Consider the following 143573-nt stretch of genomic DNA (forward strand, 5'->3'; position numbering starts at 1 on the left):
TTTTTGCAACTGGTGAAAAAAATTGAGCTTCAATTGACAAGGCGAATTCCCGCGTGCAAAGGGTGGATGAATTAGGTGGCCGAAGCTGAAGCAAACAGGAGGAGAAAAACGCCAGTGACCCGGTAGGGAACAGAGGATTAATGTCTCGGGTGTGCCGGACTTTCGTCACGGACGTGCTTGTTCTTCGGCTGCGGAAGTTTTGAAACTTTGAAGGCACCGAGGTGCATTCGCCTCGGACAATGGGCCGCGGGTGGCTGTTTTGCGCGGTTCAGCTGGCGCAGTTTGTTAACCCAGAGTTTCGGTCGAGGATGAGAAATTCTCTCCCCAAGACTCGACCGCCGGTGAATTGTCAAGGCGTCTCGCGTCTGCCCGCCTTATTGGTGTAAGCCGCGAATTTCTCCCAGTATCGTGGCAATTTCGTGGCTAAATATAATAGTATATTGTGCAACAAGGAAGCGAACTCGGTCTTTTCGGGCCGAGCCCAAGTTTGCAATACGAGTCGCAGCTGAGCCGAGGACGAATATCGCAAATACGCGAGGCGAAAAGACCGTTGCCTTGTTTTTTTTTTGCACACGATTCTTTATGTAACAAGAGTTTGTTGCGGGTTTTTTCACGAAGCACGAAACTGAGGTTAGGGTCACGTAATGTCAGATTGGTTCACGACTGCGCATGCGCGCAGTGGTACTCCACGCATGCGCATTCGCAGATTCAATCGAACGTGACAGAAACGGGTACTTTGCGTACGGAAAACACGCGTGGAAAAACGCGTAAGACATCCTCGTGAGAAATAAAGAAAATTTTCGACATTTCATACTATACGGAAAACGAAAATAATTCTTGGTTAACTATTGTGTCGAGAATATTTTTCAGTGTAATTCGAAACACTTATAGCGATACGTAGATTTTATTCAAATTGCTGTGAATCCTGGTGAAAAATAATCATGGCACGATGGTTGTCACATTTCACGCAAAACTTATTAATAGCCTGGCATTTTTAAACACAAATAGTGGAAAATATTTCATCATACCTAAAGCAAGAAGAATTCTAGCAATTAAATTTCATGAGAAAACAATCATCATGCCCAGACTGAAGAGAAAAAATAAGATTTTCTTTTTTTAATGTGGAAATTGCATTATTTTTTCTGCTTTCGCATGGAAAACTGGTTGCGATTGGTACGAAATTTTTTTTTTTTAATTCTCGTGGAACAATGTCTGTATAAATTTGCTTCTAGAAGATTTTCACGTTGGATTGAAAAAGAAATTACTCCCAAACGAAACACCCTAATGTATATTGGATTACAGCCGATACAGCATACATGTTACTCGATGATGAATTAATGTCTCACCGTTTTATGGAGCGATTTAATGATTGCGAAGGCGACACGTAATTTCTGTCAACCTTAACGCTGTTTAAACGTTACGACGTAGGATATACTGATATACAAAACAAGAAAAAACACTCTAGCACATAAATTTTCTTTCCGCTTTACTAATTTTATTACTCTTCGCTCGGACCCGAAATCACAAACCGTGCAGAACGAGGTTAGTTCACTTTCTTCCTAGATTTACTTGGAAATTTTGCGCTTTCTTTTCTCAGTGTAATGGCAGCAAAGAACACCGAATAAAACGCCAGAACTTGTTGCGTAGAATAGAAAACAGCCAAATTCAAATATGCCTCCAATCCCTGCTTCACCCTTTTTTTCACCGCTTTAAATCGGCCGAAGCAAGCAGATTTTCCCTCAACCATCGCCGGTGACGAGCACTAGGAATTCACATGATCGGCAGATTTTAATCGAAACAGCTTAGGCTGGCTGAAAGCTGCGAGGTAACGCATGACGAGAGGCTCGAATAAATTTCGATGAGAGATCGAAAAATTTCGTCAGTTTCTGACCAAATTTTCGGCCGGCTCACCTGCGAATTTCCACGGCCTTATCCTGCGTTAAAGTACCTGACAAACGTCTCATCGTCTACCCGCCATTTAGGACCCTCGGAACACGTACAACTAGAATTAGTCCGGCTTAAACGACGCGGCGTCAACCTACCGTCGTTTCTAACCCTGGTTTCATATTCATTTCAAGGGACGAAACACAAACGGGTCTCGTTTAGCTTTCGTATAACTCGTTTATGCCCTATTCACCGCTCTGAATTTCAGGGAGAGACATTCGCCGTCGGAGTGAGAACAATTAGTGCCGAGAATGAGAAAAAAGTTGATCGGATAAAGAGGCGTTTCAGTTTGCTCTGCAGTTTAGTTCGCAATAATAACGGGTCAAGCCATCGTCTGATTGTAATCACTGGTCTAATCACAAACAGATTGTTGGGAGAGAGTTACCGCAAAATTAGCATAGTAATTGCTGAACGAAAGTTCAATCCGGATTTATACTCGTTGTTAGGCTTGTGATAAAATTTGTATTCAAATTGGTTGACACTTTCCATCAAATATTAAATATTTTCTATCGAGAAAAGACGTTACAATTTTTCAAGAGCTTTTCGAATCTTCGAATCCGTCATTTTTTATCGTTTCAATTCGACATTCAAAGACTTATTTTAATCGATTCAAATGAAATTTGTCAAATTATGATCGACTACGATCTTTAAGAAAAAGGTATAGGAGATCCTGGGGCAAAATGGATCACTTCGGGAAAATTTATCAAATTATATTTCTCGCTTCAGCGTACAAAATCTGAACACACAAGGCTGAACTTTGATCGCGAGATGTCTATCACCATGATCCTACGGTTCCTATAGCGTATTTTCAATTTGACCTGTTTCAATATCTGAAATAAAATCGATTTTTTCCGTATAACCTACGAATCCCAACTTAACTTAGCAAAGAAAGCCAAACAAAGTTGTAGAACAAAAATTTTTTTTTAAATGAAACATAAATTCGATATTTTTTGGTGTGGCCCATTTTACCCTGGATTTTCGGAAAAATTAATACTTATGGTCCAGCAAATATCGTTGATAGGGACCGGTTTTATAGGTGAGAAATTAGTAAAATATTGTATTTTGCAGACTCTGGGAAACATATTTTCTTATATTAGGGGGTCCATTTTACCCCAGGCTCCATTTCAATACTCTCCACGTCAAATACATGAGACCGACGAATTCTTCCGCTTCAAAAATATTTCTCATCTGCCCCACATTGGTTATCGTTTCTTACAGAATATAGTAAACAAACTGAAAAGACAGTTTTTTCGCGATACTTTTCGTCACCACGAAAAGGGAAGAGTCTGTCGGTTTGTCTGACAAATTTCTACAATGATTTCGAAAACAGTTGAATAAAAAATTTGAAACTAATAGGATTTAGCAGCCAAATGAAAAAATTTTCAAAGAAAAATTGAGGAAAAAATGTCTGAAAATCAAAAAATTCATCGAATTTTATATTAAATTTAGATTATTACATACATAAGCTGTGAAAAACATAATCGTTTATTTAGAAAAAGTAATAAGGAGGAAATCGGACACGTTTATCGGAAACTAATTGAAAATCGAATTATTTCCGGAAGAATCGGATGTTCAAATTGAACGGGACATGGCAATTTGTCATGCCCATTATTTTGTTATAAAATCCTTTAGGCTTTAGATATTTTCATCGAGTCATTTCCGAGATCATCGCAAGAGTTTGTCGGGACAAATCGATAAATCGACATCCAGACGGACATTTTCCAAAAACTTGTTTTTTGGATTCTCGAGGTTCGAAAACGTAAAGATTCGTCGAAATTAGAAAAAGTGATTTTCGACCGAAACCGATCTATTCTCAAATCACCAAAGATGATGGAAAATAGAAATTTCTCCAGTTTGAATAGATTTGAGTTAAAGATATATATTTGTATATATTTGTCGAATTACGGACAGAATAAAATGCTCCATCTACCGCAAATGAATTTCCATTTTTACCATGGTCTTTAGATTTTTCAAGCAAAAGTGACAAGCGGTGATATCTTTTTCCTTGAAAAGTAACTTCCGTCTTGTTTTCCAGCGCCGGTTCAAAGAGAAGAGAGAAAAAACCATTAGTCACGTGTGGAATTTCCTGCTCGGAATAAAAGTATAACGGAGTAAGTAAAGCAGCGAGCCTTTGCCGTTGGTCTTTAACTTTGCAGTACGTCATACAAAATCCATCAAATTAAAGAAGTCGCCACATCCAGCGCCCTGTTTCCGCACGTGTATTCCCCTCGGCCCCCGGGATGCGGCTTCGTTCGCGTTTCTCTTTGGCGCTTTGTACCTCGTCGAAGGGTGGTCAAAGAGCCGGGAGCATACCAAATATTTTGAACTAGTCCGCAGCGCCGAGAGAATACAAATTATGAAATCAGCGGACTGCAATGGGATCTGACATCGTTGGCAGAGTGAAAAGAAATGCCACCTCGTTTCTACGCGAAGGCAGGATACAGGCGGAACTAAAAACCACCAGGTCGAGAAACAGAGAAAAATCGAGCATGCATTTACGGTGGCTTGCAGGTTATTTACGCGAAGATTTGTCAAGTTTTAACATTCACCTATTCTTTACTCTTGCTGCAACTCGGGGAATTTAAACGATTCTTCTTCTTCTTCGTAATGTCAGAAAGGACCCCGCAGAATCCTTGCGGAAATTGGCTGTATTTTCGGTATGTTGTAACGTACGTAGCACATATCCTGCCGATCCAAAGTTGTCATAAACACAGGTCCCAAAAATGTGTACTTTCTGAGATATAGGTTTCGGAAGGGGGGTGTAAAGATCTTTCGATACCAATGGATTAGGCCTTTTTTACGAATTACGAAGCTTTGAGGGGGACTCGAAATCAGATATATCACTCAAAAACTGCCATGCGATTCGCAGAGACTCCGCGCACGCGTCAAAAACATGACAGGTCGATTATTGCAAGAGTCGGAGGGTCTCGTTCTTCACGCGAGATCCGACGTTGCGCTTCCTTCAAGCGAAGCAGCGAGTTCATGGATGGAATTTATAATTCTTCTAATTTTACTTTATAATTCATGAAAATCACGAAATCCGTAGGTATAAAAAAATCTGGACACCTTGCTTCCGAAGCCTGTAACTCGGAAACTACTGATTTTTGAAACTTGTGTTCATGAGAATTTTTGATCACGAGCATGTGCACTGTGACATACTGAAAATCCAACTAATTTGACCGGGAGCCAATTTCCATAAGGATTCTGCGGGGTCCTTTCGTTTCAATTTTTGTAATACTTAATTAAAATAAAATTGGCATTCAATCACGCCGGAAAAGTACCACATTCGATGGATTCTAGCGACGTTCGTGTATAATATCTAATTTCATATTCTCTTAATCTTGTAATATAACATAATATTTTCGACGTTTTCGTCCTCTACACCCTCACCTTTTGTTTATTGTATGGTCAGCAATTTTTTTGGAGATAATACCCTTAAAATCATCAATTTCTTGACTCGGAGAAGACGAAAATTGGTAATAATTATTGCACCTCAGAACGTTGTTAAAAACGAATCGGCCGCAGTGTTCGAATCTCAAGATCAAAAAAATAAAAAACCGTTTCAAATGTCTTCAGTAATGGTGTTTGATATAATGGTGGTAAACATGAAAGAAACAACATCACTTTTGAGCGATAGAAATGATTCTGAGGAAATTCCCATAAGACATTGAATGTCAACAATTTGACAAAAGCTTTTATAATTAAAACGATCAAAATCATTCGTCTCTAATTTCTTGCATACCGATTACAATATTTTCAGGCTCAATTTCCGCGCCAACCAGATCCTCATAAATTGTCTGAAAAGAATTCAAGAAAACTTAGATTGCAGTATAACTATGCAGAATGCAGATATATATTTTTGTCCATGCTAGAGATAAATTTTCGTAAAAATCATCTCAGAGAATCTGTGCGGGAGATTTCTATGGTTAACAAAATAAGTCTCCAAACATTGAAATTGAATTCAAAACAGCAGAGTCGAATTATTCCAAACATTCTGATTTGCATATCTTTTCTCTTTTTGAAATAAATCTTTTCTGAAATTGTTATTATTATCTCACAGTTTATATTATTTTAATTTGCTCTAACCCCTCTTTTATTAGATAAAACTTGTGGCGTGTCATTCGCATTGAACACCATCCGAGCAAATAACATTGCTGGAGATTTTCGATAGAGCTTTTGCGCTTTTTTTAACATCGTAAAAAATTGAAAATCGGGGTCATGAAGATTCTTGTGGTGAAATCACGCGCGCCGCTAGATATCCTTATGAATTTATTGATGAGGAAGGAACCCTCGTCAAAGTTTCAACGTCCGCAATTTGACGTGGCTCTGATTCCCACGCCTCGACCTGGCCGCGAAAATTTCGCCCTCTGTTCGTAAAGCCAATTTGAAGGTTACACTGGCGTAATTAATGGAGCTTGAAATAATTCTTCCGGTAAATATTTCACCCAGGATCGTTGTTCCCGGTATTGAAACAGTCGAAATCATCGCCGTGATTTGAAACGTACCTTTTTCCTCACATCTCTTTAATTTTCCTTTATCTAAGTAAACGCCGATCCGCATTGTGAGCAGGTAAATCCGAGGACATGTCACTAGAGTTCCCATTTACATCCCAAACCATTTAGGAGTTCCGGACGCAATTTCCAAAGCCTCGGGATTTCGACCGCGTTAGATTCGATTCCGAGTCCGATTCTCGAATCGATTCACGATTTCGCTAGAAAACCGATCATCGGTTCGATTTCAACCAATTCTGGAATTCCGGATCGTGATTAGAAACTCTAACGTGGGATTCGAGACCTCGGCCCGGAATGCTAACCACGCGCTAGATAACTTAAGAGCTATCTGAATCATCCCTATCCCAGATAGCTATTAGGGATATTCGACAACTCGAAAATAATGCACCGGATGGTACGAAATGACCGAAATGGTACGAGTTTCGCTTTCAAAGATAAAACGGACGAATTATCAAACCAAAAAAATGCGCTGTTGTTGCATAGCAAATGCAACGCAGTTTAAATTTAGGTATATTTCGATGGTTCTCTGTATTTTTCAATAACAATTGAACATCCGAAGTAAAATCATCAATTTACTGGCAACTATTATTCGAATTTACTTTGATTGAACATCCTTGTCAAGTCCCAGCACATTATTGTCATTATTTACACCTTTGATAAACAATTTAGTTGTTGTTATATAAGCATCGATACGAAGTAACTTTGCACGCAAAGACGGAACACCGAGTAAAATATCATCTGATTATAAGAAATTTTATACCTGGCTGAGTATCCATTAGTTTTTCTTACAGATCACGATGAAACAACTTTATTATTATCGTAACATGGAAAGTTTAACGGTCCTGTCACTTCTGTATCTGAGTGCTTAAAAAAAAAATTCCGTATAATGTTTCCACGTCATGGATCTTTGAAACAGTTGTTGGAAAGTGATTTAAACCATAATTATCCAGTCGGTAAAAAGTGATCGAAGATGGACACAAGCGTTTCAATCACTTTTTTACTTTTTCATTTATTGGAAACTGATATTTCTCCGATAAATTGTACCTACAACTTTTTTCAAACAAGCCCGTAAAACTTACTTTTGTTTTACATTTGAAGAATTTATGTATTCATCTTAAAACAATTAGAATTGAGTTTTGCTGCTGCACAATAATAATGTACAACAATTTAAGGAACATTAGTTATTGCAACCCGTCAATAAAGTGTTCATTCAATCAATGTTTGACATTCAATTTTGAACAAAGTCTTAATGAAATACCTTATACCTGAGTTACGAAGCGGGAAGTTCTCGGCCGACTTTATAATTGACTAGGCGATGACAATAATACGATAAAATATTCAAGTATAAGGGGCTGATGGAGGAAAAAGGCGGAAAAGGGAGAGAATGTTTTTCGCTGGTGTTATGAAGACAAATTTCCTCATAACGATCTCATAAAACCGTATCCCTCCTCTTTATTACATCCAAAGGCATAAGGTATTTTCGCACGTACATTTTTTTGTGAAATTGACAAAGCAAGTCCATTTAAAATCGTTTTGCAAAGCAACGAGCGTAATAATTTATTGAAATCCTCTGTAACAGCCGTATCTCAATATTCACATCTACAAGCAGCCTATTGCTGACAAAGCATTTCATATGAAACCACCGCCCACGCCGTTGGTTAATAAGACGATGAAATTCTGTCAGGATTTGGTCTCGAGTCAAAAATTTTACCGATTCCTTGCCTCGCCCCTTTGAATCTACTTCTAAGCCCTCTCTATTTACCTCTAATCAGGTTGAAGAGTTATATTTTTTTATTTTTTTTTTTTATGCTACGATCTTTTAGGACTCAACGTGATGTTCACGTGCAACGAACACGCCGTGTTTATAGATTTTACCGCATCGATGACCCTTTTTAAAGTGATTCTATAGCTTTCTGTAATTTCCTTGAAAAACTCCAGTCTATCGTTTCTTTCTCTTGGCTTAGCTTAAAGACTGGGAACCTTTTCTCAGACCGACTATTTCTGGTAGTTTACCCAAATAATTTTCAATTGACAAAGTAAGCCACTGTAAAATCATTTTTCACGAAAGTCAATCAAAAAACTGTTCGCATAATATCTGGCAAAAAAAACTGTACCTGAGAAACGTATGGAAAAAAAAGATGTTTTGCCCAGAGAAATTTCGTACGATATGTGTCCCAAAAGTTACAAAAGAATGTGAAAAAAAAAATTAACACATTTTATCAGTTGTAACGAAACAGTCTGTCCAAAACCGAAGAGGCAAATGCTCCAAGGTATCCAGGGACCGTACAAACGGGCCTACTTGATGTATCAGAGGGTGACGGCTCTCTGGAACAAAGCATCCCCGCCTTTCTAACCTTTCCGTCGAGCACCAGGTCGGGTTTTTTATTCCAACACAGCCCCGAACCAAATTAGAAATCCGACAAGTAGCTCGACGTGACCCGAGAGTCGTGTGTCCGATCACTGTAGCACGGCGAATTTTCCTGGATAATCTCAAAGGTGTTTTTTAAGAAAAAGGAGAATAACGGAATCGGAGAGACAATAGATGACGGTGAGAAATCGAGAATTTGTTTCTTACCTTAATAATCTTTGAACGTTAATCCTCGACGAAATTCGTCTCTACCCTTCACTCCCTAACTCACAGACAACACTGACCTCATTTCGCACAACAGAAACGCGTCGTAATGCAACGGGTGTTATGATTTGACTGGATCAATGTAAAAACAAAACAAAAAAATAGACGACTGAAAGACTTGGCGCGTTTTTGAGAGATTTTTTTCCAACAGAGAAGCTCTCACGCCTTACTTATCGAATTGGAACGCTTCGCGCATCTCATCACATACCAACCGTATTTAATCATGCGCTTTTCCAACGTGCGAACGCACACCGATCCGTGAACACCGAGCATCCGACGTACTTAAAGCTCGTTAAAGCTTTAAAGCGTCACTGCGGCTATAAGCAAAGCACGAAAGCAATTAGTTTCCATTTGCAATTCGCGGGGATGTTTGATTTTCCCGACGGGCTCTGAAGAGGGTCCAATAACCGAGTGCCCGGTCGGGAGGCAGCAACTCTGGTCACGATGTTCAATATTTAAGGGGGTGCACTGGTCGATTTCGACGTTGACGTATATACCTGCAAGTATCACAATCCGCGTATCGCAAAAGCGAAAAAGGGCTTAACATTGCCATTCTATACACAATTCTGAACAAAAACATTCCAATGGATTTTCATTTGACGCAGAGATAAAAAAATTACATGCATTCTACGAATTTATTATTGTGATTTCGTAGAATCCGTGCCATTTCTTTATTTCCGTGTCAAATGAACATGTACGAGATTGTTTTTGTTCGTATTTGCGTATAGAATGGGGCTGTTAAGCCCTTTCTGCGTTTAAGTGGACTTCGTGGACTTCGATATTTGGAGATATATATACGACAACGTCGAAATCGACCATGACACCCTCTTAAGCTCGTTAACAAAAAGAATTTTCATTTCAACTCGCCGTTGAAGCGTTGCGCTTTCAGTCGTTTCAAACACTGCCAAACGATTACACAATCCTGTGTAAGTGAGCGACGGAACGTGGTTAGAAGTTGAAGAGAATTGTTTTTCACCCGGCTTCGCTATGGTATCTCATAAACTGGGCATACGTCACAATAACGAATGAACGAAAACATCCCCCCCCCCCCCACTTCGCGCGCCAACAGCAGCGTATATTTAAGTCGCGTTTAATTTACACCCGGAACAGTTTATATCCCGGGTATAATGAAGTTCCTGAATAATTGCTCCAGAGTGTGAAATTCATTATAGCAGACACTCGTCGCCGTTCCTTGAGTCGCAGGATGAACCGGGAACTGCGACGATTCATCGGCTGCTGCGAGTTGCAGGTGAGAGCGAAAGAGGGAAAAGAACAACGCCGAAGGACGTTTCCTCCATTTCTTAGGTACAGAGAGGATCAATCGAGTATTATAAAAAATGAGGACGAGGCTGCCCCTTAACCGCCCCCTGAATCTCTCCGGCCGATGTTTACTCGCTGATTGACAAAACGCTTTTGCACGATGTACCGACGCCATGTTTGCCAGGGACGTATATTTACCGAGTGAGTTCGGTAGATAGTTAGGCCGTTTGGTCCGATGATACATTTGATTGTCTCATCCCCGACGTACAACGCAAGGACAACCAGGCTCCCCGTCATCGGCTTTGCCGTGTACCCGATGCAACGTGATCACCTTCCTCTGTCCCGCCTCGTATCAGTGTTTGTACAACCACGTATCCTAAGCCACCGGTCCGAAATTCGACGTAGTCTGATAGTCTAATAGTCAGCTGGCACATGCTGGGCGCAGTCGAGCTCGGAAGAGATGATTAGCGCCACTGAAGGATGCGGGTGAAAATTAACAATGGTAAAAATCCAAATTAACCGTTACATCTCATCGGTAGGAAGCTAGTAAAAATCGAATCACTCTGATTTTCTTCACGTTTTATGAAAAGACCAGAATCAATTCCAATTATTTGTTGAAATTTGCCGGCATGAACTTTACTAAATAATATTTTTTTCGGCCAGTTCGGAAACTTGGCTTGAGATAGTGTTACATTGACAACAGATTACACTGATATCAGATTAAAAGTTTAAACTGACATCGGATTATAGCGTTAGATTAACATCAGATATTGTTACATTGACATCAGATTGAAATGTAAAATTGGCATCACATATTGTAGGATTGATGTCACAGAGTATTACATTGACATTAGATTGAAATGTCAAATTGGCATCACACAGTGTTGGATTGACATCAGATTATAGTGTCAAATGAATATTACATAACAGTAGATTGACATCAGATTGAAACGTCAAATTGGCATCACATATTGTTAGATGAACTCCGTATTGTAATCTGGTTAAAGATTCGAGCCTGTCACAGCGTTTTAATCAATACTAATTTTGTGGCCACTACTTCAAGTTCAACCTCTCAATGACATTGGTGGCTTGTAAATTCTAAAAACGAACGATGATTATTTTTGAAAGATGACATAACATTAACGATGAAAATCAGTAAATCACCAATAACAGCACTTAAACCGATATAGGTGGAAAGCGCGCACAACCATGCATAAGTAATATCCATTATTGAATAGTACGTAAAACAATACCTAACCGAACTCGATAATCGACCGTAAGACGGCACACGTAGTTTAGTTCCAGCGTCACAGATCCCTCTTGCAGTTCTATAGTGCTCGCCGAGCAGAGCGATAGATGAATAAAAAATAAGAAACGATTTAGAGAACGAGGGTCGTTTGGGGATAAACGTTTGTCTCTGGCTTCGCCGTAGTTCGGGAAAATCAGGAGGGACTTCTTTCTGCGGCCGAGTTTGCCGCGACGCGACGCGTCGGTTCGCCTCCATTAATTTCTCCCCTGAAATGGTAAGCTAGAGTTGTGTCGATGCCCAACGATTAGTCCCCAGGACAACCGATTCCGCGGAATCGGACTCACCCTGTTGCCACTGGTTACCATCCCCTTGCTTTGACGTAGATCAAAGGCAGCGCCAATGTCCATTCGGAGCGTCGCTGTGGCATGGACACGTTGATTAAACCTCCTACCGACGAGAAAAATTGACTCACGTCAGTTCGTGCTTTTTTAGAATTATACATCGTCCGCCGTATTTGTTGTCGCCCTACCTCACGCCATGCGCCAAAGCGAAATGACGATCGATGTTCAAACCTTGCAGAAGACCCACTGACCCCAACACATAATCATTACGCTACTGTTCAAATTTCAACAGACTTTCAAAACGTGCTACCAAGTTCGAATATCAGTGAGGACCATGTATTCCATTCACTTTATTTCATATCTTTTGTTTGACGTGATTAGGAGGTTTAGATTCTTCTATGGAAAGGAACTCGTCAATTCGTAGCCGGTGAAGTTCCTAAACCATCGGAACTCGCATACCGTCTGAAAAGTCGTAAAACGTGAAAAGTGACTTGCTAGATTTTTTCTAAAGCTCTTACGATCAATTCATAGTACTGATTGATAACCCGAATGGCAGTTGGTCTCTATAAATGAAATAACCGATGAAACTGATATTCAGTAACCAATATTACGTTTCTTCGGGGAATTCCGCGGTACCGAATTTTCAGGTGCCATTGGGAAAACGGTTGTTCTGCGCGAGATCATACGAATGGAATTTCACTGAAGGAAAACAGATAAGAGTGACGCAATGAAAAAAAAAAACCTGTAAATGTGAGCCGTGAGGCACTCGCGAGGTAGGCACTCATATTTTCGCTTCTTCACTACACTGCACGTGTCATTCATATTCATGAGCAGAGGACTAGGGGGGATGTAGTCTGTGAGAGTGGCTCAGCTTCGGCTTTCGTATCGGGTTCCTAATCCCCGACTGAAATGAGGACAGGGTTCCAAAACTGAAGAGTTTGCCGCCAGCAGAGGCAAAACTCAAACTCGTTATGAATTTGTATCAGAGGAATTACCCTTCGCGTTTGATAATGGAAAATGTTTTGTTTGCCTGGATTTTATAGAATTGAAATTTTAAATCTATGGTACCACGTCTTCGCCACGTGTCTTTCAAATTAGGGGAACGATTCGAATCGAACGAACGACCGAAAAGGCTGGCTTGACTCACTCCGAGTGCAGACTGTGACTTGAATTTTGACCGACATTTTCCGCCCTTTCCTCTCGTCCTTATCTACCCTAGTCGGGTATCCCATCGGTATGGAGCTCTCAGAGTCTTCGACAACTTATGAGAGAAGATTCTCCGATACCGTAGGTCGAATTCGACGCAGGTATCCTGGTTGGCATCTTCAATAACCATATTGCTGTGGGTGCCAAGGTAGAATAGTCACCGAAAGCTGATAAACAAAAAAGAACTCTTTTCGATTTTACCTCGATTTCCTCTTCCTTGTAAAAAAAAGGGGAAAAACACAGCTATGCTAATGATGACCTGCCCTGCGGTCCGCTAATTTTAACACAAGTCACCTGATGTCATTTCAACTAATTTCCTGTACGAATATTATTCGACGCGTTCGCGGACTGCAGAACGACGAGATATTGAAGCCCTGCTTTTCGGTACAGAAAATGACGAGAAAAACGACATCAGACGTACGATGTAGCCAGAGTCAACACAGTTATTGTGCAAGATTTTACCGGTACAGTGGGATTAAGTTTGAATAGGGTTATATTTAGAATTGTGCAACAAAGTACACAGTGATAAATTCTCCCGTAAAGCTTTCCGATGTGCCTTCATCTTATCGGCGTTATCTCGATGATCCTATAGGGCTAAATCTCGTGTATAAAACAACGCGTTGCACAAGTGGTTAGTTAAGTCTTACAAAAACAGCACGCGACTACAACAGTGCACCCCAACGCTAGAACATTTATACCAGGATCATGGCCATGGACGCTGAGAAAGGGAGTTACAAATCACCCGACGGTTCCTACACTTGGGAATATCTGAGCACTTTCTGTTCTCAGGAGTACATAAAAACGATCGTGCAGACCGGAACTGATCAATTCAGATGAAGAATCCTATGAAGTTTACCATAAATTTTCTCTATTAAGACACTTCAAGCAACCTACCGATGCTGTGCTTTGGTAACGTGGTAGGATGGAATTTTCTGAGTTTGGATGAACTCCGGGTCGGAGTTTTCATGACCAGCATGGTCCCCTACTTGACAGTGCGAACATCGGTGTGCATGTGCATGGCAATCGCGACGGCGTATTTGATGGGCATGCGCGGCATGTCGTTTACGCCCGAGTCTCCGTACTTCTTGACGATGGTCGACAGGATTCGACTGAGGAAGCCGAAGGAGCGCTGGAAAAACTCCGTGGAAAGACAGACGCCTCGGAGGAAATGGAGCTGATGAAACTGACCCTGCTCCAGGGGGAAAACCCCTCGGTGGGTTAAAGGGGACGAGAAGTCGTCGATTGATACTCCAAAGAAGTTGAATGCCTTTCAACAACTATACACGGTACCGGGAAACCGAAAATATATGTATATAATGATGCCCTTCTCGATTTCCCACCATTTTGGAGGGTTCATAACGATCACGATATACGGATACATCGATTCACGGTCGTAGGAATCGGGATCGAGGCTCAGATATAATGTACCATGATTGCTGCCGGGCTTCGGTTCACCTTCCTCGTTGATCGACTAGGTCGTAAAGCGCCGATATGCGCCTCGGGCGTGGTCAGTAGCATCTGCCTCCTGATTATCGGCACCTACTTTTACCTCATGGAGTACATGGAGATGGACGTAATGAATCACGCTATGATACCTTTCTCTGCGGTCTTCGTTATCTTTTTTGCTGCTAACTTGGACCTGATGCCCATACAGCACATCGTACTGTCGGAGATATTTGACACGGATATAAAGACCCGGGTGACCTGCATATTCGGTGTACTTGGGGGGGCTTATAAATACGTTCACTGTCAACTCTTACCTTCTCGTGGCGACAGTCTGATGCTTTGGCCAATCCGTGCACTTCTTGTCCTTCTCCATTATAACTTCGTTCTGCACGGCGAGCCTCATGTGGATACTGCCTGAACCAAGGGTAAGACGTTCCTGCAAATACAAATAGACATGAATGCATAAACGATGCATTGAACGAACTGAGTCAACATCACAGTTCTCAATACAAGCATTGATGCCCAAGGAGAAAAAGCAGATTTACGGTTGCTTTAGCCTTGAAGCATACTTGTGCTGAGAATAAACAAAAACACAAAGTTTCGGTTACCGCTCTGTTATTAACTATTTTCATTTTTTACCACAATTGAAAAATATAGTTTTAGGCACGAAATGAAAATTAGTTTTCTAGCTGTTACCAGAAATTCTAGTATCCGTTACTATTCTTTCTCATTATCAACACTGTTACTATATTTCCTTGTAACTGTTGCGAAAATTTAATGCTTGTGCAAGAATAATTGATGTTAAAGCCTTGTTTAACTAAAAAAGTAGAATAAACCGAACAAACTGATTTTGCGTTGCAATTACCAAAAAAGGATCGACGATAGCGCAAAATGGTTACGCGTTTGTAAATCTGATGACGGGTTTCATCAACTTCTTGCGTTAATAAAATAAAAATCCTAAGTCTTTGTAAACGAATCGGTTAAAACTGCGATGATCGGTACATGTCATAATCAATGCTGTCGCACAGTTTCACCCCGAGTACCTACACATATTACAGAATAAGTATTACATTTTGTCAAATTGATACGGAATCGAGGTTCGTGGAAAGGATTTTGAGGAAGTTAATAGTGAGTGATAAAAAAGAAACTGGTATCTGCAAAGACGCTGAACAAAAATACTATCTTGTTAAAACGATGGGAGAAGGAAAGATGGGTGATGGAGATTGACTAAGAGGAGAATGACCGCAGGCGAGGGTAGCTAAAAGGAATCTGTCTAAAACAAAAAACCTCGTTATAAAACAGAATATAAAGATGGAAAAACGGAAGTAATTGGGAACCCGTAGACGTGGGTTGCTCAAAGGTTGGTAGGCAACTCCCTTATTCTAGGATCTTGGCTCTGGTAGGATAGGCACCTCCCAAGGCATCCGAAAGGGGTACATCTTAGGTGGTATTGGCTCGGAGCTTTGGCGGAGCCATCGAAGGACGGCAAAATTTAGTCCCCGATGACCGGTCGCCTCCCAGGCCGCTTAAGGAGCATTTCTCAGGCCCTTGGGCGAGTTATCTGGTATTCTGCTTATTCTAACTTCTTCCATTTATTTATTTATTTAGACACATTTTCCCGAGCAGAGTGCCTCTCTGGGATTATTTTTCTCGCCGCTGGAGAGGTACGTGTGTCAAAACATGTTAAACTACGTAAGTTGTATGATATTTGTATTGATATTTGTTGCATGGCACTGTTTCCTTGATTTTTTTGGATAACTTACCAAGTAACATACGGTCGATTTATATTTTACTCATTGCCCGCGGAAAATGAAGTGAACTAATCGAAGTGGGCGCATTTTAAGCCCAGAGTTGACTCCGTTTCAAACATACATTCACAAATGACTGCGAGGTTATCAATTTATATAAGTCAATTGTATGGAAGTCAACTCTAAATTGACTTGTCAGTAAAAAAATCGTCGAATAGATTTTGAAATTTGATGATTGGCAGATTTTTTTTTTTTTTTGACTCTACGGCATTTTGATTTATCTCAAGTTTGAGTGAAAAATGATCAGCGTAACGAGTTGACAAGACTCACTATTAGGTAATAACACCAAATTGTTGGACTCTGTACCATTTCTATAGTTTCTTGCGGCGATAGCAAAAGTCTGACTCTTTGGTCTGACTAACAAACACTAGACGAAATCCCTAAATAAATAATAACCGTTAATGGCACCAAGTACATACTGATGAGAGCTAACTAAGTCTGACAAATGCAGAATGTATATATAAGAGGCTATAAGAATGAATGGACAATTAGGTACCGTTGTTTGGATGCATATAGTGGTACAGTACCTACTCATAATTAGTGTTAGGTCAAGTTGCCGTACACCCTTTGCTATTGATCTGTGCAAAACGAGACACGTCACTGAATACATTCACTTTTAAGAGTTAAAAGTTTGATCAAAAGTGTTTCCGATGATTTCTGATATTGTCTGTTACTTTTCTTTCCTATCAAACCCACTTCGTTTCCACTCGCTATCGATAAGTTGCAGACTTGGTCAGATTTAGCGGAACAAAGGGTCAGACTTCCCGAAGATTGAAAGACGTCTGAAAGTGCTGAAAGACTTGACAGCGACTACGATTCGGATGGCTGTCGGAAACAGATTACTTACAGTTTTTATCTTTGCCATGATCGATCAGGAATCCGATCGAAGGTCACCAAAGTTCAGATATCGTAGCGCGGTTAGCATAAAAAAGACTCGTGTATGCGACACATCAGCAGACGGCAATAATACTGTGAGAATTACTCACTGCTGCACGCCGTCACGAAATAAAACTTCAATAGATGAAAAAGTCGGTTCGCTGGAAGCGTTTGAACGATCGTCACGTGTCTACTTCAATCCCAGATCTTGTACTCTTATTGCATAAGTCATAACTTTTGATAAACGTGGAAAATTGCTATCACTGATTATACAATAAAATTTTCCTTCCACAGATCGTAAATTATTTGTTCAAAATTATGCTCAAGTTATTTCTTATCCGAGTCTTATCGGCATCGGCTTAACACAATTGGTTCCTCTGTGAAATGGGAAATATTCCACAGGGTATGGAAAGTTACCTAAAAAAGGTAAGCGGAAGATGTCTCATCATCCAAGTGGAAAAATGCACTGGCAAAATTTGACTCAAAATTGAAGCGCTGGCGTTTTTTGGAGATGAAAAAAGTGAACAAACAATTTTCTGAGGTAGGGATGAGGGGTATTTTCATACATAGATTGGATGACAAGCGATTGCAATGATTTCAAGCGATTTCAAGTGATTTGCGATTTCATGCCATTTCAAGTGATTGGACGTGTCTTCAAGTGATTTCACGCAATTTTACGCTATTACGTACGATTTCGACTGATTTCAAGTGATTTCAAGCGATTTCAAACGATTTTAAAGTGACTGCTTTCCAAAGTGATTTGTGATTTCAACAGGTGAATACACCCTCGGGTGGAGATCAATCTAAGTGCAACTAAATTTAGAACCAAACAACGCGTGATAAATATTTGCACTAAGTTTTTCGGTACGGTTTTAACTTATCGCCACTATTTGTTGGTTGTATGAAGTAGATTCTGAATAAAACAACGTCATTCCTCGTGATAACCTGAGGCTAAGGAAAACAACGCGCCACTATTAGAGCTTTGTTCTGGTGTTGAAACACGACCGACCTACTGATAACAGTCAAAAATACTGCCGAATAGTGGTACGAGAGACCCGTAGGAAATATACCTAATTTCGTTCCGCCATCTGCATGAATCAGTGAAAACTAACGGCAAAAATTAGCAGATCTTTGTAAGCTGCCACAAGCGGATGTCGACGTTAATCCATCCCTCGTCAATTCGTCTACGCTGAACGACTTAAAGCGTCAGCAAAAATTTCTTACATAGAAGAACATACGTAAAGAAAAAAAAAAAAGAAAAGGTGATGAGATGTGAAGATAGGTCGGATTGACTTGGACAACCCCATAAGCACCTTCGATATATTTTTACCTTCGCATGGTGGTAATCTAGATAGTTTCAGTCGTTCCGTTTTCGTGTTATTCTTCGTCATGATCATTTGAAAATTGTAAAAGTAGTTAAATTGAATTGGAAAATTTAGAAAGCCAGACAATTTCTTATCAACTAGAGAACAGTCGGAATAATAGACGAAAAGTCGTGCATACTGAAAATGTACACAGACAAATGATATTCTTAACAATTGTAGTGCAAATAATATAGTTGAGCATCACATTTGGCGAATGAATGTAATTTACAGTAAATATGGATCACATACTTTGCTGCAAAAATAGTATACAACAAGGATTCTTTCAATGATTTTTGTTCTCATGGAAGATTTGTCATTTTTGTTCATAAAACAATTATTGGTTGTTCAATTCGCTATCATAATATATTCGCTGAATCATATCGGATGATGAGTGAATAGATAGAAAATCGACACACTTATTTACAAATAGACATCAGGCCTCGCCAGAAATGCAATTAATGTTTACTTTGAAACCAACTGCTGTGGATCGACGTCGTTATATGTAATTTTCAAAAATGTAACGAGATTACTGCTGGATTTTTCAGTACAGCAGATAGAGATGATATTTTACGATTCTTGTTACTTTCATTTTAGTTCACATCGATTGTTTTCACTAAAACCTCACCTCCTCTATTTATCTGTCATCCATGCTGTGTAATTTCGAATTTATTCAACTTCACACCAAATAATTACCCTCATAATTGTTATTCTCTTTCTACCTATTCTAACCTTGCTGAAAGTGACCGATTGAGATATTATATATATTGTAACGGGTACGGTTTATCTTGAGGCCAGATCCTATGAGATAAACCCGTTATTGTGTGTTCTTTGTCACTTTATAATGAAAAAGTATGTTTATAATGGACCCCCTCTGATGGATTAAAAGCAAGATCAGCTTACCAAAAACGTTGAACAGTCGAACTATACGGACTTAGGTATCACCAAAGCCGCCTTGATATGTGAACAGGCCCGTTGCTCCCTTCGGAAAGACAAGGGCTTGTTCGGCCGTTGCTTCCAGCTGAAGACAAGTGAAAGAGGCGTGTGTCACCTATTCGGAAATACGGGCTCACCAGTACTCCCTTCTAATCGCGAACTCGGAATAAACAGAGTCGCCTGCCTATTTCTGTTGTGGTTTACTGACCCCAAACACTTCCAATCCTCCAGATCAGGGATTACCTTGGCTGGCTGTTGGTTTACTCCCCCTCCCTTTTCAAACTAATATGTTTGACAACGAGACAGACGAGTGCATGTTTAGACAGTACGTAGTTTTCAATAGCGATAATTCCAAATACAATTGGTATCGTTCGTAGACGGCGATATGGTTTATGAAGTTAACCGTAGTGAACAAAAATAAAAATAAACATAAAGAAATAATAATATTCAGAATTTATCGGTTCTGCTCCTAAACAATGGTTCCTACAGCTCAAACGTTCTAAGTACGCGGCTCCAATCTATTCTTTACTAACTCCCTTTAGAAGTCCCGGGCTATCGTAGACTCTAATTTTACAATACTTTTCTAATTTCGGACGAAGCTCTTTGCTTGAAATTCCTCTCTAAAATCGTGAAGCTAAATTCAATAACAATATGACGCAGCTCGGCGCTTTACCGGACAACTGGTACCCGCTCTTCGTGGTACTCCAGTTTCATACTCTTCCAGGGCTGTGGTCAGGTTATCTTGTTGACGTCATTTCCCTATTCGTGTGTCCTGTTATGGGTCATCGTCCTGGTATGCGTTGCTCATCGTCCGTCGTCTTTGTTTATTATTTTGGGTTTATGTAGGTCACTATCGATGTCGATGGTGGTCTCGATCAGCTGTCCGTTACAGTTGTTGTCGTGATTTGTGTATGTTACGGGCATTATTGATATATTGCGTTCTTGAACAGCTGTCCGTTACATTAAATATATATATAAATTTTAATGATACCGATTATTTTAGTTGTGATCTTGAGATCTTTGGTAATTGATACAAAATTTTATAAATTACACAAATTACACTTTATTTTGACTGTATCATAATCTACGTCAGGAAACCAGTGCAGCTGCCTTTCTAATAGCGAACCAAATTCACCCACAGCCACATTTCAATTTAATTACATATTTACTCTTTAATACCTGACTAAAACATCTCGTTGTCAACAATAGTTTTCATGAAATTCTTCTACATTACGCATGTTCTATCTCAATTTTATTATCATGATAATTAGTCTTGAATGAAAAGCTCATTGTGAATACCAGCTGACATTTCACATTTACAAATTGCACCGAAGCAATTTCAAACGATACTGCCGTTTATGAAAACGATAAACGATTAAATTACGCAACGCATTTTTTTCAATCATCTCATATTAGAATCGTGTACTGAGATACGAAAGGATGGGTAGATTAATTGGATTAGCTCATTATGAACGTTTTTTTATGTGTATTTCACAGTGATCTAAAAATAATTGAAGTGACTTGCAACAATGCTGCGGTTTCTAAACTGTGTCAAAGTAATTCAAATTGAAACGATGCTGCGGATTTTTCGGTTAATTTTCAGACATTGGATACTTATTTCATTCTGCATTTTAATCATAAACTATTCATTACCTACACGAACCCTTTTAGCGGTTATCCAGTGGCGAATTTCGAGTTAGCATCGCTCTAGGCTGAGAACATTTTATCACCCCATATTCAAGTGGCTATATTTAAAAAGTATACGTATTTTTTAATTATCTGAAACTGTTTTTGGTGTATTCATACTAACAACAACTTCTTTTATACCGATTTTTTTTAGTACTGACAAATGAGCGCATTATATGATAAATCAGAAAAATTGTTGTGCCCTGATTAAATATTCCAATAAAATAGCAAATGTAGATATTTTCAATATGATCAAAGGCTTCTCTATTCGAGGAATAGAGTCAGTATCACAGAAATAAAAAATTATGGAATAAACAGCCGCTACTATACGCGGTACAGGTGGTTGTATTGTGTAAGAGCGAGATTTCTTCCTGACTACTTTTGATGTTTTCGCCATTTTACTCACTTAAAGCTCGTATTGAAAGCATCAAATCTGAATTTTTTCAGATTTTCCTAACCAAGCATTTTCTTACCACAGCTAGTCGGAAAATCAGCTTTCGACGACTTCTCATTTTTTCAAGTTAACATAGTTTGAAATTCAGATGACATATGGAAAAATTTCCTATTCAAAAGTTTCGCATCTTTGTATGAAATTTCTATAAAGAATTTTGTGCGATTTTTCGTGCCCCCTTAAAGTATAGTTTTGATGAAAAATCTTCGATAATCTTCTGCATCAAAATAGTGCCCTAATCGAATTAGCCGAAATTTTGCTACAGCATGTCCTTTTCAATACTACCAAAGATTGTCTATAAGTTTCGTAATGGGCGGAAAAGTAGTACAAAAGTTACAAGTAATAGTCTACATGAAACTGCGAAATTTCTCATCCGTACGTACCATAATGCGGCGGTACGAACGGTGAAAGTTATGCAGTCGGTATTACGATAAGCGATACATCTGTGAATTCTTACCTTGGATGAATACGCTTCAGAAATATTGTCCGGCAGTAAGGAACTAACGTATCGTGTCAGGAATCTTAATAAATAACAGACTGAAGTACGCTCCTCAAGAAAAAGTCGTCAACTGTTATAAACAACACGCGCAACAATTGACGATCGCGCTCGACTGCGCGGCAGCGCCACGCGCAGGGCAAGCAAATTGCTTGACGCGCGGCGAAGTTTGAACCGAATTCTCGCCACTGTGTTAATATTTCTTGATATATCTTCTGAACCACTGCACCGCCTAGGATGAAATTTTCAGACAACCTTTCGCATTGAAAAAGGCACGCTGTGTATAAATTGTAGTCAATTCGATCAGGGAACTTTTCAGTTACGAATAATTAGCGCGCATTTTGTATCAAAACTACACTGAAGCGGAGTGTGAAAAATCCGTAAAAATTACTCTCGAAAAGTTCACAAGAGAACCTAAAATTTTTGTGAAGGAACATTTTTCATACGTCCTCCAGGTTTTAAGCTATATAGGTGCGAAAAATCAATTTGTTGGATGAGTTCTGAAGAAATCATGCGTCGAAAAAATCTTAAAAAATTCAAAGTTAATCCTTTCAACATCTACTTTGATTATGTGAAAGCGCAATCGTATTAAAATGGGTCAGCGAGACCGACCGTATACATACAAAACCCCACGTATACATTTGATGCTCCACAAAAGAGGTCACGTCAAGTTATGATCTACCTGCCGTTGTTTAAGCACCGTTCAAGACACAAGATACAGAAGCATATTTTTTCGAGATTTTTTCCAGTCATCAATATTTTATTTAAAAACTAATGAAGACTGGATGTCACGAGCGGCATGATATATTATCTACGTTTGACGCTAGCTCGTAGTGTTTTTTTTTTAATACTACCCACAATTAATGTCGTCTAAGGCTCTAAAGTTGTGTAAAGTGACTGGTTTATGCGTCACAGGCAGAATTGTTACGCAGATATCTGAACTTCGAAGTGGTGAAGTTAAAAATGTGTCATTTTGAGCCAATGAGTCCACACTAATACATTGTTACTGTATCCGGATAATTTTTAATTTTCGTGACGAAATTAATTACAAAATGGCGGCGCGGCGCATATAAGTAGCGAACGACTCCTAATTCGAGGGCGTTTTGTGGTAACTTGTCACAGATGGAGAAATTTTTCCGAGTTCAAAACACCTTTTTGGGTTTGAGCACGGAGCCCAAATATTAAAAAAAAAATTGTAATCCATAGAATTATGACCAAAAAATTATTGAAAAAGAAATCTAGCTACGAGTTCGAATCGATAAACAAGTTTAAAGATTGTGTTAACATTTCAAGTTTATCGGATAAAAATTATCCAAGGAACCTGCGTCACCTAATTAAAAATGTGGTCGTTCGCTACTTATATGCCGCCATTTTGTTATTAATTAACAGTCAAAAAATTCTAATACGTTATTGAAACTATAAATAATAAAGCCCTCAAACTCAAATTGCTGTGTTTTCATTTTCCGTAAAAAAAAACTCTTAAAAATAGGTCGGATTTTATGCCCTCCAAGCATGTCGCTCCTAATTTTACCGCCCCGTGTAACGGAACTTGTGTTATTGAACAAATCCGTATTTGTATTTCTGATTCAGTACAGATTAGTTTCCAAATCTTTGTATTAATCAGAACCCAGTCCAACTGAGAGGATTCGATTATCCCTTTTCTGAAAGATTTGCATGACAACACCTTTACACCGCTACCACTTTACGTGACAGCTCCAATCAACTGATGGTAAGTAAATTACAATTAAGATGGAGTTAAAGAGTAGTGCTGACTCTACTCTACTCGTACTCTACTCGAAAATCCCAATCTCTATAACTTATTTATTTATTCTTTGGTTCACAAAAATCATTTGAACCATAATAAACGTCGAAAATATTTTTTCGATAATTTTTTTTTATTCTAAAGATGGTTTCGTCGACATCTAACCGCCAATTATTACGTGCTGAGTGATCGAACACGATGAAAAAGTAATATGCCGTAAGAATACATTTTAAAAGCTGTAAAATATCACACAAATCACATAAATTTAACCGAATTATTTCTACATGGTTAACTTTAACGCATGGTTCAATTTCCATATTTTTCCATCCATCGATTCATTTTGCGATAGAACTAGGTTAAAAAAATTCACCGAAGAACCACGAGATATAAAAAATTCGAGATATTGTGACATACAAACCCATCTTTGCCGCACTCAACAACAGCTTACAAAATCTTGACTAATTCCTAACTATACAAGCAGATTTTATCGCAGTATCACGCATCAAATTCATTTGTATATAATGAGACTCTTTCGCCGATTCGTAACAGTTGCTCGAAATTTTCTGCGACGGGTAGATAGCTCTTGTGTGAAAAGTCCAAATTCAACCGGACAAAATGGGAGACACTTCGAACAGAGGCAAATACACCAATCCCGAAGGCTCAGCTACGTGGGAGTACCTATCGACCGTGGGATGTGAGTGAAGAACACTAAAATTTCACTTTCGTGTAGCAGGGTGGGCTACAAATGTATTTTTTCGAAATGAAACATTACAAAGGAGTAAAACGGTTTTATGATACGTACGACGAAGTTTGCAAATTACAGTAGCTCTTGAACAATACCATTATACGCGCGCACAAGTCAGTGTAATTCCGGATAAAAACCGATTAAAAGAATGGTTTCGGATAGAATGCTGTTTTCTTTACGAAAAAAGCCGACTTACGATCATCTTTATATTTGTAACGGATTGGTTTATCAAGGACCAAGATTTTTATTCTACATATAGGGAAAAAATGAATAAAGTCCGTCAACTGACTTACAAACGAGATTGTTGATCGCTTTTCTTTATTCTAGGAAACTGTAGCAATATTTCAATCACAATAACATTCATACGTCACCGTTCATTCGATACTGAAGTTAGTATTAAACTATGTATAAATAAAATCAATGTATAAATATTATTGACTAAAAATGTGTATAAATGTGTATAAATGTAACAAGATCGTGGTAACTTAGCTTATGTCAGCTTTATGTAATTGTCACTGATTCAGGGCTTCAACGGTTCACAAATCTTGAATCATCTTCCCGTTGTTTTGTTAAATTTTTCATTATTAAAATCCCCACAGGGTTCGTAGATTTGGCTGAACAGTTTTGTTATCGTCACAGACTACGTAGTTTAAATCTTTTAATAATACTGAATATTGAATTTGCGGAAAGACCCGTGGATTTGCACAAATTCGGCAAGTATGTACTGAGATCTATCAATTTTCGTGCTCGTCAACCAAAGGATATTGTCGAGTTGTCAACAGTTCTCTTATCTCTTTGCTGTTCATTCGCACCTAGCGAATGAGCGTCGCACATTGGGACTAATGGCGCTACATTTAGATTCCCGTGATTCCGGCCTATTGCCTGTTACATTTCGTACGTCTGAATTGATTACAAACCCACTTATTGTTAAAGCAATAACGTATTCGCTGATTACAGGTGCCCTCCTTACATTTTGTATCGGTTGCATATGCGGTTGGAGTTCACCGAGCTTGGCCATACTGAGGAAGCCCGATTCGCCAATCACCCTCAGTGACGAGGATGCGTCTACTATGTCAGCCTTAACTGCTATAGGTCACATGCTGGCGCCCGCAATAATCATTCTGACGACTGACAGACTTGGCCGAAGAATCAGCCTGCTGGCTTCTGGTCTCCCAATGTTGATCTGCTTCGGGCTCATCATAGTTGCCAAAGATTCTTCGGTAAGTCATGCTCACACTGCGACAATTTTGACTGTCAAACCAACCTCGTTTCTTTCCAACAGGTAATCTTGTTGGGAAGATTTTTCGGTGGCATTTCCCTTGGCTTCGGGACGGCCGTTGTACCGATGTATCTCGGTGAAATTGCGTCACCCAAGTTACGAGGGGCGATAGGAATCACCATAAGCACAACGATATCCGGCGGGTCGCTGTTCATGTCCATTATCGGGCCGTATCTGTCATTAAAAACTACGGCTTACGTGACATTGAGCTTCGGTATTGCCGCTTTGGGCGGCTTGTGGTTCGTTCCAGAGTCCCCGTACTTTCTTGTGATGGTTGGTAAGATGAAGCAAGCAGAGCGCACCCTGGAGAAGCTTCGCGGTAAGACGGATGTCTCGGAAGAGATGAACCTGATCAAGAAAACCATCGGTTTCGAGAATAACGCTGGGAAGGGATGGGAAAGAAGAAGAAATAAACCAAACCTAAATGTAATCAACGCCCTTAAGCAGCTCGTCACAGTGTCGAAAAATTTGAAAGCACTCATAATTAACTTTCTATTTATATTTGTATCGCATTTTGGTGGATGTACGGTCATATTGGTATACGGGCAGATAATATTCGCGGACATGAAAACTGCCATCCCCGGTCACGTATGCTATATCATACTTGGTATCCTCCAGTTCATCAGCACCTTTCTGGCTGTGTTCATCGTTGACAGAATTGGTCGGAGGCCTCTCATCTTTATCTCGGGCATAATTAGTGGCACTTGCTTCCTTATTGTCGGTGTCTACTTCTGGCTCATGGAGTACGGTCACATGGACGTTGTTTCGTACTCGATGATCCCTTTCTGCGCCTTGCTAGCTGGAATGGGTACTTTGAGCATTGGTATACTGCCAGTGACGTTAGTCGTACAGTCCGAAACGCTCGACACCGATATCAAGGCAATTGCAACCTCCTTGCTAGGTGTTGGCAGTGGATTGCTGGCGGCCATCACTTTAAAGTACTACCTCATGATTGCAACGGTCTGGAACTTCGGTCACTCGGTACCCTTCACTGTTTTTGCCTTATGCATCTGGTTCTCCACAGCACTCATACTAAAACTACTTCCTGAAACGAAAGGCCGAACCTTCCTCGAGATCCAAAGAAACCTAGCCGCCTGATATGGCAATAGCTGTAGCTTCAACGGATACCGCAACAGCTTGCAGCTTTTGTCTTCATTTATAGGATCGACAAATTTAAGTCGGGATTGTCGGAGCGTAGACATTTTGGTGCAGATAAGGTCAAGAATATTCACTTTCGTGATATTTTGTGCAAAGTAATAATCTAACGATCGTTCACTGTCGAACATCGAATGACTTTCCGACATGTACTTTCACGAATATGAAAAACTGAAAAGGTCTATACGCCAAACTACGGCATAGACGTATGACGGCGTGCTGAAGAACTCTTCCATCACGTAATCTCGAAAATACGTGTTAAACGAAAAATTATATGATTACCTCTTGCACGTATAGCTCTACCCTCTGAATACCTGGATAAATTATAAAACAAAACCTAGGTTGCTTATACATTTATCATTTTTTATTTTCTGATAATATACCTAAATTTTAGTTACTCGCGGAAATACTGTTTTTTGATAATAAGTAAAGTGATTGTATAGAATCAACGACTGCAGAAAAACAATTTCGCCGTCGCAACACAGCTTCAAATGATCTGTTGAGTGAGAATCAAAAAATCCAAAATTCATTATCAAGCTAATCTTTATCATACCCGAAGTAAGATTTGTAAATAAATTTATTAACGCGTTTTCCAAATTAGTGAGATCATTTTTGATATTATCATCGAATTGAAAACAAAATATTATATCTCCAAATTTAAATTCATGAGTCGTTAAATGAATTACAATATTTCTGGGTTGCAGCTCAGATGCAGCCGAACAATCTTGTTTCATTGTATTAGGGTAAGCTTCATCGCGCGAAATTCTGCTGGTAATATACAAATCGCCCCTAATTTCAAGGGGATCGTTGAAAATTTAGCTTATCCAAAATAGTGGATTCGTTACAGCAGAAACTACCACAGTAGCATAATTAGTTGTGCATTATTTTTCCCTGCAAAGATCATAAAACCAGAAATTAAAAATTGCAGAAAAAGCACACAAGCCATAGCAAAATGCCAATAATATTGTAAAATTTCCCGTGAAGTAGACGGCAGTTGTCAAAAAATATCCATCTAATGCTTAACATAGAACTAGATATGACAATTTGTCGGCACTGTTGCGCTCACGTCCATTCTGTCATAATTCGGTACAACGTCATCAAGGCAATTATATAAAAAAGCCGTCTTGTTCTTTAATTTGTGTGGTTATAACCATTATCGTGTACGGCATCTCAAAATGTGTGATTTCTTTGGAATTAGTGTATCATTGGCATTTGTTTTCAGCTTGTAAGCTTTCTTCAACTTTTTATGATAGGATAATGACTGTCATTATTATTTACAATTTTGGGTCATATGAAGATGCATGAGCATAACGGCGCGCCAAGTGTCAAACTGACAGACCACACACCGACCAATCAGAAGAACCATTAAAATGCCAACAATGCGCTCGATATATTTCAATAACTTTGAGATTCGATCGTCCCATCAAATTTTTAAGAGGATAACCCTGATCCTTCTTACTTAGTATACTGCACGAATCGATGAAGAAAGAAGAAAGTGTGAAAAAATGGGGGAAATCAATCTGACTCTGTTTAAAATAAAATAATATATAAATAAATTCCTAGTTTATAGAACGTACAATACAATGGTATTTAGATACAGTGTCGATGGGCTGCAAATATTATAATTAGGATTGTCTTCTGTATAATTGCTACAGCAAGATTTGCAAATCAGACAGAACAATGTAAAAAGTGACTAACACAATCCACAAAAACCACAATATTTTACGTAACGTGAGACAAATACTGGTAAACGGGTAAAACGTAAAAATTTCTTCTCAGCACATCATAAAGTGATCTTCAATTCTTAATTACACATCTGGTTAGTCTTATCAGATGGAACTTGCCGCACGAATGTAGATACGTTTTGCGTATATAATAACAGAATATCGTCAACGAGTGTCAAATAGTTTCTTGAACGAGGAAAATCCGAGACCTTGCGCCGAACCAAACCAATATCACGCTAATTTCCATGATGAGCAGGGACTCGGACAGAGGGAGATACTCAACTCCTGAGGGGTCACCAATCTGGGAGTACTTCTCAACCGCATCTTGTAGGTCACGTATAAGAAGAATCCGCATTGACCCGAATTTAACCTGTCCGAAGACATATCCGTCAACTTATTATAAATGTGATATTCTCTGTCAATAGGCGCCATGTTATTTTTTGCCATTGGATTTGTGCCAGGATGGAATGCACCGACCCTAAACATGCTTCAGAAACCGGGCTCTCCAATAACCATCAATGGTTCGGACGTATCTAATATATCAGCCGCAATGGGTTTCGGTTACATGTTTGCTCCTACACTCACCGTACTGATCACTGACAAGCTTGGCAAGAAAAAGTCTCTTCTAATTACCATCGCAGTAACGAGCATCAACTGGGGGTTGATTGCAATCGCTCAAACCGTTAATGTGAGACATCTTTTCACCTGCCTCTGTACTCTGTCGCAATTGGGCCCTTATAGTATAGGAATTTCGATGACGAGAGAAACTCGAGATGTAAATCATTCCACTACCATTGCAGATTCTAATCGTGGCGAGATTCATCAGTGGTTTCGCGATGGGCATGATTCTGGGCATCGCACCGATGTACCTCGGGGAAGTAGCTTCAGTGAAAATTCGCGGAGCAATAGGAATGGTCTGCAGTGTGACGATGAACGCTGGCATACTATTCACCTTCGTTGTGGTACCGTACCTGTCCGTACGAATGGTAGCTTATATATCCCTGACCTTGATCACCTTGGCCGCGATGTGTATCCTGTTCATCCCCGAGTCTCCGTACTTTCTTGCAAGGGTTGGCAGGATCGCGGAAGCCGAGGTCGTTCTGGAAAAGCTTCGCGGTAAATCGGACGTGACAGAGGAACTGGATCTGATAAAGAATACCGTCACCGATATGGACAAAGGTGCGAAGAAGCTGAATAAGGGCAACGAGCCAAGGGCACCAAAGACATTTGGCATCTTCGAGCAAATAAAGCAAATCGTCACTGTACCTGGTAACCGAAAAGCATTTTTTATCAACTTGTTGGTTATGATATGGATGGAGTTCGGTGGTTACATCGTTATCATGATATTTTGCACGTTTCTATTCGATGCGATGCACTCTAAGATTTCCTCCTATACGTCGACGATCATTCTCAGTGCGTGTCAACTCGTTTCCAATGTCTTCACGGCCTTCGTGATAGACAGAGTCGGGCGCAGGCCTCTGATCGGTATTTCAGGGGTTTTAAGCGGCGCTTGCCTCATGATCATCACTGTGTACTATTTCCTGATGGAATACACTGGAATAGACTCCTCTCCGTACTCAACTTTGGCCGTTTGCGCGATGTACGTCAACATAATCGTGTTGAGCATCGGTCTGGTACCACTGCAGACGATCCTCATGAGCGAGACAATTGCTTCTGAAGTTAAAACGCTGGTGAGCAACATAACCATCTCGATGGGCGGCCTACTCGGTTCCGCTGCGATGATGTTTTACAAACAGACTTCGGAAATCTGGGGATTAGGCAACTCTGTGCCTTTCTTTGTCTTTACCATCACTACTTGGTTCAGCACGATGGCCATCATGATGTTGCTACCCGAAACGAAAGGCAAGACTTTCTTGGAGATACAGAGAATACTTAACAAATAACAAATAATCATGAATGAGTCATAGATATGAAGCTGGTGCTCCCGATCGTTCAAAGTTGAAATTGTTTGTAAGTTATCGTGTTATTATAAGATTATAAGACTGTAAGTGAACTTGCTGAGTGAAACTATACCGTGATTAATTGCTGAATTTCTGGTTGAACATCTTGCACTAGTGTTTGATCGTTGAACCGCAAGAATGTAAACCATTCGTACGCTCTGACGCTGTGTGAAATGAAGGATCAGCGTAACAAATAACAAAGAGACACGTGCCTACGCTGATAACATCAGAAATAAAGCACCGTCATCATCGATAGTGAAGAGTCATGTTCTGTTTCCACAAGTTAGTCCGAAATACGTATAAATGAGATAATAGCACGAGCGTAAAAGTCCTGTACATACATATAAAATTTGTGTGCAAAAAAAAAAAATAAGAACATTCATGATTTAAAAAACATATTCACATTTTTCCCTTTGTCATTCTCTCCCAAGGCCGTGATATGAGCACGCTGTGCAAATCACACATGTATGACACAGAATAAAGTACACGTGATGGTCCTAGAAACCTATAATATACGATTTTATTGATCAAAATATGCTGGATTTACTGATCACGTCCTCGTAATGATACTGATTTCATTTTCTGATCGACAACTAGATTAGAAGGCGCTATGTGGCTAGCACTCGGTGGTGCAATGAAAGTAATTCCGTAGGCTTGTTCACATAAGTTTCATTTCCAAACAATAAGAATACTACGTCATTCACCGGTGATGTATACATTACGAATTAATGGATGAAACGCAAGATCTAAGGAGTGCCACGTACATCCACAGGTGCCATCCCATAAATTCTTAGTAAATTCCAAAATACACAACTTGATCTTATCACCACTACGTAATAACCACAATGGAATACTCCTGCCGACTGAGGTGAGGGACGCAATAGTAATTGGTTAGGTCTTCAAAAAATTTACTTCATCTCAGAATATTGCTAACGACAACACACGATGGGCAAGGATTCCGAGAAAGGAAAGTACGCCTCTCCAGAGGGCTCGCACATCTGGGAATACATCATTTGTGCTTTCAGTGAGTAGCATTCATTCATTTTTGTTCCACATTACGTCAGAAACCAATTTATAAACATGTACTCAACCACTCTATGTATACCTTTCTTGCAGTTGCGACGTTGGCTTTCGTCTTTGGCCAAATGATGGGATGGAATGCGCCCAGCGTGGTGGAACTCAGGGCTCGAAATTCGACATTCCAAATGACAGATGAACAGGAATCCACTTTGGGGGCATCAGTGGCGATAGGTCAATCAATAGCACCTCCATTCGGCATATTCATATTCGGCAGTATCGGCAGTAAAACTGGTATACTAATTTCTGCGATTCCACTAGCCGTGAGCTGGATGGTGATTCTACTGGCCAAAAATATTACGGTGAGTATTTCCAGTCCACTGTCAATAACGTGGCAATCTATTTTAGTCACGAGCTAATAATAAATAGTAATTCTTGTGCGCCAGGTCTTAATTGTGGCAAGGATAATGAGTGGATTCGGGGTGGGTCTATCGATGTGCGTGGTTCCCATGTACACCGGTGAAGTTTTATCGAAACATTTACGCGGCACGCAGGGCACCATCACAATAGTCATGTACAACGTTGGGATGCTCTTCATTCTCGCAACCGGACCACACTTTGGAATTCAAATCTCGGCATTGATCGGCCTTATTTTGACTATAGCCTTCTTGGTTAGTTTCTGGTTTGCCCCGGAGTCCCCGTACTTTCTCGTCAAAGTTGGCAAGATTGAGGCAGCTGAAGCAGCCCTCGAAAAACTTCGCGGGAAAACGGACGTGACGGATGAGATTGCACTGATCAAAGCCACGATCGAGCATAAGGGAAAGACTTTGCGAGAAACAAACGTACGTGAGAAAAGTGTTTCTTCGAAAAAATTGAATGCGTTTCGGCAACTTTTCACAATTCGTGGGAATATCAAGGCGTTCGGTATTTCGATGACATTGTCGATAATGGCGCACTTCTCTGGAATTTCGGGGTTAATAAACTACTGTAACTATATTTTCACGGACATGGGTTCTAAGATGGATGTGAAAAATAGCGTAACATTGTTTGGTGTTATTCAAGTAATCAGCGGCATCGTAACTATAGCCATCGTCAATAGGATCGGGCGCAGGCCAATACTCTTTATCTCAGCCGCAATAAGCTCATTTTCTCTTCTTGTAATCGCCGGTTACTTTTTTCTCTTGGATCACATGGGACTGGACATGAAGCCATACTATATAATCCCGTTCGGCACTGTCTTCATCTACGTGATGGCTGTGAACGTCAGTGCCATCACTGTTCCCGGGATCATAATATCCGAGATATTCGCCACTGACGTCAAATCACTCGCCTCCTGCTTGTACGCCATGTTAGGTGGAATGATGGCATTTATTTCTCTCAAAGCCTACATGTTCATTTATAAGACTTTGGATCTGGGTCAGTCAGTGCCATTTTTCATTTACGCGTTGATGACAATCATCTGCTTAATACCTCTTGTGCGTCTGCTTCCCGAAACGAGAGGCAAGACTTTCTTAGAAATCCAAAAGAAACTGAACGCTTAATTCACCCGATGAATGACAACAAATAACAGTGACCGAAGCAGGTTTCCTCGCTTTACAATGTATCAGCTGTACCTCGGAGTTCGTAATTATACGAAATTCACGATCGATCTGAAATAATATATTCGTTCACGCTGGAATGTATGATATCCTATGATTGAAACGACATCGACGGGCAATGTGAATTAATATTTGAAACAGAACTACGCCATTCCATTCGTCAAATTGTTAATACAAGCAATTGTGACCGGAGTGAAAAGAGGCCTAATAACAGATGAAATTACACATCAGTGCAAGCTCTATATCTCAGGTCAAGGAAACAGCCCTGGAAGTTTAAGCAAAATCCATGATCGAGAGACATGTCACTCTCCTTGCGAGTTGACTTGGTTTTTACTTTCAATAAACTTGAAGCCTATTTGCCTCACTATTTTTATTTTCTTAATACCTGAGTCCTCTTCCAAGTATCTCTCCTGTTTCCTCCCTTCCCTCGACTCGCTCATCTGCTATGACAGCTGAAATAGCGAAAGGAATTTCAAAATTCATCGTCGATGTTAACCACGAGCCATAGGTTCGTGCGGTCTGAAAGCACGCTGTGAATTCCCATAGAGTGCGACATCGCTTTGCGTTATTTTCGAGGTATTCGGTCTTCCGCTGTGTAGGCGCGCGGCGAAATCCGCAGAGCGGAGAGAAAGGTCGAAGTTCGGAACAGCGGTTGGAGATGGCGGAGATATTGCTGGAGGATGAGTGCTATCTCGAGCATGGAACGGGAAGCAAGCATCGTTTTCACCGAAAACCTCAGCCCACTAGAAACCTCTCGATCAAAACAGCGAGCAGGGATATATAGTTTCGAGTGCTCCGGGCTTCCCAAGCTAGTTAACCCATAACTCGGCGAAACGTGACGCCGTAAAACAGAACGCTAAGCGTTCCGACGGCCCTGTGCTACTTTTATAGCTCGCCTCGCCATTTCCGGGTTGTTCTTTATACACGGAGCGCGGCCGAAGTCTGTTAAAAAAGAGGCGAAAAGTACAGTGCGAAGAAAGCAGAGGGAGCAAAAATTTTCCCCATTTATTGCCCTGAAATAAATGCATCAACGGAATAGGCCCGCGAAGCTCTAAATCCGTCGAGCGCAAACTCGGCTAGAGCGTATAGTATAAAAGTTTCCCGACTTAACAGCTGAGAAACGCTATTCAGTCTTGCAGAAATTGCTATTGGCAGAACCATTAGAGGCTGAAATTAGTTTTGCGATCCTAGATATCGCCCCCGTGGTACTTACGATCTGCAGACCCCGACACGGACCACTTATCTCACTTTATATCGCGAATTAATCTCCTACTCAATCTCAAACCGCGGCTCCGGCCGCAACTTCGGGGTCACTTTTGTCCCCACGCTGCAACTGCCTCGAACGACATACTCCTCCTTTACACAAATAAGCATTTTGGATGTTTCGGGGTATTCGCTACTTTGAATTTCTATCTTTCGTTATGTTCTCGTGCGATAACGTGACCAAAATGGCGTAGAAGACGAGCGGTCAACCGATCGTTGAAGATTAATTGGTGCCAGCTGTTGGACCGTCGTTTGACACATCCTAGAACGACACTAAATAAGACCGTATGAAATATGTCCGCGATGTATACCCAAGGCTGAGAGTAAAAATTCCGTTTTCAAATTCTCCTGCACCGTGTGGCGTGTTCGCAGTCCGTAAGAAATGATAACACACGGGAAGCACGGTGCTGAATGTAGCGATGTACGATCCGCGAGATATTTATGCCCGTGGTTGGCGTGATCGCGAAGCATACCGCCACCAGAACTCTATGAGGCAGGTACAACATCCGTGCTCATAAATCAACGGATTACCATCGGATTGAGTAATTTGACTCTAATTGCACGCAGCCGATTCACCTGCAGCACCGTCCAATTCTTCGCCATATTCATGCTGCACGTTCCTGCGTGGGAAAGACGCCGACGGAGAATGCATGTTACACGAATCAGTACCAGAACGCGATTGTAGATTGTTCAAAGGAAAATCAAACAGGGATGTGTTCGAATAAAATACCTAATTTTGAACGAGCGGTATAAAGCGTGCAAAACTGAGCTTTGCTCAAGTAGCGGATAATCCGTGAAACGCTGGTAATATTAAATATTATTTTGCCGTTATATAAAGACAAATCGTGAAATTTTCTTAACCTGTAGACTATTCAAGACACGTGTCTACATGTACTCTTGAATCGCAGCCAATTTTGAATAACTATAATTTATATAGAATAAATTTTCGCGCACTAAAAATGAGTGAGTCGTTCGTTCTATTTCCATTCAACGTTGTTAGAAAATTTCAAAAATTTATTCGCATATTTATTTCAGGGAAACTCTATCGATAATCATCGATTCTGTCCATAACAGTCGTACCATCGCATGAGATATTAGAACAGGCTCGACAATTGTTTCCAGACATTGTTGCTAACGAGGAGAGGTTACGCAATGGAACGAGCTGATTTCTGTAAATAAAATTTTTAAACACTCTCGGGCGCAAATAAAGAGACCCGCGTTCCAACGTTTCACCGAATGGACATTTCTTGCTGAGGAAAAAAAATATTGAAAACTTGACGTTGTTCGAAATGAAAATGCAAAATTATTTCTGTACAGATAAATTTGCACAATATCGATTAGGACATTTTGCCGACAAGATTGCATCTTCAGTCGATGATTATTATTTTATGCCCGTTGTGTTGTTGCAATCACTACGAATACAAATGCTTGTATCCTATAGGACAAGCAGATATTATAGTTTGTTCCTTAAATATCTATGGTACCTACATTGGGTGTAAAATATGAAGATAACATTAAGAAGTTGAAAGAAATTACCAGCACGTTTTGAGAAGACTCTCAGAAAAATAGAACATTTTTCGAAATATATCGAAAACAAGTTTCCAATTTTATTTCTTCTCGCAAACAAATGGCTGTTCAGTAAATCGTCCAAACGCGGGTCTCTTTATTCTTGCCTATAATATGTCAGAATCTCTTTGTTGAAACCGCTCTGTGCCATTCCGTGACCGTTCCCTGTTTAGCTTGAGTATGGTAAAAACCATTACGCCCATAAGACAAGAGAAACATTTGCTGCAGCAGCCGGAAGATCTTGAAGAGAGCGAAAAATTAGGGCAAGAGTGATGTTCGAACTTCGCATGTGCAGGGTTTGTTCGGGCGGTAAAGGAATAAATTCGGTTAACGAAAGGAACTCGTACCGTTTGGTGAAACTAACGTTGAACTAAGACAATTACACGTAATTCCTATTTGTCGCCAAGTAACCTGTGAGTGAGCAACTTTATGCGGTAAGAATACGGGGAGTTTAACCGAACAAACTGGGTCAGCTCCATGGAGAGAAGTTCGGGAACGACGAAAGACCCGCGATCTATATCTGCTTCTCGATGCCTATGTACGTAGGTATATGTATGCAAGGGTGGCAAGGATGGCCGTTGAACAGCTTCGTTATCAGCGTGGTTACCAAACAAATTTCAAAGGACGGCATCCCGCACCTCCCAAAGGGACTCGTACTTCGTTTATACCCAAAAATCAGAGACAGAGATACGAAGTAAATTTTTCATTATTCCTTTGGCTCCAGACATCCATACGGAATCTGGTCGAAGCGATTTTCGTTGCCTACAAAATAGGTGACTACAGAAATTGGCGAACCCGTTCGAATAATATTTATCGTATTCTTGAGAGACCCGATTTTTGTTTATCAGCTTAAAACGGAAACAAGATTGTCTCTCTGTTTTCTATAGAGATCATGATAATACTGCTGAATCGGGATTTCCATGTTTGCCTAATTAAAGTATCCCTTAAGACCGTAGTTGTTTGTTAGAAAATATGCGAAATTGAAACAGTAGCGTGAACGCTCACGTGGCGTAAATCCAACAGTGAGCAGCGCGTCAGAAAGGTAAATATGGAAACAAAAATCACCCAATAATAATCTTAATTCATACAGATAACACAAACACACATGCGTGTAGTTCATTATACAAGCGCACAAATTATTGCGATAGCGAGGAACAGGAGTTGCATTTTTCTTTCACATGATTACAATGAACTTCTGCACAAATATAAATATTTCGTTCGATATATTTGCAGTCTGTAATTGTAGATAATTAGCACTACAATTCGTACTTTTAAGACCTTATCGCGTCTTTCTCATTCTGCGGATGGTTGCGAATTCATTATACTTGGCTTGAGAATATTTGAATCTACTTCTTTCGTCAAAAATTTCAAATTTCATCTAATATTGAGTTACGATTAATCCACGTTAGTTCGATCATCTTTACTCTAAGCCGCAGAATGTTATTTTTCTTTCTGTTTTGCTGCGTTCAGCGCTATTTTTACTTCCAGAAAACTAATGCGCCGCTTCTAAGCAAGTAAACAGTGTGCTTTAATTAGTGAATGAAATGTAAAAAATTAAGAACACACTAAGCTTGACGGGCGAGTAAACGTTATAATTTTTTGTCAGAAGGTCGTCTTTCACATTGTGTAAATTTCGGAGATAAAACAAATTATTCAAGATAATACTCCGGGCATTTCGGCTGATTCAACAACGAAATTGCGAACGCTTCGCGAACTGGAGCACTGGTTGGATCCGCGATTCAAACACAAGACCGTCGAAAATGGGAAAAGACGCCGAAAGAGGAAAATACGCTTCTCCCGAGGGCTCGCGGACCTGGGAATACCTCATCACTTTTTCATGTGAGTGCAACGCGTTGATGGGAAGTTTTGAAATTGACCGATGAACGCCAACTATCCTAGTGAAAATTCCGTTTGGCGCTGACGAAAGCGTACAAAATTGTCAACCAGGGATATTAATTTTCTCAACTGTTGTCTGCAGGTGGGATCGGACTATCCTGCATTGGAAATCTGCAAGGATGGAGTTCGCCCACCATCACCGAGCTCAAGAGCCCGAATTCCCGAATCCAGATCACGAACCCGGCTAGCCAGTTATCATGGCTGGCGGCCGCGCTATCCACGGGACACATGGCCGCGCCCATATTCAGCCTCTTACTCATCGACAGGATCGGAAGGAAGAACAGTTTCCTGCTTTCCGCAGCGCCGCTGGTCCTCAGCTGGGCGCTGATTGTGGGGGCTGAACACATAAATGTGAGATTCGATTGAATTATGCTTTGAGAAGGAGGCAGAGAAAAGATCGGTTTTTTGAGATACGTAGATACAATATTCGAACAGTGTTTTTTAACGATACCTGTTTTACTGAATTTTTCTAGTTACTGTAACAAATGAAATTTTTCTCGATGCAAGAAGTTAAAAATACGACGCTTATTCCGCTTGAAATTGTTTCAAACTTTTTTATTTCGAAATCACCGACAGAAGTCCCAAATTATTTAAGTTTGAACGGGATTGATATTTTGTTCTTGCAATATTCGTTCAGCTGAACGTTCCGATCCTTACATCCATTACGTAGATTACACGCGCCATTTCTCTCATACCGCAGGTACTCATCGCGGCAAGAGTGTTGGCTGGTTTCTCCATGGGCTTGATGATGTGCGTCTATCCGGTGTACTTCGGGGAAATTTTTTCGACGGAGTTGCGCGGTTTCTTGATGTGCATAACTATAGCTGCATACAACTTTGGGGTGCTCGCCATGTTCGCGGTGGCCCCGTACCTCGGCATTCGAACAACGGGAATCATCTGCATGACCATAGCAGTAACCTTCCTGATTACCTTCTGGTTCATGCCCGAGTCGCCGTACTTCCTCATGATGGTCGGCAAGACGGATCAGGCCGAATCTGCACTCGAAAAGCTCAGGGGCAAAACGGACGTCTCGGACGAGCTTGAACTGGTCAAGGCCACCCTTCGCGAAAAGGGAAAGTCTCTGCTGGGTAGCAATGGTGCCGAAAAGAACGAAATGGAACCGGGGATGCTGAACACTCTCAAGCGACTTTTCACCACTCGTGGAAACCTCAAAGCGTTAATAATCACAATGTTGATCGCGTTGTTATCGCATTGCTGCGGATTTGGTTCACTCATGGCGTACTGCCACGTAATATTCACGGACATGAACGCTGGTATCGATGTTCAAATAACCACAATATTTTTTAGTTTACTTCAGCTGATTGCTTCTGTCGTTGGCACCATTTTCGTGGAGAAGGCCGGACGTAGGACCTTCATATTGGGCGCAGGCGTGTTGGCAGGATTTTTACTCACCATCGTCGCCGGGTATTTCTTCCTGATGGAACATACAACGGTCGACGTAAGCGCGTTCGCTTTGTTCGCGGTCTTCGTCATCTATAATTTCATCTTCGTGGCGCACATCGGAATACTGATGGTACCTGGGATCATAGCATCCGAGATATTCTCATCAGATATTAAAGTGCTGGCCTCCTGCATCAGCGGGATATTCGGCAGCGCGGTGGGAGTCGTCTCTACTAAATATTATTTCTTAATGGCCAAGTCTTGGGGTTTTGGACATTCGGTCCCGTTCTTCATATACGCGATAGTGACGTGGCTCAGCACGGCATGCATTGGGTATTTGCTTCCCGAAACGAAGGGCAAAACTCTGTACGAGATCCAAAAGATCCTGAACGCCTGATCAACGCTAGGCTTAAGTTCACATGGGAGGTACAACCATTTATGCAAATTAACTTATGCTCTGACTGTAAGCCATACGTCGGCTTTAACCTGGCGTCAATGTCATCAGTAATAATTAAAAAAATATTTCACAGAAATCGATTTCTTTGAATTTTTTATGATTATAAAACGTCACTCGTCGTTCGGTTGACTATTAACGGAATCCCTGTTACAGCAATTCAAACAAGTTGATTCCAGATAAGGCGACATCGGCTGTGTGTTGCTTTTCAACAATGTAAAGAGTATTTTGAATAGATAACAAGAGTGTGCGATAAGAAATTAAAATTCGAATGTTCACTGTCGACAGGAATGTAATTAGGAGTTATTTTTTCTTACAGATTCTTTCATAACAAACATGAAAATATTTTTTGCCTTGAACTTCCCCGCGCCTCGTTCCAAGTCTTTATTTAACGTAAATGTGATGTCATAAAGACTTATCATTTTTTATCAAGTTTTATACCGGGAGTTTTCGGTGTAATCGTGATACGAACGATGTTTCGGCAGCGAATAGGCAACCGATGTTCTATCGTGCATAAAGTAAGTACCTAAAATGTAACTATGGTCTTCTATCTGCCTGCATATCATCGCGCTGGGACATTTCACCAGCAGCTACAAGTTTTGGGAACGAACGTGGGAACGTGGCTAACTAATATAACGGCAGGAACTGCAGGCTGTCAGCAAGTTGCTTCAGGTCAATTTTTATGCAAGCTGTGAAGCTGCCAGGAATCGATGTACCGAAAAAATACAACGAAAGAAATCTTTCAAAACGTGGTATAGCCCACTTGGAGTAACGCATTATTGTGCAACCAAATGTCACTGCGCCGTATTTTGGTTTCCAATATAAGATCCACCTGCGATACGGAAATCACAATTCGAAGCAAACAAAATCCTCTAGGAAGTCCCCGGAACCCTGAACCATGCATTATAATTCAAATATGAGGAATCCATTAATTCCAGTATGATCGTGCCATAAATTTCGAGAGCAGAGCTAATTACACATTACAATCTTATCACATGTACTTCTCATCAGCAGCTGCGGCACAATACTACCTGCATAAAACAAGCTGTTGCTACATATATACTTCAACAACAGGCAGACAGTGACTCGAAGAGTTGCCTTGAAGGGATTCATACTCTGCAATTGGAATTAACGAAGACCATACGGGAATGGCCAAAGATGTCAAAAAGACCAAGTACGCTTCTCCGGAGGGCTCGCAAAAGTGGGAATATCTCTGCGCGTTTTTCTGTGTGTGATAATCTTCGAGTCTAATCCACAGTGAATTGGTCTCCCACAGCTGTCTCATAATCGTGTTATAATTACCAGGCGCGATCAGCACAGCCTGCACCGGTAGCGTCCTAGGATGGAATTCGCCCACTTTAACCGAATTCGAGGCAGCAAATTCGCCGTTCTCGTTGAGTGTCCCGGAGGTGTCGACCCTGTCAGCCGCACCGTCATTCGGCAACGCAGTCTCTCCGATATTCTGCGTTCTCACCATAAACAGGATTGGCCGAAGAAATAGCCTCCTGCTTTCCATGATCCCAATGACCGTTAGCTGGGGTCTAATTCTCATCGCTGAAGACGCCAGGGTCAGTATTGCTCGAATTATCATGTATTTTACATTATACCGAGAGGATATGGTGGCATTTAGCAGAAAGATCGTCCGAACGCGTATGCGGAAGCTTTGTCGGATTTTCATCTGCCAAAGACGCTGCGTCGAACACAACTTACGGACTTTCCGTTGGAAACGCAAGTTTTCTTTATTTCTATCTTGACCTTGCAGGTTCTGATCGCGGCAAGAATAATCGCCGGATTCGCATCGGGCGTAATATTTTACACGGTTCCAATATACAAGGGGGAAATTCTCTCGTCGCACTTGCGCGGACCTCTGTCATCCGTCGGCAGCATTACGTACAATATGGGCAATGTCTTCATGTTCGCGGTGGGTCCACATCTCGGGTTCCGAATCACGGCAGGCGTCTGCATGGCCGTGGGAATCTGCCTCCTGATTTCCTTCTGGGTCATCCCCGAGTCACCCTACTTCCTCATGATGGTCGGCAAGGAGGATCAGGCCGAAGGTGCGCTCGAAAAGCTTCGGGGCAAACCGGACGTCTCGGACGAGCTTGAGCAGATCAAAACTACCCTCCGCGAGAAGGGAAAGACTTTGATGAAATCGGAGAAAACAAGAAGCGAAGTACATCCGAAGAAGTGGAGCGATGCTCTCGTACAGCTCTTCACGATACGCGGCAACATAAGAGCCTTTTTCATCATAGTCATATTCTCCGTAATGATACAGTTCTCCGGTCTGGGTAAAATCATTACCTACGGCCATATTATATTCAAGGATATGGGCTCTCCCATTGAACCGGCCACAAGTACGACGATATTCGCCGTACTTCAATTGGTTTGCAACGTGTTGGGATTCGGGACGGTCACCAGATTCGGCCGCAGGCAGCTCGTCTTATTCTCGGGAGTATTATCCGGTATTTGCCTCATGATTATCGCCACTTACTTTTATCTCATAGAGCACACGGACATCGACGTTAAACGATTCGCTGTCATCCCTTTCTGCACCGTGTTTATTTTTATCCTAGTGCTAACTACCGGTTTCAATGTCGCATACGGTGTCATAATCACTGAAATATTTTCCACTGACATCAAGGCACTGGCTCTCTGCATTATAACAATATTCAGCAGTAGCATAAGCATGTTTTCCATCAAGTATTATTTACTAATGGTCAAGTCCTGGGGCTTTGGACATTCAGTACCGTTCTTTATTTTCACGATCTCAATGTGGCTCGGTACCGCCCTCCTCTCGTGGTTGCTCCCTGAGACCAAAGGCAAGACCCTTCTAGAGATTCAAAGGAAACTCAACGACTGATAAACACGTCGACTAATAAACTCATAAATAATTTATTCGATAACCAACGTTTGATAAGGTAATGAAAATTAAATACTTTTCTGAACGCAAAACACTTGGAAGATTTGATATGTGAAAGACTGTTTGCGACGACGATTGGATAATCACGTGCAGTTATGACTGACAGTGAATTTTATAATTTTTTTAATTATTTGAGAAGATGCATTTTTGCCTTGTGTTTTAGTAAGTAATAAAAACTCTGAAAGACTTTCGAATATAAGAACATAATAGGACACGTATTTCCTTGGAATAAACCAATGCCTAGCTATGTGGTTTAATTTTTTGTAATACTAGTTCACTAGTTGTATCATTTGTATCTGATATATATGTGAATAATCGATAAGATCAAGGTTTTGTTTTCCTTTATTTTTCCATATTAGCGAAAGCACGACGAGGGCACCTTATTTTCATCTTCACAACAGAACTTACTTCACTAACTGCAAACAGTTGTACAGTTTTTGATTACTACTCTCCTTACTGGCTGTCTGTCAAAAATTTGCCTCAAAGTTCCCATTTGCTAAAAGTTTCCGGTACCCTATATGACTTAATCTCAAATTTACTATTTTTTAATCGGTGATTAACCACTTGATTAAATGCCAAAGCGTCATAACGACATCAAGCGCGCCCGTGACATTAGTGCCAGAAATCGCGAAATGGCGTTATGAAATAATTCAATGTTTTTGGTGTCTCGGAGAGATATTTATTTTTAAAAGCATGGGTTTTAATTATATTTGATGTCAACGAATCCGATTACGACCATAAAAATTTTTTTTCCGCGCAATCAAACACTTCTGAACCCTCGAAGTTGACAAATTTTTAATCGTTTTTTCAAAAGGCGTCATAGAACAAACTATCTTTTTTATTCGGGATGCATTTTTCCTTCGAAAAACACTGAAATATACTATTTTCGAGTTCAAATCCGCAATTTAAAAAATTACCGAGTTAATGTGATTTATTTTACACACTAGGAAGAGTCTTGTTACAGTGAACAGGACTTATGTACTATTAACAAATCGTATATTTGCATATATTTATACAGTATATATTATATAATTGAGTATAATAAATATTTACCGCGCATTTGTATATACTTCTTTGTGTGAAATGAAGATTTGTTAATAGTTAATGAGTCATCTATTTCGTTAGAAACAGTATCCTGTTACATAGAACAACCGAACACAATGTTCAACTACTTAAATATTGGTACCGGATGAATATTTATTAATAATTAATCAATGATCCGTTTCATTGAAAATCCTATTTAGTGATGTACTTGTTGCCTAGTTACCGTAGTACGAATACATCCGCTGTCACTTTTTGCAAACCAACTCACTCTGAAACGATCAAAAAGCGCACGTCGTTCTTGGGGCATGAACATTACCCATTGTACCCTGTGTTTGAATCGAATCGGTGAGACGAACGTCCGAAAGTCCCTGTGTGGTCGGAAATAAATCTTGTATCGCATGCACCTAACGTTAAACATAATTTCGCATACCCATGTCAGGAATTTATGAATAAAAACACACTGCACTAACATTTGAGTGTTGGAAGAAGCTCGGATAAGCCCCAAGATTGTAATATCAGCTCCATAACATTACTGTTGCACTGTCGAACTGGCTTTTATTATACATCAACCGCTCGGCCTACAAATTGCGTGCAAAATGTAAAGAACGTGCTTGAAACGTGCGGTTGGTGGGTTTATGAACTTCGAATCTTCCAACAAGATTTTTCAACTTTTAATAAATCTTCATTTGGGATAAAATGGTGTGAAATTCCTTGCAATTAGTGCTAATTTTTTAGCGAAAGAATAAAAATGGAATCCATTCTTGGTTTATCTCCCACAATTTTAAAGTATGTTTCAATAATTAATAGACGTATTTTAGAGAGAGGTTAGTATTCTATTTGCCTCAAGTACTGTAAAATTTCGATTGCAGTTGTAACAACACGCATATTTATTACACGTTAAAAAATAATTCTTGAAAAGCGTCATCGAAATATATATTTACTTATTATAACAAGACCTTTTTCACAGTGCAGTATACGTATATTTTATATTAGAAAAATTACCCAGCGTTTATTGAAATTGTATATTTGGACTCAAAACTACTACAAACCAATGTTATTCAACAGAAAAATGCATCCCGAAAAAAGAAGACGATTGTTCTATGACGCCATTTTGAAAAATGATTAAAACTTCGTCAACTTCAAGGGCTCAAAACTGCTCGGAGAAAATAAATTTTTACGGTGATAATCGTATTCCTTGTCCTCAAATATAATTCAAACACATACTTTCAAAAGTAAATATTCAACTGATACGCCAAAAACATTGAATTATTTCATGACGCCATTATGACGCCTTGCCACTTAAGTGGTTAAACGTTTGAAGCTGAAAAACAATTTTCACACAAATCCTGCAAAGGTACTTACATTTTCAATTCTCAAAGATTTTTGACCACCTTGTCGTGCCTATTTCACCAATCTCCCAGAATCCATGTAAACAACACAGTTACAAATAAACTACGAAAGAGAATGAATGATAAAATAATTGTAAATCGAAATCGGTGAATATTCGTCACCACGCACTCTTCTCCGTACTTTTCGCGAGGCCCCGAGCTTCCTGATTCATTTCATAAATCGACGCACGTCATTTGGGACTTGCGGCACTTTTTGAGCCACCTGCTAGCGACACCGTACGGAATATTTTCGAACAACTGAGACGCCAATCGATAGATAACACTGGTTGAATATAGAATTCTGTGGGTTGAATTTAATTCTACCGAAGGCTGCCGCAACAGTAATCGAAGCACACGATTGGCTGCTTTCTAATTTATACTTGAAAGCCATTGGCGTATTGGCGTTTATTCTCGAACACGATTGGCAAACACAAGTCCATGGACCGCAGCGTTTAATATCAGCTGTGAAATGACATAACTGGACATAACCTCTCGGGTATTTAAAGCGCATCGTGCTCTGCGGGAATGTAGATAAAGTGAATAAATACTATGTCTATTAGTGTCGAAAACGCCGGCGTTTGGGTCGCATAATTAGATGGATTCATAATGCACAAATTCATTTTGTCATATCGGGGAATAAAGTTCCTGCGACAGTTTGGGGTTAGATTGGACTCAGCTCAGGATCTGAAGAGCCCACAGATTTTAGCAGCATGTACAACCAGTTGCAATTTGCCCCAGGTGCAGTTCTACAGCGCTTGGAAGAAGGCGAACGATGCGTCGATCAGAATATTTTACGAGTACGAAGAAGGATGCGACAGCGACGCAGACAACTCGCAGGCCAAGTGGGATAGCGTTGAAAACAGGTATGCGCACCGCATTCTGGAGCAGAGAAAAGCTTACAAAGCGACAATTGTCTATCCACCCAAGGGGTTTGAAAACCAAATCATATCTACGGACGAGGTGGACAAGTTAACGCGGACGAATTGGAGGCTCGAGAGTATCGCGAAGCTGGTCGAGAGCTTCAGGAAAATATCTCAATACGCCTTTCAGAACAACGAGAACATATACGCTGAAAAGTACCAGCTCATCATGCTGACCCTGGCGACAAACTGCAAAATATTCAGCGATGAACAGCTCAGCCATGTCCTCCGCTCGCTCATGCTCTGGTTCATAGAATGCAGCGAACAGGATTCCAACTTTTCACATCTTTACAGAGTCCTTGACCAGGAATGCATGGCTCGAGCCGAAAATTGGTCTCATTCACAGCTCCTTCTGATCTCCGACCACTGGTACAGGCTCAGATTGATACGAAAGTCAAGATTCATGAAACACGCTATAATCAACCTCGGTAACAATGTATCGGATCTTTCGCAATCCCATTTAGTGCAGCTTTTGTTCTACATCGGCATAGCTCGCAGCGGACTTGTTAACTTTAAGGAAATTCAAGTCAGACTCAACCCCCTGGTGTACAATTTGGACGTCGACGAATTAGCCATCATTGCACTTGGGTTCTTCAAAAGCCAGAATCCGATTAGGGATCGTATGCTGCTCACAACCATGATTAAGAAAACGACTCAAAAAATTGACGTCATCGAGGACATCAGTTTGGCTGCTATGCTCAAAATCACTCGGTAGGTTCATTTTCGATGAACTTGTGAAATAAAAGAGGTAAATTTTTGAGCTTGAGAGCCAGGTAAATTCGAGAAATTTCATGTCCAATAAAATAATTCTAGTCTGTTTCGTGTGTTTTTCAGCTTTAGCATCCACCACAATGACCTCAGGCACCTCTGCAAATTATTGGAGTGCACGATACCCCAGATACCACGACTCTCGATGACCTGCTTGTCTCACGTTGTATTGGCTGCTGCGACTAAAAGCTTATTTTATGCAGAATTGTTGAATGCCGCCACAGTGAGGTGAGCGCAATAATTACAGTGCAATGACGTCAGTCTATTGCCTAACTATACCTGTACTATTTGATTTTTTTAGATTCTATAGGGAAATGTCCAAGGTCAGGATGAAGGATATAAATTCGTTAGTTTTTGCTCTTTCCTCATTTCACTACGTTCCCGAAAAGCAACCGAACATCCTTAATGCGATCATAGATGAACTGAACGCATCTAAACGTGAGCCTGAAATGAAGAGGTGTGTGTTCGATTCATGTGCTCTTTGACGAAAAAGAAAATCGCCAATTCCTGATTGAAAACTTTTATACAGGTACCCGGACTGCCTTGCAAAGTGCCTGCATAGCCTTAGCTTACTTAACAAACACCCGAAAAATTTAATAGCCAGAGTGTTGGATCCTAAGAACATCGAAAAAGTGTACGGATCGAACGTGAACATAAGACGGGAAATATTTGCTCTAGACTTGGATGTCGAGACTGAAATGCCAGACTATAGCGGCCCGAGACTCGACATGCATTCGCGGGAAAGCATCGCCATGGTAAAAGCTCGCGGAAGCCAAAACCTGAACCATTGTCTCCAGTTCCTTAAGTCGATGTACGAAGTTTTCGATTTTTTCAGATGATGACGGACCCTCTGCCGAATTTTAAGGGTCTGCAACTCAACTTTTCCGATTACTTGATGTTAGATGTGATAAGAGTCTGCGAGGTACATGCTTTACTTTACTCAGTTTTCAAACCTTTCTTGTCATCAACTTGTCTAAAATGAATGTTGTATTCATCTGTTCCAAGGAATACCTAGGCTCGAAGAAAATGGTCCACGTAGATCACGTATTGCCGCAATACTACCACCCAGACATAATCGTTTGCCTGGACGACAAGAAGCGTCCTGTTCCCATCAGCTCGGTGTTGTCAAAGATACCTTTTGGAAGCGTTAAACGGGCTCCAAAAATCGACGCAGATGGTACCAAATGGTTAGCTGTAGTGATAGGCACCCGAAATGCGCTTGCGAAAAATACTAACCGTGTACTAGGACATTTTTGCGCTAAGCAGAGGCAGCTTGAATATATCGGCTACGATCCTTTTTTGGTACGTTTCTACTGTAGATCGATATTCTCATAATGGTACTAATTTTGTGTAATAACTGTTTCTTCAATGTTGTGTTGTTTTTACAGATATTTTGGCAGGACTGGAGCCAGCTCAAAAACGACGAACAAAAGTTCAAATACCTACAGTGCAAAGTTTTCTGCTAATCTGAACACTCATCGTCATCAGTATCGGTACGAATTTTATTGGGTAATTTTTTTCTCTTTTTTTCATCTTCCGTCATCATCGAGACACCTTTGAGTGTTCAAAATTTTGTCCGGGAGCACGATGCCGCCATTTGTATATATATACACACACATATATATATATTACATACATATATATATATATATCTATATATATATAGAGAAATATAAAGTAATGTAAAGAAGTTTAAAAGTCTATCACGTACACTTAATAAACTTCGTTCGTAAATAATTAATATAAACAACATACTCGTTATATTACGTCGAAATAGTTTACTTTCGATCGTTGCGCGTTGTTCCGCTCCTTCACGATTATGAAGGGTCTGGAAGGCGAACAGATTTTCTTCTTATCCGATGACGCACTCTTTTTATCACCTATGCAGACTCGCGGCTTGCGTTCTTTCGCGGGTAAATTAGCTGGCGATGCGGACGCTCCGCATGTCGATTTCTTGCATATTCGGGCCTTGAGTTTTTTGCACACTTTTCTGTCGCACACCTTCTTAACCAGGTAAACCGGCGACCTGGGCGGTTCTAATGCCGGTGAAAACAACAGGTCTCCAACCTGCAGGAGAACGTTATCGATACCAAAAATCGGTTGGTCAATTCATTGCAAAAAATTATCAGAATACAGGAGGATTCATGTTTTTTACAGTAGCAATAGTTTCCGGAAATATATAATACGTGCCTTTCGCTGAAGAAGCTGATCCGCGTTAGTGACGTCGGGACACGGCCGTTTTTTCTGTTGAGAGAAAAAAAAAATGACAATTAGATTGTAACAAAATCGGCGCAAGACCCGAAAAATCTTGATTGCATCGATCAAAAAGAAGAGAGAAAAAGCCAACTCACAGGCAACTGCTTTTTGGGCCGAACTTTTTTAGAAATTTTTATGTTTCCAGTTCTCCTTCTGGAACCAGCTAACTTCCGTTTCTTCTGTAGAAGAACAGGGGGTTACTTTCCAGATATTTATAATACTATGTTCGGCATAAAATCGAGTCTGAATCTGTTTTCCTCACCCGTAACGACTTGGATTTCAAGTCGCCGAGGTCCTTGCTGGTCCTGAGAGCGTCAGAGTAAGAACGCCAGTCTTCAACCTCTTCGCCCTCTGCCGATTGCTTAACTTCAACGTAATGCGAGATATCGCTGTGATATAAGCTGAGATCCTTCGCCGAACCCCGATCACTTATCAAACTGTCTTCGTCCTGTTCCCAGTAAATTCCCGCCCCCTCACCGTCGTCCGACATCCTGGGAAAAATCAACATCATCAGTGTCAAATTTCAATGATTTCTAGTCAAATTTTTGTTGTGATATCCCAATTTCTATGCAGGGAACGCATTTTGACAAATTCCAATCTCTCTCAAAGAAATCTATCCTAGTATTTTATAACCCGCAGTACCATCAGAAAGAAAATATTACGCATAAATGCCAGAAGTCTTTAGATTTGCGATGCAAAGTGAAATTCTGAGAAAAAATATGAATCTTCTCTTGAAATTCGTCCAAATGCCATCTATCACTCGGCTTGATGAGGAAAAGCCTGAAAAATTAAAGCTCAGAATTTTTCAGGTTTTCAGCACAAAGTAAAAAAAAAACGAAGGAACGTGAGACTGTGTAGAATTTTTTGAAATTCGTATCACACTGTCAAAATAAGTCAAATTTTTTTCTTAAAACTGGCTGAAGCATGGTATACTTCTGAGCAATTAAAAAAAATCATTCTTTTCACCAGTCTGATGATCGTGATACCAAGCTCTCCAGAGTGCTTGCCGATCGTATCCTCCGCGTAATGGTGTAGGTTCCTTTCGGCGGAACGCAGACCGTCATCATCAGGTTATCGGGATCCTCATCTTCGTATTCGCCCGACGACATTGGTTCACAGACGACTTCTCGACTTGAATAAAGAGCGAAAAATTATTCGGGTCTGAAGTTTGACAATATGGCGTCGACCCGAGTGAACAGCTGATCATTCTGGGCGAAGCAAAGGCAAATTACAAGTATCTCAAGCTATGGAGAACTTCGTGCAAGCCGTTAGACTTCTGCTTTATCACATTCGTTGCAAATTGTAGCAAAATAAGTGGTTCAAACTAGTTTTATAATTAAATATGAGCTGCTTGATGCATGATCGGAGTTTCTGAAATCCGACGGCAGTTTCGGAAACGTCGAATATCGATAGAAAATGGCGGCTCAATATCGTTAATTCGTCACGTAGACTTGAATTTAACTTTTAAACTTCACTGAATCTTACAAGACTGCCATCTCCGAGTCGCGGTCCCCTCCGCAGACGTCTAGGACACCACACACGGGTATCAGATTTTCTGCATCCGACTCTGCTCGAGGTTCGAATTCGCCTTGAGATTTGGAAACGCATATAGAGTATTCCGCCGGATCAGAACTGTAGGATAAAATGTTTTTAGGCTGGAAACCTGATTTTGAATATTAATGAGAATTTTTTTAGGTACGAACAAAATGAAATTTTTGCTTTCAAAAGAAGCATCCTGATATACATATACACTCGTGAAAAAATAAACGCAAGTGTGACAAAGAAATTTCTGGCGCGTGATTTAAAAAAAATGATTGACAAAGAGTCAAGTTGGTGTAGCTTCAAGAGTGAACCAACGAATTCGCCGATTATCGACGAAGTCTATAAAGTTCACGATAGCTGCAGGTTACTCTTTTATTACATAGAATTAATTCGATCGTTGTATCCTTTGCCAGAGTTATTGAAAAATAGATGAAAATTTTGTTTGTTTTTCACTGTCATCTAACAATCGACTTCCTTCTCCCTCAATCCTTCGGCTACAAAGGCCCGTTGCAGCCCTGCAGCGTCCTATACGTACCGGTTATAATACCTTTACATAATTTTCCACTTAGTAATACTTTCTCGCAGTCGTAATAAAATTGTTTAGATTAAATTATCGACTGGTATAGAGGTATCTCGTAACATAGCCAGGTATACGAAGATTTTGGTTGTCGCTTCTCGATAATAATTACTATGCGTGCATGTATATAATGTTGGACCCACCTTCCTCCCAATTCCGTCTTGGCGTCTTCACTTTCCTTCGAAGATCGTCGCCTCGTGTCAAGGACGACGCTCGTATCTCTTTCGAAAGTGAAAATTCTGTGGGGGAAGCGAATGCGGGGTGGGAGGGAGAAAAGAAATAAATTAATGCAGGAATAAATAAATAGAAATAAAATCGAATAGAAAGTTCTTCTTCTTCCGTACGGCTGTTTAGCCGAGGAGAAAAGTCGTTTCCGGTACTTGGTCGAATTCCGTGAAAATTTGCGTTTTTTATTGGTAAACAAACCGACGGCCTCACCTTTTCCACCAACTCTCCGGCGAATCCGTCGACATTGGCAACCTGTACGGCAGCTCGGGAGGCTGCGACGACCAATTTTCATTGAGCCAAGGCTGGTATCCTGTCGGCTCCAATTCCCCCCTTCGACAGTATTTCATTATCCATTTGATCTCGTCTGCCGTTGGGATTCTGATTATCTATATTAATTTTTGTGTTTCTTTATGCATTTATTTCGTACGTATATGAATTTTCTTGTTCATTAGAACTCGGTATTGTTGAGATTTTTTTTCGAAAAATTATACATGTTTGCAAAAATATTTAAAATTAATCAGACGAATTTTTTGGATCTACTTCTGATAGTTTTTTTCTTGTGATAATCTCTAATAAAGCGACAAGATCGAGGGACTTTTCCCTTCGAAATCGAATTGGTGATTCCAATTCACAAACATTCATCCCGATCAGTGATTTCTATCTTACTATGTGATTTTTATTAATTTCGAGTGTACCGAGTGATCATCGATGATATCCGAGCGTTCTAAGCGATTTTCAGCAATCACCAAACTAGTTAGAATCACAAGTAGTTATAATAAATCAACATGAGTATCTTAGTCACGTTCGAAAATGAATGAAAATCAATTGGTGAACTGGATCATCAATGAAAACGCGTAGTAAGATGGCAATCAATAGAATCTTAACGAATTGAAACCATTTGTCGTTTACCGCAAAACATCCAACGAATTTCATGATTTCCAACCCTATCATGAGATATTAAGTAATTCGCGACGATTTAGAATAGTTTCAGCTATCTCGATTGATCTCTAAGCATTTCAAATATAAAGATAATTTTTTTTTAATTTACGATTTGATTTTAAAGTATTCAATTTATGACTTCCTTGAGTGAATATTTCTCCCCTTGGAGAAGATTTTTCGAAAAAAAAATCATATAACGCTTATCGCGAATAGAAAGTAAGAAATTTATAAAGAACTTTTTAAAATAGTCTGCATCCGAGTAATACAGACAGCTTTGCCAAGAAAAATATCACCTTTGAAGGCCTATCGAAATTCGTTACGCAGAGGGTCGAGGGATCGAAAATTCCATCGCCCGTGTCGTAACAGCCCGCAGGAATCACTTTGGTCGGTTGATGTTGCGTTTTTAGGGACCTTCCAGCCGGATTAAGGCCGTTCAATTTCGACTGATTGAATCTGTGCAAAATTTTTACCCGTCGTCAAATGTATCTGAATATGGTAACATGATTTTGTAAATTGGTACAAAAGACTTTTCGGATAGAAAAAAAAAACTCTTTGAAGTTCGTAATTTCCTTCTTGATATTGAATCTACGTGACTATAAACTTTCTAAACATAAACGGAGAGTATAAGTAAATGTTCACTTTATTTATAACTATCAAATTCCAAATTCGATTTAGCCGAGACGAAGTTTCTGGAATTTCATGGATATTAATCGTAAGCGTAATTTCTCAGGCTTGTTGAGAATTTAGTGAGAAAAGTAGCAGACGGAAATTAGCGATTCGAAAAATTTCACAGAATCAAGAAAGGTTTTAACAGCGAGCATAATTTAAAATTCAGAACTCCACGGATATTATTCGTACAAGTTGCAGAAATTTTTTTACCGACAATTAAAAAGTACATTGTGAAAAGCAGCATGTGAGCATTTCGGTTTAAACAATCACGAGCGATTTAAATACGCCAGCGATAAAATATGGCTCGCCTGAGAAATTGATCATCTTGGAATACATCGTAGAATAATTATCGGTAAATCATATTCAATGCGAAAGTAGTAGTGCTTTCGCCTGGATCGAGGAGCGCCGACCCTGAGGTCTCTTAGGGCAAAAATCAGGGGAATTTCTCTGCACGGAACGTGAAAGTCTCGTAATTCAACTTCCTCCTCCCCCCTCGGCCGCATAATTAATCTGTCAGTAGCGACGCGTTGATTAAACCAAACGACGATGAAGAACGAATTTTTGCGATGCAGTCGCGGGGCAATTTGCAGACCTTTCGAAAGGTTCGCGATTGCTCAAATGCTGCGAAGAACGAAATAAAACAAGAAATTATGCCTCGCGATATTTCGATTTCTTTGAAGGTATTAGTCCAAAGAATTTGGTGCTCGATTTTTGTGCTAATTTTGAGTAGCGGCTATTCATAAGAAGGTTTCTTAATAATCAACGATTACACGTTTGAACCATCCTGGTTTAATCTTGATTTTGAACTTAAAAATTCGAAACATGATCTGTGATTGTTAAACTCTGTATCTGCTTATTTTCCTCGAAACGTCGTTTTTCCAAACGTTTATTTTTATCTGATACTTAGTATTGAAATAAGATAAAATTACGAGAATCGTGGTGAAATAGTACATTATGTAACAAGGGAATAAAGTCGGAGATTATTCCCGTGGGTGAATTGCGCTCGGGCAGTAATCGCCCAAGGGAATAGTCGACTTTTATTCCTGTGTTACGTATAGGACTTTATTTCCGACTCAACTCTGGCTGGAATATTTATTTGAAAATTTGGATTTTTAAATTGGGGCAATTGTCTGCTCCCGCTTTTTCTGGATTTGAATTCGCGAGAAATATGATCTCATATTTAGGAAAAAATATTCCCCTTTCGTACCGCTTTTAAGGTCAAAAAATTGAACATCACGGTTGCGTCGAGAATAAAAGGAAATTACCACTTCTCTTAATCAATTGGTTAGAAGGAAAACAAACTTCAATTCGCGAAATATCGGCGTTCTAACGGCTCACCGACGATCCGGAAATTTGCAGTAGGCCCAGTTCTCCGCCTCGTATATCAAACCGTCGCTGAAAGTGTATCTCCACTTCTGAAGCTGACCACGACTCCAAACTCCGTCTATCTTCTGCTTTCCCGGATACTCGAGCCTCCCCTGACCATGCTGCATGCCATCCCACATTTCACCCTCGTACAGAACGTCTTGAGGGATTAAAATGCGGTTGAAAACTAGTCAAAATCAAGAATTTTTTCACGCGACAAACAAAATTGAAAGCATTTTTAAAATGAAATTTGAGAAACATTTTCACTTGATTTTCACTGACGATTTTAATGATAAATTGCGGAGCCTGGTCTTGCAAGTGAAAGTGGAAGTAATTTTTATATTTTTATAGTTTTTTTTTTTATAGATTTTTATTTATTGAAACCGAGAAAAATATTTTAAAAAATTCCATCACTTAAGGTTTTTTCTTCAACTCGTGTTTGTAGTTTTATTCAGAGTGAAACTCCCGTTTAAATCGAAACGTGGTATCCTATTCTTGATTCTAAAAATTCTATGCAAAAGTGATTACTTATTTTCATTTAATATGTATTAGAGTGAGACTCGAGAATACATAGAAACAGGGAAACAGAAGTGTTCGGAGAAGTATCAAAGAGAAGAAGAAAAGGATTCACAGGCAAAAAGGATGAACACTGAATGTTGAATACATTTCAGGAAGAAATTATTTGTTTAATTTTATAAGAAATATTCTTTATTTCATTGTAATTTAATGGTGGTTTTTTTCACTATTGCTATCCTTTTTTTATGCAAACACCTTGTACTTTGCAAAAATACTGTACGTTATGGAGGGAAATGGAAGTCATAATATTTACCAAAAACCTCCCATAAAGCTGAAGTAAAATATTTTTTGTGCAGACTTGCGTAATGAAACCAACTTGTGACACAGATTTACAGTAATAATGTTTTCAGAAGTTAATATACAGTTAAACGAAACGAATAGCCAAATTTTCTCCCTCGTTAAAACCTCTGATATCATTTCTATTTATATACCTTTGAATAAAAATGTTGCAAACCGATAAAAGATCGATAATTATCTCGAGCGAAAGAACAAAGTTCTCTAAATCCTATTGCATCGTTTCATCTCTATAATTCAATCATGCGATTCGATCCGTCAATACAATCAGTCGCACAAAATTTATTTTACAAGGTTCGAAAAAGTTGAAGTAAAGCAAACAACGATAGAATTCCCGCCGCCGATCCTTAATCCAGGATCAGCGATTAATAATGTTTCGAGTGAGACTTTTCTTGTCATTTCTTCATGATTTGAACAGGTAGCAGCGTAAGATGAATTGTAGCGAACGTTTTGTTGAATAATTATAGAGATCAAATTTATTTTTATCTCCTCAAACAAAACATGTTGTGATTGTAATTAGTAAATAGTTGATAAACTTAATATCTGATTTGGCTGTAAATAAAAATTGTGTAAGAAAAACAGTCTCAGTGACCAAGGTAAGATGTATAGTTTATTATTACACGTGAAAATGATTTTATGAAAGAGTTTTTTAAAAAATTTTAATCAACAAAGTTTCACCTATTATATTTTCTAACATTACAATTTGGTTTGAATTATGTATTAATAATTTATTATACTCTCACGTTTAGTGATTGGATGATTGATGGTATTTGATTTTTTTTTTTTTTATTTCACATTGAATCCTGGCAGAATTTTTTATTTGCCATATTGTTGAAATCAAGTGAAATATTTTTTCCAGCGGAATTTAACAACATATAAATTCACGCTGAGCGTATTATTTAAAAAGTTTTATTCGCTTAACCGTTAACTGTTACAGTCAAGTATTTTGAATTTCTTAATTCGTTGATCATAAATTAAGGCGATTTCCTGTATCAGTGGCACGTTTAGACAATATAACCGTTATTTGCAAACATACCGTAAAACTAATTCGTTTAACAAAATATGTATCCGCAACGCATGAGTTTATCCGAATTAATTAACATCTCGTATTGATATATGCGTAAGGATATGTTTCATAAGCGCTGCGGTTTTGACATGGGTATAAATTCTTTTCGGCTCTAAAGTAGAAAGAAGAAATTAATTACAGAATTAAAAACCGTACGTGAACGTGACTGCGCGGCTTAACTCGCGAAGCACGAAGTTTGTACAAAAAACTTATCAACTCTCCGGCGTGGAAATTAGAACAGCTCGCTATCCGATTAAAAAAAAAAAAAAAAGACAACAAATTTGCAATATTCAGACGTTAGCGAAAACTTTTGCACAAAAAAACTAGAAGAGCCAGCACTTTCGGGTTTGCCCGCGTCCAAACGATCGCGATGACATAATTTTTATTTATCTTACACAATTAATCAACCTTGACGGCGGGTTCAACTTTCTTACCGTGCGGCATTCGGTATCTTCCGACTCCTGCCATGCCCAGAGCATCCCAAGTTCCCTTGTATCGAGATCCATCGACAAAAATCGCCTCGCCTTTTACCTCCCTCAAATCACCGACGAACTTGCGACTAGTCTCAATCGGTTCCCAGTTAGAGTTGGAACTCTTTTGAAAACAAGGATTCAAAATTGAAAACTCGTATTTACCCTTGGGAATTTTTGTAAAAAAAATAATGTACCTCCTGATAATTCAAATGATTATGATTCGTGTCCACAGATTGGAATTTTTTTTTAACGTCACTATTGCCGATTATTTGTAAAAACTCTGCAGAGAATTCTGCAAACAATTTTGCTATAATTTATAAATTTATATCGTTTATGATGTATGTATGAAATTCTTAGTTATCGTTAACTCTTCTATGATATTCTGTTAACATTGTTCCATCAATTCTCCGAATTCTTCGAAGCTTCTTTTTCATGCGATAGCTTATTTCTGAAATAAGTACACTGAGAGAAAGTTTTAGTTCCAATTACCGCTCGGTCCTTAACTATTTTCATTTTTTACCACAATCGAAAAATGTAGTTCTATGTACAAAATGAAAATTAGTCTTGTAAATGTTACCAGAAAGTCTAGTATCCGTTACTATTCTTTCTCATTACGATCACTGTTACTATATTTTCATGTAACCGTTGCGAAAATTTAATGCTTGCGCAACAATAAATTGACGTTAAAGCCTTGTTTAACTAAAAAAGTAGAGTAAACCGAACAAACTGACTTTGCGTTGCAATTACCAAAAAGAATCGACAATAGCGCAAAATGGTTACGCGTACCTCGTTTTTCGTAATTCCAACAATATTCAAACAGTTTTTTCAACGATACCTGTTTTACTGAATTTTTTTAGTCACTGTAACAAACGAAATTTTTCTCATTGTATCAATGTTTGTGAATTTTCGCAGGGAAATCATACGCGATTCGCCGTAAAACTTTCAGTCCTGGGTGATTTTTGAGAATCCCTGAACTGCTGTTCCTTCCCTTTCAAAATTGAAACTCGTATAATTTCGCAGAATCATAGAATAAAAAAAGTCCTAATTGCGTTAACGAAGCTGCAACGAAACCACAAAACCTTTTGCAAAAATTTTCCCTTACGGAGACTTTAGTGGATATTTGTATATGAATAGTATAAATGATCTTAAAGATCGAATAACTCAAGACAACCATCTCAATTTTTTTTCTTACTCGGTCAGACGAGTTCCTCTGCGAATTCTCCTCATACTCGAATCCATCCGAAATTCGTAAGTCATAACTCAATTCCCCGTTTGGCTCACGACTCGATTCCCAACTCGTGTTCGAATTTTGGCCTGGTTTCATTTTCTCCGGCTTTTCGAAGCGAAAATCGCGGTCCTCTACATCTGTAACTGTAAAATCTGAAGATAATTCACTCGACTCGTGGTAAAATATTTCGAGTATTGACCTCTGCTGGGAAGAAAAATTCCCCGATAAGTTTTAGCGAATTATTTCGCCCAGATTTTCTCATCATAAAATAAATGTACGTGGGGCAAATCGTATCGATAAAAATAACGCAATCATTGATTTCATTTTAAATTCAACTACATGTCAACAGAGAGTTAAAAAATTTTTAATGTCATTTTAGTCGTCGTTCTCTTTAAAATTAATTTTAAAGAGAAAATCGATATTCCAATAACACGAACATTTTTGGCTAAAAAGTTCGGTTTCACGAAAATCTTTGAAACGGTAAAAAACTTGAAGTGCTTACTCGAAGCAGTATCTTCAATGGCATACAAGTTAGAAATTCTTTAGAAAGAATCAAAAGTCAAACGGTATTATTTTTCACTGAGAATTTCGGATGATGAATATTTTATAATTTTTTGTGCATAATTTCCAGTAGCTACGACACAGCTTTTTTACCGACGAGTGAATTCAATTCCAATTAATCCAAAATACCGTAACGTACCGACTAAAAATTATTCAACAAACGATAAGACAATCGTTTTTTCGAATTCTAAGAGAAAAGTAATGAGGTTTTGTAAAACACATTACTCTATAAAAAATTTATAACTTCCAAATCATTAAAAACGCCTTATTGAGTAAGTGCTTGAAATTTTTGACGTTCGTTAACAGATTTTTGGGGAAGACATTTAAGAAATTAAAGATGTCCAAATTGTCGAAACATCGATTTTTCTCTTTCAAAGTAATTTTGGTTACAGAAAACGTGATTCACAAATACCGTTTTCTTGATACCGAACCGTTGGATTCGGAACAAATCCAATGTTCACGTTATTTGTATTCATGTAACTTTCCAAGATATCGTCGATTGAAATTCTTGGATTGCACGAATTACCAAATCTTTCATACTGAGAATTCCAAAACGGGAATCCGAAAAATTTTGAAAAAATCAGGGAACTTAGTCTCACGTAGTACTCGAAATATCGGAAAGAAAAAAAAATCGAAAGTATGATGTCTAGAAAGCGATCCAGCTGAGATGGATCCTCCCATATAAATATATCATTTAATGTCACCGTTTAACAGACGATGTAGAAAATTATCTTATCGGTTTACGGACGCATATTACTAAAAATAAAACTGATTCGGATATGAACGTGGTGGAAAAATTATTTAGCCAACAGAAACTTGAAAATATTCAGTAGATTTAATCAATCGGTAGAATCGCTTGTTCTTTTAATCAAAATTCACAATCAGGTGAAAATTATTTCATTCAAACACACTGAAGAAACAGAAACTGTTTGGTTTTTTAGGCACACTGATCCCCGAGAGGTTAAGAAAGAAGTACAGAAATTGTTTGTTAATTAAACGACAAGCGTATAAACTTGCCCATTATATCCTCTGTTATCGTAAATCGATATGTAACTACGCATCCAGAATTAATGTCGTTCAAAAGTTTGTGACATAGTTATTTTCCTGGCTCTCACATCTACATTGACTGTCGCACATTAAATGTCACTTTATTATATACTTTTATCAGTAACATTCTTTTATTCCATCGTTACGATTATACGGCATTAGATCCCGACGCTCACTCGATGTGCGATCAGTGTTCCCCATCATCTTTCAACATCCTCTGATTTTTCACTTCCTTTATTATTAAAATTGACAATCAATGAATGAGGAAAAATTATGCCTCGATATATATATATTTTTTTCTTTAATTGTATTCGATTACATTTTTCAAGTGGTTTAGAAAAATTCATAACTTTTTTCGATTGGGAAACCAGTTTCGACTCTGCGCATATAATTTGATTCCACTCGATGTTAGTTCGACGTCCTAGCCTGATGCTTATTACTGTTCACCGGTCGAGATGTATTATGCATATATGCGTAAATGATTTCAAAAAGGGAACCCACAAACTTCCCTAATTGGAATTAAGTGTTCTCCATTAATAGCTGCATAATTAATTGACCGTGTCGGCGCCTGCAGTAGATCTTCGAGTAGGCATGCATGCACTGTCGAAGCGTAAGCTTCATTTTGTGTACAGTCTCTGATACTTGAGCTGTAAATTATTCATACACTCATCCACGGCTAAACTGCATAGTTTTATTTAGTCATTTTTCTGTCAGGGTCAAATTATTTTCACGAAAGATTGTATTTTTAATGAATTGCATGTGTGTATATACGTGCAAATATGTACTGAATTAGAAGAAAAAAAATTGAATATTTTTATATTTATTTATTTATTTATTTTTTTTTTAATTTTTTTAAGAACAGAGTTCGGTTCGAAGTTTGTTAAAATTCGTTAATTTGGCCAAAACCGCCATGATAAACGTACGCTTCCATTTTCAAAACAAATTTTTTCATCAGAAATCACTTTTTATCCGGACAGCGATTTCGTAACGCGCTGATAAATAATACAGCTTAGCCATACAACGAATAATGAGTATCGCACAAAGTCGAAAAATTTTTTGCTAGACTTTCTCACTCGATAAAATAAAAATAAGTACAAAAATATTGAATTGGATTCTTGGCTAATTACATCGGATTCAAAATTTGAGGATGCGAAAAAGCCGCGGTAAGCGATATTGTGAATAAATAAAATGAATAGTAAAAAAAAACAACTGAAAAACACTTCAATCGAGAAAGTACATCAATGACCATACACTTTCCGATTTATTCTTTTTTTTTTCTCCCATTTTCATTTTTCTACTTGCTGGACGTTTTTTGCCTATTTTCGTTTACATTCCAGTTTCGATGGACGCATATTATAACGGTTCGATAACTGTGAACACATGCGGTAATATTGTATGAATATATGCGTGTTTGAAGATTTAAGAAAGCTGCTGAGATGAATCGTGAACCGATTTGAATAACTCTACGAGGCAAGAAAAATAAAACACAGCCATTTGTTTTTTTTTTTTTTATCTTCTTTTCGTTATTTCACTCATTCCGAAACGTTTATTTTAATTTCGAATCCGTTTCCGGTACGGTTTCAGGATTAGAAAACATTTTCACAAAACGTCACCGTGGAGAGAAATTTGTCAAGATTTCACACGCACAGTTCCAGTTTGGGAATCGAACGCTTTTCTACGCCTCTATTTATTCATGCGCGTGTAAGGATACAAGATACAACCTCTGCAGCTGCGGTTAATAATAACGAACATCATGCAACTGACTGTTAAAAAAATGTTACACTCAAGCACGCGAACAATTAATTATTAACAAGTTAATCGGTAAAGGAGAAGAGAAAAACGAATGAAATAAGAAAGTAAAAATCGAAGAGAGCGGGAAAGAAATTTAAAAAAATTATCCAACGCCAATTAGCGGTACAACAAACACATCTTTGAGCTGATCGTTTATTTTTTATTTCCTGTCATTAGATACTCTTATACATTTTTCTCTAGCGTTGACGAAAAACCGTGTAAAAAAAAATTATTTTACCGTCGTGACGTTTTTTTTTTTTTTTTTTTCTTTTACGTATCGTGCAAGTTCTTTATATTTTTTAATCTCTTGTTTTTCGGCGAGGACACGTCTGTTCAACGGTAAAATACATAATAGCTCTTGCACCGAGCTACGCGTGTAACAGACAACTTTATACGCATCTATATTCAAAAAGGCAGGTGAGTATGATCAGTAAAAAAATTTATAGCGAGGTCGTATATGTACATATAGTAATGGTAGGGGTTATAAAAGACATACAGATACTGTTGTGAGAGGAGCTCAGTAACACCGCGCAAGCCAAACTGTACGTACACCCATCATTCAAATCGGGGTGCAGGGATTAATAATAGTCGCAATTTTTATCGATGGTATTTAGTCATCGATCGATCGGTGCGACGACCGAATCAACAATCTGATTCAGTGATTGAAACAACCCTACGTAAATATATTGACTGAAAATAATTAATCGCGCATAATTATTAAGATAGTGTGAGAGGTACGGTGCAAGTGTGTGAAATTTTTACGGGCATTCGCATCGATCGCACAGAAGAGAGTTCAGGTAGGACGTTTTTGTTATTTTTTTAATTACATGCATTTTTCATCGGTGAAAGGGATTTCCGTACAGTTATTGCAAAGGCTTACTTGTGGTACGGTTGTTTTCAAAATTCTGTAGAAGAATCGTAAGACTGGGAATGCCGGAGAGTTGTGGAATTTTAGCGAAAGGTGATAATTGCTGAAATTTCATTTTTCTTCTCAGAGTTTTGGAAATTCCTGAATTTTGATTGTTTCGAATTTGAATAATTTTTATTGATGTTCGTGTGTAAGTAGACTCATCCGCAACAGAGTGACAGTTATGCGTGAAATTTAAGTGACGAAAGTCTGCGTCGTTTCAATTTTTCCAACCGTAGTCGAAGAAATTGAATTAATGGCGGAACAAAACTTGACGATGATTATTCATTACTTCCGTATTCTACTTATGTCAATTTTACATAATTTTCTATATAAAAATAGTTTCAGCTTTCTAAAAAATTCTTAATTGGATTTTTGACTTGTTCAAATGTGTATTAGAGAAAAAAATTCTGGGCCTCGGGGTGTTCCTGCCATTCCAAGATCACATTATGGGTGATTGATAATTCAATCGAGTTCTAAATCGGTTTAAACTTAGTCGAAGAGGATTCGGACGGGAAATCGCTTAATTCCAACTCTGCGTCTACTGTTTGAACATCGTTCACAGTGTCATTTTAGATAACAACCAGCTACGAAAACTTTCGATTCAAGCGCTGTTTCGAAGATATATTTTTTGTACCTAAATCAGATTTTAACCATCACTTTATAATAATAAGTAACAAACATTTCGATAATAATTGCTCGGAGCCAAAAACACTGGAAACATTTTCTTTCCTTCGTCGCGTTAAAAACTCTCAATTTGTTTGTGAATCTTTATACCGGACGATCGGAAAAATTGTGTGAAATGTAAGGAAAAACATATCACGTGCTAATTCTTCATACAATTTCGAAGTAAAAAATGAAACAAGTGCAAAATGACAATAAATCTATATATTTTTATTTACCGTCTGAAATTTCTTGATCATTTTCTCTTTTCACTCCGAAATAATATCAGAGCAGTGACTCTAAGAATCAAAGATAACACAAAATGAATAGCGATAAATTTGGAGGAAAAATAATTGGACTAAAAGCAGCCTGTAAGAATTTCAAAATCTATAAATAAAAATCACACATTGTATTCTGAGGCAGTGTATTATACCTACAACGTAGCGAGTTGTCGCATAAAAAATTGGCTCAGTTAACGAACCGTGTGAAACAAATGTTGAAGAAAAAAAACGGCGATACAGGAATGAAAAAATTGAATAAAGCGGAAAAAATTAACTTTTTTTATTTTTCATTTATTTTATTTCTTACTTTCATGCGGTAAATGGGGGAGATACGAATACGCATACACAGACAATTATATCACACGACTCGACTGTTTACTAAATTTAACCGAGAACACAATGGCAACAATACACGAAACGAGGCGGGAACCGACGCTGCGAACTGCTGTTAGCGTAATTGAAACTCACGTTATTACTTAATGGCGGATTCCGGTCGGGGTTGGTATGCGTGTTATACCTGTGTTTTACCCATTGAGCGCGCGGCGCTAAGTCGCGAGTCAGCCAGCACCTTATTAACTCTCCATTTATAAGTCGCGGTAATTAATTTCATTAGACAGAATCCGGGGTGATTACAAACAGATTTTCATCCACTTTAATTCACGTCTATTTTGTAAGATTTTCCGCACCGTCTAACCCTTATTCTCACCGCGATACTGATACCGAGAGAAAACGATGAAACTTATCGGTCTGGGTGACCGACCGCGCATGCGCAAAACAGTTGAATTCTATTGGTCGACGTGATCGTAGCGCGACAATATCTTCGTCTGTCGGGCAGGGCAGCCAACTTAAGTGAAACGGGGCGTGAGATGTCCAAACTCACGCGCGTCACGTGACTACTTGAAATTAATTTGTTACGATGACTCGTAGCAGTGATGAGTCATCAGTCAGTTGACAGTAAAAGTCGGCCAAGCCTTCTCGAATCGATACAAGTATTTGAGATGTGTTAAATATGAAAAAAATTTGCCTTACCAACATAACCTCCATAAGTTGCATTAAACAGTCGAAGCTCAGGATGTCCTCTAAGTTTCACCGTTTCTTATCGGTATGTTTACCGATTAATTCGATTTCAAACAATAAGATTTTTCACTTTTTTCTTTGTAATCGTAATGTTTTATGCATTTACATCATCTGCCTAATTACCTTCCTTCATTTTAAAACTAACCGTTATTTCAGTTTAGGAGTTGAATAATATTCAGAAGTAAAAAACACGGAACGCAATTATATGCATGCACGGTAGGGACAAGTAGCAGGCAAACGTTGCTTGCATTTAAAAAATGAATTACAGTTATATTTCCTCGGGGTCTCGAGTTACACTGGAATCGTTATACGATCGGAGGGTATTTAGGTATTTCTGAAAACATTTACAACGTTCAGGCTACATCCGCTCGATTTTATCGAAGGTAAAATTTGTAGCAATTAATCAGATCTACGTATCTAATTATAGTTAACATTTATTCATTGACAGTCGTTTCAAAATTATTAATTTATCTTATTTTTCGTCAATTTCTCAACGATGTTACGTATACGTGATCGATGAACATACACGCATGTTTATGCATGTTTCAGCAATTTCTCCCAGTGAAAGTTTTTGAGCAAAGCGAAACATAAAAAAAAAAAAAAAACAAGAAGAGAATCCCGATAAATTATCAAAGATCAGGAAAGTTAACAGCTTCGCATAAGCAAATTATGTGCCAGATCGCAGTGAATTACAGTCTGAATTTCGAATCAAAATTTGGATTTATGGCATCGCCGAGAAAGGTCGAGCCATTTTTGTTTATAGTGGAAGTTGTAATCCTCACCGTTACATATGTACTACCGATGTTGATGAAAAACATAAACAAACATTCACGTCAACTCCTCTTGTAGTCAGAAATCGAATGAGAAGCACTAACCGGCTTTGCTTCAGTTTCACTCCACAGTTTTCGCGGAGCGGCAAGTTGTTGTGAAATATTGAGTGTATTCTGGTTTCCTTGCGGGTTTGGGATACCAGGATATTTTCCGGACAATAGCTACACACGTAACCGTGAGACAGACATGCCGCCTTGTTCTCAAGTTCATTAGTTTCGTTACTAATTGTTAATTGGACTCTTTGTTGCGTTCTCCTAAGCATAACATGTACAACGCCTATAACTATGATGCAGCATTGACGCCCGGAACCAGGAACGTAATCGCCTAGTGAAAGGTTTCCAAAATATACCGTAAGTAAAGTTTTTTCCACGTCGAGAATTTTGATGCAAAAGAATTTCTCAGAATTTTTATTACGTTACAAATTGATTTATAATTTGGAAAACTCATATCGTTTGGATAATTACGTACTTGACCAGCTGTGATTCAACGTATTATATGCCTACAAGTAAATTAGAATGTAGAAATTGCCGGGCCCTTTTTTCCATACGCATATACGTATACCCTTTCGCTTTCTTCGTTGCATCACATCTTTATCAACTCTAGGTACAAACATTGATTACCTACAAACACGACAATCGCAATCGATTTCATGCGAGGAAATAAAATTGCGTAAAATTATTGCATATTATCTCCAGGTTGCGCCTGATTCGGCGATAGAGAAACGAATTTGTGTAATATCTGATGAAATTTTTTGAGGATAGCGTGACTCCCGAACACGAGATATATTAATCGGTAAAAAAAATGAATTTCTAATGTCGCAATTGAAGTTTCTGCGCGATCGTTAACGATTACCCTTTCGATAATGTAGCCAATAATAAATTACCGCGTTGCATGTGAGTAATTGTTATTACACGCGAAAGTGTGTATAGTCATTTTTTATTGTTTGTTTCGTACATCTTGTAACGATAGAATGCTCGTTAAGAAGATGAAGCTTGCAGTAAATTTTTATTGTCGAACCCACGTGACTGTTTGCAAACATCAGAACGAAAGAAAGTTGCGTTAATTATTTTTTTTACGATCATTCGTAAGCCCGCCTTTAGCCCCCAAATTTTGCAATTTTTTCCCGTCGCAAATTGCTGCGCGTGATTGTATAAGCGGCGTAAAAGTTTTTATCTTTATTTATTTATATGCATTTTAGCGATTGTCGTGACTGTTAACGTTATCCACTGTCGTCAAACGTAAGACTACAATATTATAATACAGGCGTCGCGTGACAGTGACGCGAAACCTGAGAATCTATTGTAATCGAATGATCTATAAGTACACACTGGTAAGTGCATCGTCATAACATCCGATTTGCTGTAGGCATAATCGCGCAGTGCAGTGCAGCAAAACCCCCATAGGATAAATTACATGTAAGTAATTACTTACTCAGAAACCTCAAGTAGGGAAATTTTCAAATTTTGATTACAATTTTTTCTGGTTTTGGATGAATTTTTTTGTCACTCATCAGTTTCGGAAATGACAACGAGTTATAATGAGAAAAATTTTATTTGTTATAGTAACTAGAAAAATTCTGCAAAACAGGTACTGACAAAAAAAAGCTGTTTGAATATTGTTGGAATTACGAAAAACGAGGTACGCGTAACCATTTTGCGCTATTGTCGATTCTTTTTTGATGATTGCAACGCAAAATCAGTTTATTCGGTTTACTCTACTTTTTTAGTCAAACAAGGCTTTAACGTCAATTTATTGTTGCACGAGCATTAAATTTTCGCAACAGTCACAAGAAAATATAGTAACAGTGGTCGTAATGAGAAAGAATAGTAAGAGATACTCGACTTTCTGGTAACAGCTAGAAAACTAATTTTCATTTTGTACCTAGAAATGTATATTTTTCGATCGTCGTAAAAAATGAAAATAGTTTAACTAAAAATTTCCTTCAGTGTACGGTAAATGGCTAAAGCTTTTAAATAAATCTCGTCACATGCAATACGGAAACTGATGTATCATATTTTTTTTTCGTTTCCCAACTTGTTTGACGACTAATGATTCAAATTGCCCTTCCCAACAAGTCTTGCTGCGAAATGACGTACGTCAGTATTTTTTGTTCTCACTAGCAGAGATGATTGTAATTTTTTCTGTTTTTCCATTCTACGTTTCTGTAACGTCCGATTACTATTGCAGCCATCATTTAATATCTACAATCACACCGTGAGTTTTCTACGAAATTTCCCGCTCGACGCCAGGAAACACGCAACCAAACATTTATAACAATACAAATATGACATCGGTTGCCTATCTGCTGGCGTGGACTGGCCAGTTTCACAGAATACTGACGTAACGTCTAACATAATTATATAAATTCCTTAAGACGCCCGGGTTGAAGAACAATGATGAGTAAGAATGACAAAAAAATGGCAAACATTTTTCTTAATCATCAGAGATCAGAGCTGAAAGTAACGGAACCGATCGCTCTGTCTTTAGCTACCTCTGCCTATCCCCTTCCATTAAGCGATCTCCGATAAAAAATGATATGTGACACGGGTAAAAAGAGGACAAAATTTCTTAGCATATCGTACAGGGGACAGAGAGTTACTTAAGTGTGTGCGTGTAATGAAAGGAGGAGACGGAGGTGAAGCGCGTGGTGAACGATGATCATTTGCATTATGATACGTGTTTGCGATCCGAGCCGTCTGCCCGCAAGGTGTCGATATCACGGGCGCGTCGAAGATCGGTATGCCCATAGAGTCTAGACCCACGCCCGTTATGTAGGAACAATTGCATGCAAAGAAAGTTCATTCAAAGTCCCCAGAGTTGCCGAAGCTGAGGGAGCTTCTAGCTGGTGAGGCGCTCTGGAACTCGGCACGAACGCACGATAAAAACTGGGGCAGATCATGATCTGGTGCTCAAAGATGCTCTTACGAATGCCAATTGTCGAGCGTCGATGATCGCTCGTGTTCTTCCTATTTTTTTTTTTTTTTTCCTTCACTTCTCCCTCTTCCGAAGCTATCGGGTACAAAATTACGCACGCGTTACGCCGTTGGAATTGAATTAAACTCAATTTTACGTTTTTCAGACGTCAATTTAACACATTCGGTAGATCTGAATTGAAGAAGCAAATTTTCAGTCGTACGAGGTTTCAAAGATCCTTTGTTAAGAATGTACCGGCTAATTCTCGACCAAAAGTGAGTCTCGTCGACGATACTGAATACTTTATGATAAGATAAGAATCGGAAAAAAATCAAGCACGATAAAGAGGGTAAGAAAATTAAATTTGAATAATAGTAATAATGACCGAAAGTTATCAATAAATTGTTTAACAAATTTCTACGGAATTTTTTCTTGTGTAAAATGAATTCGTTGATTTTTATGAATACATGTAAATTTTTATAGAATTCTCTTATTCTTTTGAAATATCCATTTTCGAAAATTTGTTGAGGCTGTATTTAGGATACTATTCGTTCAAAGCCCCGGAAATTTCTTAATTTTATGTACAACGTTTTTACGAAAACGTATCCAAAATTCACGATCTTTCCGCCATTTATCAAAATTTAAAATTCCTGAAAACGGAAATTTCAAAATAACGAGAAAATTCATTAAACCTTCATGTGTAATCAGAAAAATTCTCTGCAAATTTGTTAAACAACGTTTTAATGGAGCAATTTATTCATAACTTTCGGGCATTATTATTATTGACATTAAATTTTCTTATCATCTTTATTGCGGTTGATTTTTTTCCGATTCTTATCTTACCATGAAGTATTCAATATCGTCGACGAGACTAAATTTCGGTTGAGGATGTATATCCAGTACATCCTTAAAAGGGATTCACTTTGCAGTAAGATCGATGATTTTCAACTATTACAATATCAGTTTATTTCGAGGTTAGGCGATATCTAAATGTTCACACCTCTATTTACGAATATATTTCAGCTAGGTTGTACGTAGGTATTTCTTGCGCGAAGATGTAGCTCCTGTCCAAATTTGAAGGGATTTGAAAAAAATTTCACAGAGATATAACCGGAAGTGCTTCTAAATATGGGATAATCCAATATCGTTCTGTAAGTCACTAAATCGTTTTCAAAACTTGCGAGAATAAATTTCTATTGAAATATTTACTTCAATTTGTACTTCAAATACACCTGTATCATAAAATTGTCAAAAAAAAAAGGGATCAGGCAAAACAATAACAGATAACAAAGGATACGGAAGCATGAGAGCGATGATAATGAGGTAGGCGTATTAATAACGGATGGGAGATAGAGAAAAAGTATTGAGAGGGGAAGAAATAAATTGAGAGACAAACGCGAACGTGGAGATACCTATAAGCGAGTAGTGGACGACTTTCGTGGGAACATAGTACCGACATAACGGTCCCTCCCCGCGGTCCCAGCGCAGCAGCAGCAACAGCAGCAATCCGAGTTGCCAGGCGAACCCGCAGCTCGGTTCTCGGCTAATTCTTAGCTCGGCTCTGTCTCTGCCCTTCGCTGAAGGTATTTTCATCGGTCCCCGACACCAGACAGTCGCACATGCCCCTCAATTCCTCGGGGCCTTGGGGCCTTGGGCCCCGCGAGTCCCCGACGTCGACGCGCCGGAGAAAATCCCATTCATATTTATACCGCGAGGAGGAATAACGTGCGGGAAGAACGAACGAACGAAAGAACAAAGTTTGTTTAGGTCAGGCCACCGGGCTTCGCGACGCGTCGCTAATCGGCTCGTGTCAGGTCAATCGGCCACCGAGACGCGATCCAGCGTCCGGGGGCCTCAGCCGATCTTTGCCGAGGGGACCGATCTTGAAAGGAGAGGTCGTGCGATAGAACCGACCGATTTTAACGAAAATTTTTGCTGCCTACTCTTAGGCATGAATAAAGACACCTGTGTCTCGGCGTTTTACTCAATGGGTATTTAATTGCGGGGAAAAAAAAATGTCGAAAACCTGTTTTTTTCACCGGACAGATACAAACTGAATTCCTAACGACCGAATGGCCTGTCGTTTGCTGAAATTGAGAGCGTACGCGCTACGATTCGAGAGAGGTTGTTGCCAGGGCGACCAACCGTCAGAAATGTAAGTTCAAAAATTTTGACAGTCGTCCCTAGCAGTTGTGCTCAACACCATTGTTTAGAATTAACTGTCTATATGTAATTTATACGTACACATGCGTAGTGTTATAAAAAATTCGAAATCGAGAACAGTTGTTGGTCCGTTTGAAAGAATAGGGAGGATACGGATTGTAATATGGTGTAATTGTCTTCTGAATTTGAAGCAATTACGTTTCTATAGCGATGTGGAAAATCAGTGACAATTCGGGCGTTCGAAATACGAGTTTAGCGGAAGCTTCAATTCGATTCCAAACAGTTTCAATTTCATCTTGAAAACATGGAAATCTTGGAAGTAAGTCGGTTAAAAAAGTATCGTTAAAATACACATCATAATCATGTGATTATAAAGATTTCCTCTTATACTGATTTAGGAACCCTGAAAACTGATAGCAGACTAAAAATCGTTTTTGAGACCTTACGATAACATGTGTCTGTTATTTGTTGAAAAATGGCAGTTTGATCCTGTTCGTACAATCACACAGGCTATCGTATGAAAAATTTTTGAGCCTTGTTTCCAATCCAATGACTATTATTATTTATTTCCCGTATCTTGAACTCCGGAGTGTCCGCATTTTCCTTCCATCACATCTGGTCTTTCTACAAAATTAAAAAAATTTCTGGGGTATGTTTTTTAAATAAAATCAATTTAATTAGTTAAAAATATACTTATTCAAGCATTTACAAAGAAAACATCAATGACAATTATTACATTTCGATTTTTCTTAGTGATATCTTTCGCATTTTTCCATAAAATTCTTATTGATTTTATCTGGAACATCTCGTTTTAATGACCAACAGTAATCAGCCATCGTATTTACATTCCATCGACCTTGTTATCTTGTTCCCATCGTTCTGGTGTCTTGGAATCGTTCTCCTTGTTCTTCATTAAAATCACCAAGACTTTCAGAAAAAAATCTCTCTTCGGATGTGAATCTAAGAATCTAAGTCAAGTTTTATACACATTCCGCGTCCTAATTTTTAATATTTATCTAACAACGTCGTCGTCAAATTTTTTTCACCCAAAAAATTATGTGCAACATTTTTGAACGCAAGCCAAGCTTCTAATTAAGAAATAATTATTGGTAGTACATAGCAAAATGTAGCGGTAACTGAAAATTACCACTATATTGACTTTATTGAAAACCTGATGTGATACGATAAAACGAGTAGTGAATTCGTAATCAGTCACCGAATTAGTGAGAAAAGTTAACAACATTTCAGCAAATAAAAATCTTGACGGTCTGTGTTATCGTCAAATACAGGTTATCAATAATCTAATTTAAGTTTCGGCGAGCTTCATAAGCCTCACGCATAACGCCGAATTTTTGCATTATATTCTCGAAACTTCAATTAGGCAGAAAATTGTTGAAATGAAACTGATTTTTCAATAGATGGTACGAAAACGGTATTGAGTAAGAAAAAAAATAATACATTATAGGTGGTTAAGATCGACGGACAGTCACTTGCATGCTTTTTATTTCATTTTACTTCTAAAATCTAGACTAAAAAACTAAAATCATGGTCGATAAAATTCGATTCACTTCGTCTCTGTATCGCCGTAAAAACATCGGCAGTTCACGCCTCATGAACGCGAAGTTCGAGTTACATTGTTGGCAAATCAGAAAAAGAATCTAATTTACGAAAAAATTGTCGCCTGAAAATCATTTGAATAGCGTTCCATAGATATTAGATAATTAGGTTGACAACGACTATTCCGTATTAATCTATCGAACCGTTGGACTTGAAATATCAGTAGAAGCATTATAACACGATTAAGCTTCTAGACTGACCCGATTTACGATCCCAGTCTCACATTTTTTCGTCAAACTCCAGTCAGCTTACGAGACAAAAACGTCGGTACAGCAAACAAGTTTAAAGCCGTTAATTACAGTTATCTATAATATTGAAATTTTAAGCTAATCGGATTATCGTTTATCCTAGAATCTCACTCGTCGCCTTGTGGAAAATGGATGATTCTAGGCGATGGCAAACATTTCGTATTTTCCGTTTCGGCGTGAAGTGCATAGTCAATTTTTTCCCAAAAAATCGACCACTTTCATAAGCTCGCGAGCACCAACGCGGTTTAAAATATTCTGCAACTGCCGCAACGACATTGGAATTGTAATTTCGTTTTACACACGCGCAATGCATCAGCTGGCCTTCGAGATACCCGTGCAAAGCAATCATACGTGCATCAACAATCTGGGTAAGGTAACGAGTATAAACCGCGGCGGTAGTGAGAATCTAGGGTGTAATTTGTGCCCCGCGTATAATGCCAAAGATTCCAGGAACGAATTACGACCTGATGATCCTGATGCAGGGGCCCCCTTAGAAATGTGCAGGAGCAGACATCTTGAGTGACGTGCGGAAAAGAAAAGAGAATGATAAAAGCAAAGCACCAAGAACAACAAAAATCACACGCGTTCGATACACTTTAATAACGATCAGCGAAGACTGTCCGCGAAAGAAAAAATTCTGCCTTTACTTCTGCCTGCTGCACGCGAGATAAGAGATGATCCCTCCGGGATACGAGAAACACGTTGCACGACACCGTCACGCATTGGTCGGGACCCTGCCGTAACCAGATTTTGCTTCGTCGTTCTTTTAATGGCGTATAAATAGCCTTGGCTAAAATACATAAGCCGCCGATCGAGTCGCGCGAAACTTCCGGGAAAAATTTCAAAAACACTTTAATTGGTTCGCGTCGAAAATTGGAATAAAGAAAGTTTTCCGTACCTCGTTGGAATTTTTTTTTTTCTCCAAATTCGACGCAAAATCTGTTCTACAGTTTTTCAGGTTACCCTAATCTTTTGGTTGACTGTTTTATAATATTTTCAAAAATGTCGTTGATCGTAGATATTTCTAAAATACTCCGTGATTTTCTAACACAATTTCGGGGCTGTGAGTTGCAATACTTTGAGAATCTAGTCAAGTTATTTGAACTAACGAATTAGTTCGATTAAAGCGAAGTAAAAATTTTCAGAATTTTCTGAATGATTAATAGAACTTACCGTAATCATTTGATCAGAAGAATCGAAGAAGCATCGTTAGAAAAAGTTCAAATCATGCAACTTTTTCTAGATTTGCAAAACCGCCAGAGGAGTCAAAAATAAAGAGGAAGGAATTAAAAATTGAATTTCAAGATAAAAAATGACACTTTATGAAAATATAGATACCCATTTCTAAAATAATATATTGTATAAGAATTAAAGGAGACAAACTCGGTCTTTTCGAATCGAGCGTAAGTTTGCAAAATGAGTCGTAGGTGAGCCGAAAACGAATATCACAAACACGCGAAGCGAAAAGACCGTTGCCTCGATGTTGCACACGATTCTTTGCGTAACAAAAGTATGTTGCGCGTTTTTTCACGGAGCATGAAATCGAGGTTAGGGTTTCGTAATATCACATTTGTTCGCGAACGCGCATGCGCGCAGTACAGAAAATACAACTTTTAACTCCTCATAGTTGAAAGTGGTCTTTTCCGTACTCCGCGCATGCGCATTCGCAGACTCGCTCTACCGTCATAGATACGGATAGTTTGCGCATGAAAAACCGCGTAAAACATGCCCGCGTTATATAAAAACGTATTTCACAATCGCGAAGAGAAATTTACGGATGATAAATTCACCACAGGAATGCCTTGCAAAATGGTCTAGGTATGGGAATCCATCCCACATCGTCGTTTCCACGTACCCTGAGCACGCCTGGAGCAAGCGGCATTTATTTTCCTCCAGGTCTCGATAGCTATGCGGGTCGCGTATCCCACCGACCTATTCGATGGAATAAAATTACCTCTTCAGGGTCTGGGTGACCGGGTCAGAAGCTGTTCGCGATTGGCAATACTCGCCGCGTGCTAAGAGGCGTCGAGAAATGCGCTGCAAGGAGAAGGAGTCGGATGCATTTTCGAGCCGATCCACGACGCGGTTTCCACGGACGCTCGTCTAACGCGCGGTTAAGGATTCGCGGGACGTACAGTCGGGTCGAAAAACTGGTTGAAGCAAAAACGCGACGAAACAAAGGCTCGGAAAGCTGCTCACTTAATGCTAGTTACGTGTAACTGAAAAGGTCTTCCTGACGTAGATGAGAATTTTTTAATTCCAGATTTCGAACATGAGCACCTCGTCACGTTGAGAATATCAAATAAATTTATAGCATTGTTCTGTCATTGTTTTACCAAAAAACATCCGCATCGATTTTTCGATTCTCATTAAAATTAGCCTGTTTTATTCGTCGATAAATTCTTCTTTTATTTCAGGTAACAATAACGTATTTTCTGATTAATCACAGGTTTATCATCTATAAATTACAACCATTGTACGTGTCGGAATTATTCTAACATCCGACGCGTTCGAGATAATAATTTATATCGGAAGATTTTTATTGTATTCATTTGTGAATGAAATATGCTGTTGTTCAATCAAATTCCGACAAGCTGTATAGATTTTTGGGTAAAATATAATTGAATAATGTGATTTCTCTGACGTTGTTAGTGAAAGGTTGTTTTGAGTTGAAATTCAATGTTTAAACTTTTTTCTACTCGTTAAATTATCATATTCGCAGCTTAGGAGTAGCTGTTTAGAATTGTACAAAAATTAGAGATACTGGAATATTAAAAAAAAGCTTAAATATCGATATTTCACTTCACATCACTTCCAAATAATCCAAATTCTAATTAATTCGTTTGATTTCACTCATCGATGGCTCATTTTATTCGGGACATTATTTTCTACGAAGTAACTAGAAGCAGATTTTTTTCAGTAGGCAATTCAATATTGTCCTTTGTCGATTTTAATCAATATCGGTGCAATAAAGTAAAATTGAATATCACCGATGCCAAGGTGAAAAAAAAAGAATACATCTACGAAGACGTATTAATTTTTTTAACGATTCTGAAGCGGTTTAAAATGAAGCATCGATATAATCTAATCGTAATCCTTTGTTTATAAGTCCAGAATTTTCGATTCTAGTATTTTTAAACACATCTTAGCTGACTGCGGATATAACGATTCGATAAATACTCAATGCACGACTATGTCGTAATGAAATTGACAAGTAGTATCGATTTTTATAGAACCAACCTCGTTAATCCCGACAACTGTGCAGTGTCGCCTGGAAGGAACAGTTAGACGCGTTATGCTCTCGCCACGATCGAGGAGTGCGCAAATATTAGCACAAGCAGGTGAAACGGGGAAATAAATTGGCACAGTACATCGAAGAGTGTGTTGTCCTCCTCTGATCTCCGCTCTCCTCGCATCTCGCACTTCATCTTTCTGCTTCTGTTTGAATAACAAATTGCCGGTTCCTATCCAACCTCCGCAAACGCCAGATTAGGATTCGTACACACGGGTTTGCATGTTGGCACTGTACGCGTTTACAGAACCGCGTTGACTGTAATTTTGCCTAACTGTACAGATATCTCTGGTAAATTAAACCTGCATTCGGACTCTCAGGGTAATAAAATTCTTAGGCATCTGAATATAATCTGCTCGATGACTGGTTCCTGGAATTCTCTTTTCTGATCTATTTTACTTACAGAAATAAAAAGTTCTATACTAATTATTGGTATAGGATACTTGTCAATTACAAGAAGTTATCGTAAGAATCGTACGACGAATGTGTCGTAGAAATCTCATTTACAGCTAACAATAATTTGAATTTGAAACTCGTCGTATAATCGCGGTATAAAAAATCTCTACATGCAATTATGAGAATACCATTTACGAATACTATAAAGTTTAGCAACTTCGATATGAGCTTTCTTGTTAGTCATAATTTTGACTATTCATCAATTATAGGGTGATGTAGGAATACATTTTTTTTTCTCATTTCAACCAAATCTTTACGTTTTCTGGCCTCTGTAATGCTATTCCAAAACACCGCGTTACCCGAAAGATGGCCCAAAAACTTCTCGTAATGAGGTAGAAATTCACGCTATGACGTGCGTGAAAAATTGAATTTTTTTGTTAGGTGATGACAAATGTCGCCAAAAAAAAAAAGATTATTTTTACGGCGTGTTTCAAAACGACTCGTTAACACTAATCGCACTGGGCGTGATTTCGTCTCGAACGAATCACTTGTCCTCGATCTTACACTGCTACTGAGGTTCACTCGTTGTTGTTCAACATCAGATAAGGGCGGGGTTGAAATTCCGAATTTGAAAAGTTTCAAAAGCGCCAAGTTCCGATTTTTTCGGCGGCGAAACTTAAAGTAAAGAAATCAAACTTTGATAAAACATCAGAGTTTCGAATAGTTCCAAAGTTCCGAACAGACAAAATACCGAAAGGGCAAAACTCCGACAAGTCAAAGTTCCGAAAGTGCGAAAATGATAAAATTTAAAAATCTAAAACATCGAAATTCCGAATGATAGAAGATTTTCATTTCTTTTAATTACTGGCTTGGTGAAATTTCGCCACTTTGATCTTTATTAGTTTTCGACTTTCGACATTTTTACGCTCGGAATCCTGGTCATACTGATTTTACACACCCACTCGTTGAGTTAAACTACGCTGCGTGAGCATATGTTTCAACTTTCAGAATTTTACTCTATCGAAAGTTAATTTTTCGGAATTTCGCTCCATCAGAACATGAATTTACGGAATCTTGCAAGTTTGAAAAATTTGATTTCCTTACTTCAAGTTTCTCCAGCAAATAATTCGGAATCGGACGGTTTCGAACCTTTTTTTGTTTTTATAAAATTTGCAACTCCAACCCCGCCCCATCAGATCGATATGTTTTCTTCTGTAACCGAGTGAATTGCAGGAGAGTAAACGCGTGTTTCGCAGGGGCTGAGGAGCTCCTTAACCCGCGATGACGACGCGAGCTCATCGCCGTCACGGATGATCGGGCTGGCATGACATTCCAGATTACGTCTTCGCGGGCGGATGCAAGAGCAATGCCCTAACCGGGTAGTGCCGGCAGACTCTATTCAACCTGCAGACGACTCGGCTTATAACTTTTCCGGTTTTGTACCATCAGGTTTCACGGTTGAATCTTACAGTCCCACCGTTTAATCGTTCCTACGCCATTGAAATGTATAATTACGGATACGCGACACCTGGAACAACACCAAATCATCGTTTATCGGAAACGATGTAAGATCGCAAGTGCCTTCAGAAAGTAATGCATATTTTTTTGCAACAAATTGTTTTCCCCGCAAATTTAAAGAATATCCGTGAGTCATTCGTTTAAAGCACAGCGCAGAAATTGATCGATTCGCGTAAATTTTAAAATATTTATATCGACCAAAGTCAAGGTTGTAATATTTCATCGTAAGATGTTTAATTGGCACAAGAGAGTATGGAAAAGAATTCTACGGTTTCTTCGTATCCTTTTCCTGCTTCTCCGGGAAACAGGAGACTCCTGAATTTTATTTTCACTGCACGAATCTTCCCAGTAAAGGATCGAAGTGCATGAATGCTCCCGATCTTCTTAATCAAGGTGAAGGCGATCGGCGACCGCGAAATGGGAATACCGAGTGCGATCGTTTGCCAGGTGATCGGGAGTCGGTGGTTCTCCTCACGGAGTTAGATCAAGCGTGAACTTCGGTATACCTAGCTGTGAATAATTCAGAAGTGTGAAGGTGGCGTAAATCATTCGGCCAAAGCGGAGCGGTCGCTTTTTGAATTTCAATTAAGGAACGACGTCGTCACCCGCGTCACCATCCGATCGAATCTCACGTATCTAATCGTCCATGCATCTCAACGAATTCACCGTTAAAACGACGACCTTCGAATGCTCTTTGCTCCAAATACTGCAATTGCTGCACTTGTAGAAAAAAAACGCAGTTGGAAATTGAGATGATAAACACAAAATCGTCGATCGTTTCAATCGGAGTTGGTTTACGGCTTTTAAAGGAAACTTAAATTGAGAGGAATAAGGTGACCAGGAAATGTACCTATCATTTTTTTACCACCGATCCAAGCCTTGCGTCAAGAAAAGTCAAGAAGAGATCACTCTCTGCGAAACGATACGAAACGAGGCTGAATTGAGGACTGGAGAATTATGCGCGGATCATGACTGAACCGAATTTTAAAACTGTCGGATAAAGGCCGAAACGATTAGAGTAAGCATGCATGTGCAACGGTTACCAACATCATCATCGGCATTACAGTGTCCGGTAAGAATATGGTCTCTCTCTTTCTCTCTCGTAAAACGGCGACGCGTGGCATGCAAAACTCGTACAAGTGACGCAACGTGACATTAACTTTGCTGGAAACGATCACGCCTCTCCAACAACCGAGGTCTACAACCTCGGATTAACTTTTTCGAAAGAAATTCAAGAAGGTTTGTTCAAACGCAGCTGTGCTCGCCGTCTCCACACGCGCATACACCGAAAATTAGACAAAAAGAATGGACCAAGTGTAAATGGCCCGAGTACCGTGTGTTTTTATCTTTTGGCTTTCTTCCTTGTTCCACACTGTCTATCCTCCGGATCCCTGCAGCTTCCTGTTATACACACAGTGTTTTATCAAAAGAGAATAACGAATAAAACGCCGGCCTCTAACTCTCGGCCAACTGCTTCGACCGCTCACCACCATTGTCGTAGAGACTCGGATCTACGAAGATAACGTCGCGTCGTTACAAACTATGTACCTAGATATGCGATCATTCCGGTACGCGGTGTGGATAATTGTGTGTAAACTGAGAAAACTGTTCTATTCGTTATGCGCCCGCGGAGGGATAATTTCTCGTTTCAAGTCCAACCAGGTGAAGATGTTTTTGTTGACTTAACGGAAATGTTCAACGAGTGCCGAGTATCCTGCAGGGTGTCTTCAATTAAACCAGCGGTAACCCATATTCGGTCTTGTTCGACGCATAAACGAGGTAACGGAAATCGGAGATTTTAGGGAAACACTTACCGACGCTTGGATAGCGTTGAAATTGGCGAAATTCTGCTGGATTTACCGTTCAAACACACACTTCAGGTATAATTGACATAGATGCACGATCAACGTGAGATCGACTTGGCGAAAACGTGTTAATTTTAGCAACCGAAACTTTAAACGTTAACGTTTGAATTTTTATTTTTTTTTTTTTGTCGAGTATCATCAATGGCGAATTTCGGTTACTACAAATTGTTTGCATAGTTCAAAGTACACCCGGTCATTTCGACCGAGTAATTTTACTTCTCAGCGCGTGTAGTCAGACAATTTTTGTCTCGCTGTTCTGGCATAACGGGTAATGTGAAGTCAGTTCTCACGACGCTTACACGATGTCGTGACAGTGGGATTGTCGTAAAGAATAAGATTCAAAATTCCCGGACGCGTCCGTCGAGACCTTCAGAATCGACTTTTTGTTTTTCCCCGCATTATTTGAAAATGGGGAATTGGGATCGAACAGTAAAATGAGCACAAAATAAAACAATTGTCACGATATCGAATTATCCATTCACCCGAATAGCTGATTCGTGGAATTTCAAAACAGAGAAAGACGTGAAGTTAGTAAAAGTTATAAGGTATACGAAGAAAAATCTTATCTTGTCACAATTCCTAGAACAATCTAGTAAAATGAGTTTCGATAGAATAAAGATTTAAATATCGTTGAAATTACAAGAAAATTTGGTATTAGTAACTATTTGTTAAAATTAAATTTGCCGATCACTGCAAAGTTGAATCGTTTTGTATGGTTTGTTACATGTTTTTATTCAAATAAGGCTATCAAATTAATTTATTCTTGTACCAATATCAAATTTTGAAGGAGGATTTCGGTGCAGACCTGTGTAATAGAAATATCGAAGAGTCGAGATATAGAAGGATAATTAAAGCACGGAAACCAAAAATAGAATCATCGGACTTTCTATATTCTTCTTCATTCTTACGATTCTACATTGAGGTAAACTCTAAACATTCCAGATTTTGATTCCTATATACTTCACCTTTCTACATTTCGATTCTCGTATACTTCGCCCTTCCATACTTTGCAATTCTATGAAACAGATGTTCGCGTTTTTGACAATTCGGCATTGTGACCCTGCGATCCATTCCACTTTCTTACCCCCACTCGAGGATTAGTATATTTGAGGGACCATAAACTGAGAAAAATTTCATTTGTTACAGTAACTAAAAAAATTCAGTAAAACAGGTATCGTTAAAAAAGCTGTTCGAATATTGTTGGAATTACGAAAAACGCGGTACGCCTAACCAATTCGCGCTATTGTCGATCCTTTTTTAGTAATTCCAACGCAAAATCAGTTTGTTCGGTTTACTCTACTTTTTTAGTTAAACAGGGCTTTAACGTCAATTTATCGTTGCACAAGCATTAAATTTTCGCAACAATTGCAAGAAAATATAGCAACGGTGATCGTAATGAGAAAGAACATTAACGGATACCAGACTTTCCGATAACGGCTAGAAAACTAATTTTCATTTCGTACCTAGAACTATATTTTTCGATTGTGGTAAAAAATGAAAATAGTTACGGACCTAGCGGTAACCGGAACTAAAAATTTCTCTCAGTGTGCGCTTGGAATCGCGATATACGCCCATTCAACGGAAAGACCTCCGACAAGTTCAGTTTCGCCGGAAGCCCGGCTTCCACGGATTCGTCGATACGACACGTAAACTCGTGCATCGTACGTACGTCCCGTTTCCGTGGGTCGAAGAGAGGGCCACCAAATCGCTTGGATCGGAAGAAGCCGGGGACAATAATCGCGCTCCTTTCACGCGACGGGCCATCACCGTCCTCCGGAGTTCCGGGGGGCCGAAGAAGGGGGCAGCGAGATGGGCATTCGGACGTAGTAGGGGGCGGCGGAGGCGCACCTGTAATGGCCCGAGGACTCCGGGGGATCCGCCAGGGAGGTCCGAAGCTCTCTTTGTGGAGGTAAGTGCCCGCCACTCGCCACGGTTAAGCCGGGCAACGTGCAGGTGTGTGATACCAGTCAGCGAGCTGCCGTGATCCAGGACGGCCGCTTCTTCTCCCGTTCTTATTAAGAGGACCTCAGGGAGGCCGAGAGGCTCGTATATATAGACGGTGAAACGGTCTGCCAGAAGGCTGGATAAACAGCGGCGTGAGGAGTGCAGGAAAATAGCCGGGGCCGCTCTTCTCTGTCTCTTTATACGCCGCGGCGAGGAGGCTGCAGGGAGGCAAAAACTATCCGAGGGAAATAAGCAAAAGGAAGAAGAAGACGAAGAAGAAGGTCACTACCCTTCCGAGAGCGGCAAGGCCAGCGGTGAGATTACACGGATTGCATCGCTACAACGGACACTTGAAAACTCTGTCACAATTTTGCCCGGACGAAGATTGAGCCGTACACGCTAGTAGAAACGCACGCACGCACGCCTAAACGCATGTAATTCTCCTTAACGGAGGTTCGGACCTTCTGTGATTATTTGTGTCCGCATATCCGAAGTCTGCCTGAAATCTATATCGCGAGTACGATCCGACAGGATCGGCCTTCTTTCTTGGCCCTTTACCGCAACGGCATCGCTGAGTCAGCTGTAAGTTTTGCAACCTCTGTTTGTTATAACCTATAAGTCGTTATTGGTGCACCATACGCATCGTTCGTGCTCAGACGCGATTCACCGTTTAGTCCTTTCTCCTTTCTCGCACGCAATTTTTTTAATCTCTTCCCCGAACGATGACAACTATTCTCGTTTGCGTCATAGCGATTTTACCGCAGCTCGTTTCACGCTTCGTTTTATGCAATTCCAACGACGAGTTCTAAGGATATTTCCGTATTTCAATACGGTTAGCGATTCGAATTAATTCTGTTGTTTCATCGATTTACAAAATATCAACTTGTGAGGCAATTTGGTGCAACGCGTCATCAACAGATGTCACCGAGAGCTCGGCGTTCCCGCGACCAAAGAAGTTCGAAAATTTAACATAACCTCTAACAACGATCGTTAATTACTACGAGTCCGCGCGATCTTTGACGTACTGGCCACTATCTGACTTCGACTTCAAAGATTACTGCTTTTGTAACAGATTTTCGAAGGGTAAAAAAAACTCGCAAAATATCTCATTGCATCATCAAATCCAAGTATCAAATCACGTCATACGCGCTCCTTTGGTCACGGTGCGATTCATCATCGATTTTCATCCTCGTCGTATCTCATCTCCGAGTCCATCGACCTTTACTTGAATCTTAAGAAACCTATTTTGCTGGTTTTACCGTATTATTATTTAAAAAAAAAAAAGAAATCAACAACAAGAGGAAAAAGCAGAGGTCGAAGGAATTCCGAGTGCCGATTATGTAGATCCGAAACTGATCGCGTTCATTGGGTGGTGAAATTAACTCGCCCAGTCCGTTCGACTTGACGTCACAATATCTCCACTGATCAATACGGTATAAAAACACCCAGCGACGCGTAGCGGCTTGTATCTTTTTAACGGGGGTTTCTCGAATGGTGTGAAAACCGAGCTCGAGCTTCCGAGAATCTCACTCGAACGATGTCAGTTTTACCTGAAATAACTTTCGCCCGAACGATTCGTACAGCGTTTCCCAATCGAGTCTGAACCCTAAATCGTAGACTCGTACAGTTTTCCGATTTTCCGCTTTTTTCCTGGCATCGCGGTAAATTGTCCCACCAAGTATATAATGTTATGCATCCGAGAGTCCGAAGTCTCGTGGTGGTCAAGGCCATCAGCTCGGGCAAGAAGAGGGAACGCGCGAGTTCCAGAACTTCTGGTCCAGTATTTTCCTGCCGAACTACTTCCACTCTGTTTTACATGCAGAATCGAAACCAATATTCCGCAGCTCTGCCCACTTCCGGTAAATTATTCAACCACGTTGGCCGTTCGCTTCGCCATGTCGATCCTGAAATACGAGAATATATGTATCTACAAATGTGCAAAACAACCTTCTCAACTTCGAATATATTCACTTGAATTGTACCGGCTCAGTTCGAAAAGCTGTGGAAAAAAAAACCGGTCTCTGAGTTATGGTTTGAAGTAAATGAATGAGAAAGAGCTGTTTAAAAATTTGTCGAAAAGTAAACTATCGTTCGCTTTTTCTGCCGTGCCACATTCTCGCGAAATTTAAACCTGATTCTGCGAAGATGTTGAGCTTGATCTGTGCCAAAAGAGTATAAGATACCGACATAAAATGTAACGCTGCTACGCGGGGAACCAGTTTTTGAAAACACGTGTGCATTTGCTACAGATTTTCAAGTGATACTCCGCATTTGAACAAAAGTTTTTAACGTCTTCGTGTATTGTGATTCGCTGAAACAAAGTGTGGACATATTCTACAAGAAGTACGAAACTTTTGTTGCGGGAATTCGATTGGCAGGAAATTTTTTGAATGTTTGAAAATTGTGGAGAAAGAAATTTGCCGCAAACATGGCCGCGCCTACGAGTAATCCGTATAGACTCGGTTTTGGGATATCGCCTAGAATCTGGAATATGCTGACGAGTGACCAGTGACCGGTGACCAACGCGGTATATGACTGGACCGTTCATAATACCGTTACACTCTTCCATTCAGCGGGTGTCTAGGATTACGCGAGAGAGAAAGAGAAAGAGAAAGAGAAGAGTTCGACCAGCAAATGAGTCCGTGGTTGGAAACGATGCTGCTGTTTGACTGCATCGCGCGCAATTAATAATCGCCCGGAAATAGCGCGCGAAACCTAACGCGTTGAGAAAACTGCGAATTCCGCAACGTGACTTATTAACTCCAACAACGCGATTACATAGTTGGTTGTTGTAATTTTGTAACCGATCTGGCGAGGCGTTTCGTGATACGGGGGCGTAAAAAGCGAGAGGAAACTTTCGACGCGGTCTCCGATCAATCAGAGCATACGATTTTTTACCAAAATACGTCGTCGCGTGCTGGTTTGCCGATATCCGAAGACACGTATTTCAGTTCAATCACACCCGATCACCGAGTTGTCACGGTCAGGCCGCGCCGTTGCTCGAGGGTTAAATTTCCCGCCGACTTTCGTTATTCCGTTATGTACTTTCGACCGCGATCGTTCACTCCGAAATATTTCAATTCCTAGTGTTTTCGTTGATGCCGCCCGGAGCATCGATCAAGCGATTCCACCGCGGCCGCGCGAAAGCGGCCTTGAACAAAAGTACTCGTACTTTTAAGTGTTCGGAACTCGGCGACGGCCACGGTCATGTGCGTTACTGTCATTCGGATTGAAGCAAATAACGAAAATACAAACAAAAATGGGCAAGAGTCACTCGCCTCGCGCTCTCTCGACGAACGTTCACCGCTATCGGCCGATCGCAGCCCACCAAACTCGCTTTACGGTCCTGCGGTTATTTCTGTTCATTACAGTTACTTCGATCTTGCACAGAACGCGGCTACGTCTTTGTGACACACTTTCGGCCATCGCCCGGCCCGATTCTATAGCCACGACCTCGCCCACGTGGAATTCCAAATATTGTGCGAACACTGACCGCGAGTGAGGGCCACGTTTCTTCATCGCGGAACCAGGCAGCTTCCGGGATGTGCGGGTCATGATTCAATCGAAATTTATACGCGAAATATAGGTGCATGACTAAAGATAGAGATTGCATTTTTTTATTTGTAACCGGAGACAGTTATCAGCGGTTACAATTATTTTGAACAATTGTTCTCAGAATCAAGGATCCACGTAATCACATGTTATTTGAAAGTAAGGAAAACTAATTTCAATAATTACTGATTATTATCAGAGCCTAGGATGTGGTTGAAGTTAGCAACGTCACTCTAACAACGCATGTTTAGGTGAACTCGTTACTTTGCAACTCTAGGATCGTCTGAAATTTTATAAAGTATGACGAACAAAACATACTCACATCTTTAAAAGCCAACTCCTTGAAAGTTTTTCGGAAATTGCACAGTAATTATATTTTGCCTGATGTTTAGTTATGTTAACGTTACTAACTTCAGCCTCGTAGCCTAGACATATTCTTCTACTCCGTAGTTCATCCTTTTTGAAACCAAAACCGTTGAAATCACATTATTGTTATAAAGTTATCTAAATATTAATTCAAGGTTAATAATTTTTACAAGTTTTTGGCAGTTTTCACTACATTTCTTGCAAACCTTAATTCACCAAGCCATTTCTATAATAATCCTGAGGATTTTGGATGTGACCTGGTTGACTAATCTAAGATTTGATATAAATTCGAAAACAGAGGATTTTCGACGGACAACTTTCGGTTAACTTTCTGAACAATCTTTATAAGATGATTCTTCCGATCGGGATGTAAACGAATTTCAGTACACTCAAATCAGTCAATTTTTGTATATTCCAATCTATCGGTAATAAAAATGAATTATTTTTTTCGAGATCCGCACTAAAATTGTTCCTGGTGATTGCTTATGGTCTGTTTAAATATTAAATTAAATTTTACAATTTAGCAATTACAATTTAAAGTAAGTATTTTTCAAAACGAAAGACGATTTTCCCGCATTATAGTTGCCCCGTTATAATTTCTAAACATCGCGAAGTTCTAATCTCGAAGTCTGGAAACATCTGACATCATGTGTCGATCGTAAAGATTTTCAACGCCCAGCGACAAACCTGCGGTAAAAAGAAAAAAAAAAAATTTTAATGAGGTAACGGTGTAGCGCGGGAATAGTCCAAGGTAACTGTATAACCAGTCGATCGCAAATCATTCATCACCGATCGACCCTGTACCGTTTTCGGTATTTCCCTCGTCCTGGTATTCACTCTTGACCGAAACCACGAACCCATACACGTATAATGAAGCGTACTAATTTCCGCCTTGGTTATGTGCAACAGCAACAGCAGCAGGAGCAGCAACAGCAACGTGTGCAATACTCAACTGGATGTTAAAAAGTAACGGGGGTTGACGACGCGTTGTAAATCGGCTTCGCGTGGCCCCGTGCCCTCTTATAAGCCCTCTCTCGGTTTGAACATTAGCAACTGCTCGAAAATGAGTCACGAATATTTGCGAAGTCTCTCACGGCCCGCTATACTTGGCGATATTATTTACCCACAGGTGTAGAAATCCCGAACGCGTTGTTAATTCGTCGATAAAAAAGTCATTGTAACCGGTACGATACGCCGGTGCGAACAGCGGGGCAACCGGTCCTAACTTGTCCAAGCCAGACTTTTTTTCTCACCAATTTTTGGGGGCCTCAACCAGCGATCGGTCAACGTCCAGCCCGCGGCCTCACCGCGAGCTTCGGCTTTGGGTCAGTAGTGCCTCACGGAAGCCGCATGCGTTCCAAATCAGACTCCCACATCAGTCGGTAACCTGCACGTCATGTTTTACGAATTCGATATATTGACTCGCATCATTCGGAGACGTCTTCGATACTTCTGACAAGTCGGTGAATTGTGTCGTACCCGTTGCGTTAAGCGATCTGAAATTTTTCCAGGCTCTTGAACCCGACCGTTTCGGAAATGGACTTTGTCTTTAGAGTTCAAGTGCCGTGCAAATCGAGTTACGTAACCGAAGCATAGGGATAACTGTTCGAGAAACACGGCCTTGGTTTTTACTTCTTTCTTATCGTTTTCAGAGTGATTTTAATTTTAACTTTATGATCGATGATCTTGGCCGTTCGAAACCAGAGATGCTTGCAATGTACGACACGATGGTTGTGGATTACTGTACAATAATTTTTGTGGGCCATTCGAAAATTCAACATCAGATGGGGTTAAATTCATACCAAATTACAGTCTTTACAAGCGAATGCTCAATTTTTCTTAACTGTGTATGAAAAATATTTTCGTTTCGTCCAATTCGTCACCTTGGACACTTTTGGAATACGAAACCGAAATAAGCGACAAATCGATCGTTGCTAGATTATTGGAGAGAATCTCATTGGACCGAACGATAGTTATAAAACCGAAAGAGATCACGTGGGGCGAAAAAGTAATGATTTCCTAATGATAATTTACTAACGGACGTGACAGGCGGTGAGCCGACGTGAGCAATTAGCTAGGCGGGAATTAGAATTCTTCCGACAATCGAGTCGATTGGGAAGCCTAACTATTATACGTGTTAGGCTGCCGCCCCTGATCCAAGTTTGCATTTGAAATGACTAGGCAGACGTTGGCACCCACCTACTTTCTTTTCAGCGTAATTGTTAGAGTCGTCGGGTGTATCCCACGCCAGGTGAATAAAAATCACACCTCAAGCCGCGGCTCACCTATCCGTACCTGCCTACGTATGTGCGTCCAACGCATACGACCGGCTCACTGGGTCGCTTTTGAGAAACGTGGTCAGAGTTTATTAGCCTCTTACAAATTTACGAGACGAGAACCAATTCGGAGCATGTCAGCCACGTACCGACTGCTAATTGCCGGCGCGGTCGTTGGATTGTCGACCATCAACAACTCCGATTTAGTTAATTACAAGGTTCATCAACTCAGAGCTCAAGATTTGAATTAACATGACATTAACAAATGTTGAATTATATTTTTTAAATATTGTGCAAATTGACAAAACAGGTGAGGGGTCCGATCACTTTTCAAATACGCGAGTTTTTGTGAACAACTCTTTCGAATTCCGATGGAATCCTTGAGAAATCCTGTAAAAGCCAAAGTGCACAATATTTAAAAGTGAATATTCCCTCGTGAGATGGTAAAAACATGTCTTCAAATCCAAGTAGTAGATAATGCCAAATAATATTCAACTAGTTAGAAGAGACTTATAGTGGACATGGAAAACTCGCAGGATTTGCACAACCTTGCCGATAATGGATCTGCTTGCCAATTGATCCGACAAAGACTGAAACTGGTCCTGAATTTGACATTGTGTCTAATTCATGTTAACGAATGCTTAGGAAAAAAAAACATCAAAACACTTAACCTTCTTCAATTCATCTGTGACATGAAAGCTAATAACACTCAATAAATTTCTCAGTGACTGTGGTGTACTTTGACAAATTCAAGAGACATTGGCGCACTTGTATAAATTATTATACTAGTTAACTAACAGCACAAATGTATATTTTTATCGACTGTCATCATTACAATCAATTTCCCGTCACTGGTTATTCTTCACATTACAACACAATCAAGGTCAATTGGACACTCACTTAAACGTTTATTTTCTTTCCGTTTCAAGGTTAATCGAAACCGCTGAAAATGAGGTGGGTCTGGAGATGGCTGCTGTTATTAGTGGCCTTAGGGGCGATGACGAGTGGACTTCCGGTTCCCGACGAGAACATGGACACGTCAACGGAGGTGCTGGGTTCCAGGTAAGTGATCGCAGGTCAAATCGTACATGAGTGAACGATTAGGCTGAAATAAATTTTGAAATGTTATCCATTGATCGTAGCGTCGTCACCTCCGTATCCGTGGTAATGGGAGATGAAAACGGCAATTCTGAGAAAGGGACTGATAAATCAGTAACCAAGAAGGTGACCAACGACCTCCCCGCTTCTACTATCGACATGCTGAAGCCCGACGGTTTCCAGTTTTACACAGTCGATGAAAAGGGCCAACTGATCACCCGCCAAATGACCGACTCCGAAATACAGAGCATCATCGCTGCTGGGGGTGGACCATTTCCAATTGAGACTCAAGACCCTGAGAAGACCGGAGAAAACATGACTGGAGAAATGAAGGTAGGAGGTCAAGGCCTAGCTTGGATAGACGACGGATTTATTCCATCGTGATACGCACTCTTCAGACATTGTATGTACGTGATACGTAACCATCATTATTTTTTCCTGTATTGAAGGTTGCTGACGTCGTTCAAAACGTGCAGAACGTGCTGAAGGAGGAGCTCAACAAGCCTGCGACGGTCATGGGCACCATGCCGACGATACCTGGTCACGCGAACGCCGAATGGAGCAGCATTCTACCCTCAATACTAGGCGGAGAGGCTGACTCAGCGCCCATGACGGTACCAGAAGCCGATATGCCTGTGCTTTCCGTCCTTCCTGACCCAGAAACTAAGGTGAATGTCAGCACGGTTGTGAAAAAGCCAGAAACCCCGGAAGCCTCTGCGGTAGCCAAGCCTCAGGAAGAGACTGCAAACCCAGCAGATGACAAGAAGCAGTCTCCTGCTTTACCTTTGACTACTGAAGATGCTGCAAAACCTGTCAAGGAGGATTCTACATCGCCCAAAAAACCAGAAGCGGCGAAAGAGCCTCAGCCAGTCCAGGAAAAACCCTCAGAGAAACCGGAAGAAAACTCAGAAAGGCCCATGATCCCAGTGCCTGTGATAACGGCCGATAGTGTCCACTCGACACCGGAAGCCCCGTCGACTACTGAGTCGAAGCCAGTGTACCAAATACTGAACACGCTGTCAGCCGACGAAGTGAAACACGAAGCCGAAAAGGTTGAACCCAGCACTGTTCCCGAGAAGGAATCTGAAATTCCGAAAGGTGAACCGAAGAAGCCTGAAGTTCTTGAAAGATTACCTGCCGCTGACATGACGAGCATGACGACGCCGAAAACCATCGAGATGGAAGTGACGTCAAGCTTCGTCTCTGTACCACAAAAAGACTCTGAGAAACCGATGACTGCTTCAGATGTCAAAGTGGTTGAAGAAGTGGCGGATTCCAGGCCGATTAGCACGCCTCAAGGAACACCCTCGATCACTCTTGAAGCTCCTGCAGTCGTCCCGGAAGTACCTATTAAAATTATGGAGTCTGTTGAAAAACCTGAACAAAATATTCCAGTGAAAATTATGGAGACTGTTGGACAGCCTGCACAAAATGTTCCCGTAAAAGTTACGGAGCCTGTTGAACAACCTGCACAAGATGTTCCCATAAAAGTTACGGAGCCTGTTGAACAACCTGCAAAAGATGTTCCAGTAAAAATTATGGAGCCTGTTGAAACACCTATGCGAGATGTTCCCGTAAAAGTTATGGAGCCTGTCGAACAACCTACACAAGATGTTCCGGTAAAAATCATGGACCCTGTCGAACAACCTACGCAAGATGTTCCCGTAAAAATTATGGAGCCTGTCGAAAAACCTACGCAAGATGTTCCCGTAAAAATTATGGAGCCTGTTGAACAACCTGCACAAGATATTCCAGTAAAAACTGTGGAGCCTGTTGAACAACCTACGCAAGAAGTTCCAGTAAAAACTATGGAGCCTGTTGAAAAACCTACGCAAGATATTCCCGTAAAAATTATGGAGCCTGCCGAAAAACCTACGCAAGATGTTCCCGTAAAAATTATGGAGTCTGTTGAACAACCTACACAAGATATTCCAGTAAAAACTATGGAACCCGTTGAACAACCTACGCAAGATGTTCCGGTAAAAATTATAGAGGCTGTCGAAAAACCTATGCAAGATGTTCCCGTGAAAATTATGGAGACTGTTGAAAAACCTACCCAAGATGTTCCCGTAAAAATTATGGAGCCTGCCCAGGAATCTGTACAAGATACCCCAGTGAAAGTTATAGAGCCTGTTGTAGAACCAGCACAAGATGTTCCCGTAAAAATTATGGAACCAGTTGAAGAACCTGCACAGTATGTTCCCGTTAAAGTTGCCGAGCCTGTTGAAAAGCCATCAATAGAGTCTGATAACAAGGAGCCCCTTTCCACTCCTGAAGCAACAACTTCAGCTATGACTATGGAGCAAGAGATGGTGAACATGCTCCCTCAGTCGATAGACACCATAGTTAAAGAGCTCATTTCAGAGAATACGAATGATATGACGAAGGGGACAACTGATAGCGTTGAACCTGAAAAATTATCTGATTCTGCAACTGTCCCTTCTCACGCGAAACTCCCTGCTCCTGAACCAGTTAAAATTGAAGATACGAAGATGGAAGAAGCTGATATGAAGGACACAACATCAACTGACAAAGTTCAAGGGACTGCTGATTCAGCTACAAAGAAACCTGAAACTTCTGGAGAGGCAAAAATAACTTTGGCCACAGAATCGAAACCAGAAACAGTCTTCCAAATGCTACCCGAAATAACTCCCGAACCTACAACTACGAAAATCGAACCTGAATCTCCGGCATCTGCCGAAAAAGTTGAAGACGTTGAGCCTGCAAAAACGAAGACTCATTCTGAAATTTCGGAAACCACCAAGAAGACTGAGAATTTACTTCCTGTTGAGTTAGTGGCACCGGCAACAGTCCAGTTGGATGCTGAAGCAACTAACAAAGTCGATACCGTTGCTACTTCCGGTGACGCGAATAATGATCCCGTAACTAAAACACCGATGGAGACTGGGGTGAAAAGTGAGCCAACAGCAGCTGCGGAGAAAAAACCAGAAACTATGTTGAACGAATTAGCGGACTCGGTATCGAGCATGATATCCCAGATTTCGGAAACCATGAATTCCATGGTCCCGATTCCTGAGCAATCGGAGAACAAGGATGAGCCTGTGAAGCGAGTCGAGGATGGAATGAAGGAGGAAGCCACTATGGTGAAGGTCGAGATGCCGGAATCGATGGCTACAGTGACAAGCGAAGAAACTAAACCTGCAGTTCTAGATTCATCGAACAAAGAAGATATCGTAAAAACTGAGACAACCGAAGCTGAAATTAAAATTGCAGCCAGTAACCCACCGACAACCTCCGAGGTAGCATCCACTGAACCCGACCTGAAAATCGATTCGCAAAAGCCAGAGATTCCAGTCAACAACATGGTTTTACCTGTAGTTGATGATACTGAATCTGCTAGCCCTGACGCACCTAAAACAGAAACAATTTTTGAAGGTGGTACCAACCCCAACAGAGCCGAGGCTGCATCTGTAGTGGACGATAAAACAGAAAAAGTAAAAACTTCTGTAGAGGATCCTGAACCCATAGCGATTAAACCAGAAGCAGAGGATGTGATGACCGGGCAGACAGTGTCGAATCCTGTGGAGAAATCTAAGCCAGAAGTCGTCGTAGACAAAATGGAAGTCACAATGAATGATGGAAGTAAAAAAGAAACTGCAACCGAATCCAATGGACCCTCGGACACAGAGACGCCGATAGTAAGGATTGACATTGATGAAGCAAAGCCGACAAATTCATTGATCATGGACAGTCCAAGCCCAACCGAGTCACCAGTTGTGAGGATTCAGATGATGAATCCCGTCGCTACGATCAATCAGATGATCGACGCAGCACCTGCACAGGATCCCTCAATTGTCAACGTCGAACCGATTTCTTTCAACGACAAAGACATGCAGACTTCTTCACCTCAAAACGTTGGAAGTGATTTAATCGCGGGTCCTCAACCAACGAATCCAACCGAAGTAACAAAGCCTGAAGTTTCATCCAAACCGGAAGTTGTACCCGTAGTAAATCAGCTGCCTGAAAACACAGTGTCAACCGATCAGGAGAACACCAAGTCTGAGCATGAAATTACTTCCTCTGTCATTTCGAAACCCAATGCCGAAATTAAACCGATGAAAACCGGTGACTCCGACGCCGTGCAAGCAGAAGGTAAGCCTCTACAGGCAGACAAAAATGAGAAACCTGGAGCGGAGACACTAAAAACAACTGAGGAATCGACAGAAACGAAGCCAGAGATTCAGGTCACGGAAGATACTGCAGCTTCCAACGAAGACGTAACAAAATTGGAAGCTCCCATGGAACCGGTTCTCATGACTGAATCTTCAGAAAATACTCCTGAAAAATTGGCCCAAGAAAATGTTCCGACTGTTAGCACGGAAACTTCTGCTATGGTACCACCAGAAGTTGTTATTTCTACGACCGTCGAGGTGGAGCCAGTTAAAGATTTGCCTGAAAATAAACCTGAGTTAATGAAAGACAATGCTGCAAAACCACAGGTGCCTGAAGTGAAGCCTGAAATGAGTGCTGATTCAACTGAAACTGCAACTGACACAATTAAAACCACATCTGAAATTAAAACCGATTTTCTTTCAGACAAAACTGAAAGTAGACCGGAAGCAGTTGAAGCTCCCGAAACCACGACAAAAACCATCGACAGTCCTAATGACCCGGCTCAACATATGATGATCGTTGAAGGGGCTACATCTACTGCTACACAAGTCAATGCACAAAAGCCTGGCGATAGTTCTGATGTTTCTACGCTGGTAACAGCGAATGGCGATAAGATGCCCGAAAACGCCGAGTTCGATGGTTTGAACGAGAAAATTGAGATGCTGACCACACCAGCAAGCAAACCACTACCAGTCGAAGCTTCCGCTGCTGAGACTGTTGATGTAAAAAAAGATTCCGAAATGTCCGAGGTCAAAGTGACCGACGATTTACCCGCTGGACCTCAAAGCAGTGACGCGGTACAGGATATGAAAGAATCTAGCAAGCCTTTGGCCAAGCCTGAGTTAGTTGAAACCCCGGAGCAGAAGCCTTCATCTGATGAATTGCAGAATTCTAAGCCAACTCTAGAAAAAAAACCGGCATCAAGCGAGTTAGAAAATCCTGTGCTTATCGCAACTATAGAGAAGGAGCCTTCATCAAGCAAATTAGACAATTCTGAAAATGTTCTAATTGCAGAGAAAAAGCCTTCATCGAATGAATCGGATAATCCTGTGCTGATTGCAACTCCTGAAAACATACCTCTTTCAAGTGAATCAGATAAATTTAAACCAGTATCGACACTGGACGAGAAACCATCGTCAAGTGACAAAGATTTTTCGGACGATACAAGCCCTATGCAAGCGAATATCGAAAAAATTTCAGTTCCGGCAGTATCCCCTGAAAAACCTGAGGAGAAACCCGTTGTTACTGAAGCCGTAAATGAACAGGACTCTACAAAGCCTACGGAATTCTTAGTGAAAATTGACGTTACTCCTGAAAAGAGTAAACCTGAAGTCCCTACGGTTACTGACTCATCTATGGCCATGCCTGCTACAGAGAAGTTAGAGACGACATCTGAAACCACAAAAGTTGATGATAAGAAGACTGCAGAGAATCCTGAAAAAATAGCTGTGGCTCCAGAAACTACAGTTGCCGCAATGAATTCGCCCGAAAAACCCCAAAGCGATTCCGCAGTGAAAAATACTGACACTCAGCCTGCAGAAGCAGTAAGTACAATTTTGTCGGATTCGTTGTCCAAGGCTCCAGCAAACCCAGAAATTCAGATGGATAAGGTTGAGACACCTGCGGTATCGAAACCACAAGTACCGAAAGAAGACGAAGTGAAGAAAACGGCGAACAAAGTTGAAAATAAACTTCCGGAAGTAGCCACAAGTCCAGTAATAAAAGTTGAAGCTCCAGAAACGATGAAACCCGTAATGAAGATCGAAACAACTCCTCAAGCTACACCGGAAAATAGCCCCATGAAAACACAGGAGGTTCGTGTTCAAGTGAATGAGACCGCAGTACGAGTAACAAAACGTCCAGTTTTGCAAGAAGATTCAAAGGTATCTGAAAATGAAAAGGAAAAAGTTAAGTCTACGAGTACTCCGGACTCGGTGATTACAACAGTTGAAGTTGTGAGCCAGCCAATTGAAGCTACAAAGGCACCGAGTGTTGAGAAGCCTGCCTCGGTCACCGAATCGCAACAAAAACCGCAGGAGAGTGATGAAAAGAATCAGGTAACTGATACCGCAACCAGTCAGGACGTGCCGAAGATTGATGAGAAAGTGAAAGATTCCGAGTTAGGATCTGTGCAGAAGAAACCGGTAGCAGATCCTTACGTCAAGCTTGGTGAAGCACAGAAACAAAAACCTGGCAATAACGCGAAACCAACGAATCTAGACAACAAAAAAGGAGAGACCGAGGATAAATGGAGTCTGATACCACAAAGCACACCGTATCCCATCCTTGAACAAACTGCAAAACCGATTATGGCAGAAGCCGCGTCGAACAACAAAAACGACGACGAATCACAATATGTTTCTGTGGCACTGGAAGCGCATCAAAGCGCCGTGAGTCTAGATGAGAGTACTCGGCAATTGGACAACGACGTTAGGATGTTTTCAACCCTCTGCAATGAGCTTTCTTTCAGCTTCTGGACCGCGACTAACAAAGGTCTGAGCACAGCCCGATCTCTGGCTCTGTCCCCATTCGGTATGACGAGCATGCTCGCCATGATGTTCCTTGGGGCCAGGGGCCCAACGTCTGGCCAGATGAACGACATCTTGAAGCTCGATGACGTGGTGACGTTCAACCCTCATCTCGTATTCCAGAACGTGACCGATAGCGTGAACCTCGCAAGAGGCCAGGGCATCGCAAACGCTGCCTTCGTCAGGGAACTCTTCGCGGACAGAACAAAGGCCGGGAGGCTTCTGCCCTTCTACAAAGAGCGAGCCCAGCAGTTCTACGATGGACACATCGAGGAGGTGAATTTCGCAGCCATCAGCGACCTCGTCAGGCGCAGAACGAATCTGCTGATCAGACGCCAGACTGGAGGACGGATCCGCGACTTTGTCAAGGGCAACGTCATGCCCCTCAGGTCACCGCTCGCTGCCCTCTCTGCCAACGTCTTCCAGACCGACTGTACTGGCGCCAGTTCCGAAGGCAGAGACGGCGAAATGTACTTCGCAGTTCTGCCTGCGGTGAGACAGAGGAAGCTCATTCCGGTACCGGCGACAGTCTGGAGGTCGGGAGTACTCGCTGGATACGAACCGGGACTTGACGCTACCGTCGTGTCCATCGGTGGTGTCAGCGACTTGGTCTCCACAATCTTCCTTCTGCCTGGCCAACAGGGTCTCGCCGCACCCGGCGACAGTCTTGATCACCTCGAGCGAAGACTTATTGAAGGGGCTTTCACAAAGGGGACGTGGAACAGACTACTCAAGGTCCTCATACCTAGGATGGGTCTTGAGGTTCAGGTTCCGAAGTTTAGTCACCGTTCCATCGTCAACGCCACGGCTGCCCTCAAACGCATGGGGCTCGACGAACTTTTCTCCACAAACGCTGACCTTAAAGGCATTAATGGAGTTGGGAACGATCTCCATCTTGCTGATATGCTTCAAGTAAGGGTTTGCTGTTATGTTCAAAGGCTAGTTTTACCTATTAGGAGCTCGCAGTTTAATGGGATTCCAGAGGCTGCACACACTTAGAATATGTTTTACGAGATTCGTAAAAGGGTAAAAAAAATTATAGAGTATATGCAGTATGCACCATTTGTGATGTTCTTTATAAAATTTTATATAACCCTTGATTTTTAAGCTCTTAGATTACTCGATTCATGACTAAAAACCGACTTTCGGGAGGTTTTGACGAGAATCCCGTAATACTTAAGGTACACTTATTTATTCGAAAATGATTGTTTGCCCAGATCAAATCACGTCTGTATCATTAGTGGCTAAACCTCAAATTATACCTTATACATATGGCCACAACTGGTACTTGGGTGAGGAAAAACCGGTACATCTACACTCTGTCATGAATAATAAATTGAATCTGAAAGAAATTCTGATTCTGTCAAAGTAATTTATGAACTGATTTGAGGATCTTAATGTACTTTGTAGGAGATCAAAAATATTTACACCCGGTATTTTTATAAGATTACACTTCTGCAATCCTGAATATATTGAGATCGTTCATTAAGTAACCGCACCTAATTCCTCCCGCAGATCAATTTGTTCAGCACCTGCGGTGACGAGGCAATAAACGGTGGTCGTCATCACATTGAAATATACCCAGCCGGTCCGTTGCGAGGAGCTCGCATCGTGAAAAACAACACCGAAAGCAGGCCAGAGGATCATGAAGTCGAGTTAAATCCAAGCGAGGATGAAGCCGAGCATGAAACGCGATCCAGGAGAAGCGTAAGCGTGGCGGAATACGTTCAGGAATTCCACAACATGGAGAAGAGGTCGGTGTCTCAGTCGAACGAGGAAGAATTGCTAGCAGGCAACGAGAACTCCGAGGAAAGGTCGGAACGTGCCTCGAGTAAACTGAGAGAGCCACTAGGAAGCAAGGCGAAACAATCTAGCAGACCACTGCTCAAATTGGACAGACCGTTCTTATACTTTGTGAGACATAATCCAACGGGGATGATCCTTCACATGGGACGCTTCAATCCACGCCTAATGCCCTAGGAATGGAGAAATGTTTCACACGGTTTGCAGTGAGGAACGTACAGTTTAAATTGTAGTACGTTCACCGTCGTTATTTTATATTGTGGATATATATAGTATAAAAAGGACACGGACGGACAGACGGACGGAATGATCCTAGATTCGAGGTCTGCCCGAACGAAGGCAATTAAACCGATGCTCATACTCGGGGCTCGATTTTTGCAACGTGAGAACTTGCAGACAGGACGAATAATCGTTTGTAAATATATATAAAATTATTATATATTGTATGCAGATAATCGACTCGCTCAAGAGTTTGCAGGTTATGGTACTACTAGTTGTATTTATTCATTGACGCAGAACTAGGATGGGATATCGTTTTTTTATAATTATAATTCATAGCAAATTTAACGATAATTAAACGTTTCCCCCCAGTTCCGTGTCGATACATACGCACGTCTCAGACAAGATCAAAACCTAAATCTTAATCACGGTCCAAACTACGAAACAATTTTATATGATACGACTGTAATTAACTGTTCCATTTTTGGTGTTTTTTATTTATTTTATTTTTATTTTTTTCTATTTCTTGTGTTGTGTTTATTTACAAATGAGCAATCCTATCGAATTCATATCGCACTAAACGACAAGAGTGATAGTTGAAAATTTTTTGTATTTCTTTTTGTGCTTGGGCTCTGATTGACATTTTTATACATACGTACATTATATATACATATAGTATAAAATATAAATATACATTCTATGACTAACAAAGAAGAATAAAATGATAATAAATACCTATAGTATAAACTTGAAGCATACTTATTATCGATAATTAGTATACGCACTTACATTATAGCCTACTTATACATACATGTATTTAACCGCAAAGTATTAACATGAATGCAGATGATCACGCGCTGTGTATTTGTATATTGCAATTGTGATACGGATATGCAGTGCACATATAATCAACTATACTCGCACGACTTTGAAATTCAAGTACCTACTCAATACGCACGCGCATTACGTTTTTATTCGAAACACAGTGTTACTTGGAAATTGAAAAATGAAAAAAATGCACGAAATTGCGATACCGCTGCTCGTAACATTACTTTACGCTACAGCAGCGGACTCTGTTTTCCTTCCTTCCTACTCGCTATTTGTATTATCTTTTTATACCATCGCATCGCCGATAAACACGATGATACGGAATCGCGTGAAACTCGGTCAGATAAATGTAACAAGTAAAATAAAATCGTGTACCAAAATATTACCCGTATACAACGGTCTATGTGAAGTGGTAATGATAATGAAATTGATAATAATCACAATAAACACTTTCTCAGATCGATCTCATGACATCAATAAACTTAATATCCCTGTCAACGACGCACCCATTCGGTCATGAAATACCAACTAATGAATAAGCATGTGTAATACCTATAAATAACCAGATATAGATTTAGTCGCAGTGTAATCACGATGCAATTGGTGTAAAACCAGTGCCGAATAACAGCCATGAAAATTGGAGGGCAAAAGAAGTACGAGTAATAATAACGATAGCGTCGAGTAAGTGCAATTTCATTAAGCAGATCAGCCGCTCATTATCACCTGCAGACATTGTTTTTAAAAATATATTTATCCGACGCTACCGCGTGCAAAGGGTGGATAAACCGCTTGGGGGGCGGGGGGGGGAGGGGGGGGGGGGGGTGCAAAAATTGATCGACCAAACCGTCTTAATAAACAGGCTTATATTGAAGACTTTGTTAATCATTACTCCAATTATTATCATCGTCGTTTCACGTGTTTTGGTCGTATTATCTACAACGTCGGACTGCCGTTAAATTTCGAACAATTCAGTCAAAGATTGATATTTTATACTTTTCCATCTAAGATCTATTAAATAAAAAAAAATAAAAAAAATACAATAAAACTTTGTTTCAATATTCTGAAGTGTACCGAACCATGAACTCAACATGATTTAGCAAATTTTGACACACAATAATTGAAGTGACGTTGCCACGAAGCAAAGAACAATCAAAGTTTGCAAACCACGAGGAGAATTTGTCAGTTTATCACATCGAACAATGATTTGCGTTAAATTTTTTTTTGTTTTTTTGTTTTTTTTTTTTTTCAAATTTCAAGCAAACAAATTTAATTTTTAACATTACGCAACATTGCAATCACACTTAAGTGCGATAAGATTCCGTGATTGAACGGAACGGTTAAAGAGACGTTGAAAAAAATGTTCATATTATGCAATTTGTCGCAGCGTCGGAGATAAAAAAGAAAAAATTAACATACGTACAATAACGGTAAGACAGCGGATTATAGTAAGTGACAAACACGCGCATTGGAATAGCCGCCGGGAGCTGATAGCGACGTTTCTGGTGCGATGGGTAAATGTGCTGGAGGGGGCTTGGAGGGGGGTGGTGAGGGACGGAGGGAGGGGTGGTGGGGGGAGGCTCTTATCGCGTTGAATATCGCACTTGTGTTCCGCACGCCGGCTAGTATCGGTTAAACAGGTGACAGAGGTGCCTAAATAGCCAACCACGTTTGGTGCTGTTCAGTTTCATCAGACTTTAGTGTACGTGCGCAGATGCGTGTATCCTACCTGCGATTTTCACGATTTTCACCCTCACCTTCACATCGTATACCTACTCGCAGTGATAAACGAGATGTGAACCAAGGCACGAGACCGCTCTAATCCAACTGGTAATATCAACAGGGACGCGGTGCGGATGCGGTAATTATTTTCATATATTTTAACGAGAAATGTGTTGCAAAATTACACCTGGCGAGGTTCACAAATCCAGCTACAACGCGCTACTAGCCAGGATCGACAACATTCCGGATTATTGCATCCGAGTAAGGAAGAGAAAAGGCGTACGTGTAAGTAATGCCCGCTTGTATGTTCTCTAATATTTGCAGACATTTTGTGCGCAAAATGTTTGGACATTTTTCCGTGTGTGCGCGCGCGGTCATATCTTCAGATGTATCTTTCGTTTGCTCACTTCATTTAACTCGCACACGTCTGTTACCTAAATAATGCGAAGCCTTATATTTTATCTATATACCTGTAATGCCTAATTAAGAGCCGTCTTATACGACGTACGATGATTATTTTTACTGCTACTGATTGCGAGATGACGAAAAGAGTTGTTTGAATTCTCGTTTTTTTTTTCTTTTCTCTTTGACGCATTTCCATTTTCTTCTTTTCTCTTTTTAATCCCTGTCATACAGACTCGCTTTTGCGCCAACTTCACGGCTTGTGATTATAGACGTTCCTTATTCGCGGGCTACGCCATGAAATATACGAGAGAACGAAAAATAATTATTATACGTAGGAGGAAACAAATGTGATGAACTTTTAGAAAATTCCCCAAGTTTCCACATAAGGACAAGTTGGAACTGTGCTATCCATAGATTATGGCATCTTCTCAGAGCACGTATCATATTCTGTTCGATGCTGATTTGAAAACATTTTCGTGACTTCGTTAAGCCGCACGGAACGGTAGAGATAAGATTAATTTTTATCTTCATAAATGGTTACGATAAACATTTTCGAACACGAAGAGTTCGTGTAATAATAAAAATAATAATAATAAGAAAAAGAAGAGGAAAAAGAACAAAAACAACAACAACAAAACAAATCAACAATGATGATATCGGTATTGATACAATCAGCTCACAGATATAACTCGTTGACGCTGACGGCAAACACGAGCTTCTTTCTAAAAATCTCGGTGCATTCCTTATACCTGTATGTTTGACAAATCAAGGAAATCCAGATGCGATCAAAGTTTAATTACTGTCCGGAGAAATTATGTTTTTTTTAATACCGATGAAGAGGATAAATCCATGATGTGCAGAAAAAAAGTCGCAAAAACCGCGAAACACGTTTTAATTTCTCGTCGATAAGTTCTGTAATTAATGACTTACCCAGAAATTAGAGAAATGTAATGTTACCCGAGAGAACTTTCTTTGCGTTGGACTCCGAATCGTTCGTTGGTCCGAATAAGTATACATATTAAAATTTACCCAGTATTCGATTTTAGAGGAATAAAGCTTACATAATAATTCCGACGATGGTTACAAAATTCGAACGCCGTTCAAAAGCAACGTCAAATGTGTAATGAGAAGAAGAAAGAAAAAAAACCGTTTCCCCGGATTTCATCCGTTTGTACGAAATAACGGAGGCAACCTTCTACCGCAAAATCGGTAGGAATAAAATTACCCGTTTCGCGATATTCTCGCAAATTTTTCACGCTAAAATATTTAATCACGAAAATAATCGACTAATCGCAAAATCGAAGTTTGTGTTTTAGATAATGTATCTGTGAGTACGCTGTCCAAATTTTGAATCAATCGCTTATGACGTAGTTATCTCACAGCTAAAGATAATAAAGTTTCCTTGAATATAAAAAAAAAAATGTAATAATTTTTTTGATTATCAAATATCCATTTTTGCGGCTTTTTTCGGTGCATATTTTCTGCGAACGAAATTAAGTTACCTGCGAGAGTGAAGCGGCCTCATCAAACTTGATAAAAGAAAAAAAAAACAAATTAAAAACAACGGTTAGAAATTTTAGCGACGTTTTCCGCGATATAAGAACGCGCGCCTTCGCGTTAAATAACTATCGTCTTCGTCCCTGAATATAATGCGATTTGCATGCCAAGGTCAGGGTAATCGCCGTCTCTTCCGCGACTCCATTGACAACGACTTTCATTCATTGTAATCTCTGATACGGTATCGATGCGAGCGCTTTTGGAGGGGGGAATAAGAGCAGCGGGTGCGCGGCGCCGCATGGATTAGAAACGGAGACGAACGGATTCCGCGTGATTATGCACTCGTGAATTAGCGAGGCGGGCTTATGATCGAGGGAAGAAAGGCCAAGCGAATATTGAAAAACGGCTCGATCATGCGCGGAGGATATTCTGGGTGAGAAGATACGCGTTTAAAATAATAAAAACTAAACACGAGGTGCATGTGTGCTTTGGTGTGAATGCAGAATAAAAGCGCTGACGTGAAAACGTCCTTACCGTGAATTATATCAGTTGCCAAGACTCAGATCCACCGAGAAGATAACAAGAGAGATTATTTCCTTTATTGCCGCGGTCCGCAATTCCATTTATTAGATGTGCAAACACAGGTAAACCGTGTGTATCGGGCAGAACAAGAGGGCTGAAAAATTCTTGCGAATAACGCGCGAAGAGATGTCAAAAATTACTTGCCATGCACAGTGAAGGTATTCGCATATTTTTCAAATTCCCTCGCAGACGTAATTCGTCCAATCTTAAGACAGCCCGTTAATTTTCACTTACAGACAAGATAATGTAACCTCGATCGATTATAATAATTTCTCAATTCATTTCTTTGTACCGTTTCAGAGAGAAGAATATTGATCACTAAACCCAGGCTCTGCAAGAATGCTCCTGTACTGGCTGCTAGTGGTAAGTTTGACTATAATAAGTAGACGAATAATAAAATACGACTAGGTGAAAAACAGTGCAAAAGATTAGTTACAAGTGCATTACAAGTATATTTCACAATTCACGTATAAACGTTCAATCAATCATTTAACCGACAAGTATTAAGGATGTAGACATGCTGACTGTTATATCTCTACACACGAGTTGCCTGATATATTACAATAATAATAAAAATAATAATAATAACAACAGCAATAACTAACGCTGAGAAGGGAACCATAAAAATAAAATACATCGCTGTTACCATGTTATTGTTCTTAGTAACGTCTTAATCACTTTTCTTTTTCCATATATTTATTTTTTTCCCCTCTCTCTCTCCCTCTCTCTCTCTCTCTCTCTTTGAGAAGTATACTGCAGGGGGCTCAATTATTATCGCGAAATAAACTTCGCTAATCTGTACATACGTCGTGGATATATATATTTATACAGACCGATATATGTATAGAATGTACTGGGTATAGAACAATTCTATGTATTTTATCGTTGGTATTTTTACTACAATATAGACAAGTAGGTACATGTACAATATGACGCGGCCTCTTGTAGGTCGGCACGTAGAATAATCTATCGTTCGAAACGTTCACGCATGCGGATAAAGGCGGGGCTGATTGACGACGTCGAGGTTTCGGTTTTAAAAAAATTCTGTCACTATTATTCGATCCGAAGTGGATGTCCCAATTTCGGTGAACTTAACGGTAGGTGCTGGTTGCAATTTTTACGTGAATCTTTCAATCATATTAGATACATTCGAAACGCGATGGTTTTTGTATCAATTTACGTGAGTTGCGTATTGGTGCTTTGAAATTTGTCGCTGAAATATTCCGACGATATGAGGAATTAATTAATGCAAATATTCCAATGCCTGATCTCCCAGAAACGTGACCCGCAAACAATTTTCAATTCACTATAATTAGTATACGTGTAGTGTTTATATAACAAAAACATTCTTGCAAGTGCTCAATCATTCGTTATATCGCATTATATTTGTAAAGTCTGAACAAATGAACTGTGGAAGTCGAAGAAAATTGCAAAACAAAGTTTTAAAAGCTGTGACTCATATGAGTCGAGCTTAATTTGATAACGGATTATCTCCTTAGCATGAAAAAATCAAGAAGCCGACAACCTTCAGCTATAAAAGCCCAGTGATTAATAACGTCGCCAATTATATTAATGCATAATTTTTGTACAGTCAAAACGTGTCGTGTATTCTTCAAAATTTGAAAAACTCGCGCCCAATTTACCTGTCAACGAATTCACTAAGAATTAACGAAAGTAAATCTTGTCCTTAGGCTCTGATTCGACCTCAAGAATTTAATTTGCAAAATTGTTGTGGGATATAATTCATAAGCTTGTGTACTTTTTCGAAACAATATATTAACGTTGCCAAGAATTGACGTCAAGTGATTCGTGACGGATTCATTCTGGCAAAATTAATCCGATTTTTCTAAACTTACAATTAACAACCGAATTCCTTACATTTAAATTCTCAGTTTAAAATTTTTTCCATCCGCGATCAAAGGGAGAAGAGGTTTTTTTCTATAAGACTCAACGTTATTGCTCGGTGCTAAACTAAGAGGAAATTGGGGCAGCCGTCTTGCATCGGAAACTTTGCCGACTAAACAAACATAATGCGCGTTAGGCAGAAGGATAAAAGACGAACAATTGCTCATGGTTTGAAAATAATTTTCGAAGAAATCGCTTTCGTCAACGTGGCCGCCTTTCTCCGCTTGTAAAATATCTTTGTTGATGAAAACCCAGATTACGTTTCAAAGGTTGGACAGAACTAGCGGAGCATCGAAGATCAGGAGACTCTCTATCTCTAGGGTCTCGCGCCAAGTGCAGAGTGAAATTGGTACTTTACGGAAAAAGTGAGGGTGAAAAATACCGAGCGAATAGATAAAAAGAGAGTGAATTAATTCGAGGGAGAAGAGAAGTGCGGAGGAGGCTCTAGGCGATTGAGGAAAGCATAGAATCTACAGTGAAAATTTGTGCCAGGTATAAAGAAGCGTGTAAATGCCTGCGCCTGCTTACATTATTCAACACACTTACCTCCGCGCTGAAGCAGCCATGCCACGTCGGAGACCCGTTTCGATGATGAACAGCCGATTGGAAGATGACATGAGAGTACGTTCTCCACCGTATTAACAACCCCCGTTCAATCATTCAATCACCCCACGTTAATATCTGTCTAAAATTTATTTTCCAACGCTTAGCATATTCGTCTCGAGCGTGCCGCCCGCGCGTGGAAATTTTTTTCACTTTAATGCGATTGCTTCTTAGTCGCAAAAACAATCATCGCATTTACCTTTCATATTGGCAATACAGCGAGAGAAAAAATTTGGAAATTCTTATCCCGTGTGTCTACATAATTTTGTTAAGAAAATGATATTTCTCCAAAGCTTCTGAAGTATAACAAAGAAAAAGAGACAAAAATTTTCGCTATTTTTTATTCTGAACCCGGTTTCGCGTTTTTTTTAAACTATATCCTCAAAGTACACGATAAGACTTGGCAGATTTAGCAAATCACTGCGCATGCGCGAGCTTTGTCGTATTTTCGCGCAGGCTGGTCACCTTAAGCTTCGGCTGTCAAACGCGACTTACGGAGATTATGTATTACGACGAGAATTCTTTCAGGTTAAACGGATCTCAAATAGTTGATGTAGCGGTTTCGGAAAGCTTGGTAAACTTTTATTGTCAACCGACGGATGACCGATGACTGTTACGAGTCATTGTAACAATATTATTTATAAATTTGCCACTTGGTGCGGGACATTTTGACATCACATTCCCATTTCCGAGTAACTTGGCGCCCCTGTCTTGCAGACGAAAATATTTCCGCGGTACGATCTCGCTGACCAACAGAATTCGATTGTTGTACGCATGCGCAGTCGATCGATCAGCCTGCCAAGTTTCACCGTGTTTTTTCCGCATGCGTGTATCCTAGAAAATTTCACAAAATCGGAAAATTTTCATCCCTTTGATTTGAAACCTTTCATATCTTGTTAGAATGATTAAGTCCAAAAACATTGTGAAAAATTTTTCCACGCAGTGTTCGCAGATTGAAGAGCTGAATTAATCGCAACACTAATCGATCGATGAATAGATAAAACAGCGTTAACTCACCGTTAACTAAAGATGTATCTATAAAGACTGCTAGCACTGAGTTGTTTTTCGTAATCGTTTGTCTAATCTGGGCGGGTTTTGGGCTAATTCTACTGCCCTGTAAGGTAAGTGTCCCAGTTATTTACCCGGTCCCAATTATTGACCATTTTTGGTTGTATATGGTTGATCCTTCGTTCTAAAATTACCAAAAAATCAATCTGTAGTGTTTAACCCTGAAGCAATTCGTTCTGATCAGGGAGAAATTCGCACTTTGTGGCGTAAAATTATAATTTTGGAAAATTAAAGGGTCAATAATTGCGTTTAAACGTGTTAATAACTGGTATACTTACCTTACTTATCGACTCGTCTTACGGGATCCCAATGTAAAATCGAGTTTGGACAATAGAACGCTGCAATTTTTGCCTCCGCCTTTCAGCCCCCTTACCCTCACCGTAAAATCCACAACCCCATCAGTCACATATTTTTCCACTCCATATTTTGGCCTAAGTTATGTTACTCCGGGGTTTTTTGGGGTCGCTGATGACAAATCTGAAGTCGGAATTTGATAATTTCTGAATACAAGATAGCGGATCCAATATGGCGGATGTAAAATCAAAAAAAAAACTATCGAAATTCGATGATTTTTACCGAAACTTTTTACTCGGGGGCTCAGAAAGTCATGCGAAGTAACCGAGATAGTTTAAAGGTGTAAATAAGCTGTGATAAGGCTGAACCATGAAAATTTTTGAGGCTGAACGCTGAGCATTCCACTGTGACTGAAAGGGATAAGGCTAGCAGTCTTTATTTAAGAATCTCAGGGCTGATGGAAGTTACCTGTCTCGTATAATTACCCTAGATTCTTCTTATTGCTAACTTCATTTTTTATAGACCTAGCTTCTGCTTATTCAAGAATTTCGACACCACGAACCTTACGTGCCTGCGGTTAATTCACCTAGTCAATAAATCATATCAACAATATCATTAGGTGCGATTTCATAATTGGAGCACCGCATACGCGTACGCGACTTAAGCATGCACTAGTCTGTTGTTCGTTAGTCGTTGTAGCACAAACGCACTGATCTGCTTCCATGTAAATAATATGTAGTTTTTGGCGAACGGTTATAAAGTTCGATTGGAAATCGGAGTTGAATTGTGGATGTACGTGCAGGTAGACCTCACCGCATTTGTCCATGCTTAGTAAGCACCGCAATAATTCGATAAAGTTATGCGTAGTCAACAGAAAGACAAAATTGTTTTTTGCTCATGGAAGACACAGAAATTTATACAGCCATTTATTTTTCTAACTGTAATTTGAGTGAAGGTGCAGAACGTACACGAGGACTCGAATCGTGATCTGGTTGTTTCGAAAGAATCACTCCTCTCGATTCACGTCGCACATATCTTACACGTCACACCTCTTGGTCATCCCGTCCTTCGTCCTAGAATGCAAGATTGCAAGAAGGATCGAAAGACAAAATCGTGACTTTTGTGTAGAAAATTACACAATACTAAATTGCGGGATTCATTGTGTGCCCATAGATGAAAGTAACTGATGGTGTAATGATCCTGATCCTCAACAATATCTCATTATTATTTTGAACGGTTTGTCCGTACAGAAGATATTATATATTAATCGAGTCGTTGACTGTGTGTGTATTAGAGTGGTCCTTAATATGGTTGCGATCAATTTTCGTTGCTCTCATCGGCAAAATGTTTCGAAATATGTATATATATATTTTTTTTTAATTCAGCGAATTCCCCAAACTCCTGTATCGATTCTAAATTCTGCCCAAAAAACTTGGACTTTTTTTCGTATCTATGTCTTGTTTAAAAATATTTGTGGTAAATTTCTTATCCGTATAGCCGTAGAGATTCGATTAAAATTTTAGCGATTATAGAAAAAGTATTAGCCGTAAAGTGTGAAAAAAATTTGAGGTTTAAATGGAAAAATTCTAGGGTTTCAAAGTAAAGTTTTGTTTCCAAAAACCTGTAAGATTTCCAACGAATGGCTGTAGGTAAGAAATATACCATGTATAAAATTTTTTGACTTGACGCAACGATAGGAAAAAAAATTGTTATACGAATGGGCGACTTCAAGGGCTTCGCAGTGGCAGGATTGAATTAAGGGCCTTTAGTTTTAGCAAAATTAAAATATTCTATAAAAAATTATTCCGAGAACGGCCATATTAAGGACCGTCCTAGTGTGTATATTTTCAGAAACATTAAAAATGCGAGGATCAGAAGCTACGTTGGCATCCCGTGAAGGATTATACCAGCCAAGACAGATGGACGACAGTATCATCCCGTATGACCTCAAAGTACGTCAACAGAAATAAAAAAAAAAAAAAGCTATGAGAACGACCTCGTAGTTGCTGAAGCTGAAATAGCGAAAAAAAGGCAAATCTTAACTTTATGTCTCGAATTCAAAGGTTTAAAAAAAAAGAGATAGAGAAAGAGATGGAACCCACAGCTTGTTTTTCTGAACTCGCAATTGTCACGCACTTTATAATTATTTTATCAATTGTGCGCTCGCACCTGTTGATCAGCTTTTTGCAAGCTCAGTGTAACACGCTTAATGTATACTGCTGGAAGCTTGGCAAATATATGTATGCATGTGAAAATTAAGTACACAAGAACGAAAGAGTCCCGTGTGTGTATAACCGTTCTAACGAAGCGTTTCAACAAATTGTTACCTGCATAAAACGTACACGCAAATAACGCTCGCTTATCTAATCAGAACGATATTCCGAAAAATGTGGAAGGTTGTCGCCACAAAAGTTTCACCTCTACTCTGGTTTGTCATTCCTCAACTTTTATCCCGTGTTATGATACCTTGCCTAGCCTTGCCTGCACTTATTTACTCAATGCAAATATTTATGTATCACAACGGGTGTGTATTTACATGCATACTATCCTTGCAATAATTTATTTTCATCGGTTCACCGCTCTCACGGCTTACTCATTACGGAACGACGATATTTCCAATCGGTATAAGCTGGTCTGCCTGCACGTCTGCATCTCTGAAATGCGACACTTTCGTCGACATTCGGTGTATTATTGGTGTCAGTGTAATATTCAGTCGTAACTTTTGTGTCACCGTTGAGATGGAATTCTTCCCCTCTCTTTATTTCTTTCCTTTTCTTTTGCGAAAAACACAAGCGAACTGCTGACATTCGGTAACAATAACTTGGCGTAAGTCTCTCGATGATGCGCCTGCGGTAGAATGCATAAAAATTCATTTGTTCAATGTAATGTACAGAACATGTAGCATGGACAGCACATTCTGATTTGGCAGTTTCGTTGTTCTCTTTTACGTATGCACAATGCACTGATTTTCGGAACGTTTTGCACGAAGCCGATCAGCTGGGATTTTTATTTATTTATTTTTTTTTTTGGAATTTATGATGCAGGTGAGCCTCGAGAAATTTCGTGAAACTCACCGCAAATAGGCAACCGAAGATACATTTTGTATTTCTGCGTATTCAAAATGTACTTACGATTGTCTACTTTCTGGCGGTGAGTGTCGAATTTTACAAAAGACCCCGGTTATGTAATTGTTTCCAGGTTAAAAATTCGTGCTAAATTTTATAAAAAAAAAAATACGTATTGTATTTCCGTTCCTTGTGTCAAATTTTTTCACATTATGTGCAGGCTTGAAAAGTACTCTATATTTATTGACAAATTCTAAATTTCAGAAATATCGATCACTGAAGTATTTTTAAAAAAATTGATATTTACGAAATTGAAAATTTCTCAAACAAATCCCTCTCGAATTCTATAAAATTCGATCCAACGTTACTGCGACTGCAGGAACTAACGATATGTAACGAATTGTTGATAAGAAAATCTTGTTAAAATTTTCCATTTTGTACAACTCGATGAATGTCACTGCACAGTAGTAAGGTCCCTTTCGAATGACACTTCAACATTACGAGGCCCATCGACATACAAAATCAAAACAATATATTGGTAACGTGACTGATCAGGCTGACGTTAAATGTACCGTGCCCCGTATCAGTAATCACGCAATTACCTGTTTCGCAAAGTTGTGCAACAGCCCAAGTTTGTGAAAAATCTAGGCGTTGCGTTGCCTATCACCTGCCATCGCTCATTCCGTAATTAACAATTAACAAAAATGACATTGAAGGAGGCCGACTGCTCGGGTCGAGCTCTGGCTACTCTCGTCGTCGCCTGGGTCGGTGCAGCCTTGGTAGCCTCGGTGCTCCTTAAATGGACACACATGTGGGTGGCCCTCGCTGTTCTGACCCTGCTTTTCCTCGCCGCTTGCGGCTATGCAGCTTGCGACGCCAGAAGGACCCACGAACGGGCCTTGGCAAGGGAGGAACAACGGCAACTCGAACGACGCCGCCGGAGGGAACAGCAACTGGAGTCCGTCGGCGGGGGGATCGACAATTATCCAGAGGTGGGTGCGATACGCCGAGACATCGACGTATCCAGACATTTTTTATCGCATCTGCGTGAAAAGTGGGGCTTTGCGTGGCAGTTTAGCGGAATGTAATTGTAGGCAATTGCATCTCAGTGCTGCAAAGATAGTTTCGCGCATGCGCAATTTACGATTGGTTCACTTTCGTTCCTAGGAAGATCGCTTTTGTCCCTAGGGAGAGGAAATTGACCACTCGCGTGCCGTAAAACTACAACGCAAAACTACATCACTTTTAATTCACTCGTTAGAAAGACTGTAGTAATATTCTATTGTCATCTCAAGGGTGGTGGTCACTCTTTCCGTATAAGTGGCAGCTATTCAAAGTTGACTTAAGAATTGAGTACGAAAGACTGACAACCCCTCAAAGACTTTATACCAAAAACATTTATCGTTCGTCGCCACTGCAACATCTTTGACTCACTGACCAAAAGTTTTACATACTTCGCACCCCGGCGACGAGGGTGGAACAACTGAAAAATTGGGATATTTCAGTAGGAGCAAATAACTGTGAGTGACGGATAATTTTTCAACTACAGAAATGTCACTTTTCAAGCTTATAGGTTCGAAGTTTGCAAATTCAAATATGGTCTCAACTCAAAAATGCCAAAGTCTCGTTTGACAGCTATAGCTTGAGGTGGCAGACCTGCATGAAAATTTTCCAAAGCTCATACATGCGCAGTCGGAGGCTCGACCTGCTTAGATTTAAATGTTTTCCTCTCGCCTCTCGATACAATATCCCGACATTTCCTGAGATGGCTCGGCTCCAAAAGCCCGCTGGCGGGAACTTACGGAGAGACTACCGCATACGAACTCGCAGAGCACACCCACCATCAGAGCATCTCTACCACCATTTAATATCGCTCGATCATTATTTGTCACAGATAATAAACCCGCCGGAATACCAAACGTACTGGGTATCGGACCTGCCACCCTCGTACAACATGGCGGTGAATACGACGGGCAGCGTCGGCGGAGCAACGACGGGACCGGAAGTTGATACCGAGGCGCAGTCGATCACAGCACCGAGGCTGTCAAACCCGCCGCCATACGCTGTCGCGATACAGGCAGAGCCGCTGCTTCTGCCGATCCAAAATGCACTCCAGAGCGGGATGTGCGGGGGGGGAATCCAACCAGCGGTACACGGGGGGTCCCAAAATTCGGGCCCCCAAACGGCACAGGAAGGCGGGCAGACCAGCTCACACAGCGGGAATTCCGGCCTCCAAAACAACCAAAGCATGAATACGGCCCCCCGGTTTCTGGCGCCTCCGCCCCCGGTCGTCGGGGACGAAGACAAGGTCGGCGAGGGGCCCGAGAGTGGGCAGAACACGGGCAGCGTAGCTCAGACACGAACCCAGTATCTGGCGTCCATCATAAACTCAACCTTCGGCAGGAGCAGGAGGGTCAACAACGGAGACCAGAATATTTCCCTGGGAAACGGGCAGACCGAGAGCCAAAACAATCGTAACAATATTAACAACAACAACAACGTCACCGGACAACCACCCCAATACCCTGCACGGCTATCAGGTAGTTTCTCCAGTAATGTCGTTGACTCGACACAGTATTTTTCAGTAGCAAAAGACGGAAGGAGGCGCAAAAAACTTAAAGATTTTTAGTTTATTGCAAATTATGTGGTGAAAGATATTTCGTTGAATTTTTAAAAAAAAAACTAACATTTTTTAGGAAACTTGAAAGACGATCGTAGTTTTTGAATAGAATTTTTCGCAGAATTTTGTGATTCTTCTTACGATCAGATGGATTTTCATGCCTCGGTTCAACTAGTATGTATTCGGAAAATCGGGGAAATATCGTGATAGGGGTCTGGCAAACTTGGAAGTCAGGGAAATTCAATATGTCAAACGAATCGCTGTGTAACAAATACTTTTGTTTTTAGACTGATGAGACGAACAACACGTTTTCAATCGCCGTGCACAGTCGATTCCCGGGTACGGGGTTGCCGAGAAATTGAAGCAGGATTGTTTAATTGGACCTCACGAGTTTTTAAATAATATGTATAAATACTACATACCTGCAACATGGACGTCGGAAAGTGGATATTTATAGGCATTCAGTTGCAAGTAAGCGGATAAATGCGACTATATGTAACTGAATTCAAGAGTCACCGAGTTCCTTCATTCGCGCAATGTTTACACTTTAATCGGTATACATCTTTGCGTTAAAGTATTTTTTAAACTTGTTTAAGCCCTAAACGTAAGATATCGTATGAACGAGACTTATGTAAATAATAACTCTTGATACGTATACTATAACAAAGAAGAGAGAAACAAATTCAATGTCTCGTCAAAAATATATATTCATATGTGCAATTTTTCAATCAACCATTTAGATTTTTATACACTTACCTAAGTCACCATCGATTACCTGCTGTGCCTTAAAATAAATCTCATTTACATTAAGGACGCCCCGGCAAGAAAAATTGTATTACGTCTATATTACTAGAAATTTTCAATTTATAAACTTCAAGGGAATAGCTTTATTTCAGACCTGTGGTCTTTATTGGACGAGAATACATGTAATGTTCCTTGATTCACTTTTTCCTCATATGCTTATCTTAGCCATAACAGCTTTGATGAAGGCATAATTTCGTACGAAACTTCTATTGATTTAATAAAAACAATAATTCTATAATTAATTTCATAGAACAATGATAGTAAAATTTTCAAAATAGATCTTCTTGTGCTTAAAACCTTGTTCACATGGTCTTTACCAAATATTGCCGTTTTGATTTAAGAAGATTATCCTGGTAACAATACGAATAAAATGAACCAACGTCTTAGAAATTTGACTAGTTTAAATTTACTCCGTATATTTGTGTAATATTTAGTTGCCCTATAACTGGTGATTGGCTACGTGCATAAAATCGATATTTATAAACTTGTTTATTGAAATCACGTGCTGTTTAAGACTATAGGTAATGACAACACGCGATAGATGATTATAAATGTATCCCATTGTTTATGCTCAATTTTTTAAAACAAACATGAACTTATAATTCACTTGAGACTGGTACTGTTGTTATCATTATTGTTCTAATAACGATTCTTTAGTTTACTCAAACTTTTATTTTTTACCAGCAATTCGAAAAAATAACGAAAAAGGTGATAATGTTATTTCCACAAGGTCGATGATGTGTATTTCATTATCATATCGAAGCTTCCACAATAAACCATTACACAGTGGCTTAACGAGTATCAAATAATCTTAAATGAACTTTTCATTATAGTAGTTAGGTAAGTATTATTATATTTAATTCATCTAAGCAGTATCCCTCATTTCTTCTCCTTATCTTGTTTATCCTTGTTTTGTTGCAAGGAACCGACTGCCTGACGAACTGCCTCCGACTGTGGATCGACTCCGGGTAAATTTTCAAGTACGGATTGCAAAAACGCTGGATCCGACATTACTGCTGCATAATCCTCTTCCACATCCATGGCCTCGTCCTTTCCTGTTTCAGGCTCCTCTGAAAATATTCGCATATTGAATAACATTTTCTTCTCCGTCATTCGTCACTTTTAAAAACAAAATAAAACTTTAACAGTGCAAAATATTTCTCGCCGAATTCGAATGAACAAAATATGAAATGACTTGAAAAAGAACCGCGTAGTAAGCGCCCAAACAATGCAATGCTCACGTTGATCCTGCATCGACATTTGCATGGCAAAAGCAATCTGCTCCTCTTCACTCATGTGCGCGAAGTCGGGAACGTTTCCTGTAGTCGTTACAACGGCTTCTGCCGGTGAGCTTGTATCTTCGGCCCCTTCAAGGGACATGGCCAAGGCGCGTTTGAGCATCGCTTCCTCGTTAGGAGCCTCTTTGATGGTCTCTGGCTGCTTAGCAGGTGTGTCAGTCGCCTGAGCTCGCCGAGCCTCGTCCTCCTGCCTCTGTCGCTGCTCCTCCATAGATACACGAAGTGCCTGATACCAGAAAATAAGGTGGATAACGAATGAACTAAAAAAACCCATTTTTGATTGTAGCTTCTAACGCGTACCAAAGCCAGTTCAGGATCTTCGTTGGGGTCCACACCAAATTCGAATGCTGCACCGCCCATCCCAGCTGCCCCCATTCCATCCTCTCCCTGGATTATTGGTGAGGATATCAAAGCGTCTGAGAGGTGGGGTCCAGGTGGAACGGTTACCAAGTGACTGCCAGTGCCATCCTTGCCGTTCAAAGCATTTATGAACGAAGTCAAGACCTCGTTGTTGATCGTTTCTTCGCCAAAGCTTATTATGTCTACGTTCACTTTCTCTTTTTTCAAACGCTTGGCAAGCTTTACTAACTCCTTTTCATCCAACTGAATTGGACTTCCGACAAATGCGACTATTCGCATTTTATGGTTCTTTCCTTGGCGATGCTTCAGAGCCAGCTAAAAAATGGTATATAAACTTGAGACCAAGAAATTGGGCTGTTTTGTAAGTACAATAATTCAGTAAAATACTTTTTTTTCACAATGATTTTGTGAGAATTACTTTTGCAAATGACTAGACTTGTGTGTTGGAATTGCGTTATATACAAACTGCAGAAAATACTTTATTTAGGTTCTCAACTAGTGGAGCATTATCCTATTATTTTTTCATGTCCATAAGATAAGAAAAAATATCTATGTTTTTCAAGTGGCAAAAAACACAATCTTAAAGAATAGCTTACATGAGCAATTCTGATGCCAGTGATCAGACTCAAGTTTCCATTAGGCTGTACTTGATGAAGTTTGGATAGAATACGTCCCACATCGCTGGTCAGCGTGGCTAATACTTCAACACTAGACAAAGGCAAACCAAGAAATTTTGTAGGAAAAGCAGATAATCAATGGATGATGAGGAATAAAACAAGGATAAATATTTTTTTTGACTGGCACTTTACTTACTTAGCAAGAGTTATAAGTCCTACGTTGTTTTCAGGGTTGGATCGGGTCTTGGAATGGCATACTAAGTTGACGGCATCTTGCTGAGCCTGCAAGCGGGTCGGAAGAAAATCTCCATTTCTCATGTAGTCGCTGTTGTCGACACTGGAAAGAATGTATCACTGATATTAAATATAAAATCAATAAGTCAAGTCCCAAATTTGTCGCAAACTGCGAAGTACTTTTGTGTAAAAATAGAGAATGACCAGATGGAACTAAAGATCTGACAATGGGTTACAGCTGTATCGGGTTGTTGGGACATGATTCTTCAAATTTAATTAATCTAGGTTTTCATCCACTTCAAATAATGAAAATCCCTGAAAGTAGTTCAATGAATGCTAGCCAAATAAACTGCAGGAAAAGTGTGTACATCCTATTCTATTGTATTTACATATCATTTCATCCTACTGATTGGTTGCTTTCTTACTTAAAGTCACAGTTGTTTGTACAAAGTAAATAAAATTTGATTCACATCTACTCATCGCTGTCGAGATGAGATAAAAATAACGGATCAAGAAAAGTGTTGAAACCAATAGACGACTGTAAATTAGGCCAGTCACGCCTGGTCAAATTGTTCGTTTGAGAGAATAAGATAACCTAAAAAGGTAGATTGGTGAGGAAAAAAAATGGATCAGTGGGATCTCCGAATAAATTGCAGCGCGGTTGATTGTAGGGTAAAAATTTGTAAGAATTTGCGTGAAGTCATAGAAGGGTGAATTGCAGAAGCCTTTTATATACGACGACACGAAGCCGTTCAACTTTGCATTGTCACTCCGAAAAACACCGAACGAACAACGCGCCGCTCATCCGACTTATAAGCTCAATTTGAACATAATGCACATTTTCAAAACCGGTGTCAAACTAGTTTTCAAACGTGTAAATCAAACCCCATCAGATATTTCGGTAGTTATCCTTAATTCGTTAATATTTGACCGCTCACCATATCATCGTACTTTCAAGCACCATCTTGAATATACTGGTCCGTATTCCAACGTTCCCGTTGTCATACAGCGATCCGCATTACTTGCGCTGATACAAAATATAGGTATATTCAGTGATTGACACTGCTGTAGCATCCGACCTTGGAACATGTACTACTGGTAGCTACCCATGCCATCAACCTCGTGAAAACTGTGGCCGTAGTGATAAGAGAGGGAGATATGTATTCCCGGGCTACCCTGAATGTTCCGTCTCACTCACTCTGGATCTGATCGGCCGATTGTGAGAGGAAACGGATCGGCCTGCCAGGTTGTAGAGCGAGAGAAACAAGTTGTATATGGCGTAAATGCTCTTACTCCATGAATCCTCATTTCATTCCTCCGCCACACTTTCCGCATACGCGAGGTTACCTCGGGTAATACATACTTTCCTTTCTATTTCATAACCCTCGTTAACCACGCCTAACTTCAGTACGAGAATCTAGTGATAAACCGAAGGGTACTAGATAACGCCTACTCCAATCTAACTATACATCGCAAAATTCCAAATAGATTTCTGAGCGCCGAGCAGCATCAGTCGTTTCCGAGCGATCGGAGCGGAATCATGCGTTCTCAGCATCGGTTCAACATTTAGACCGCGTTGTTCAGGTTGTGTCACCTTGTTCGATCAGTGTATTTCCACCTTTCTCATCTGTGAATAATACACGAGGAGCAGCGTGTAACCTGAAGAAAAACCGAGTAACTGCAATAAAAATAACTCGCGAACGTCAAAGGTGCATTTCGTATCCGGAGTTTTCATTGTTTTGTGTGACTTCAGAGTTTAGTGATGTGTATTTTGTCTCTGTGCGGCGCGTGTCAGTTTTATTATTTTTTTTTGGCTTCTTTTCGGCAAATGCGCAGTTGCATTGTTAGCACGATTATTCAGTCGGTTCAAACCATTATATGGTTCAAACAGACAGCAACAGCACAAAAAGTGAGTGTAGAATCTGTGAGTGTTATTGTGGTGTGGATTTTTAGATTATAAAAGACTAGTGAAGATCTGTATGATGTAAAAAGTGCGTCGCTTCACCAATAAACCTGAGATGCCACAAGAACTACTACGTGTAAACGTGTGGAGCAGCCCAGATTCCAGGTAAAAATACTTATTTTAATTATTGATTGATAATTCAAGGAATCACATTTAAAGCCGAACTTTTGTTCTTGCATAACACGCGATGCATAAATATGAAACTATACAGCAGTAATAATTAATCTGAAAACTGAAAAGCCAATTTGATAAATTAATTCAAGTATTCTGTTTTGTTTTTCACAGATTAAAGCAGAGACTTCCGAGTAACTTTTCCATTTCTCGGCAACGTTGGTGAGTTTGCATGTGTTAGGTTATGGGTATTTCCCTGGGATTCCTTTGTCACGTGGCGTGGCGGTAACAATTGTTACACAAATCATCGATTTTTTAGCTGCATGGATAGGCTCATTCACGATCGCAACGTGCTTGACTTTCAGTCGGATCATTTTTTTTTTCGCAATGCAATTTAACGTAGCTTACTTAAAGTGAGACGTTTCACACGTTGCTAAAAGTGGAATGAGCATCGCGACAGGTAACCATCGCTTACTCGGCACTCGCGAGGTCGAATTGTGTTTCGTAACTTACGTTATAATCTACGTTTGAATTTACGGATTATGCCGTTTAAGTGGTGGATTCACCTGAGGTTTGAACATATTTAATTATTCACGTTATTGTTAAATTTATAAAATTACAAAGTCTGGCATAACGCAACGTAATCAAATTGCATTTTATATTATTTATCATTTTCAATCTTTTAACAGCAACATGTATTGATCAACTGCAGGTTTAGCTCGCTTAGGAAAATGCTAATTGGCATACAGGATGTATTTAATCAATTTTACAAAAGGTTAATGTACCGATAGTCTGCCAACATTTACTAAAATAATAAATGCAATATTAGAGTTGGCGGGATACAACCGCGATACTGTATTCCGAGAAGGCAGACTACGATACAAAAACATTTTGCTCCCAACAGGTAACCAACGAAAATGTAAGTCAGTGACCACGGCGCAAATGATGAAGACTGATGTGTGTTGGAAAAAATGGAGAATCGTTTAGATCGAATATAGGTATCCGGGTAGGTAGGTGGACGTTTTGGGATCCGTCGCGGGATTTATGCATGTGTGTGTGTGTGTGAATCTCTCTTTTCCGTTGGGTGGCTTCGTTGGGAAACAGGCGAGGGTAGGAAGGTCGCGATATACCGTGATGTTACTAACTTTTGTAATCCACAGCGTCAAACGATCACAGAAATTTTTTCCCAAAAGACTCCGTATTCAACTCTCGCGACCATTTATAAGCATTTGAATATTAACGAGATTGAATTTTCCATTTCTTGTGACTCTGCAACCAGTTTTCAGTCGTTATGCATTTCATTATTTAGTCATTACCGATCGTTATTCCATTCAATTGATCTCTGTGATCGTCTGAATGGGCAAAACGCATCTCTGGACCATCTATCGCGTTCCGTGGTACGCTAGATGGGGAGAGATGCTGAGTTCGAAGACTTCGCGTCGAAGAGGACCGCCGACCGTCACGCCACACAATAATGCATGCCCTCCAACCTCCCTCCCGATTTCAATTCGATTTGTAATCTGAGAACAACAATCCGCATAGCAATGTATCTGATTCAAAAAGATACAGATGTGGATTGGATTTCTACAGAACTTTTGGGACAAGTCCCAGATAATACACATTTTTTCACAGTTTAATCTGTCGCGCCTTGTGGCGCGTAGATTAATCACGAGAATTGGACGCAGCCTTTTGCGCGTAAATTAATAACAGAAATCGGTCACGTTTTTTTGCGCATTGATTTTGCATACAATATATGGATTTTTCTTTTACAAACCGAACAGATTTGGACAAAAATTGACCGACACATTTTTGATTCACCCGAATTTTTTTTACGGGTTCTGTATTGAAAAAAAGAGATATGTATTCGAGGATTTTTGTTTTTGACGTATTTTGGAAAATAGAGGGGGTCGAAAATTTCAGAATCTGGCGATTTTCGACTTGGAGACCCATTTTCACAAATTCCCAACTGCGGGTGTAATTGAGCTAGGAACTTCTTTTTTTTCATTTTAAAGCGAAAAGAATGAATTTTAATATAAATATTATCTCATTAAAAATTATTCACAAATTCATATTGTTACAAACAAATGAAATGTTTAAATCCATTTTTAACAATTGCCCCCAACTCGTAGCGAGTTGTTATTATAACCATGGTATTCTACATTAAATTTCCTATCAAAAACGTATTTTTAAATGATGGGCATATCATCATTACTATTGGGAAAAAATTAATTTATCTAGAGCCGCGCGTCACATCGGCGCGTGGGTTCCATTGCACGCCTCATTTCGTGCCTCGTATCGTTTTTCTCTGTAATGTAAGTGATTATTCTATATTCTTAATAAAATAATATTATTTGTTAGCAGATAAGGCTTTATAAAAAATCGAACGAAAAAATAAATAAACCTCACTTATCATTTTGAAGATTTTCAAATAACAGCTGAGTGGCCCTTTTTCCCAATATCACATGGTAAAGGGCCATGTGACGGTATAGGTGGAACTTTATAATCACTTGCTGCTAGAGCTAGTCTTCAGAGGGTAAATAATCTTATTCGCACACCTGAAGAATTATTTACCTGGATGACAGAAGCCCTACCGAATCTTACGTACCGCTAGTCAAAAAATAATGAGTATGAGGAGGAATAAAAACGATTATCATCGCGTTTCCAAAAAGCTGTAACAGTTAAACGCACTTTAAAATATCATTCTATTATTCCAATTTCTCGTGAAGAATTGGCAGCAAAGCCTTTCTCTTTGGCTGAAAAAACTACTATTGCAAAAATTTTTAAACCAAAAATACTACGTATACGAGGTACTTATTAACTGATATTATAATGTATTGAAATCTTAATAAATTAATTTTTGATTTGGTACCATAATATTTTTTATTTATTTATGTTTTCGTTCGATTTTTTATAAAGTCTTATTTGCCAACAAATAATATTATTTTATTAAAAATATAGAATAATCACTTATATTACAGAGAAAAATGATACGAGGCACGAAAATGAGGCGTGCAAAGGAACCCGCGCGCCGATGTGACGCGCGGCTCTAGATGAATTAATTTTTTCCCCATAGTAATGATGATATGCCCATCATTTAAAAATACGTTTTTGATAGGAAATTTAATGTAGAATACCATGGTTATAATAACAACTCGCTACGAGTTGGGGGCAATTGTTAAAAATGGATTTAAACATTTCATTTGTTTGTAACAATATGAATTTGTGAATAATTTTTAATGAGACAATTTTTATATTATAATTCATTCTTTTCGCTTTAAAATGAAAAAAAAGAAGTTCCTAGCTCAATTACAAGCGCAGTTGGGAATTTGTGAAAATGGGTTTCCAAGCCGAAAATCGCCAGATTCTGAAATTTTCGACTCCCTCTATTTTCCAAAATACGTCAAAAACAAAAATCCTCGAATACATATCTCTTTTTTTCGATACAGAATCCGTAAAAAAAATTCAGCTGAATCAAAAATGTGTCGGTCAATTTTTGTCCAAATTTGTTCGGCTTGTAAAAGAAAGTCCCATATAAAAGAGTTGCGTACTCTCGATGTACTGATTTTTCAGCTCTTCGGTCAATTTTTTGACGAATAATAAAGTTTTCAAGTTTAATGGTGCCTTTTCCGCGTGGACTTGATACCTTTCAATTATGAGAGAAAGCGCGGCATTTAAAAACCGGCGCTCAACGCGCAGGAACAAAAATCTCGGTAGTGTATATTGATAGTGGAAAATCTTGGCGTAAGTATTTATGAAAAGTATCTGAAATGTACACAAATACTCGATTAACTGATCGCATTATTTTTTTTTTCAGGGCAACAAACCCAATTTTTAACAAATGCACTGAGAACTATAGAATGTTCACTTGAAAAAGATATTCACTTTAATAACTCAAAGCAGAAAGAGATGTCGATTCAAAAATTGAGAATGTTTTTTTTTCATCAATAAAATTAATAATCGAAGCAAGAAATATTAAAGCATATATCACGTTGGGCTCGACCCATTTTTTGTCAGTGTATGAACTAATGTGATTGTGCTAACGGTACCTTCGTCTGTTTCAGCTAATAAAATTTTTCCTTGTTTCAGATCATCGCTCCTTTGTTCGATCTAGCTAATCGAACGTTTATGTGTTTTAGTTAATTAAACCGTTATCTGTTTCACCTAACAAAACCTTTGTCTGTTTCAGCTAACCAAATTTTTTGTCTGTTGCAGCTAATCAAACTTTTTGTCTGTTTCAGCTAATCAAATCTTCTGTCTGTTTCAACTAATTAATTTGTCTCTTTTTTTCGTTGATTAAATTTCCACTTATCTAAGCTAAGTATATTTTTGTCTGTATCGCCATGTGTCACTAATTGTATTTTCATCCAGTCCAGGTAACTGAGTTTAATTGACTGTACTGAAAAATTAACGTTTCATTTTCTAGAATTAGGTCCAGTTTAGGGCTGGCTCAGGGTCAGTCATCTTGTTTTCAAGGATGCATAGATTGAGCGGTGTAGTTCAGAATCATCATAATCACAAAATGTAGTAAAATTTATTCAGCAGTAGTTTTTTTTTAATGGTTTTACGGTCTTTTATTGCGATCGTTCTAGTGTCAGAGTTCTCTCTTGTCGTGTCGCTCGTAGGTCATGTTCAGTTTGTATTTAACAGTAGAATTATATGTTGTATTTTGGTGGTTCTGCTTATTCTACTCCGATTTGTTCCCATTTCTTCAAAAATTCCCGCATCATCATCCGATAGGCAAATGCCAACGACTTACAGCGATTCGTGTTTTCCGTCCGGGTTTGGTTGTTGATTGTTTTTCGTATTCACCAGGTTCCCCATTTTAGTGATTATCTCATACCTCATAAGAAAAAAGCCCGTGCGCGAGCATCCAAAGTCATTCGCCGTTCGCATATAAGATAAAAACAATCTCCCTTCATCCATAATTAAAACAACTATCTTTTATCCACAATTAAAACAGTTATCTTTCATCAATAATCGATAGTCAGCGGGTTGTAAGAACTGAAAAACTTTGAACAAACTGCGAATATACGCGAGTATAAATTGATTATGTTTCACATCCTTTGCATCAAGAAAAGGTTGCCAACTCTGTTAACAGTAAAGCAAGTGCATGATTATTGTGTATCTATGTAGATAACATTATTTTTGTCGATTCGATGGAGTTAAATTAACATTGCTGAATTTGGCTGAAATGAATTTGCATATTCAAAAGGAATACCGCGTCGTTACGAGGTTATACGAAAATTTCAGTCGGTTCCAGTTCGTCATTCTATATGCATGACAATATTCGACTCTGTATTATCTGGGCACACGCGGTGAGCGATGGTAACATCAGTTCTTGTCGTCTTTACGTACCGACCGCTTGTCGGATTGAGTTTCGCGTGGTAGTCAACGTTGCGCGCAAGGTATAATGAAGAGGGCGCTGCATGTCGATGAATTTATCTCGTCCATTTTCGATTACGAAAAGTCCCAGAAGTTAAAAACCCTGGCGCTCATTCGACGGTCGAAGCCAGTACCGGCCAACTTGGTTTGAATTCAATATATCGAACTACGATAGTTAAAAATAAAAATTATTTAAAAAAAATACTCTCCTGAATGTCCATACACACAAAGGACGTAGAATTGCTAACAAGTTATTTCGACAATCCTGTTACATCAGGTTATGGACCCAGGAACATGAAGTTAATACGAACAAAAAAAAAACTGTCGTGCGCGAAGGACAGCGTAGATTTTTTTGCAACAGTCATGTGAAGCAAAAAAAAATTAAAAATACGAGGCCTGGGTAAGCTAACCTCGAAAGTGACACAATTTTTTTACCTCTTAATGTGTGAGAAATACGTGTGAAAGCCTTCTGTTATTTCTCAGAATTAATCTGCGATTCGCTGCGAACAAACGTCATTTCCGTAAAAAATGTCGAACTCAAACCAAACACTACTCGTCGAGAAACTGAAAGGAAGACATAATTTCCCAACATGAAAATTCGCGACGGAACCATGGCTAGAACACGATGACCTGTGGAGGCGCGTGATCGGTACAGAAGAGTACATAGCTGACAAGAAAAAGGCTACAAAGGCTGAGTCAAAGTTTATCTTATCTGTAGACCCCATAAATTACGTGGATATTCAGGAGTGTGCCACTGCAAAAGAGGTATGGGAAAAAATTCAAACTATTTTCGTAGACTCGGGATTGACGCGCAAGCTCAGCCTCTTAAGGACCTTGGTAACTACTCAATTACGAAAATGTAAAGACGTTGAAGAATACGTAAACTTTGTAATTACAATAGCTCACAAACTCAACAGCATAGGATTTAAGGTACCGGACGAGTGGGTAGGAACGCTACTCCTGGCAGGACTACCAGAAGGATATCGCCCAATGATTATGGGTCTGAAAAACTCTGGAACAGCAATAACGGCAGATTCAGTGAAGAAGAAACTGCTGCAAAACATCAAGAATACGAAGATGGCTATAAGTGTGAATAGTTGATACAGCATTTTACACAAATGGAACAAAACCATAGTTGAAAAACATGCAATGTTTTCGGTATAAGCGCACAGGACACTTTGCCAGCAGATGCAAAGCAAAGCTAATCGAAAAACTAAGTACAGACAAACAAAGCGAAAAATAGAAAGCGCCTACTCAAGGTAACTCGTATTGGACTTTTCTATCGTCGATGGCAATCAATGGTAGAAACTGGTTTGGCGACCCATGTACGTCGCACCATATTTCGGCAGAGGATGAGGCATTAAAAAACACGAGGAAATGCTCAGTAGAAAAAGTTCCTACGGCGAACAAGCAAGGTATGTCAGCAGGGTCAACCTGAGATATCAGCCTATAGGTTCCCGCAAGTACAGGTAAACAGGAGGTTACAGCATACAATGTGCTCCACGTACCGGAAACCTCAGTTGACCTGCTTTCGATAAGTCAAATGGTTAAAAGGAGTTTATCTGTACATTTTTCTCCAAAGATCACAGAGATCTGCGATGAGGAGGGATCAACCTAGGCACAATGTCATTAGAAGAACTTTGGCATAGGAGACTAGGTCATCTTCATTACTAAGGCATATCACAACTCAGTAATGATTGAGCAACAGGAATAAAGCAAAGTAACATTGGAGAAAAATTTTGTATTCCATACATCAAGGGTATGATTGCAAAAAAACCGCTTCCAAAAGAAGGGAAATGTACCAAAGAAATACTTGAGATAATACATACAGATTTATGTGGACCGATAGATAGCGCATCTATTGGAGGATCGAGATATTTCATAACCTTAATAGATGGCTTCAACCGTAAAGCATTTATCGATTGCTTTAAAAAAAAAGGGTCAAGCCAAAGACGTTATCGTGGAGTTCAAAACGTTTGTGGAAAAACAGACCGGGAGAGAAATAAAATCCATCTGATCCGACAACGGAGGTGAATTCATGAATCGAGAGCTGAAAGGGATCCTGAGGAAATCTGGAATCAGACATCAGCGAACAGTCCCACATTCGTCAGAACAGAATGGTTTATTTGAAAAAATGAACCGCACTATCATTGAGAGAGAGCATGCTTTTTTGAAGCTGACCTACCAAAACAGTTCTGGGGAGAGGTGGTAGCTATGACTGTCTAACTAATTAACAGATCTCCAGCCAGAGGAATCAATGGGAAGACTCCAGAAAAAATATGGACTGGACTAATATCCGATTTGAGAAATTTGAAAGTTTTTAGGTGCAAGGCAATGACGCAGGTTCCAAAGAGACGACACCAAAAATGGGATTTTAAGGCAGAAAAACTAATCTTTGTAAGCTATGACGATAACACTAAAAGGTATCGACTAATAGTCCTGAACATGTATAAGATACACGAATGAAGAAATGTAGTATTCCTGAAAGAAAAGCGAGAACCAGCCAATGACGGACGTAGAAGCGAGTGAAACGAGAAAAATTCCAAACAGGGAAGCTGTAGGCAGTCTACTTTATGTAAGCCAAGGAACAAGACCACATATCGCATACGCGTTAGATCTAGCTAGCCGATTCTGTCGAGGAATCTGTTCTGAAAGGAACTCTCTCTACAAGACTAGTCTTTAATATACAAAGTCATCGAGAAATTGAGAGCTACAGTGACTCGGATGGGGCAAACGAAGCCGACAACAGGCACTCAGTACCAAAAGTATCTATCTGTTCCAAGGAGGGTTCATATTTTGGCAAAACAAAAAACAGCGCACAATAGCGCTATCCACAACGGAGTCTGAATACATGGCGCTATCCTCAACGGGACAAGAAACGTTGTGGTTACTTGCAATAACCAAAGAGTTAGACCCCGACGCCGTCTCATCGGAGGTAACATTTTTGTGACGACAAAGGAGCTATAAATTTTAGGAAACGGGCGACAAATTTTTATGTAGAGTTGTGTTATTTTCTTATATCTCGAACAACTGCTTTATCTCGCTTCTTCATTATCTCAATTTTTTCATACCTCCAATTAGCAATTCTATATTTTTAAATTCATTGAATAAAAGTATAATTGAGATCCACTGAACCAACCAGGTGGGTTTCAATGTGCGGCATTTTGCCATTGTGTCGATACCCATTTTCACGAACGAGTTTTGCGGCGGACGGCGTGACGCTGCCGCTTCAAATTCCCGTCGCGTCAATTTGACGCCCGTGAAAATCCATCTTTGGGATACACTGTTGTCAGTTTGCCAGAAATGAGGTGCCACTCGCTAATTAATGCGGGAATTACGAATAGGTATTTGTGTAGTGTTTTTTGTACTTCAAATGTCTTACTAAACGCTTCCTTTTTCTCGATTTGTTGCATAACTACGCTAGTTGAACCAGTGTTCAATTTTTATTCTATACTTGCAAACTATAGATGTCATGACGCTTCGCTCCGAACGAAAATGTACCCAGTAAACCAACACGAATTGAGCATGTCAAAAACGGAATTAAAACAAATCAAATGAAATTCAAAAGAATTGGCACACAGGTCTGTTGATTCTATTCAATTTGTTTTAATTCGTGGCAATTCCGTTTTTGACTGGCACAATTCATTTCAATTCGTTTTGGTTTACTGTGTAAACTTGTAACGTCAAATCAATTTCTATGATATTCGATGAGTTTGAGAATATCATACTATGTAATGTTTTTTTGGCTTGTAACTTATCCTTTAAGTTTCGACCCACACTGCAGATACATTTCAATTCCACGAACATTGATCATTATACGTTTATGAGTTACAAATTAATGACATATATTTCATGAAGTACAGATTAAGATCCAACAATGATACAATACTGAACTTAATTTATCACGCAAGCGTAAAATTATTTAAAAACATATGTAACTACCATTCGTCTGCGTCTTACAATTAGATACGTTTTTGAATTCTTTTAAGCATATCGAATTCCACTTCTCTGGAACTATATACACAAGTAGAACGTGAATGTTTTTGCATGTAGACTCAAATTTTGGCAGGTTTGATTATCACTGTAATATATAATATCTATGTATATTAAGGTGGTCCTGTAAACGGTCATTTCGAATCTTGACCGGCTCACCCCCCAAATCGGCTCCTAATAATTAAAAAATGATTCCCTTATATTTTAAAATTTTGATCTCAACTCTAACCCGTACCCGCCAATATATCTACCCAACGGATTTCTATAAAATTTGGTATACGGCGGTTTCGTGGATCGCTGACTACGCATCTGAACTCAAAATTTGAAAATTCATCACGGCGGATTCAATATGGCGTACCAAAATCCAAAAAGTGTTTCGATTTCAATTAAATTCAGTGCTCGAGGGTTTGCGAGGTTGCTAATTACGAATATAAACTTGAAATAACAAAACTCAATAAAGAAACCTCCCTGCACCAAATTTCATCGAAATCCATTCGGTGGATTTAATATGCATCTGAAAGGGCTAGATGGAGAAATCCACTCTCTTACGGGCACGTATTAGAATTGCGATAAAAATCTGAAAAAAATGAAAGAATCATTTTTGAAGTATTCGGAAGTGATTTGAAGAGCGAGCCGGTCGAGATTGGAAAATTACTTATTTGAGGACCGCCCTAATCTATATACATAACACGTTCTCGAAGTATCACTTTTACTAGGACCTCAAAGTGTCGTGAAAAGATATACTTTGTTTCCTCCGCAATGATATTTTTACCGCTACGCCTCACGAACCCCATTAATATTTCATTAAGCACTTTCGAAAACAAAAATGTGGCTCAAAGCAATCCCACGTAGGAAAACACTTTCATTCCGGAGTCCGAGGAAAAATAGAAAACGATACCGCCAAGCGATCGTCCAGACTTCGAGAAAATAAAAAAACGTACCTAACGTAGTGTTAACAAACGTATCGTTTTTTTGTGTACTTATCAAATAAAAAACGTTTATCTGTGTAATATCGATACATTCGTCCATCAGGTCCCCGAGACCACCGTTTGATATCCAGGAGGCGGAGTTGAGCGCGATGAGGCTCTCAGAGAAAACCTACTGAACCAGGAACCGCTGCTCCTTGGAGTCTCGGACGGTGCCGATGCCTGTACCTGTCGAACAGTTCGAATGATTTCATTCGCATGTGCGAAAACGCCAGTTTAATTATACTGAACACATTCAATCATCGAACCTGCTGTACTGCTTGCGGTGTTGAGACCCACTCGTTTGCTGCCAGTTCTCGACGTCGAACGGCCTTCTTGTGCTGCCACCACAGAAACAGGTTGGCTAATCCTGCAGATAGCACCAGAATTGGCAATAAAATCGCCAGCATTATCCCGGCATCTCTAACGCCGATAACAAGAGCCACTCCTGTTCCGACGGCAAGAATTATCAGTACAAATGCAGCTGCGCATCCTATCCGAGAAAATCCATATCGACGTTCTGGAGAAGGAAGGAGGAGGAACTTTAATTTCGGTGACGATCGTATGTGTAGGTATTTTGTAACGCGATTCGTCGATTAATTCGCTTTACTAAGGACAGAGAATCGCGCGAAACAAAAAGCGAAACCTGCTCTTGAACTTGCAAATATTCAAAAGCTCATGGTTGTGGGTTACTTGGCAACATATATTTGGAAAAAGTTGTGTGCAACCTCAGCCGATGGCATAAATTTATTCACCGAGTCATATCAAGACTCGTCAATAACGATGAAATTTATCTATAGTTCTCAGATGTTCGAATCAACGTCATTTTGAAACCGATAATACAAAGAGCCTGAAAAATTACCGCACGTATTATATCAATTCCTTCTAAATATCAGCTTACTCATCGCAGAATATAACCGCGATCAAAATGTAGATTTTACGATTATTCACGCACGAATATTTTACACCAGATCGACGCCGAGCGAACCAATCAATCGTTCTTATTTTTATTCTTTTTCACCTCAGGTTTTTCCTCTTCAATTAATTTTTACCATTCTTATTCTTTGTCGTGCATACCGCTGCGTGACAAACAGTTGCTGCTTATTTCGGTATATAATCTCAAATGAAATCTAGCCAACAAGTAGTAGCTACTGCCTAAGGCGTAGCTGATCAGCCAAAACAAGCGAGCGAGAGGGGCGCGTGATTTAAATATACGAGGATCATATTGTCGCGCTTATTTAGTTTTGTCGACGCGTAGTTTGAAAGAAGAAGAACGAACCAAGGTTAAATGGGATGGCAAAAATATAATGGGCGTCGTATTACAATGGCACATGGCCACAAACTGTAAAAATCGACCAGCGGTCAACTCGCTCATGCATGTCGTTACAACACAATGATTTCCTTGTTTACACCTTTACTCGAAACTTGCCATTTGGCAATCATTAATTAGGTCAGTATACGCACTTTCGCGTACATCCTTTACTTTGAATGGGTTTTTCTCATAATCAAATCCAAGGAATTTCATTTCGTTATATTCTGATCGCAATGAGATTGTATTACGTTATTACGAAGTCGTGCAGATAAATGGTAGGTCACGGCCAGTTGTGTGCAAAAAACTAGTGAAATATCGATGATCGAATTTGATATAGAAAAATTATCAACAACTTGCAACATTACAAATTTCTTTTTCCTATACTTTCCTATGCTTTGATCACATTATTCCATCAAATGATAAAAAATGATCAAGAAGTTCGAAAGCTGTGATCGAAGTCAAACAAGTTAAATCAACTTCAAAGAATACCGATCAGTTTCCCCTTTGTCGAAAAAAAGTTTAATCTATGGAATTCAATTAAAAAAGCCGGTTTATTGACCGCACTATGGAGCAATTATAATATCGTGCGATACTTTTGAATACCAAGAACGTACTTTTAGTCCAATTTTAACGAATTATTAAGTCATTTTGTTTACATGTTGAAAAAACTGACACAATAACACGATATTTTTAAAGTTGTCAACAGCTGAACTTACTTTACTCGAATATGTGATTTTAAATTCTTTTCTACATTAAGAAATTAAATTCATTCAATCAATCGCTTTCGATTTCAATTTCAAATCCTGTCTTTAAAATTGCTTCTTGCGATTTATCCGTCTAATACGTCAAAATCCCCACCGAAAATCGGTGACAGCTTGCAGATTGATCCGCTCGGCTTGGTTCAATTTCCAAGTTTCTCCGATAGCCCTCATCACGAATAATGAAACTCTTGTACCAACATAAAATATAATCGACAATCGACGCATTACGTCTATAATCGAATTCCACGCTCGTCTATGACGTCATCGATAAGATAACGGGAAATGTGTAAAAATCGCCTGAATTAAGTTCACGTATTCCTAACGTATCGAAATAACGAATTTAAGTAAACTCATCTCCTCCCCGTAGTAAAAGTCAAATTTTTATCCATACTCTCTGAATCAACCGCTGCCACATACGTGAGAAATACTATAGTATATATAATTCCTCATCTGACCGAGAGACTACAGTATTTACGATGCATACACGGTACACGGTATTATCCACAGTATGTGCTGTCACGTTGACACGCTGTGGCTTGACGAAATCAACATTAACCCAACTTGAGCGACAAATGAAATGTGGGCCCGTGCAAAATGTGCAGCTGTGCTTATATGTAAACTGCATTCGCACACAGGTCGAAATGTATATTTATTGTCGACGGAACAGCCGTGCGTAAGTTTGCACGTTTATTCAAAACATTTGTCACTCCCCCCTATTTACTTCTCTCACATTCTCCGTTCTTCAACTTCTCAAATTATTTTGTCAATAAGATAAGAAGTGTCGTCTGAATTTTGTATATACGTATATTATTATTTTTTTTCTTTTTTTTTTTCCTCGTAGTTTGTTATTCCGACGGGAGAAATTTTTTCTTCTTGCATTCGTGCCGGTTCCTCGATAACGAGCGTACGAACAACATCTCGTACATGTATAATCTTAAACGCTGTATATCTCGACGATGACTTACCGGTCGTAAGAGGCGCGGCTTCTGCAGTTCTGTCCGGCATCGTTGTTCGAAGTTGAGCGGACTGGTCGTTTGCCATATTCCGGGGCCGCAGGCATTCGGATGAAAAATCCCCTTCTTACCGTCGTTGTAAAAAATGTGTATAAAATAAGAAGGCGCCAAATCGCACGATGCTAATTCTGTGATCCACTTGGACGGCCGCTACTCGAGCGGCAGCGGCAATCCGATCGTGTTTTAGAAAGTCTTCTCTGCGGTTCTCTATCATACAAGTTTGGTCATCGAGATGATTTCAAGCACGTTCAACGCCGCTGCTGCAGCATCGCGGTGTTCGTCGCTTTTTCACACTAGCAATTACTCTAGACACACTGTATTATTTTATTGCCCACATGTTGTAACGATTTTTATGATACGAAAATTAGCTTGGACGCTTAATCTTTCACGACCATGTAAAGCCCGACTGCTTGTACCGCCTGGCTCACCTTTTCTCTCTTATCTCGTAATCAGACCGCTTTACCGTCGGACTCCGCATAAACGTTGAACCATTGTCAACGGCTACGCCATTGCGGAGCGATAGTCACCGACTCTCGTGCACGTATCAGACTCCACCTTCAATCGATGTAAGATCGTACTCCTTGTATGAACGAACCTCGGCGGATTCACATGAAATTACTTATCTCGATTCTTGAGAAAAATCGGTGTAATTGGTGCGTTTGAGAAGTTAATTAGGTAAACCATTGCCCGAGTTTCTGAAAATCTTGATCTGATTTAACTCGGAATCGTTATAGCAATATTGGCCGAAACTGAGTGCCAGCATGCCTTTCGTTTATAATTATACAAGGTACTGGAGGAATTTTTGTCCGTCGATGGGTAAGGAACTGCTGGAGAAATTTTATAACGATATGAAAAAATTCATGATAGAAACGTGCATGCTGCCTTGTAATTTCTCAAATAGGTTTTTCAAAACCGTTGACAAATAATAAGCGGATAAACTGATTATTATTTCTCAGATTTGTATCTATTTTTTTCTTTTTTATAATTTGTAGAACCAGAGTATATTAAATTACCCATCGTGAATCCAGTTGATATTCCGAGATCTTGGGACATTTTTTATGCTACGCGTGTATCTCCAAAACCGAAAATTTCAAAGACCATCGGTTAGTATACGTCTATTTTGCCAATGTAAGAAAGTAATTTTCATCACAAAAACAAATATATATATGTGTATATATAATACAACCGAGGAATATTTATCAGTTATGTAAAGTACGAATAAAATGATCTCCAATACCAAGAATTTAAAAAAATATCAATCGGTGTACGCGTATTTTTTAGTTGATATAATAATTTCCATTGCAATGACAAACACAGCGTGCACGATCAGCTAATATCTCTAGAAATATCATGTTTATTTCGTATTAAATGATTGATGTACATATTAATATTAATAATAATAATGATTTCACAGTCGGTATACAAAATATTTTAAATATAACATATTATTTATATATATGTACGTACTTTGTACATACACACCCATATCATTATCTCATACATCTAAAATAAATCTCTACATTATGCACGACGCGTATGTAAGTAAAAATAGTGATAAGAATGACAATACTAGAAGGTATAAAAAGCGAAGCTCTCTCCGTACAGAATCGGAGAAAATTCACGTAAAGATTTCAAGAATAAATCATCCGTGAGTTTTAGCACTGCACACGCATCGGGCTGGATTCGTTATTCAGTTCCGGAATAAGTCCACTCTAATTCGGCGGACGGTTGAGTTCATGCCTCGGGATCAATTAAAGCCAATTGGCTCATTGTGACCTTCTCTGCCTGCCGGGCGAACCTTGTAGCTACCCATATCTCGTATAATCAGAATGGCTTTTTTTTTGGCTCGTTATTAACCAAGTTATATCATGTTTGTTTCTAGTCACTCGAATAATTTATGTTGAAGTCAAGCCGATATCGATAACTCGCACGGTAAGAGGGTCTGTGTCTAAAGTTTGAACGAATGGACAGCTGCGTATTATTAAATTTTTATTTCCAGCAAGTTTCTCTCCCGAAAATCTAATCTTCGTAGATAAAATACGGTAAAACTTTCTTTTTTTTACGTAATATCTAAGGTATACGCATGTATGCAAAAGTTTTTTCCGGAGTCATTGGAACTATTAAAATTGTTTGTTCAAAAACAATTACATATTCACTTTTATTCTACTTTCTTGTCTTCGTTTGTAGTTGCGCAATATCGTTTTATCGTCGATATACTGTACAACTAATGTCTTGGACTTCGTGTATTATACTTATCTTATAATATTTACAAAACAAATATGTGATTTATACAAAACGTTGATAGTTCATAACCAATGAACACAGCGATCCTTGCTGAGGAGATCTGGCTTGTAAGAACGAAATAATTATTGTCTAAAAATAACCGTTTTATACCTCAAAGTCGAATTTTTACGTGAAAATATTCGATAATTGTAATGCCATTATTATCTATATATATCACATGTTTTCATTTCAGTTAGGAATTACAAATCTGTCCCAGCAGATTTAATGCATCGTCTTCAATCATAACGTGATTATAATAAATACATCGTTACATTTTACGGTGCTTCGTAACATTCGGCTTTATACGGTGCTGCTCGTGTTCAGAGCATGAATTACCGACTTCATGACGATTAATATCATGACGGAAAGTTACGGGGAGTTCACTGTAAACACGAGCTTCAAGATCTGCGAAAAGAGACGACGTAAGACAGCGCAGCTAACAATTCTACCACCGATCATTTCTCTCCTTTTTAATCTTCCCGCACTTTTTTTTGCTCGGTCAATTATCGGTCTATACATGAACAACGGTAATTGATGTCGGAATAAGATTTTTTTCAACGGAACACGGTGCCACGAAAATAAACCCAGTTCGGAAATGCAACTGCATTAATTCGTTACGTTGAGTCACTGTTGCGCCACCCTACCGAACGTAGACCGTACACTTGAGACTATTCGATAATCAGACAAGAACTGTTTGCTATAATTATTCAGTATTACTAGAAAAAGTTTCATTATTCCGTGCAATGATGATATTTTTTCCTACCGAAAACCACAAACAGTACCGAATTGAGTATTCACGTGGAACTCAGTGAATGTAAGAAAAAACATTCGATTTATGTGGAGGTTGGTTATCTTAAGATCCCTAAAAGCTTCATCCCTCACTGATTGCGCAAATTTGAGTCTTTAATCAACGATGTTGAAAACTTCCAACGGTACGTTTCAAGCCCGGTAGGGAGCGCACCGGTCAATTGTCACGACAAATCGTGTCCCAAAGCACACACTTTCGATTTTCAAGATAACGGAGAACCCGCAGATCGCCGAAGAACATCATTAGAAAACAAGAACCGATGTTTAAGAAGGAAGAGTTTTTCGTTTCCGCGGCCACGCACATGTTTTTCTTGCTTTTTCCATCGTATTTCAGAAGGCAAGTCAAGCGACCTGATCACACCTCGCAAACTTCCGAAGAGCCTGTAGGCCTCCCTCCACCGCTCGGGGCGCCACTGATGGTGTTGAGGCTCAGGGTCGAATACCTTGGCGCCTCGTCCATAAGCGTGGCCTGCTCGTAGCTCGGGGGCAAATCGTCCTGCGCTGAAAGCTTGAGGAACCTTCGCTCCTGCCGGCGATCGTCGAGAGTCCGCAAAAGAATGACGGCCGGTCCCAAAACCAGCATCACCGCCCCCACGGCGATCATCGCAACGGCCGCAGCGGCCGTTCCGCCTCCGGCGACGTTGGACGTCCTTAAATTCCGACTTGATTCAGAAGCATTTGCGGATTTGTATCCCGGCATAAACTCCTTGGACACGTCGTCGTTCGTCGACGACGAAGATGGCAAAACAGCTTCTGCCGATCCCTCTTCGATTACTTTCAACTTGTTACCGAGATCGTACTTTTTACTTTTAACTGACCCCGGGCTCCATTCCTCCTCGTTTTGAACCTCTGAACTACTCGAACTACTTGACGATGACTCATTCTCGCTCCGATCTTCTTCGTTGGCGATTTTTTTCGTTATCAGGTTACTCACCGTTACTGTGTTGTTTAACTGAAAGAGAGCCAGGGAAAGAAGGTAATTATTATGCCGAGATATTTCGCGTGCGAGATGCTCTCGGGCCAATGGAAACTATTACAAGATTTTTATGCGGTTCGGTTTATACCGTCGTTCAGTGGCATGCCGCATTTTGATTTCTTATATTCTCACGATGATGTCGGACCTTCAAGTTTTACCGCAACAAATTCAGCATGTCGTATACTTTTACCCTATTTTATTCTCTTGAGCGATAAAATTATATATGCTTCAAACTATCGAAAATAGGAGCGCTTACGATCGAATTTATGTGTAGGTGAATAAGATATTAAAGTTCAGCGTACACGAAGAAGAAAGTGTTAAACTCAAATTGAATGTCCAACTACGCATGCGCGAGCTTTATCGGATTTAAAATCAAGCCGGCCACCTCAAACTTCAGCAGTGAAACGCGGCTTAGGGAAATAATTAGGTCACGCAATTTTTTCACAATCTCAGATAGTTTATACAATGATTCGGCAAGGCTCAGCAAGCTTTTACTGTCGACTGAAAGATAAGAGACGTTTTAACAAAACAATTTCAGTTCCCCACTTGCCGCGGGAGAGTTTAACGTTTCACGTTTCGCTTCGAGTGAGTTGGTTGCCCTGCCTGACCGCCAAAAATATTGCCACGATACGATCTTGCCAACCAATGAAGCAGATTTGTTTCGCGCATGCGTAGTCCATCACTCTACCTGCTAAGTTTCACCGTTTTCTCTTGGTACATTACCTGAGTCGCGTTTCTGACATCGACTGCTTTGTGCATGGAGGAAACGCCTTTCTGTAGAAGAACGATTCCAACGGCACTCCAAGCGGCGAGTTGAAGGATTATTACGACTTTTGATGCCCACCGGTTGGCTCCTGCAGTTAGAGACATTCTGGGAACCTCTGCTGTTGCTGGATAGAACCCCAGCTGATACATCAATGTTGTTTACGGATGTGGTTACTATTTTCCTGCTGTTTCAACATGCCGATGGATTTGCAGGACGACGAATGCAGTCGGATTATTTCCTTGTCGCAAATCCTGCAGAACATGTTTCTAAACCACGTCGATATGTGTTTGAACTATCGGAACTATCCAAAGTGACGAATCTTTCGATGATCGAGAGCCAATGGTATTTTATTTCTGATACCTGAAACTGGTCAAATGAGACATCGGTATTAGTACATAACTTTGGAAGTAATAATTTTGTAAAAATTCGAAAGAATCGCGTATTAATTTTTAAGTGTATAGTATATTACAACAAATATTTCAATCAAGAAAAAATCCTTTTGCAACAATCATTATTACGTTATAACCAACTGATTGTATAGGTTTTAACACAACGGTTATGCATATACTAACTGTTTTTTTTTTTTATCAATTAGACGTCGTTAGGCAAAAAAATATTGTTCTCTCTATTTATGCAAGATTAGAAAGATTCAATAATTGATTTCATGAATTGCAACAAATTGCGCGTATATTTTTTAACTATTTTTAGATTCTGTATACATCTATTACAAGTTGCGAAGGATTTCCGCAAAATTTCACAAAAATACACTTAGAAAAAAAAATTAATTTTAGAACTGTGTTAAAAGATTGCATTGTATTGGAATACTTGGAATATATTTGTAAATTTTTACGAGTCACTTGCCAAGTTTTTAGCAAAAAGTGAAAAATTCACCATTATTTCTATCCCAACTAGAATATTAACATAGATTTTTAAAGTTCCGATTGTTTTTTTTTTGTACATTCATTTCACTCAATGACAGCGAAGAATTTCATGTTCCAACGTGTGACTAAAATTGTTTTAAAATCCTCGAAACAAATCTTTCGATAATTAACGGAAATGTTGAAATTTCGACAGATCGGCTCAAAGTATAGGACGAAATTCGTCCTTCGAATTTTTAAAAGCTTACAACGAACGTTTCTAATCTATCCAAGCAAATCGCTCAACGAATATACCTGAAAATATGTCATAATTATTCGCAGCCTGCGACAAGGTGTTAATTAAAAATTCATTTACAGCCGGGCCTGCTCTCTCTCGAGAACAATACTGTTTCTCCGCCAAATGTAGCGAGGATTCGATTCGTCTATAGGATGGTCTTTGCAGCAATCTACACGTCTCGGTTAGCGGTCACCCACGCCTCGTACACGTGTTAAAAACTGCCGTTCGCGACGCTGATACACGATTATTAAATGCACGTATACGGGTATAATATAGGTATACATACATGGTGTATACGTATGGATGTACAATTGTACATGGACTGCATCACGCCTAAATGTTTGCTAAGGTATACTGTTTAAAGAATTGGAAAAATAAACAGGAATATTAAAGTGCTTTATACATCCTCTGAACGCGTATTAAAACCGCGCACTCGTATTGCATGTATAAGCATAATTTGTTAACCGCTGATAGTTCCGATATAGTTAGATATTATTATGCACCGTTTGCAGCTCAGTTGCAGAGGTGTACAGTTAACACTGTACAGCATTGATGTAACATGCTGCAAAATTGAAAGAGTGATAGAATGTGCGGGTCAACTTTGACGGTGATAAAAACGAAAGGAAAACGAAATAATTATAGTATATCAAATTATATTCTATCTACGTTTATAATTAAATTATTTTTTTTTCCTCAGTCGTTATTACTAAATCATTATTTTGTACGATCTCAAAAATAATTAACAAATATATGTACAAGCGTAGCATTTATATCAATACTGTTGCAAATATATATATATATTTTTTTTTTCCAACTTACGTCATTTCTTTTTTGACACCGAATGTTTTTCAACCCGTATTGTTATCTCAATTTAACCACGAAAATTGTTAAGTTTGATCTGTCGTTAAAAAAAAAGAAAGTATTAAGACACGCGACGACTTGAAAATATCATGATTAGAAAACCAGTGGAAAATAAATCTGGTTAGTTATAGAAGATAGTGGAATTTTTTTTTTTTTTTTTTTCTTTATGAATTCCTTTAAAAGCCACGTATCCGAATACGTTATTTTTCTGCCGCTTGTTTTTAAGATGTGATATTATTTAGTTCAGAAGCAAAACGATAAACTTTGGAACGTTTGAGAGGTAAGATGGGTGGCAGGGAGGTAGAATGTTGAAAAAAAAAATAAACAGTGACCGAACAGGACGACGATTATTAAAGCGACACTCAACTCGGTCGAGTCTCTCTCACTTCGCGCTTATGACGCGTCACAACAGCGATTATGTATTAATTAATTCGAATGCGGTAATATCGATCGCCTGTGGAATTACTACAGGCGATAACTCTATTTCTGTGTACTGTAAATTACAATCCACGCCGTTTTCCCATTCATCGTGTATATTTCTCTGCGAACTGTTACACCTTCGTCTTATTTCTAAGGCGCACTGCCAGACACGCGCATGCACGTAAAACAAGCAAATATTATTATCTTCGTATACAAAAAATAAAGAAGTATTTGCCGTACTTCGGTTTGTGCAAGTTCGGTTCTTACTTCTGAAAATTTCCTACCCATGTATCAATGTACAATTGAATCAAGGAAAGTTTACAGTTTCAGTGGCAACCATCAAATTCGCAACTGAACTATTTTCCACTTTTTGTGCAAATTAGAATAATTTTTTCATTTCTTTCGATTTCGTATCTTTAATTGCTATACTAATATTACCTTGACACTTACGCTTACGACGAACTGATAAACTGTAATTGGCTCTAATTTTCATGGAACTAAAATTAAGAACAATGAATTGTTATCCACGGGTGGTAAAACTGTGATCATGCTCAACTGCAACTGGTACGGAATGACAATTAATCCAAATGTTATAAGCGTTATTATACCGTTGTAAAGAGAATAAATTCTGTTTCCTGTTTATAAAAAATGTAGAATTGGTAAATTCGCCGAAAGGCTCTTTGGGAGCAAAATTCCACGATACAGAATTTGTCGAAAGAATGTTAACCTCGCGATAAAATTACTGAGCTGCAATTCGGAATGAGGTTGAAGTTAGTAACGTTAAAGTAACGAAATATCAGAGAAAAAATCATTATTCCACAAATTTAGAATGACTTTAAAGAAGTTGGCTTTTCAAAATAAGAGGATATTTTGTTTATCATGATTTACTGAATTTCGAACACTGCTGAAAATGCGAAGTAACGACTTTTCCTAAGCACGGCATTGTCACTAACTTCATGCTCGTAATTCTGATGTGGCTTAATACAAGGAAAACAAAAAGTCGCGTGCGTAAATGTTATACATTACAAACTGCAATAACGCAAACGGCCATTTAAACCCACATGTATTTTTCCTTTTCTCGGTGCACGTCTCAACATTGTATTGCCAAGTCACGCGTCATGACAAATAACTTATTAGTGAAAATAATTCCGTTAATTACAACGTCCTCAGGCTACGCGCCGCCTAAACTTCTATCGACTATTTATGCATTTATACCGCATAGAGGGTATTCCACGATAACTCGACTGACGACTGATCATTATCGTCTCACAACCAGCAAGTTTTCTTTTTCTCCCCTGTCATCGCCGATGCATGTATTTCGATGTTTTTTTCTCTTTAGCCTCTGGGCGTTTTGAATTTTGATTCGCCCTGTCGTTTTTGTTACTCAAAGATATAAGACTTGACAATACCGTTTTAATAATTTTTTTATGTATTTCTTCACACCCAATTCGCGTTATTTTAACCATGAAGTACCACGATAAACAGTATTTTCGAGAAAAATCGAGTTTTCCGACGTCGGAATTTGTACTTTTTTATCCTACGTCGTGTGCGCATTTATCGATTGAGATGTGAATTTTCAGAATTCTGTTTAAACTCACTTTTCCGACCATCGATTAAAAAAAAAAAAGAAACATTCAAGGTCAGTGAATCTTATATTCAAATTTCCTTGAAATCAGTTATGCAAGCAGGAGAGAATAAAAGTTTCATTTTTCGAAAGCAATTAAACACGGTTTTCGAAATTCGTTGTCATTACTATTCTCAACTGAATAACCGTTCGAGAAAACAAAAATTCAAACGTGTTTTCCATACACAAAGTATCCGTTTCTATGACGGTCGAGTGCGAATCCGCGGAATACAGAAAAGATCACTTTTAAGTCCTAGGGTTTTTTCAATACTGCGCGCATGCGCCGTCGCGAACAAATCTGACATTACGTGACCCTAACCTCAATTTCATGCTGCGTGAGAAAACGCGTAAAAATATACACTTGTTATGCAAAGAATCGGGTGTAACAAGGAAGCAACGGTTTTTTCGCCTCGCGCATTTGCAATATTCGTCTTCAGCTTATATTGCAAATTTACGCTCGGACCGAAAGACCGAGTTTGCCTTCTTCTTACAGAATATACTATAGTCTGTCGAAATCCGCCAGCGTACAGGAAATGCACAAAATTTTTCCTCGCCGTTTCGAACCAAATTACACTTTCGTCTATCCAGTATAAATATTGAACAATATCTTTGTGAAATTCACAATCTACACGATAATTCTCGCCGAATGCCTTGTACGTTAATCGATAAGTGCATTATACGGCACAGGACGCAATTAGTATTCGGATACATGTGTATATATGTATAAAGTGCTTGCGGGCGCAATAACGTTGGCATAGAATAACGCGGTGTTTATCATCGTTATATTTTTTTCTTTCTCTCACTTTGTTTAACACGATCGTAGTAATGAAAGAGATTACTGCGACATTCACACAAATACGTCAGGCTCCTTCGTCACTAATTGGATTAGAAAACTCTGTTTAATCTTCCACGTGCCGAGTGTCAATTAATCGGCCTCGATCAAAAGTCGCAACCAATGAAATGCTGTACAACAATAATGGATACACCTAAATTATTAGGGTCATTTACATCGATTCCATCTGGAAATATTGCCTTTTATCTTATTTTTACTATCGCGTTTTGGATTATTTAGATGAGTCGAATGAGATTATAAGAATGGCCATTCTTTTAAACAGAAAAATGGTGTAAGAATTGATGATTACGCTTTCGTAAAGAGAATTTCTGTAAAATTAAACTCTTCCGATGCTTCGCAGAATTGCTTGCAAATCATTTTCATACTTCCCAAAATTAGGTGTCACATAGCATGTGGGCGTAAAGAGAGATCGAAGAAGATTCATAAAAATTCTTTTAATTAGTCGAAGCAATTTGCGTTATTACTTGTCGCAGTCTCTCTGTAAAATGATGTTAGATTCTCGTAATAGATTTTTTTTTCTACCCGTTATCAATTTCTCCTCTGTAACTTTGCCAATTTGCAACACACAGCAATGCGGCAATACGCATTCGAGGAAAGCAAGATCTGCAGTGGCATGTAAAAAAAAATCATCACGTAATAAATCTATGAAAAGTTGGACCTGTTTCTTTTAGAAACCTGCATAATTTTTCAAGAGATTGCAAATCAAGAAATCTGCATTGAGAATAATTCCGAGTTCCGTTTACATTTTCTGCAGATTGTTGAAATCTCTCGGAAAGCGAAGACGTACAAAATCGTTATAAATTTTTTTACCACTCTTATTCCTGGATTATTGAATTTTTTTTATTGTAATACCGAAAGTCTAATTTGGTTGAAATTAAAATATCCTTGATGAAAAAAAATTTTCCATCATGTAGGCGTGATAAAACCGGACTTTGCTCTCATCAAAAAGTTAATATTTAAAAAAAAAATATAAAAAAAAATAAAATAACTGATACGTGACTGAACCTGGAGTTTTTCGAAGCTATAAACTTTCGCTAATCCCTTCGATGACTAATTCCGCGATTACAATTGTCGGCTAGATAATGACAATGATAGTTTTTCCACCGTCTAATACACGTACTGTCCGAAGTGGGTGGGATTTGAATAAGATGGGGATAAAGACGCTTATCTCAATGTTATAATCTTCATGTCGCTGTTCCTAATTCGTCGATTCTAACGATTACGTGAGTAAATAATTAAATACAAGAGACGGTTCTATCTATATCTCTCTCTCTCTCTCTCTCTCTATATATATATTTATATATATATATATGTATAGTTGAGGCCTACGTATCCATCAATTTGAGATATTTGTACAAAGCTGTCAGATTAGTAAACACGGGAATAACAAGACTAACGAAATATTCACGCGCTTGTCTGATGATCGTTAAATGATTTTCAATTAAGACCGATTCTCACACCTTACAGTTAGAGTGACAGGAATATCGCTATGCGAGCTCATTACGCGAGTCACTTCATTAAATTCGGGTCAAATCTTTAACGCATACTCTCCCTGACGAATCAGGATTGTCGTTTTATGTTTTTACGTATGAAATTTAAATCTATCGTGCACTTGATTAAGTAAGACTGAAGAACTTTGATTCAACACGTCGACATTTTGGGCAGAAATGCAATTTATTTTTCTCATCGCGCAGTACCTTTATAAATCGCGAGAAATTTCAATACGGTGAAATTTTTTTCTACAGACTAAACAATTTTATACCCGATGATTGTGAATTTTTGCACGATTTTACACATTTGCACAACCCTTGTCAAAATTTCATGTTCTCAAACGGATTTCCTACGACTTTGGTGCGAAAGTGTGAAAGGAATGGGGAAAATTTGAGAAAAGCTCAACTCCAATAAAACAATAAAATCTCCGACCATTTTCGGTACTCGTTAAATATCGTTTTCTCAATGTTTAAACTTTGTTTAAAGAAGAAAAATTAAGAAAAAAAAAAAACAAGATCAAAGATTTCGCACAACTATTATTGTTATAGCATATTTACTCGCAGTACAATCTTATTAAGTACGGGGTCATTTGAAACTTCTCCTCTCTTTCTCTCGTTAGTTTATTTCGCTCCCTTTGCCCCAATTCGAGTGACTACGTCACGCCTGCAGCCGCCGTGCAATGACTATCTTTAAATTGGCGCGGCTCCAGTTCCGCACACTTATACATCCTTACGTTCGTTCCGCACCTCTTGATTTTTTTTATCTTTATTTATCCTTTTGTTTCTTTCTCACCGATCCCTCGCATCACACGCCTCAGCAACGGTGCTGTTATACATTCTTCCTCAACTGATTACAGAAAACGTTATTGTAGACTCGGTGTATATATATATATATATATATATGTATGGAAGAAACTGCAAATATAAGTATTATCGCACGAATAACTGCAAGCGCAAATCGAATTTCACATATCTTTGCAGTAATAATTTTCAGCCGTAATTAAACAATATTGTTATGCATTGTTTGCGTAAGATAGGTATGGAAAGGTATGTATACTGTATATGTATATTGCATATTATAAGCATAAATAATCAACTGACATACAAATTTTGCGTTTCTCTTTAATCTTGCGGTACGCAATTATAGATATTACGAGGCTTTCCGTGCCGAAGCGAACGACCGATTTTCTTGGCTCTCTACGCAATCCTATTAAGTATGTTCGAGAAGAATCGGTCATGAATTTTTGTACGTTCTTTTTTTTTTAATTGACTGGTTCATCGATTCATTGATTTTCAGACAAAAGTAACTCGCATCCTAAATGACGATCTGTATAAAAATGATCAAGAATTTCGCATAAAGCGGTAAAACTTTTCTATAATAACTTTATTTCCATTCTTACTCTGATTTTGAGATACGTTGATTTGAAAAATTGACGAACTTATCGAAACCCCATTTCTCAGATGAGCGCAGCGCGGTAACTGCTTATTAAAAAAAATCGGATACAATTCATAACTGATCCTCTCAATGCATATTTGAATTTTGTAAAAAAGAATGGAAAATTTGCTAGAAGT

At 39.5% G+C, this 143573-nt stretch overlaps 11 protein-coding genes and 1 long non-coding RNA gene across 33 annotated transcripts in view; 9 read left to right on the forward strand and 3 right to left on the reverse strand.

Moving 5' to 3' along the window:
* The first annotated feature begins 24523 nt into the window (after nucleotides 1–24523).
* Nucleotides 24524–27484, forward strand: LOC124177514 (facilitated trehalose transporter Tret1-like). The gene is made up of 3 exons (XM_046559936.1): nucleotides 24524–24659; nucleotides 25668–25930; nucleotides 25993–27484. Exons 1-3 carry the CDS (start codon nucleotides 24581–24583, stop codon nucleotides 27085–27087), a joined length of 1437 nt encoding a protein of 478 aa, XP_046415892.1. The 5' UTR covers nucleotides 24524–24580; the 3' UTR covers nucleotides 27088–27484.
* Nucleotides 27485–29010: 1526 nt separating this feature from the next.
* LOC124177511 (sugar transporter ERD6-like 4) lies at nucleotides 29011–46069 on the forward strand. The gene is made up of 4 exons (XM_046559931.1): nucleotides 29011–29195; nucleotides 29294–29556; nucleotides 29669–31162; nucleotides 46058–46069. Exons 1-3 carry the CDS (start codon nucleotides 29114–29116, stop codon nucleotides 30770–30772), a joined length of 1449 nt encoding a protein of 482 aa, XP_046415887.1. The 5' UTR covers nucleotides 29011–29113; the 3' UTR covers nucleotides 30773–31162; nucleotides 46058–46069.
* LOC124177515 (facilitated trehalose transporter Tret1-2 homolog) lies at nucleotides 31732–33811 on the forward strand. The gene is made up of 3 exons (XM_046559937.1): nucleotides 31732–31853; nucleotides 31946–32208; nucleotides 32293–33811. The coding sequence occupies exons 1-3, from the start codon at nucleotides 31775–31777 to the stop codon at nucleotides 33385–33387; spliced, it is 1437 nt and encodes a 478-aa protein (XP_046415893.1). The 5' UTR covers nucleotides 31732–31774; the 3' UTR covers nucleotides 33388–33811.
* On the forward strand, nucleotides 37969–40271 carry LOC124177512 (facilitated trehalose transporter Tret1-like). The gene is made up of 3 exons (XM_046559932.1): nucleotides 37969–38112; nucleotides 38252–38520; nucleotides 38870–40271. The coding sequence occupies exons 1-3, from the start codon at nucleotides 38034–38036 to the stop codon at nucleotides 39965–39967; spliced, it is 1446 nt and encodes a 481-aa protein (XP_046415888.1). The 5' UTR covers nucleotides 37969–38033; the 3' UTR covers nucleotides 39968–40271.
* On the forward strand, nucleotides 41076–43938 carry LOC124177513 (facilitated trehalose transporter Tret1-like). 2 transcript variants are annotated; one of them, XM_046559934.1, is made up of 3 exons: nucleotides 41076–41251; nucleotides 41330–41592; nucleotides 41787–43938. In XM_046559934.1, the coding sequence occupies exons 1-3, from the start codon at nucleotides 41173–41175 to the stop codon at nucleotides 42882–42884; spliced, it is 1440 nt and encodes a 479-aa protein (XP_046415890.1). In that variant the 5' UTR covers nucleotides 41076–41172; the 3' UTR covers nucleotides 42885–43938. The 2 variants fall into 2 exon arrangements, with proteins under 2 accessions (XP_046415890.1, XP_046415891.1); XM_046559935.1 differs by having other exon boundaries at nucleotides 41080–41198.
* Nucleotides 45813–50143, forward strand: LOC124177510 (FAST kinase domain-containing protein 5, mitochondrial-like). Of its 2 annotated transcripts, none has more exons than XM_046559929.1 (7): nucleotides 45813–47007; nucleotides 47110–47292; nucleotides 47366–47521; nucleotides 47594–47819; nucleotides 47900–47986; nucleotides 48070–48366; nucleotides 48453–50143. In XM_046559929.1, the coding sequence occupies exons 1-7, from the start codon at nucleotides 45983–45985 to the stop codon at nucleotides 48528–48530; spliced, it is 2052 nt and encodes a 683-aa protein (XP_046415885.1). In that variant the 5' UTR covers nucleotides 45813–45982; the 3' UTR covers nucleotides 48531–50143. The 2 variants fall into 2 exon arrangements, with proteins under 2 accessions (XP_046415885.1, XP_046415886.1); XM_046559930.1 differs by having other exon boundaries at nucleotides 45814–47007; nucleotides 47131–47292.
* Nucleotides 48823–58373, reverse strand: LOC124178286. The gene is made up of 12 exons (XM_046561521.1): nucleotides 58242–58373; nucleotides 57011–57170; nucleotides 54614–54800; nucleotides 52900–53059; nucleotides 51878–52053; nucleotides 51583–51678; nucleotides 50806–50952; nucleotides 50287–50451; nucleotides 49583–49811; nucleotides 49416–49499; nucleotides 49255–49308; nucleotides 48823–49131 (listed from the first exon to the last, which is right to left on the reverse strand). The coding sequence occupies exons 1-12, from the start codon at nucleotides 58371–58373 to the stop codon at nucleotides 48823–48825; spliced, it is 1899 nt and encodes a 632-aa protein (XP_046417477.1).
* Nucleotides 58374–62226: 3853 nt separating this feature from the next.
* Nucleotides 62227–98657, forward strand: LOC124177697 (titin). Of its 3 annotated transcripts, none has more exons than XM_046560347.1 (5): nucleotides 62227–62473; nucleotides 88515–88647; nucleotides 88728–89016; nucleotides 89133–96257; nucleotides 96861–98657. In XM_046560347.1, exons 2-5 carry the CDS (start codon nucleotides 88535–88537, stop codon nucleotides 97323–97325), a joined length of 7992 nt encoding a protein of 2663 aa, XP_046416303.1. In that variant the 5' UTR covers nucleotides 62227–62473; nucleotides 88515–88534; the 3' UTR covers nucleotides 97326–98657. The 3 variants fall into 3 exon arrangements, with proteins under 3 accessions (XP_046416303.1, XP_046416302.1, XP_046416301.1); XM_046560346.1 differs by lacking the exon at nucleotides 62227–62473 and adding an exon at nucleotides 81344–81705; XM_046560345.1 differs by lacking the exon at nucleotides 62227–62473 and adding an exon at nucleotides 81345–81973.
* A 1151-nt stretch (nucleotides 98658–99808) lies between these two features.
* LOC124177640 lies at nucleotides 99809–113738 on the forward strand. 15 transcript variants are annotated; one of them, XM_046560215.1, is made up of 7 exons: nucleotides 99809–100199; nucleotides 102699–102761; nucleotides 104573–104924; nucleotides 108105–108220; nucleotides 110050–110325; nucleotides 111228–111873; nucleotides 112241–113738. In XM_046560215.1, coding segments are annotated over exons 3-7 (1044 nt in total). In that variant the 5' UTR covers nucleotides 99809–100199; nucleotides 102699–102761; nucleotides 104573–104923; the 3' UTR covers nucleotides 112246–113738. The 15 variants fall into 15 exon arrangements, with proteins under 15 accessions (XP_046416171.1, XP_046416177.1, XP_046416174.1 ...); XM_046560221.1 differs by having other exon boundaries at nucleotides 108120–108220; XM_046560217.1 differs by lacking the exon at nucleotides 99809–100199 and adding an exon at nucleotides 103148–103310.
* On the reverse strand, nucleotides 113475–116327 carry LOC124177639 (26S proteasome non-ATPase regulatory subunit 4). Of its 2 annotated transcripts, none has more exons than XM_046560210.1 (6): nucleotides 116205–116327; nucleotides 115229–115369; nucleotides 115012–115123; nucleotides 114356–114730; nucleotides 113999–114281; nucleotides 113475–113827 (listed from the first exon to the last, which is right to left on the reverse strand). In XM_046560210.1, the coding sequence occupies exons 1-6, from the start codon at nucleotides 116228–116230 to the stop codon at nucleotides 113637–113639; spliced, it is 1128 nt and encodes a 375-aa protein (XP_046416166.1). In that variant the 5' UTR covers nucleotides 116231–116327; the 3' UTR covers nucleotides 113475–113636. The 2 variants fall into 2 exon arrangements, with proteins under 2 accessions (XP_046416166.1, XP_046416165.1); XM_046560209.1 differs by lacking the exon at nucleotides 116205–116327 and adding an exon at nucleotides 115471–115541.
* A 6473-nt stretch (nucleotides 116328–122800) lies between these two features.
* Nucleotides 122801–124882, forward strand: LOC124178857. The gene is made up of 2 exons (XR_006869906.1): nucleotides 122801–123122; nucleotides 123206–124882. It is a non-coding gene; the product is annotated as an uncharacterized LOC124178857 (long non-coding RNA).
* A 1508-nt stretch (nucleotides 124883–126390) lies between these two features.
* LOC124178860 overlaps nucleotides 126391–143573 on the reverse strand; it is an 18565-nt gene continuing 1382 nt past the window's right edge. For all 3 annotated transcript variants that reach the window (XM_046562599.1, XM_046562598.1, XM_046562600.1), the window contains 4 exons: nucleotides 135556–135964; nucleotides 130719–134808; nucleotides 127950–128200; nucleotides 126391–127869 (listed from right to left, as the gene is read on the reverse strand). In XM_046562599.1, coding sequence (XP_046418555.1) covers nucleotides 134212–134808; nucleotides 135556–135747 — 789 coding nt within the window. In that variant the 5' untranslated portion in view covers nucleotides 135748–135964 and the 3' untranslated portion in view covers nucleotides 126391–127869; nucleotides 127950–128200; nucleotides 130719–134211. The remainder of the gene's footprint in view (nucleotides 127870–127949; nucleotides 128201–130718; nucleotides 134809–135555; nucleotides 135965–143573) is intronic.

The sequence above is a fragment of the Neodiprion fabricii genome, chromosome 3 (assembly GCF_021155785.1).
Source record: "Neodiprion fabricii isolate iyNeoFabr1 chromosome 3, iyNeoFabr1.1, whole genome shotgun sequence".
NCBI lineage: Eukaryota > Metazoa > Arthropoda > Insecta > Hymenoptera > Diprionidae > Neodiprion > Neodiprion fabricii.

Coding starts and splice junctions, on each gene's coding strand:
- LOC124177514 (XM_046559936.1), top strand. CDS start 24,581: ATGGGAGACACTTCGAACAGAGGCAAATACACCAATCCCGAAGGCTCA. Junction 24,660..25,667: donor GTACCTATCGACCGTGGGAT/GTGAGTGAAGAA, acceptor CGCTGATTACAG/GTGCCCTCCTTACATTTTGT. Junction 25,931..25,992: donor TAGTTGCCAAAGATTCTTCG/GTAAGTCATGCT, acceptor TCTTTCCAACAG/GTAATCTTGTTGGGAAGATT.
- LOC124177511 (XM_046559931.1), top strand. CDS start 29,114: ATGATGAGCAGGGACTCGGACAGAGGGAGATACTCAACTCCTGAGGGG. Junction 29,196..29,293: donor GTACTTCTCAACCGCATCTT/GTAGGTCACGTA, acceptor CTCTGTCAATAG/GCGCCATGTTATTTTTTGCC. Junction 29,557..29,668: donor CAATCGCTCAAACCGTTAAT/GTGAGACATCTT, acceptor CTACCATTGCAG/ATTCTAATCGTGGCGAGATT.
- LOC124177515 (XM_046559937.1), top strand. CDS start 31,775: ATGGGCAAGGATTCCGAGAAAGGAAAGTACGCCTCTCCAGAGGGCTCG. Junction 31,854..31,945: donor ATACATCATTTGTGCTTTCA/GTGAGTAGCATT, acceptor CCTTTCTTGCAG/TTGCGACGTTGGCTTTCGTC. Junction 32,209..32,292: donor TACTGGCCAAAAATATTACG/GTGAGTATTTCC, acceptor CTTGTGCGCCAG/GTCTTAATTGTGGCAAGGAT.
- LOC124177512 (XM_046559932.1), top strand. CDS start 38,034: ATGGGAAAAGACGCCGAAAGAGGAAAATACGCTTCTCCCGAGGGCTCG. Junction 38,113..38,251: donor ATACCTCATCACTTTTTCAT/GTGAGTGCAACG, acceptor TGTTGTCTGCAG/GTGGGATCGGACTATCCTGC. Junction 38,521..38,869: donor TGGGGGCTGAACACATAAAT/GTGAGATTCGAT, acceptor CTCATACCGCAG/GTACTCATCGCGGCAAGAGT.
- LOC124177513 (XM_046559934.1), top strand. CDS start 41,173: ATGGCCAAAGATGTCAAAAAGACCAAGTACGCTTCTCCGGAGGGCTCG. Junction 41,252..41,329: donor ATATCTCTGCGCGTTTTTCT/GTGTGTGATAAT, acceptor TATAATTACCAG/GCGCGATCAGCACAGCCTGC. Junction 41,593..41,786: donor TCATCGCTGAAGACGCCAGG/GTCAGTATTGCT, acceptor TTGACCTTGCAG/GTTCTGATCGCGGCAAGAAT.
- LOC124177510 (XM_046559929.1), top strand. CDS start 45,983: ATGCACAAATTCATTTTGTCATATCGGGGAATAAAGTTCCTGCGACAG. Junction 47,820..47,899: donor CGCGGGAAAGCATCGCCATG/GTAAAAGCTCGC, acceptor CGATTTTTTCAG/ATGATGACGGACCCTCTGCC. Junction 48,367..48,452: donor TCGGCTACGATCCTTTTTTG/GTACGTTTCTAC, acceptor TTGTTTTTACAG/ATATTTTGGCAGGACTGGAG.
- LOC124178286 (XM_046561521.1), bottom strand. CDS start 58,373: ATGAAACCAGGCCAAAATTCGAACACGAGTTGGGAATCGAGTCGTGAG. Junction 49,812..50,286: donor GTATCACGATCATCAGACTG/GTGAAAAGAATG, acceptor GATTTTTCCCAG/GATGTCGGACGACGGTGAGG. Junction 49,500..49,582: donor TGAAATCCAAGTCGTTACGG/GTGAGGAAAACA, acceptor GTTCTTCTACAG/AAGAAACGGAAGTTAGCTGG.
- LOC124177697 (XM_046560347.1), top strand. CDS start 88,535: ATGAGGTGGGTCTGGAGATGGCTGCTGTTATTAGTGGCCTTAGGGGCG. Junction 88,648..88,727: donor ACGGAGGTGCTGGGTTCCAG/GTAAGTGATCGC, acceptor CATTGATCGTAG/CGTCGTCACCTCCGTATCCG. Junction 89,017..89,132: donor ACATGACTGGAGAAATGAAG/GTAGGAGGTCAA, acceptor CCTGTATTGAAG/GTTGCTGACGTCGTTCAAAA.
- LOC124177640 (XM_046560211.1), top strand. CDS start 103,387: ATGCGGATAAAGGCGGGGCTGATTGACGACGTCGAGGTTTCGGTTTTA. Junction 108,221..110,049: donor TCATCCCGTATGACCTCAAA/GTACGTCAACAG, acceptor ATGACATTGAAG/GAGGCCGACTGCTCGGGTCG. Junction 110,326..111,227: donor GGATCGACAATTATCCAGAG/GTGGGTGCGATA, acceptor TATTTGTCACAG/ATAATAAACCCGCCGGAATA.
- LOC124177639 (XM_046560209.1), bottom strand. CDS start 115,526: ATGTCCCAACAACCCGATACAGCTGTAACCCATTGTCAGATCTTTAGT. Junction 114,731..115,011: donor CTGGCATCAGAATTGCTCAT/GTAAGCTATTCT, acceptor ACCATTTTTTAG/CTGGCTCTGAAGCATCGCCA. Junction 114,282..114,355: donor AAGATCCTGAACTGGCTTTG/GTACGCGTTAGA, acceptor TTCTGGTATCAG/GCACTTCGTGTATCTATGGA.